Genomic DNA, 144,179 nt, shown 5'->3' with positions numbered 1-144,179 from the left:
TGGACACTTGTGCTCTACCAAGACTAAACCAAGAAGAAGTTGAATGCCTCAATAGACCAATAACAGGTTCTGAAATTAAGGCAGCAATTAATAGCCTACCAACCAAGAAAAGTCCAGGACCAGATGGGTTCACAGCTGAATTCTGCTAGAGGTGCAAAGAGGAGCTGGCACCATTCCTTCTGAAATTATTCCAAAGAATAGAAAAAGAGGGAATCCTCCCTAACTCATTTTATGAGACCAGCATCATCCTGATACAAAAACCTGGCAAAGACACAAATAGAAAATAAAATTTTAGGCCAATATCCATGATGAACATCGATGGGAAAATCTTCAGTAAAATACTGGCAAACTGGATGTCAGAATAGGGAGGCTTGGTATATAGGACATTATTATTTTCATAAGTTGATTTTCTTTCTATCTTTCTCCATAGCCTACCTATGTGTATATTTTATTCAGATAGATCCACAATGAATGACTGCAGTTCTTCTCCAATTTACCCACTACCACTTGCATTAATGTTTTCTGATAAAATCTCAGACACTACTAATGACACCTACTCTTATCTGATTATACTTTACCACTTCTAGTAGTAAGATGGTACTCTTTAAACTGGGCTGGCTTTGAGATCCCTCCTTTGCCATGGCACCTTGGGATCTTATACATCTCCACATAAGCCATGTAGGCAAACATCAATTACATTGTGACACATGTTTTGGCTAAATTCTCTACAATCCTACCTGAAACATGGCAAGACAGTCAGTCCAGTGAAGAACTATCCCAAGTCCGTTTTACATCTGCCACCCTGGTTCCAGTGAAGCATAGGACTTTCCATCTTACCCCAACTTCAGATACAGTTTCAGACTAAGAATGGTTTAGCTGTAGTTTAGAATTGGCTCTGAAAAAACAGAGTGACCCAACATCTGTGTCTTATATCATCTGTCTCTTAGGATTCGGCATCATCCTATGGGACTAGGGACATGGGGAGCTGACACCATGCTGATTTTACACTGCTGTCTGTGTAAATAATAAACTTTCTTAATCTATTCAGAGTTGTCTCTTTACTGGCCAAATCTATGCAAGTGTCACAAGCCAACTTAGCAGCTGTCACCATGCTTCTGCTTAGGTACTGCTTGACTACTTGGCCCAGATCTTATCTAGGAAACCCATAAATACTCCCAAAAGGAGTGAGATCTGCTGAACCTCTGCCTGGATAAACTAGGCCAGTCTAGCCTGCCTTAGTAAATCAGCAGCAGCAGCGGCAGCAGCAACAGCTCGATTTCAAATTTGAAAAGACTACATTTTTTCTAATCATTAGGGCTTCCTAAGATAACTCATAATTAATAAAAATCCTGTGTTGATATTTTAGGATAGGAAACAAAAGAGTATGATCTAAAGCCTTTATTATGAGCTTTAATATTATTTACAAAACACAGAAGTTTAGGGAATGCTCTCACATTCAAGATGATAGGTTCATTTTAATCTGAACATTTAGCAGTGTTACTTGGAAGTGGCAAATGTAAACTGGCAAAATTCATGCTGGATAAGCTGAAAGGTCCTGTTTATAGGTTAACTGGTACATCCTGATAGATCAAAAATTTTAATGTAAAAAGTGCTGAAGGTAAGAGAGCAATTGTTTAATATTTGGCTAATAATTGACAGACTACAGAGTATTAAAGATGAAGAATGGGAAAGATAGTTTCTTTTCTCCATAGGTTTTTGTCTTTTTTTCTCAAATAAGTCTTATTTACATCTAGGAATATTGGGTAATTTAGGATGCTCATACCAAGTTAGAACAAAATCAGTTATTTCTACTGGCCAGAAACTGTATCCAGAAAGAGAGAGAGGCATGTAAGTGTGTCATTGCTTTTGACATTTCCTTGATTTTGAAAGAAAACAGTTATTTTGGTAATGTAATGAAAATATTTTGGTTTAATTACTCATAGAAACTATTTCGAATATTTTATAATACAATGCAAGTTGTTATTTATTGATTTTTCAAAGTTAGCATGTACTCTGTATAGGCCCTGTGCTAAGCACTATCAATACAAAAATGAGTAAAACATGTTTTATGTCCTCAAAACCTATAAACCAAAAAAGCATACTAATATATTTTTTTGATGTAATGTAGCAAGTGAAATGACAGAGACATACAAAAGTATTATGGATGTATGTCACAGTATGAAAATATAAGTACATACCAAATTAATAAATAAAAAAGCATCTCTCTATATTAGAAGATGGCAATGGAGAGCAATCGATCAGGCAAGAGAAAAAGAATTATCCAAATAAGAAAAGGAGGAGTCAAACTGTCTCTCTTCACAAACAAAATGAGTCTATACTTAGAAAACCCTAACAAATCCTCCAAAAGATTACTAGAACTGATAAACTATTTTAGCAAGGTTTCAGGATACAAAATTAATGCACAAAAATTGGTAGCATTTCTATACACCAATAATGTCCAGGCCGAGAGTCAAATCAAGAACATAATCCCATTTAGAATAGCCACAAAGAAAACTAAATGCCTAGGAATACAGCTAACCAACAAGGTGAAAGATCTCTACAAAGAAACCATGCTGAAAGAAATCAGAGATGACACAAATAAATGGAAAAACATTACACATTCATGGATTAGAAGGATCAATATTGTTAAAAGGTCCATATTACCCAAAGCAATTTACAGATTGAATGCTATTTCTATCAAACTATAAACACCATTCTTCACAGAATTAGAAAAAAGATATTCTAAAATTCCTATGGAATAAAAAAGAGGCTGTATAGCCAAAGCAATTTTAAGCGAAAAGAATAAAGCCAGAGGCATCACACTACTCACCTTCCAACTATACTGTAATGCTACAGTAACCAAAACAGCATGATACTGGTACTTAAACAAAGGCACAGACCAATGGAATAGAAGAGAAAACTCAGAAATAAAGCCACACACTTACAACCATCTGATCTTTGACAACAAAAAGGTCAAAAAAAAAGTGATGGAGAAAGGACTTTCTATTCAACAAATGGTTCTGGCTTAGCTGTATGCAGAAGAATAACACTGGACCCTTACATTTCACCATATACAAAAATTAAGATTAAAGATTTAAATGTAAGGCCTCAAACAATAAAAAATCCGAGAAGAAAACCTGGGAAATATTCTTCTCAACATTGGCTTTAGCAAAGAATTTTTGGCTCAATCCCCAAAAGCAATTGCAACAAAAAGAGAAATTGGCAAGTGGGACCTAAACAAACTAAAGAGCTTCTTCACAGCAAAAGAAATGATCCACAGGGTAAACAGCTAAGCTACAGAATGGGAGAAAAATATTTGCCAACTATGCATCTCCTAAGGGTCTAATATCCAGAATCTATAAGGAGCTTAAATAAGCAAAAAACAAGTAACCCCATTAAAAATGAACAGAAGATATGAACAGAATCTTCCCAAAAAAGACGTAAACACCCAGCAAACTCATGAAAAAATGCTCATCATGATTAATAATCAGAAACTGCAAATCAAAACCACAATGAGATACCATCTTGCAACAGTCAGAACGGCTAATATTAAAGAGTCAAAAGACAGCAGATGCTAGTGAGGCTGCAGAGAAAGGGGAACACTTATAGGCTATTAGTGGGAAAGTAAATTGCTTCAGCCACTGTGGAAAACAGTTCAGAGATTTCTCAAAGACCTTAATACAAAACAATCATTCCACCCAGCAATCTCATTACTGGGTATATACCCAAAGGAAAATAGATCATTATACCAAAAAGACCACTCACATGTTCATTGCTGCACTGTTCACAATAGCAAAAACATAAAATCAACCTAGGTGCCAATCATTGGTGAAATAAAGAAAAAAATATTGTACATAAAACACCATGAAATACTATGCAGTGACAAAAAAAAATCCTTCCATCAACATGTTTGGATCTGGAGTTAGTGCAGGAACAGAAAACCAAATACCACATGCTCTCACTTATAAGTGGGAGCTAAACATTGAGCACACATAGACATAAACATGGGAACAGTAGACACTGCAAATCACTGCAGATGAGTGAGACACCTCCTCATCACTGTCCTGGTGAGGAGGCATGGGTTGAAATACTATCTTTTGGGTACTATGCTCACTACCTGGATGAGATATACCCATGTAACAAACCTGCACGTGTATCCCCTGTATCTAAAATAAAAGTTGACATGAAAAAATATGGCAACATAGTTTGTATGTTTTGTTTTGTCTCCATTCAGCAAACATTTATTAAATGGTTATTGTGTACCATGTATAATGCTTCATCTCATCCATATTAAATTGTTGCCATGTACCAGGAACTAGGCTAAGCACCATGGGTAAACCAATGAATATAGTGGATGTGGTTCCTGACCCTATGGAGCTTACAAATCATACAATATACTAGTAATAAAAAATATATGTATTAACTCAAATTATCAAAAGCACTGGTATGAAATGTACAAGGTATAGTGATAGAAAACAACTGGAGTGAAGGAAAGAGAAAACTCCCTAAGATGATCAGAAAATACTTCTCTGAGTAGGTGACTTTTCAGCACAGTCTTCAGATAGAAGAATAATATAGGCATGAAAAGAGCAGAAATAGCTCATTCAAGGGAGAAATAAAAGCATGTGTGAAATCTCTCAGGCATAAAGAATTTGAGATGATTGAGGAACAGAAAGGAAATTAGTGTGGCTAAATAGTGAATGGGCAAAGGACATTAAAAGAGGCTAGATAAGTGGACTGGAGTTAGAGAAAACAGGGTTGTAATCTATGTGATAACTATCGTAAAGTGCAGTGACAAGCCATTGAGAATTGTAAGCAGGTCAGAAACATGATATGACTTATTTTTACAATTATATAAGAATATTCACTTCTGGAAAGATCCAGTAGACATACCTTTCCCTATTTCCTCTATTAAGTACACCCAAAAACCCTGAACATTATATATATGTATAATATAAGAAGATTGAAAGGTGGAGAGAAGAAAACAGAACCAGAAGTTAACTCAGAACCAAGGAATAACATTGTGGTGAGTTCTTCAGGTTTTTAATTTTTTTACCTCATATATTTCATACTTTGAGCTGAAGAAGCCAGAAACCTGGAAATGCCAAAGATGCAGACAAAAAGGGTCTAATAAAAGCCTGCCCTATCAAAGTGACTGGGAAAGGGGCAGCCAAGAAAGATAGGAAATGTTCATAAAATAACCACTCTACTCCAACCACAGAAAAAAACCTACTCCCACCCATGCCAGCAAAGGAAAAGTAGGCAGCCTAGACTTCCACCTTTTCCAGGCTGTATCAAGGCACCCAAACCCCCCTGCCATGGTGGACAGAGTCAGAGAAGAACAAGTAGGAACTGGGACTTTTATTTCTGCCAGGCAGTAATGAGCCCCCTACCCGTCTGCAGTGTCAGTAGAACCTGGACTTCTACCTCCATCCAGCAGCAATGGAGTGCCCCCTCTCTACTGGGATGGTGTTAGAGGAGACCTTGTGGAGAGTTAAGACTTTGACCACTGCCAAGCAGTAATTAGGCCACCTCCCAGCCCATGATGTCAGCAGAAACCAAGTAGTGACCTTTAGTAATGAACTACTTTTATCCATCCTAGCCAGGAGGTATTTGTGGAAGCCAGTAGAAAAGTTAGACCTCCAACCATAGTTCAGGTAGCTCAGTAGCAATGAAAAGCCCCATCTTAGGTGTCATTGAAGGCTGAATGGGGAGCCTGGACTTTTACCACACGTGGTTGAAAGAAGGCAGTGCCTTGCTTCCTCTGCTGGATCTGTGTCACAGAAAGCAAATTAAAAGGTTTATATAAGATCAAAAGGCTCATAACATAATACCCCCAACATCTAGGTTTCAACTGAAATTTTCAGACCAATAACCAGGAAAATTTCAAACTGAATGAAAGATGATCAATAGAGGCCAACATGATTACAGAAATATTAGAATTATCTGACAAAGATAAAAGTTAAGTGATGGTTACCAGGGGCTGGGGGAAGGCAAATGGGGAGTTGTTGCCTAATAAGTAAGTTTTGTAAAGGAATATTGGAGATGCCACTACATTTTGCATGTAAAATGGTAACTTTGTTATGTATATTTTACCAAAATAAAAACATACAAGAGGCCGGGCGCGGTGGCTCACGCCTGTAATTCCAGCACTTTGGGAGGGCGAGATGGGTGGATCACAAGGTCAAGAGATCAATACCATCCTGGTCAACATGGTGAAACCCCGTCTCTACTAAAAATACAAAAAATTAGCTGGGCACGATGGTGCGTGCCTGTAATCCCAGCTACTCAGGAGGCTGAGGCAGGAGAATTGCCTGAACCCAGGAGGCAGAGGTTGTGGTGAGCCGAGATCGCGCCATTGCACTCCAGCCTGGGTAAGAAGAGCGAAACTGCGTCTCAAAATAAATAAATAAATAAATAAAATAAAAAATACAAGAAAAGGCAAAAAAGAGAAACCATAGAAAGAAATGGCACATTTTTTAAGTGTTGAAAAATAAGTACTGTCAATCCAGGATTTTATATTTAGCATATTCTCTTAAGATTGACAGATATATCAAGATATCCTCGATGAAGGAGAAATAAGAAATTTTGCCAGCAGATATGACAAAAAAAAAATGGGTAAAGGAAGTTCTCTACATGGCAAAGAAATTGTAAAAGGAGTAATAATGAAACATTAGGAAGAAAGAACATAGGAAGCAAAAATATGGATAAAGTATAGACTTTCTCTGCTTGAGCTTTCTAAGTTATGTTTTATGGTTTCAGCAAAAATTATAACATTAATGTGGTTTTCAATGTATGTAGATGGTATATATGACTAGGGAGTATAAATAGGGAAATTAAAGTCATGTAAGGAAAGGTGAGCTTTCTAAACTTCACTTGAACTGGTAAAATAATGATACTATTAGACTATGATATGTTATGTTTATATAATGTAATACCTAGAGTAACCACTAAAGAACTACTAAACAGATGCACTCAAAAACAATGTAGACAAAATGAAACTTTAAAAATATTCACATAACCCATAGAAAGGCAGGGGAAAGAAAACAGAAATGAAAAACAGAGAACAGAGAAAAATAAAATGCCACACTTAAGCTCCAACACATCAATAATTATCTCAAATATAAATGGTCTAAGTATACAAATTAAGAGTGCAGAGTAGATTTAAAAACATGACCTAACTGTATGTTTCTTATGGGAAACTCACCTCAAATATAATGATACAGATAGAATGTAAAAGGATGGAAAAAGATATACTGTGCAAATGAAGTAGATTTCAAAGGGGAAGAAAACTAAAGGGGCAAAATAGAAGGCTGGTATACTCATTTTATGTGGTGGAGAGTTAAGGGATACTTTACATAGTTAGTGGAAAAAATCATATAAATATATTCCTTAAAGTTACAATGGTAAGAAATAAAGGGGCTGAAAATTAAAAAACAAATGACATTGGGGGAAATGAATGAAACAGTAGAGGTATAAGCTACTCTTATGCCATGATGAAAAGTCCTGGAATAATGCCCCAAATTAACAAATCTACTAATAAAATCAGCTTAAATGAGGTAAAAAGGAAGTACATAAGGATGAGGCAGAGGACCATGGTTTTTTTCATTGTAAGTACTTATAAACCATTTTCATATGTATAACTTAACTAAATATATTTTATTTTTATTTATTTTGTATTGCATTTTAGGTTTTGGGGTACATGTGCAGAACATGCAAGATAGTTGCATAGGTACACACGTGGCAGTGTGTTTTGCTGCCTTCCTCCACGTCACCCACATTTGGCATTTCTCCCCATGCTATCCCTTCCCAGCTCCCACTCCCCGATGTCCCTCCCCTATTCCCCGAAATAGACCCCAGTGTGTAATGCTCCCTTCCCTGTGTCCATGTGTTCTCATTGTTCATCACCCACCTATGAGTGAGAATATGCGGTGTTTCATTTTCTGTTCTTGTGTCAGTTTGCTGAGAATGATGTTCTCCAGATTCATCCATGTCCCTACAAAGGACATGAACTCATCATTTTTGATTGCTGCATAATATTCCATGGTGTATATGTGCCACATTTCCCCAGTCCAGCCTATCATCGATGGGCATTTGGGTTTGGTCCAGGTCTTTGCCATTGTGAACAGTGCTATAATGAACATTCGTGTGCATGCGTCCTTATAGTAGAACGATTTATAGTCCTTTGGATATATACCCAGTAATGGGATTGCTGGGTCAAATGGAATTTCTATTTCTCGGTCCTTGAGGAATCGCCACAGTGTCTTCCACAATGGTCGAACTAATTTACACTCCCACCAGCAGCGTAAAAGTGTTCCTGTTTCTCCACATCCTCTTCAGCATCTGTCTCCAGATTTTTTAATGATCGCCATTCTAACTGGCGTGAGATAGTATCTCAATGTGGTTTTGATTTGCATATCTCTAATGACCAGTGATGATGAGCATTTTTTCATATGTTTGTTGGCCTCATGTATGTCTTCTTTTGTAAAGTGTCTGTTCATATCCTTTGCCCACTTTTGAATGGGCTTGTTTGTTTTTCTCTTGTAAATCTGTCTTAGTTCTTTGTAAATTCTGGATATCAGCCCTTTGTCAGATGGGTAAACTGCAAAATTTTTTTCTGATTTTGTTTGTTGCTGATTCACTCTAATGACTGTTGCTTTTGCCATGCAGAAGCTGTGGAGTTTCATTAGGTCCCATTTGTCTATTTTGGCTTTTGTTGCCAATGCTTTTGGTGTTTTGTTCATGAAGTCCTTGCCTACTCCTATGTCCTGAATGGTTTTGCCTAGATTTTCTTCTAGAGATTTTATGTTGACAGGTCTTATGTTTAAGTCTTTAATCCATCTGGAGTTAATTTTAGTGTAAGGTGTCAGGAAGGTGTCCAGTTTCTGCCTTCTACACACGGCTAGCCAGTTTTCCCAACACCATTTATTAATCAGGGAATCCTTTCCCCATTGCTTGTTTTTGTCAGGTTTATCAAAGATTTTATGGTGGTAGATATGTTCTGTTGGCTCCGATGCCTGTGTTCTGTTTTGGTACCAGTACCATGCTGTTTTGATTACTGTAGCCTTGTAGTATAGTTTGAAGTCCGGTAGCATGATGCTTACTGCTGTGTTCTTTTTGCTTAGAATTGACTTAGCTATGAGGGCTCTCTTTTGGTTCCATATGAAGTTCATGGTGGTTTTGTCCAGTTCTGTGAAGAAAATCAATGGTAGCTTGATGGGGATAGCGTTGATTCTGTAAATTACTTTAGGCAGTATGGCCATTTTCACAATATTGATTCTTGCTAACTATAAACATGGAATGTTTCTCCATCTGTTTATGTCCTCTCTTATTTCACTGAGCAGTGCTTTGTAATTTTCCTTGAAGAGGGTCCTTACGTTCCTTGTAAGTTGTATTTCTAGGTATTTTATTCTCTTTGTAGCAATTGCGAATGGCAGTTCATTCTTGATTTGGCTTTCTTTAAGTCTGTTATTGGTGTAGAGGAATGATTGTAATTTTTGCACATTGATTTTATATCCTGAGAGTTTGCTGAAGTTGCTTGTCAGTTTCAGGAGCTTTTGGGCTGAGACAATAGGGTCCTCTAGATATACTATCATGTCGTCTGCAAATAGAGACAATTTGGCTTCCTCCTTTCCTATTTGAATACCCTTTATTTCTTTTTCTTGCCTGATTGCTCTGGCTAGAACTTCCAGTACTATATTGAATAGGAGTGGTGAGAGAGGACATCGTTGTCTAGTGCCAGATTTCAAAGGGAATGCTTCCAGTTTTTGCCCATTCAGTATGATATTGGCTGTTGGTTTGTCGTAAATAGCTTTTATTATTTTGCAATATATTCCATCAATACCGAGTTTATTGAGGGGTTTTAGCATAAAGAGCTGTTGAATTTTGTCAAATGCCTTCTCTGCATCAATTGAGTTAATCATGTGTTTTTTTTTTTGTTTTTGGTTCTGTTTATGTGGTGAATTACGTTTATAGACTTGCATATGTTGAAGCAGCCTTGCATCCCTGGGATTAATCCTACTTGATCATGGTGGATAAGCTTTTTGATGTGCTGTTGCAATCGGTTTGCCAATATTTTATTGAAGATTTTTGCGTCTATGTTCATCATGGATATTGGCCTGAAGTTTTCTTTTCTTGTTGGGTCTCTGCCAGGTTTTTGTATCAGGATGATGTTGGTCTCATAAAATGATTCGGGAAGGATTCCCTCTTTTTGGATTATTTGGAATAGTTTCAGAAGGAATGGTACCAGCTCCTCTTTGTGTGTTTGGTAGAATTCGGCTGTAAACTCATCTGGACCTGGGCTTTTTTTGTGTGGTAGGCTCTTAATTGCTGCCTCCACTTTTAGACCTTGTTATTGGTGTATTCATTGTTTTGGCTTCCTCCTTGTTTAGGCTTGGGAGGACAGAAGTGTCCAGGAATTTATCCATTTCTTCCAGGTTTACTAGTTTATGTGCATAGAGTTGTTTGTAATATTTTCTGATGATTGTTCGAATTTCTGTGGAATCTGTGGTGATTTCCCCTTTATCATTTTTTATTGCATCTATTTGGTTGTTCTCTCTTTTATTTTTAATCAATATGGCTAGTGGTTGATCTTTTCAAAAAACCAGCTCTTGGATTTATTGATTTTTTGAAGGGTTTTTTGTGTCTCTATCTCCTTCAGTTCTGCTCTGACCTTAGTTATTTCTTGTCTTCTGCTGGGTTTTGAGTTTTTTTTATCTCGCTCCTCTAGCTCTTTCAATTTTGATGATAGGGTGTCAATTTTGGATTTCTCCACTTTCTCATGAGGTCACTTATTGCTATATATTTTCCTCTAGAGACTGCTTTAAATGTGTACCAGAGATTCTGGTATGTTGTGTCTTCATTCTCATTGGTTTTAAAGAACTTTTTTATTTCTGCCTTCATTTCATTGTTATCCAATCAATTCAAGAGCCAGTTGTTCAGTTTCCATGAAGCTGGGTGGTTCAGAGTTAGCTTCTGAATTCTGAGTTCTAACTTGATTGCACTATGGTCTGAAAGACTGTTATGATTTCAGTTGTTTTGCATTTGCTGAGCAGTGCTTTACTTCCAATTATGTGGTCAATTTTAGAGTAGGTGTGATGTGGTGCTGAGAAGAATGTATATTCTGTGGATTTGGGGTGGAGAGTTCTGTAAATGTCTATCAGGTTGGCTTGTTCCAGGTCTGAGTTCAAGTCCTGGATATTCTTGTTGATTTTCTGTCTGGTTTATCTGTCTAATATTGACAGTGGAGTGTTAAAGTCTCCCACTATTATTGTGTGGGATCTAAGTCTCTTTGTAAGTCATTAAGAACTTGCTTTATATATCTAGGTGCTCCTGTATTGGGTCCATATATATTTAGGATCATTAGCTTTTGTTGTATCAATCCTTTTATCATTATGTAATGACCTTCTTTGTCTCTTTTGATCTTTGTTGCTTTAAAGCCTATTTTATCAGAGTGAGAATTGCAACTCCTGCTTTTTTTTTTGCTCTCCATTTGCTTGGTAAATCTTCCTCCATCCCTTTATTTTGAGCCTTTGTGTGTCCTTGCAAGTGAGATGGGTTTCCTGGATACAGCACACTGATGGGTTTTGGCTTTTTATCCAATTTGCCAGTCTGTGTCTTTTGATTGGTGCATTTAGTCCATTTATATTTAGGGTTAATATTGTTATGTATGAATTTGATCCTGCCATTTTGATGCTTGCTGGCTGTTTTGCCCATTCGTTGATGCAGATTCTTCATTTTGTTGATGCTCTTTAGCATTTGTTATGTTTTTGGAATGGCTGATAGTGGTTGTTCCTTTCTATGTGTAGTGCCTCTTTCAGGAGCTCTTGTAAAGCAGGCCTCGTGGTGACAAAAATATCTGAGTACTTGCTTGTTTGCAAAGGATTTTATTTTTCCTTCACTTATGAAGCTCAGTTTGGCTGGATATGAAATTCTGGGTTGAAAGTTCTTTTCTTTAAGGATGTTAAATATTGGCCCCCAGTCTCTTCTGGCTTGTATGGTTTCTGCCGAGAGATCTTCTGTGAGTCTGATGGGCTTCCCTTTGTGGGTGACCCTACCTTTCTCTCTGGCTGCCCTTAGCATTTTCTTCTTTATTTCAACCCTGGTGAATCTGACGATTATGTGCCTTGGGGTTGCTCTTCTTGAGGAATATCTTTGTGGTGTTCTCTGTGTTTTCTGGACTTGAATATTGGGCTGCCTTGCTAGGTTGGGGAAATTTTTTTGAATAATATCTTGAAGAGTATTTTCCAGCTTGGATTCATTCTCTTCGTCACATTCAGGTACACCTATCAAACATAGATTAGGTCTCTTCACATAGTCCCACATTTCTTGGTGACTTTGTTCATTTCTTTTTGCACTTTTCTTCTCTAATCTTGGCTTCTTGTTTTATTTCATTGAGTTGATCTTTGACTTCTGATATTCTTTCTTCTGCTTGGTCAATTCAGCTGTTGAAACTAGTGCATGCTTCATGAAGTTCTTGTGTTGTGTTTTTCAGGTCCTTCAATTCACATATTCCTCTCTAAGTTGTCCATTCTTGTTATTTCCTCAAATATTTTTTTCAAATCTTTTTTCAAGTTTTTTAGTTTTTTTGCATTGATTTAGAACATGTTCTTTTAGCTCACGGAAGTTTCTCATTACCCACTTTCTGAAGTCTGATTCTGTCATTTCATCACTCTCATTCTCTGTCCAGCTTTGTTCCCTTGCTGGAGAGGAGTTTTGGTCCTTTGTAGGAGGGGAGGTATTCTGGTTTTGGGTGTTTTTCTTCTTTTTGCGCTGGTTTCTTCCCATCTTTGTGGATTTATTACCTGTCATCTGAGTAGTTGCTGATTTTCTGATTGGGTCTCTGAGTGGACGTTCAGATTGTTGATGATGACGTATTTCTGTTTCTTAGTTTTCCTTCTTACAGTCTGGCCCCACTGCTATAGGACTGCTGAGGTCCACTCCAGGCCCTGCTTACCTGGGGAACTCCTGTAGCAGCTGCAGAACCATGAGGGTTGCTACCAGATTCTTCTTCTGCTATCTTTGTCCCTGAATGATGCCTGCCAAATGTCAGTCTGATCAGTCCTTTGTGAGGTGACTCTTTGGATATACAGGGGTCAGGGAGCTGCTTGAGGAGACAGTCTGTACTTTATAGGAGCACTAGTGCTGAGCTGTGAGCTCTGTTGTTCATTCAGGGCTGCTAGGCAGGTAGGTTTAAGTCTGCTGTAGCAGAACTCATAAGGCCCCCCCTTTTTTTCCATTAGGTGCTCTGTCCTGGGGAGTTAGGGCTTTATTTATGAGTATCCGTTGCACTTTCCTGCCTGACGAGGAGGCAGTCTAGTCACTTCTTGCCTGTAGTGGCTATTCTGAGCAGCCATGGGCTCTTCCCTGTTGCTGTGGGCTCCACCCTGCTGCCATGGGCTCCTTCCTGCTGCTGTGTGTATTTCCTTGTAGTCCTGCTTATATCGGTGTGGTTAGAACTGCAGTGACGATGGTGGCCCTCCTCTGTAGTGGTGGACTCTCTGTTATGGCGGGTTGCCTCAGCAATTGCAGGCTGCCTCAGCAATGACAGAGGACCTCTGTAGCCTCGGTAGTGGCCGATGCCCCTCCCCCACCAAGCTGCAGTGTCCTGAGTTCAGCAGTGTTGCCCTGAAACTCTCAACCCTGAGTGTTTCCAATTGCTGTTTTGTTTGTTTTTGTGGGGGTGGGACCCACCGAGCCTGATCACCTGACTCCCTGCCTCAGTGCCCTTTTTTCTTTTAAGTTAAACGGTTGACTCTCTCCCAGGTGTTCCAGTCATCTGCTGCTAGCGCGCTGGGATCTGTGTGGTGTCCTGTGCAGCGACCTACTGCACCAGCTCAAACCACATTGCTGCCCATGAATCTCCTGTCCTGGCTTTCTGTTTAAGTCCCATTTAATCAGATGAATGTGCTAATCTGCCTTCCAAAATCTCCAATTGCCGGTTTAACAGGGCAATCAAACCAGTGTATTTTGTTTGGAGTGATGCTGCGCTTTGGCCCTGGCCCAAACAGCCACGCCAACCCAAATTGCCATGCTGGCGGCCCGTGGAGCTCCTACACCTGGACTGTGGGCAATAAAGATCTGTATGGAAATGTGACGTGCACTCATCCTCTGCGATTTCACTGGGAGCTACAATCTTGAGTTGGTCCTCCAGCGCCATCTTCCCCTCCTCCTAAATATTTTATTTTTAATAGACACAGGGTCTCATTCTGTCACTCAGGCTGCAGTACAGTGGCATGATTATAGCTCAGTGTAACCTGGAACCCCTGGGCTCAAACAATTTTCCCACCTCAGCCTTTTGAGTAGCAAGGATTACAAGCACGTACCATGCCCAGCTAATTTTTAAAAACTGTTTTGTAGAGAAAAGGTCTTCCTATTTTGACCAGACTGGCCTCAAACTCCTGGCCTTAAGAAATCCTTGCACTTCAGCCTTGGAAATCACTGAGAATACAAGCATGAGTCACTATGCTGGCCTAAAAATATTTTAAATAAAATAAGAAGTCTCTACTGTGACCTACTAGAGCATAAAGACTGAAGTCCATTGCATGGTGGTTATTTACAAGATGACCTCAATCTACCTTTGCCTCTCTATTTCCAACCATACTCTTAGCACAATTTATGTTTTAGCTACATCGAAAAACATAATCTTGTTTCTCTTCTTTATCTCTTTCTCAAGCACCATTTTCACTCATCAAGACTATTGAAATGTATCTTCCTCTATGGAATCTTTTGCAAATCAACCACTTGCTCACTTCCAAGGGTAGAATTCTTATCTGCTTTTGAGCATGTTTTATTTTTACTCCATTTATATATGCAATGGGTATACAGTAGTTTTTGAGTGGAAGTAAAATAGAACATGAACTCTCTGAATTTAAAATAGAAAAAATTTCACATATTCATAGGTAAAAAGCACAAGAATTGTACATGTAATATGAAAATATAGGGACATCCACATTTAAAAAGGGATATTTGTTAGTAGAAAAGTACAGTCTGTCCCCCTGTAAATGCTAATTGACCACAATTTATGACAAATTCTCCTTTCTCCCTGACTTCATGAAAATTCATCATATGTCTCCTAAGTCAGAAACCTTATTTTCAGAACCATATATTATTTCTAAGCTTGTCTGAAGCAGCACAACTTTTCTCATTAGAGAAAATGTTCTATATCATTCCATTATAAATTAATTCAATTTTTATGAGATTTGAAATCTGATAGGAGAAATACAAATTGGTTGATAATGAAAATTTTACAGCATTTTCTTGCTTTCCAAGCAAATAATTTTGCAAAAATCCTATATGAAAGCGTAATTATCAAGCTATTTTCCATTAGCTTGTGGGTACTTTTAATTTTCAACAAAAGAACGTTGTTTTGTTTTATTTTTGGCAGATTATGGCCATTACAAGAAGGGGTGTGTTACTACTTGTTTGCTTTTGAATTTGTCTAGATTTTTAAATTGTTATCAATGATTGGTTGTTCTGATATAATGACTCTTAGGGTACCAGATGTCTGGCAATTTGGAAATAAAGATTTATGGCTTTATATCTGCATAGCTATTAATCTGAATGTGTAAATTCAAAAGGCAAAGTTAAGGATGATTTTAGTAGCAAAACTTCTTAATTTTTGTTGAAGTGTATGCCCTCATCAAAATTATCTTATAGAGCTAGCTGCATAAATTACATTCTTATAACTTACCTGAAAATAAATTTTTTATAAAAAATATCACAATTTTACCAAAACATGTAGAATTGCAAAGCAATGTGCCATACTTAGAGAGACAGCTGAATTAAGGGTGAGAAGAGTTAGAATTTATGTATAATTTCAAGTTTAGGGCTCTATAATATTGTGTAAATTATATAACCCCACTAACCCTTGCAATTTTCTTTTTTTTGTATTTTTTTATTGCATTTTAGATTTTGGGTACATGTGCAGAACATGCAAGACAGTTGCATAGGTACACACATGGCATTGTGTTTTGCTTCCTTTCTCCCCTTCACCCACATTTGGCATTTCTCCCAGGCTATCCCTCCCCACCTCCCCCACCCACTGGCCCTCTCCCTTTCCCCCCAATAGAACCCAGTGTTTGGTACTCCCCTCCCTGTGTCCATGTGTTCTCATTTTTCATCACCCGCCTATGAGTGAGAATATGCGGTATTTCATTTTCTATTCTTGTGTCAGTTTGCTGAGAATGATAGCCCTTGCAATTTTCATTGGAAATATCGGGATTCTCATCCCTTAGAATTGTCAGGAGGCTCAAGTGAAAAAATTTATAGTCATTATAATCTATACGAATATGTAGTAATGCTGTTATGCAAGTTGTGCACCATTCATAGTATAAAATAACTAAATATCCTCAAAACTGGATACTCATTGAGGTAATCTTTAAGGTTAACTTTAGTAGTCGAAACTCATTTGAAACCAAGTCTAACCAGTAAATTTGATACTCCAACTACAGAACACTGTTTTTGGCTAAAGAAAAAAAAGAATAACTATAAAATAGACATTTAAAAAATAATGTCACTTTAAATTACTGAAGGCAATGTTTTAAAAGTTCCTAAATATTTTGAATTATATGAATATTCCACAAATGACAATTTTGAGTGCTTATCACCAGTGGATTATATTTCCTTGGTTATGTTTCTCACAAGAATTTCTTTATCTGCATTTTAGGAATATTTCCACATAAGCTCCTAGATTATTCTATCTTCAATCTTATGTTTGGTTTGAAATACTACTCTACAAAAAATTAAAGTAGAGCACAAAATAATCAAGTATATTTGTTTTCAAAATGAGAAATCAAAATATTCATTCATTTGCTGTGCAGAAGCTCTTTAGTGTAAATAGATCCCATTTGTCAATTTTGGCTTTTGTTGAAGTTGCTTTTGGTGTTTTAGTCATGAAGTATTTGGCCATGCCTATGTCCTGAATGGTGTTGCCTAGGTTTTAATCTAGGGTTTTTATGGTTTTAGGTCTTATGTTTAAGTCTTTAATTCATCTTAAGTTAATTTTTTTATAAGGTGTAAGGAAGGGGTCCAATTTCAGTTTTCTGCACAAGGGCTAGGCAGTTTTCTCAGCACCGTTTATTAAATAGGGAATCTTTCCCCCATTGCTTGTTTTTGTCAGATTTGTCAAAGATCAAATGGTTGTAAATGTGAGGTGGTATTTATGAGGCCTCTGTTCTGTTCTATTGGTCTATATATCTGTTTTGGTACCATTAGCATGCTGTTTTGGTTGCTGTAACCTTGTAGTATAGTTTGAAGTCAGGTAGTGTGGTGCCTCCAGCTTTGTTCTTTTTGCTTAGGATTGTCGTGGATATATGGGCTCTTATTTCCTTCCATATTAATTTTAAAGTAGTTTTTTCTATCTCTGTGAAGAAAGTCAATGGTAGCTTGATGGAAATAACACTGAATCTATAAATTACTTTGGACACTATGGCCATTTTCATGATATTGATTCTTCCTATCCGATAGGATGGAGTGTTTTTCCATTTGTTTGTGTCTTCTCTTATTTTCTTGAGAAGCGGTTTGTAATTCTCCTTGAAGAGGTCCTTCCCATTCCTTGTAAGTTGTGTTTATAAGTATTTTATTGTCTTGTAGCAATTGTGAATGGGAGTTCACTTGATTTGGCTCTATGTCTATTATTGGTTTATAGGAATGCTTGTGATTTTTGCACACTGATTTTGTATTTTGAGACTTTGCTGAAGTTTCTTATCAGCTTACGGAGTTTTGGGGCTGAGACAATAGGGTTTTTGAAATACACGGTCAGGTCAGGAACTAACATCAGAGTGAACAGGAAACCTAAATGGGAAAAACTTTTTGCAATCTATCCATCCGAGAAAGATCTAATATCCAGAATCTATAAGAAACTTAAGCAAATTTACAAGAAAAAAACAACCACATGAAAAAGTGGGCAAAGGATATATCAGATACTTCTCAGAAGAAGACATTTATGCAACCAACAAACATGTTTTAAAAAGCTCATCATCACTTGTCATTAGAGAAATGCAAATCACACCACAATGAGATATCATCTCACTCCAGTTAGACTGGTGATCATTGAAAAGTCTGGAAACATCAGATGCTGGTGAGGATGCAGAAAAATTTGAATGCTTGAGTGTAAATTAGTTCAACCATTGTAGAAGACAGTGTAGTGATTCCTCAAGGATTTAGAACCAGAAATACCATTTGACCCAGCAATCCTATTACTGGATATATAACTGAAGGATTATAAATTATTCTACTATAAAAATACATGCACATGTATGTTTATTGCAGCAGTATTTACAATAGCAAAGACTTGGAACCAACCCAAATGCCCATCAATGATAGACTGGATAAAGAAAACGTGTCACATATACACCATGGATTACTATGCAGCCATAAAAATGAATGAGATTATGTCCTTAGCAGGGACATGGATGAAGCCAGAAACTATCATTCTCCACAAACTACACAGGAACAGAAAACTAAACACTGCACGTTCTCACTCATAAGTGGGAGTCGAGCAATGAGAACACATGGACACAGGGAGGGGAACATCACACCTCAGGGTCTGTTGGCATGTGGAGTGCAAGGGGAGGGATAAAATTAGGACAAATACCTAATGCATGCAAGACTGAAAACTAGATAATGGGTCGATGGGTGCAGCAAATCACCATGAGACATGTATACTTATGTAGCACATCTGCATGTTCTGCAAATGTATCCCGGAACTTAAAGTATAATAATAATTTTAAAAATAATATAGGATGTTGATGTTAGCTGAAACAAAATATTGCAAGACACTTGCCTGAGCAGTTGTTCTTATATGAATATATCACATATATAATTATAATGCTTGCCAATACTTCTGTTTGGTGTACCCCAGGTTTACTAGTATCTTCAGCACCTCCTAGTCATCAATTATATATTCTGTTAACATTAAATATTAAAACCTTTAGTACTAATTTCAGCTTTTTCCTCAAACTGGCAAATTTTTAAATCCGTTTTTAAGTTTTATAAATTGCTCGTCAATAGATCACTGTTCTTCCTTCTGCATAAAAAAAAGCTCACACCATCATGTACTGTTTTTCTAAATGGCTATCATAACTCTAATAAGTAGATTAAAGGTCAAATACATATGTTAACCTCCAAATATATGCAAAAAATGAATTTGGCATAATTAAATATTTGATCTGTATTTTTAAAATGCTAATAAGATATAATAAAAAATACTGCCTTCTCAAAATAATCGTTTGGATGACTTCTGGTTTTGACAAGATGGAGTAGCCTCATTCCTTCTATGTCCTCCCACTCACAACTAAGTAACCTAGATCTAACAATATATACAAGCATAGGAAGACTCTGAAACATTGAAAGAAGTAGGTTGATAGCTAGGTAATTTTTTACTTGAGGAAATACACAGTGGTGAGTTTTCTGGATTTCCTTATTACTTCCTGTATATCCTGGACAGAGTAAGGCAAAATCCTCCTGTCCAGAACTACCAACAGGCAAAGACAAATAAGTTCCAAGAAAAACCAGTCTCCCCCTCCCAGCAAGCCAAAAGATCTGGAAAAGTGTGGCCTAACATCAGAAACTTTTTCTGGCAATACCTAAACTATACAAGACAAACAACAATGGAGAAGCAACACCTCACTCCCTCTGATATTCCATTTGGTGCAAGTTACTGGAACTCTAATTTCTGCACTGGATAGTGTCTATAAGCTGAATGGGGATCTTATCTTTTGTCCCTTGCCCAGTAGTGGCAGGCAGTGGTTATCCAGTTCCCCTGTAGAAGTAGTATTGATTGGACCAAGCAGGTTGCATATCTTCAACCCTCTGCATGGTAGAAGCATGTAGTGCTCTGATTCCTTTACTAGAATACTATTGGTTTTGCTGGGATGAGAGAGAGGAACTTTCATTCCCCACCTGGCAGGAGCATGTAGTGTTCAGACTCCTCACCAGAGTCATTTCAGTGGTATTCAGTGGTGAGCTAAACCTTGAGTTGTATCTAACAGCTATAAGACTTAATGAGGTGGTTGGGAGTGGTGCTTGCCACCAGTAGGCTTCAGTACTCACCACCTTCTCCATGTCACAGGGCACAGTGACAGCTGTAATTTCACTCCCACCTGAGACTAATAAGACTGAATAAGGCAGTGCTAGTCAGAACTAGTAAGCACTCACTGCCTACCCCTGGTGTCAACAAGTCCAGTGCAGAGCTGAACCTCTAAACTTGCCCAACAGTAATGAGACTCAATGATGTGGTATTAAGAAGGCTAGACAGCTCTTCTCTTCTTTCGCTGAAGATGACAAAGTGGTCCAGTAGGAAGTTGAGTTGCTCCACCCATCTGTCTGTGTCCCACTTTCACTAGGAAGCTATCTGTGGGGGCTGAGAAGAAGCTTTTATTCCCACATCTTCCATGAGGCAGTGTAAGTAAGTGGCCCACTTTTGCCTGAGTGGTATTGGCAGGACATTCACCCCAGCTGTCATGGCAGCTACACCTAAACAGATGGATTGTCTGTTAAAATAAAGAAGATTAAATAGGATGCCTAGTTTTATAATATAATATCGAGAATATCCAGGATACAATGAAAAACATCCATTATAATACAAACCAGGAAAATCAAACATGATTAAGAAAAAACAATTAATGGATGTAACACCAAGAAATATTAAGTATTGGAATTACCTGACAAAGTTTTTTAAAGCAGCTATCATAAAAATGTTTCAATAAGAAATTACAAATTATTTTAAATAATGAAAAGTTGGAAAGAAATTAATTTTCTATTTTTTACCAAAGAAATAAAGCTATGAGAGAAATAAATGAAAATCATAGATATAAAATTAGAACAATCAAAATGAAACACAAAATTGCTATGTTTAGGAATGGCCTAAAAGTCTCAGGGTCTTCACACTCCAAGGCCTATTGGGAATTGGTGGGTGGTCAGGTCCCTGTTCTCACATCTGTGCAGGCAGCCTCTACGGCCTTTTCCTGCACAGAAGAAGAACAGGAAGTACGTCTTTCTCATGAGATCAACAGGAAGCGTGTCCTGCACAGGGGACACACAGAAAGTGTATCCTGCACAGAAGAAGAACAGAAAGTAGGTCTGTCTCAGGAGAGAATAGGAAGTGTGTCCTGCACAGCAGAATCTCAGGAAAAGTGTCTTCCAGAGAAAAAAACCGGAAGTAGGTCTTTGTGAGGAGAGCAACAGAAAGCGTGTCCTACACAGGAGAAACAGAGAAAGTGTGTCCTGCAAAGGAAAAGAACAGGAAGTATCTCTGTGTGAGGAGAGTAATAGGAAATGTGTCCTGCCCAGGAGAATCAAAGGAAGTGTGTCCTGCAGAGAGAAAGGACAGGAAGTAGTTCTGTGTGAGGAGAGCATCAGGAAGAGTGTCCTGCACAGAAGAAACACAGGAAGTGTGTCCTGCACAGAGGAGGAACAGGAAGTAGGTCTGTCTCAGGAGAACAACAGGAAGTGTGTCCTGAGCATAAGAAACACAGGAAGTGTGTCCTGCACAGAGAAGGTACAGGATGTAGGTCTGTCTCAGGAGATCAATAGGAAGTGCGTCCTCAACATGAGAAACAGAGGAAGTGTGTCCTGTATCGAGGAAGAACAGAAAGTAGGTCTGTCTCAGGAGAGCACAGGAAGTGTGTCCTGCACAGCAGAATCTCAGGAAGTGTGTCCTGCAGAGAGGAAGGACAGGAAGTAGGTCTCTCTTAGAAGAGCAAGAGGAAGTATGTTCTGCACTGGAGAGACACAGAAAGTGTGTCCTGCACAGAGAAAGTACAGGAAATAGGTCTGTCTCAGGAGATCAACAGGAAGTGTGTCCTGCACAGGAGAAACAGAGAAAGTGTGTCCTGCACGGAGAAAGTACAGGAAGTAGGTCTGTCTCAGGTGATCAACAGAAAGTGTGTCCTCAAAATGAGCAAAAGAGGAGGTGTGTCCCGCACAGAAGAAGTACAGGAAGTAGGTCTCTCTTAGAAGAAAAAGAGGAAGTGTGTCCTGCCCAGGAAATTCACAGGAAGTGTGTCTTTCACAGAGGAAGAACAGGAAGTACCTCTGTGGGAGGAGAATAATAGGAAGTGTGTCCTGCACAGGAGAAACACAGGAAATGAGGTCAGCACAGAGGAAGAACCGGAAGTACGTCTGTCTCAGCAGAGAAACAGGAAGTGTGTCCTGCACAATAGAAACACTGGAAGTGTGTCCTGTACAGAAGAACAGGAAGTATGTCTTTCTCATGAGATCAACAGGAAGCGTGTCCTGCACACGGGAAACACAGAAAGTGTGTCCTGCACAGAAGAAGATCAGAAAGTAGGTCTGTCTCAGGAGAGCACAGGAAGTGTGTCCGGCACAGCAGAATCTCAGGAAAAGTGTCGTCCAGAGAGAAAAAACCGGAAGTAGGTCTGTGTGAGGAGAGCAACAGAAAGCGTGTCCTACACAGGAGAAACAGAGAAAGTGTGTCCTGCAAAGAAAAAGAACAGGAAGTATCTCTGTGTGAGGAGAGTAATAAGAAATATGTCCTGCCCAGGAGAATCACAGAAGTGTGTCCTGCAGAGAGAAAGGACAGGAAGTAGTTCTGTGTGAGGAGAGCATCAGGAAGAGTGTCCTGCACAGAAGAAACACAGGAAGTGTGTCCTGCACAGAGGAGAAACTGCACTAGCTGCGTGGGCTTTCCACACGGGGCCTCTACTCACCAGCCAGGTATTTCGGCTCAGGCTCCGTGGGCTCATCTGTGGTCACCCTGAGGGCAGCCTTGGATACAGACCACCCCATGCGCGCATCACAGACCACCAGCCACAAGGTGATGGCGACAGAGTCCAGTCCCTCCTCTTCCAGACCAGAGAGGACTGGCATCCCTGAGCAGGGTACTGGCACCCCTGGTATTGGACGAGGAGTCCCACGTGGTGGAAAAAAGGCCTGACTGTGCAGGTAGCCCTCACCAGGCGACCAGACCTCATGCAGCCTGATGCAAACACAGCATTATGAGGTGGGATTTGAACTCACGAGGCACTCAGGCTCTGCAAGAATGCCGGGAAAGACAGCCGCCTGGCCCAAGGTTTCTGAGGGCAAGTCCAGGTTTTGGGGGCGGGGGTCCATATCTAGAGGAGCTAGGGCACTCTGCATAGTACATGGCACAGTAACAAAATAAACAACAACCACTAACGATTATTATGCTGAAGGGGGACACGTTGGGGCCTCCATATTGACAGGTCTCGAAATTTTCAGGTCTTAGGAATTAAGTGGTTCTATGACAATACTTTGGAAATTATTATTATTATTTTTTTTGAGACGGAGTGCAATGGCGAGATCTCGGCTCACCGCAACCCCCGTCTCCTTGGTTCAGGCAATTCTCCTGCCTCAGTCTCCGGAGTAGCTGGATTACAGGCACGGGCCACCATGCCCAGCTAATTTTTGAATTTTTAGTAGAGACGAGGTTTTACCATGTTGACCACAATGGTCTCGATCTCTCGACCTCGTGATCCACCCACCTCGGCCTCCCAAAGTGATGGGATTACAGGCTTGAGCCACCGCGATTGGCCGGAAATTCTTGATATGACATTGCTAGGGAAGCTTCAGTCACACATTATCAGGGCTGTAGCCTGGTTGAGGTCATGTCTTCCTACCCTTCAGGCAGCCTCAGATCCACAAGTCCATAGAGTTGTTCAGAGTATTTCTTTATTATACTTCTAATATCTGTAGACTCTGTAGTGATGTTATTTCTCTAATTCTTGATATTGGTAACATATGTCCTCTCTTTTTTCCTCGATTGGTCTACCTAGAGAGTTAATTTTGTTGATTTCAAAGAACCAACGTTTGGTTTCATAGAGTTTCTCGATTTTCAGTTTCTATTTCATTAACTTTATTATTATTATTATTTCCTTTCTTCTACTTGCTTTATGTTTATTTTGCTCTTTATTTTCTGGTTTCTTAAGGTAGAAGAGTAGGTTTCTGACTTGCTATATTGCTCCTTTTATAATATAGCCATTTAGTGCTAAATATTGCTTTTATTGTCAAAAGACCTTTTTCTGACTTTGGTATTCTAACATTTGATACTTATTATATGGCACGAAATATGGTCTATTAAGGTAAATGTTCTTTGTAAACTTGTAAAGATGTATATTCTTCTATTATTGGGTGGAGCATTCCAATTAAATGTGTATTACACTTTGTGATTTTGTTGTCATTGTTTTGTTTTGTTTTTTGTTAGTGAGCTAGGATTCTGCTCTGTTGCTCAGCCAGGCTGGAGTGGAGTAGAGCAATCTCGGCTCACTGCAACCTCTGCCTCCTGGGCTCAAGCCATCCTCCCACCCCAGTCTCCTGAGTAGCTGGGACTACAGGCATGTGCCACCACACCTGCCTAATGTTTGTACTTTTTGTAGAGATGAGGGGTTTTCCCATGTTTCTCAGTCTGGTCTCAAATTACTGAGCTCAAGTGATCTGCCCACCTGGGCCTCCCAAAGGGTTGGCATTACAGGCATGAGCCACCATGTCCAGCCACTTCTTGATGTTTGTATCAGTGTTCACTGAAGCTCTGTTCATTTCCATTTTTAAGAGCCTTCCTCCTACCCCATGCTTCAGTTTGGAGATTTTCTTTTGCTATGCTTTCAAATTCACTGATTTTCTCTTCTGCAGACTCTGATCTGCTGTTAATCTCATCAAGAACATGTTGCCTATTGCATTTTTCATCTCTAGACGTTCCATTTGGTTTTTTAAATATCATTCACTATAATAAGGAGAGTAATAAAAGATTTTAAAAGAATTAACATTTTCCTTTAAACCCTTGAGGATATAATGATTACAATTGCTATTTTTAAATGTTTGCTAATTCCATCATTTTTGGCATTTCTTGGCCTATTCCTATTGACTTATTTTTGTCTTGTGTATGGGTGACATTTTTCTGCTTCTTCCTATGTCTTGTAATTGCTGATTGGATACCAGATAGTAATGATTTTGTTTTTTTGACTGTTATATGTTCATGTATTCCTTTAAAGTATGTTGAAGTTTGTTTAGACAGGCACACACATTACTCTTTGTGTGTATGAGTGATGGAATCTTGCTCTATTGCCCAGGCTGCCATACAGTGGCATGATATCGGCTCACTGCAACCTCCACCTCCAGGGTTCAAGCGATTCTTCTGCCTCAGCCTCCAAAGTAGCTGGGACTACAGGCATGCACCACCAAGCCCAGCTGATTTTTGTGTTTTTAGGAGAAAGAGGTTTCACCATATTGGCCAGGCTGGTCTCAAACTCCTTACCTCATGATCCACCCACCTTGGCCTCCCAAAGTGCTGGGATTACAGGTGCGAGCCACTGTGCCTACCTCACATATTACTTTTAAATCACATCCTTCTAAGGCATGTTTCCTTAACTGGCTTTATTGATATTTAATTCACATATGTCTTTGTTATGAAAAAAAACCTGGCACTGTAACATTCCCTCAAACTGGGCCTACCAAACTGGGAAGGAGCCAAGATACCAAAGAATGACCAAAGAAGTCCAGCTTATGAGTTTATCAGGACTTACCTGCAGGGCATTCCTAGGCAGTAGCAGGACAACTCCAGAGATTTGCCCTGATTCCCATCTCTAAGCTGCTTTTAAGCTAATTTCCTGGCTCTTTGCTACTGTGTGCGATGAGACTGTTTGCTGTGGTAAGTTCCTAGATACATTCCAGGATGCCTGGGCGGTGGCCCGGTCTTGAAGTTTCAAGCAGTGGACATCCACTCTTAAGTAACATGGTGGTGGATCCGTCACACTACAACCTTTTATTTATTTCGTGTACAGTTCAGTAGTTTTTAGATCAATTTACAATCTTTCTGCCACTTTCAAAAGAAACCCTGCACTCATTTGTTTTGACCACCCCCAGCTAAATTGGGGTTCCAGTACCAGAGCAGCTAGCAACCCTGCCCAAACTCTGCAATTCTGAAGAGCTCATTTATTTGCTCTAATAGATTTTTTTTTTTGTGTGTGTGTGTGTGTGTGTGTCCGTGCATGAACGCACGCGTGCATTCTTTAGGGTTCTCTTTATATAATATCATGCCATATGCAAATATAGTTTTACATCTCCTTTCCAATTTGAGTGCCTTCCTCCGCCCTCAATTTCCCTGGCTAGAATCTCTAGAACAATATTGAAGTAGCAGGAAAGAACATCCTTGTCTGGATCCTGATCTTATGCAGAAATAATTCAGTCTTTTACCATTAAGTATGATATTAGCTGCAGGTTATTCATACATGGCCTTTATCAGGTTGGGGAAGTTCCTTCCTCTTTGTAGTTTGTTGAGTGTTTTACTCCATGAAAATGTGTTGGCTTTTGTCAAATGCTTATCCTGCATTTGTTGAGTTGATCATGTAGTTTTAGTCCTTTATTCATGTAATCTGGTGTATTATGTCCATTGATTCTTGAATGTTGAACTGTCCTTGCACTCTTAGGAAAATGTCAACATGGTAATGGGGCTTCATTCTTATTATATGTTGATAGATTAGGTTTCCTAGTATTTTTGAGAAATTTTGCATCTATATTCATAAAGAATATTGGTGTCTAGTTTGCTTTCTGTATGAAGTCTTTGTCTGGTTTTGGTATCAGGGTAATGATGCTCTCATAGAATGAGTTGGAAACTATTTCCTCTCCTGTTTTTGAAGAGCTTGTGTTAATTCTGAACTGTTATATGAATTCAAATGTTTGGTAGAATTAACCAGTGAAGCCATCAGGTCCTGGGCTTCTACTGGTGGAAAGTTTTAATACCACTATTTCAATCTCTTTGCTTCTCATAAGTTTATTCAGATTTTTTGTTTCTTAGTAGGTCAGTTATGGTGGTTTGTGTTTTTCTAAAACTTTGTCTACTTCATCTATGTTATCTGATTTATTATAATGTAATGATTCATAGTGTTCCCAATGATCCTTTTTATTAAAATTTTTAATTTTTTGGGAGGCCGAGGTGGGTGGATCACGAGGTCAAGAGATCCAGACCATCCTGGTCAATATGGTGAAACCCCGTCTCTACTAAAAATACACAAAAAAAATTAGCTGGGCATGGTGGCACGTGCCTGTAATCCCAGCTACTTAGGAGGCTGAGGCAGGAGAATTGTCTGAACCCAGGAGGTGGAGGTTGTGGTGAGCCGAGATCGTGCCATTTCACTGCAGCCTGCCTGGGTAACAAGAGCGAAACTCCATGTCAAAAAAAAAATTTTAATTTTTAATTTTTGTGGACAAATATGTGTATATATTTATGGACTACATGAGATATTTTGATAGAGGTGTGCAATGCATAATAATCACATCATGGAAAATGGGGTATCAATCTCTTAAGTATTTATCATTTGTGTTATAAACAATCCAATTATACTCTAGTTGTTTTTAAATGTACAATTAAATTAGTATTTACTGAAGTCACATTGTGGTGCTATCAAATTCTAGGTCTTATTGATTCTTTCTAACTATATTTATTTTTACCGTTTACCATTCCTACTTCACCCCCACCCACCCCCAACTACATTTCCGAGCCTCTGGTAACCACCCTTCTACCACAAATATGTTCAATTGTTTTGATTTTTAGATTCCACAAATAGGTGAGAACATGCCATGTTTGTCTCTCTGTGACTGGTTTGTCTCACTTAACATAATGATCTCAAGTTCCATCCATGTTGTTGCAAATGACTGAATCTCATTCTTTTACATGGCTGAATAGTACTCCATTGCATATATGTACCACATTTTCTTTTCTTTTTTTTTTTTTTGAGACGGAGTTTCGCTCTTGTTACCCAGGCTGGAGTGCAATGGCACAATCTCGGCTCACCGCAACCTCCGCCTCCTGGGTTCAGGCAATTCTTCTGCCTCAGCCTCCCGAGTAGCTGGGATTACAGGCTTGCGCCACCGTGCCCAGCTAATTGTTTGTATTTTTAGTAGAGACGGGGTTTCACCATGTTGACCAGGATGGTCTCGATCTCTTGACCTCATGCTCCACCCTCCTCGGCCTCCCAAAGTGTACCACATTTTCTTTATCCATTCTTCTATGGATGGACCCTTTGGTTGCTACCAAATCTTAGCTGTTGTGAACAGTGATGCAACAATATCTCTTTGGGAGTGCAAATATGTCCTTGATATACTGATTTCCTTTCTTTTAGGTATATACCCAACAGTGGGATTGCATGAGCTCTATTTTTGGTTTATTGAAGAACCTCCAAACTGATCTCCATAGTGGTTGTACTAATTTACAAATTTACTAATTTCCCACCAACAGTGTAAAAGTGTTCCTTTTTCTTCATATCCTTGCCAGCATGTTATTGCCTGTCTTTTTGATAAAATTCATTTTAACTGGGGTGAGATGATATGTCATTGCAGTTTTGATTTGCATTTCTCTGGTGATCAATAATGTTGAGCACCTTTTCACATGCCTGTCTGCCGTTTGTATATCTGCTTTTTTTTTTTCTGAGACGGAGTTTCGCTCTTGTTACCAAGTCTGGAGTGCAATGGCACGATATCGGCTCAACGCAAACTCTGCCTCCCGGGTTCAGGCAATTCTCCTGCCTCAGCTTCCCGAGTAGCAGGGATTACAGGCACGTGCCACCATGCCCAGCTAATTTTTCGTATTTTTAGTAGAGACGCGGTTTCACCATGTTGACCCGGATGGTCTTGATCTCTCGACCTCGTGATCCACCTGCCTCGGCCTCCCAAAGTGCTGGGATTACAGGCTTGAGCCACCGCACCCGGCCCGTATATCTTCTTTTGAGACATGTCTATTCAAATCTTTTGGCCGTTTTAAAATCAGATTATTAGATATTTTCCTATAGAGTTGTCTGAACTCCTTATATATTTTAGTTATTAATCCCTTGTCAGATGGGATTGTTAAAATTTTTCTTTGCAAATATTTTCTCCCATTCTTTGGGTTGTCTCTTTATTGTTTCCTTTGCTGTGCAGAAGGTTTTTAACTTGATGTGCTCCCATTTGTCAATTTCTGCTTTGGTTGCCTGTGCTTGTAGGGTATTACTCAAGAAATTTTTTGCCCAAACCAACGTTCTGGAGTTTCCCCAATGTTTTATTGTGGTATTTTCATGGTTTGAGGTCTTAGATTTAAGTATTTAATCATTTTGATTTGAGTTTTGTATATAGTCCAGAGATAGGGGGTCTAGTTTCATTCTTCTACATACAGATATTCATTTTTCCCCACACATTTTATTGAAGAGATTGTCTTTTCCACAATGTATGTCCTTGGAAACTTTGTTAGAAATGAGTTTACTGTAGGTGTGTGGATTTGATTCTGGGTTCTGTATTCTGTTCCATTGATCTATGTGTCTGTTTTTATGCCAGCTCCATGCTGTTTTGGTTACTGTCACTTTTTAGTATAACTTGATGTCAGGTAATGTGATTCCTCCCATTTTGTTCTTTTTCTTAGGATAGCATTGGCTATTCTAAGTCAATTGCAGTTCCACATAAATTTTAGAATAGTTTTTTCTATTTTGGTGAAGAAGGTCATTGCTATTTTGATAAGGCTTGCATTGAATCTATACATTGCTTTGAGTAATATGGACAATTTAACAATATTAATTCTTCCAGTCCATGAACATAGAATCTCTTAAATTTTCGTGTCCTCTTGTATTTTCTTCACCAGTGTTTTACAGTTTTTATTATAGAGATCTTTCACTTCTTGGATTAATTCCTAGGTGTTTAGTTTTATTTGTGGCTACTGTAAATGGGATTATCATATTTTGTCTTTTTCAGATTGTTCACTGTTGGCATATAGAAACGCTACTGATTTTTGTATGCTGACTTTGTATCCTGAAATGTTACTGAATTTGTTTGTCAGTTCTAATAGTTGTTTGGTGGAGTCCTTAAGTTATTCAACATAGAACTGAAATTCATAGCTAGAGCAATTAGACAAGAGAAAGAAATAAAGAGCATCCAAATATGATGACTAAACCTTCAGTTTTTGAGTCTTTTTTAAATCATGAAGGGATGTTGCATTTTATCAAATGCTTTTTTAGCATCAATTGAAATGATCATATGGTATTTGCCCTTGTAATGACATGATGTACCCCATTACTTGATCAGCATCTGTTGAACCCTCCTTGCATTCCTGGGATAAATCTCACTTGGTCATGATGAATTATCTTTTTTAATGTATTGTTGAATTCAATTTGTTAGTATCTTATTGAAGATTTTTGAATAAATATTCATCAGAGATATTGGCCTATAGTTTTGTTTATTAAATGTCTGGTTTTGGTATCAGCATAATAATGGCCTTATAGAATGAATTTGGTAGTATTCTCTCCTCCTGTTGTTTGGAATAGTTTGAGTAGAACTGCTATTAGTTCTTCTTTATAAGTTTGATAGAATTTAACAGTAAAGACATCAGGTCCCAGACTTTTCTTTGTTGGGAGACTTTTTATTATGACTTTGATCCTATTGCTTGTAAACGTTCTTCATGGTTCAATCTGGGTAGGTTGAATGTGTCTAGAAATTTATCCATTTCTTCTAGATTTTCCAATTATTGGCATATAGTTAATCATAATTGCCACTAATGAGTCTTTGAATTTCTGCACTGTCAGTTGACAAGCCTCGTTTTTTCATGTCTAATTTTATTTATTTGGGTTTTCTCCTTTTTTTTTTCATTAGTCTGGCTAAAGGTTTTTTAATCTTATCTTTTATAAAAAACAACTTTTGTTTAATTGATAATTTTTTTGTTTTATTATTTTATTTTATTTCTGCTCTGATCTTCATGTTTTTTCTTTTTTTTTTATTTAGACAGATTTATTTTTTATTTTTTATTTTTTTTAATTTTTTATTGGATTATAGGTTTTGGGGTACATGAGCAGAGCATGCAAGACAGTTGCGTAGGTACACACATGGCAGTGTGCTTTGCTTTTCTTCTCCCCTTCACCCACATTTGGCATTTCTCCCCAGGCTATCCCTCCCCACCTCCAACCTCCCCCTCCCACTGGCCCTCCCCTTTTCCCCCCAATAGACCCCAGTGTTTAGTACTCCCCTTTCTGTGTCCATGTGTTCTCATTTTTCATCACCCACCTATGAGTGAGAATATGCGGTGTTTCATTTTCTGTTCTTGTGTCAGTTTGCTGAGGATGATGTTTTCCAGATTCATCCATGTCCCTACAAACGACACGAACTCATCATTTCTGATTGCTGCATAATATTCCATGGTGTATATGTGCCACATTTTTCCAATCCAGTCTATTATCAATGGGCATTTGGGTTGATTCCAGGTCTTTGCTATTGTAAACAGTGCTGCAATGAACATTCGTGTACATGTGTCCTTATAGTAGAACGATTTATAGTCTTTTGGATATATACCCAGTAATGGGATTGCTGGGTCAAATGGAATTTCTATTTCTAAGGCCTTGAGGAATCGCCACACTGTCTTCCACAATGGTTGAACTAATTTACACTCGCACCAACAGTGTAAAAGTGTTCCTTTTTCTCCACATCCTCTCCAGCATCTGTTGTCTCCAGATTTTTTAATGATCGCCATTCTAACTGGCGTGAGATGGTATCTCAATGTGGTTTTGATTTGCATCTCTCTGATGACCAGTGACGATGAGCATTTATTCATATGATTGTTGGCCTCATATATGTCTTCTTTCGTAAAGTATCTGTTCATATCCTTTGCCCACTTTTGAATGGGCTTGTTTGTTTTTTTCCTGTAAATCTGCTTGAGTTGTTTGTAAATTCTGGATATCAGCCCTTTGTCAGATGGGTAGACTGCGAAAATTTTTTCCCATTCTGTTGGTTGCCGATCCACTCTAGTGACTGTTTCTTTTGCCGTGCAGAAGCTGTGGAGTTTCTTTAGGTCCCATTTGTCTATTTTGGCTTTTGTTGCCAATGCTCTTGGTGTTTTGTTCATGAAGTCCTTGCCTACTCCTATGTCCTGGATAGTTTTGCCTAGATTTCCTTCTAGGGTTTTTATAGTGCCAGGTCTTATGTTTAAGTCTTTAATCCATCTGGAGTTAATTTTAGTGTAAGGTGTCAGGAAGGGGTCCAGTTTCTGCTTTCTGCACATGGCTAGCCAGTTTTCCCAACACCATTTGTTAAACATGGAATCCTTGCCCCATTGCTTGTTTTTGTCAGGTTTATCAAAGATTGTATAGTTGTATGTATGTTGTGTTGCCTCCGGTGCCTCTGTTTTGTTCCATTGGTCTATATCTCTGTTTTGGTACCAGTACCATGCTGTTTTGATTACTGTAGCCTTGTAGTATAGTTTGAAATCCGGTAGTGTGATGCCCCCTGCTGTGTTCTTTTTGCTTAGAATTGACTTGGCTATGCGGGCTCTCTTTTGGTTCCATATGAAGTTCATGGTGGTTTTTTCCAGTTCTGTGAAGAAAGTCAATGGTGGCTTGATGGGGATAGCGTTGATTCTGTAAATTACTTTGGGCAGTATAGCCATTTTCACGATATTAATTCTTCCTAACCATGAACATGGAATGTTTCTCCATCTGTTTGTGTCCTCTCTGATTTCGTTGAGCAGTGGTTTGTAGTTCTCCTTGAAGAGGTCCCTTACGTTCCTTGTGAGTTGTATTCCAAGGTATTTTATTCTTTTTGTAGCAATTGCGAATGGCAGTTCGCTCTTGATTTGGCTTTCTTTAAGTCTGTTATTGGTGTAGACGAATGCTTGTGATTTTTGCACATTGATTTTATATCCTGAGACTTTGCTGAAGTTGTTTATCAGTTTCAGGAGTTTTTGGGCTGAGGCGATGGGGTCTTCTAGGTATACTATCATGTCGTCTGCAAATAGAGACAATTTGGCTTCCACATTTCCTATTTGAATACCCTTTATTTCTTTTTCTTGCCTGATTGCTCTGGCTAGAACTTCCAGTACTATATTGAATAGGAGTGGTGAGAGAGGGCATCCTTGTCTAGTACCAGATTTCAAAGGGAATGCTTCCAGTTTTTGCCCATTCAGTATGATATTGGCTGTTGGTTTGTCATAAATAGCTTTTATTACTTTGAGATACGTTCCATCGATACCGAGTTTATTGAGGGTTTTTAGCATAAAGGGCTGTTGAATTTTGTCAAATGCCTTCTCTGCGTCAGTTGAGATAATCATGTGGTTTTTGTTTTTGGTTCTGTTTATGTGGTGAATTACGTTGATAGACTTGCGTATGTTGAACCAGCCTTGCATCCCCGGGATGAATCCTACTTGATCATGATGAATAAGTTTTTTGATTTGCTGTTGCAATCGGCTTGCCAATATTTTATTGAAGATTTTTGCATCTATGTTCATCATGGATATTGGCCTGAAGTTTTCTTTTCTTGTTGGGTCTCTGCCGGGTTTTGGTATCAGGATGATGTTGGTCTCATAAAATGATTTGGGAAGGATTCCCTCTTTTTGGATTGTTTGAAATAGTTTTAGAAGGAATGGTACCAGCTCCTCCTTGTGTGTCTGGTAGAATTCGGCTGTGAACCCGTCTGGACCTGGGCTTTTTTTGTGAGGTAGGCTCTTAATTGCTGCCTCAACTTCAGACCTTGTTATTGGTCTATTCATAGTTTCAGCTTCATCCTGGTTTAGGCTTGGGAGGACACAGGAGTCCAGGAATTTATCCATTTCTTCCAGGTTTACTAGTTTATGTGCATAGAGTTGTTTGTAATATTCTCTGATGATGGTTTGAATTTCTGTGGAATCTGTGGTGATTTCCCCTTTATCATTTTTTATTGCATCTATTTGGTTGTTCTCTCTTTTATTTTTAATCAATCTGGCTAGTGGTCTGTCTATTTTGTTGATCTTTTCAAAAAACCAGCTCTTGGATTTATCGATTTTTTGAAGGGTTTTTCGTGTCTCAATCTCCTTCAGCTCAGCTCTGATCTTAGTAATTTCTTGTCTTCTGCTGGGTTTTGAGTTTTTTTGATCTTGCTCCTCTAGCTCTTTCAATTTTGACAATAGGGTGTCAATTTTGGATCTCTCCATTCTCATGTTTTTTCTTTCTTCTACAAATTTTGGGTTCAGTTTGCTCTTACCTTTCTAGTTCTTTAAGGAGCATTGTTAGGTTATTTATTTGAAGCTTTTCTACTTTTTTGATGTAAACCCGTAGCTATAAATTTCTTAATATTACTTTCACTGTATCCCACAGCTTTGTGTATGCTGTGTTTCCATTATCATTTGTTTCAAGAATGTTAAACATTTTATTCTTAATTTCTTCATTGAACCACTGGTCATTCTGGAACATATTGTTTAGTTTCCATGTGTTTGTATAGTTTCCAACATTTCTCTTGTTATTAATTTCTAGTTTTATTCCATGTATTCTGTATATCAATAATTGATATTATGTCAATTTTAAAAAATGTATTAAGACTTGTTTTGTGACCTAACATATGCTCTGTCCTTGAGAATGATCCATGTGCTGAGGACAAGAATGTGCATTCTGTAGCCACTGCATAGAATATTCTGTAAATGTCATTTAGGACAATTTGTTCAATAGTGCAGATTTAGTTTCACATTTCCTGTTGATTTTCTATCTGGGAAATCTGTCCACTGCCAAAAGTGAGGTGTTGAAGTCTCCAGCTATTATTTTATTGAGGCTTATCCCTCTTTAGTTCTAATAATATTTGCTTTATATATCTGGGTGCTGTTGTTCTAGGTGCATAGTTATTTTCAGTTGACTCAATTGATTTATCATTATATAATCACCTTCGTTGTCTCTTCTTACAGTTATTATCTTCTAATCTGTTTTGTCTGATGTCAGTATAGCTCCTCTTGCTCTTTTCGGTTTTCCTTTTTCATGAAATATCTTTTTCCATCCCTTTTAGTCTGCGTGTATCTTTATAGGTGAAGTGTGCTTTGTAGGCAACACACACAGGTAAACTTGTTTTTTCATCTACTCAGACATTCTATGTCTTTTGATTGAAGAGTTTCAGCCATTTACATTCAATGTTATTATTGAGAAGTAGAGACTTACTCCTGCCATTTTGCTTTGTTTCCTGGTTGTTTTATGTTCTCTTCCTCCTTTCCTTTCTTCCTGTCTTCCTTTCAGTGAGGGCAATCTTCTTTGGTGGTATGATTTAATTTCTTACTTTTTATTTTTTGTGTATATGTTGTAGGGTTTTTGATTTGAGGTTACCATGAGGCTTGCAAATACTATCTTATAACCCATATGTTAAACTGATGACAACACTGAGTGCATAAATGAACAAACACACAAAATGAAAACTAATAACTGTACACTTTTTGTTCCCCAGTTTTTAACTTTTTCTTGTTCCTCTTTGTCTTGAAAAGTTGTAGTTATTATTTTTGATTGTTTTGATCATTTAGTCTTTCTACTTAAGAATAGTTTACACACCACAATTACAGTGTTATACTATTCTGTGTTTTTCTGTGTGCTTACTATTACCAGCAAGTTTTGTACATTCGAATGATTTGTTCTTGCTCATTAATATCCTTTTCTTTCAGGTTGAAGAACTCACTTTAGTATTTCTTTTAGGACAGGTCTGGTGTTGAAGAAATCCCTCAGTTTTCATTTGTCTGAGTTCTTTATTTCTCCTTCATTCTTGTCATGCCACTCTCTCCTGGCCTGTAAGGTTTCCACTGAAAAGTCTACTGCCATACATATTGGCTCTCCATTTAATGCTATTTGTTCCTGTCTCTTGCTGCTTTTAGAATCTTTATCCTTGACCTTTGGGAGTTGGATTATTAAATGAATTGACGTAGTCTTCTTTGGGTTAAATCTGGTTGGTGTTCAACAACCTTCTTATACTTGAATGCTGTTCTTTCTCTACTTCCTCTTTAAGGACAATAACTCTTAGATTCGCCCTTTTGAGTCTATTTGCTAGATCTTTCAGGTATGCTTCATTCTTTCTTATTCTTTTCTCTTTTGTTTCTTCTGTGTATTTTCAAATAGCCTATCTTCAAGCTCACTAATTCTTTCTTCTGCTTCATCAATTCTGATATTGAGACTCTGATGCTTTCTTCAATATGTCAATTGCATTTTTCAACTGCAGAATTTCTGCTTGATTCTAATTATTTCAATCTCTTTGTTAAAGTTATCTGATAGAATTCTGAATCCCTTCTCTGCATTACTTTGAATTTCTTTGCGTTTCCTCGTGATAACTATTTTGAATTCTCTGTCTGAAAGGTCACATATCTCTGTTCTCCAGAATTCGTCCCTGGTGTCTTATTTAGTTTCTTTGGTGAGGTCATGTTCTCCTGGATGGTCTTGATGCTTTCAGATATTCTTTGGTATCTGAGCACTGAATACCTGGGTATTTATTGTAATCTTCACAGTCTGCCCTTTCCAAGTATTCAAAGGGACGTGGGCCTTAAGCCCAATAATGCTACGGTTTTTTGTAGACTTAGAGGTATTGCCTCAGTGGTTTTAGATAGAATCCAGAAGAATTCTCTGGATCATGTTGTTCTTTTCCCTTACTTGTTCTTTTTCCTTGTTCTCTTGTTCTTTTCCCTTACTTTCTCCCAAACAATTGGAGTCTCTCCCTCCCTCCATCCCTCCCTCCCTCCCTCCCTCCCTCCCTTCCTCCCTCCCTCCCTCTCCCTCTCCCTCTCCTTCTCCCTCTCCCTCTCTGTCTCCTGAGCTGCCTGGAACTGGAATATGGTGATGCAAGCTCCTCTGGGGCCATCACCACAGGGACTGCACTGGGTCTCACCCAAGGTTCACTGTAACAACTGTCTGGCTGCCATCTGTGTTTACTCAAGGCCCTAGGGCTCTATGATTAGTAGGTGGTAAAGCTATCCAGGGATTGCAATCAAAAACCTTAGAAATTTACCTGATGCTCTGTTCTACTGTGGTTCAGCTGGCACTCAAACCATAAGACAAAGTACTTCCCTCTTTCCTTCCCCTTTCCACAGGCAGAGGTGCCTCTCCCTATGGCCACCATCAACACTGTCCCATGGCAGAGCTCTTCCAGGACACTCCTGACATTCACTTAAAACCCCAGGGCTCTTCACTCAGCTTGTGGTGAATGCTTCCAGGTCTGAGACTAACTCTTCAGGGCAGTGGGCTCCCCTTTGACACAGAGCAGGTCCATAAATGCTGCCCAAGAGCCTGGGCCTGGACTTGGAGACCCCAAGAGTCTCCTAGTTGTTCTACCGCACTATAGCTGAGCTGGTATCTAAGGAGCAAGACAAAGTTCCTTTTACATTTTCCTCTCCTTTTCTCAAACAGTAGTCTCTCATTGTAGCCACAAAAGCTGGGAATGCGCTGAGTCCAACAGCACATCTCAGAGCCCAAGGCCCACATTATACTACCTAGGTATTGTTGCTGGTTATTCAAGGCCCAAGGGTTCTTTAATCAGCAAGTGAAGAATCCTGCCAAAACTGGACCCTTCCCTTCAAGGCAGTGGGTTCTTGTTTGGCCAAGGGTGTGTCTAGAAATGTCACCCATGAGCTAGGACCTGGAATGGAGGCCTCATGACTGCCCAGTGCCCTATCCTACTGTGGCTGAGCTGGTATCCAAGATGTAAGACAAAGTCCTCTTTACTCTTCACTTTCCTCTCTTTAAACATTTCCTGGATGCTACCTGCATTGCTTGTGGTTGAGGGGTACCACATGCACTCCCTTAGGTATGTGTCTCAGTAGGTCACATGCCACCCTAGTTCTGTGAGTCCACAGTTCAGCACTAGGACTCACCTAAGAATTGCAGTCCTTGTGTCCTAGATTTCCTTCCAAATTTACCTAAGAACCCAGAGTACTTTGGCCCATGGTGGTGAGGCTTGCCAAAACTTAAGGTCTGACCACTGGGAAGGGCAATTCCCCTCTGGTTAGGTCTGGTCCAAATGCTCATTCCCTGCAAAGGCATGGTTGTTACCGGGGATGGGGGAGGGATGGCGTCAGTGAGTCAAGTTTGTCTCTCCTACCCTCTTCAATGACTCAGAAATATGAAGTTAAAACCAGGTACTGTGATTGCTTACCTGATCTTTGGTTCTTGTGATGGAGCTTTTCTGTGTACAGATAATAATTGTTAAAATTTGGTGTTTCTGTGTGGGGAGGGAGGATGAAGCTTCTATTCTGCCATCTTACTTTGCCCCTCTGGATATAATTTCATTTCTCTTTTTATAAGGTTTGTAATATTATCTCCTATTTCATTCCCAATTTTAGAAATTTGAATCTTTTCTTTTCATAGTCAGTCTAGCTGTAGGACTGTCAGTTTTGTTGATCTTTTTAGCAAACTAACTTTTGGTTTCATTGATTTTTCTCTATTTTTTTCCTGTTCCCTGTCATTCACCACCCTAACCTTTATTATATCCTTCCCTCTGCTAGCTTTTTTTTTTCAGTTCTTAAAGGTGAGAAGTTGGGTTATTAATTTGAAATCCTTTCTTTTTACTGTAGGCTTTTATAGCTATAAATTTTTTCCTGAGCACCTCATAAGTTTTGGTTTTTATTTTCATTCATCTAAAAGTATTTTCTATTTTCCTTCTTTGACCCAATGGGTATTTAGGAATTTCTTGTTTAATTTCCATGACTTTGTGAATATCCCAAATTTCCTTCTGTTATTGATTTCTAATTTTAATCCATTATGGTGAGAGAACATAAATTGTATAATTTCAGCTCTTTAAATTTATTGAGACTTGTTTTATGGCCTAACGTATGACCTAACTTAGATAATGCTTCATGTTTGGTTGAGGAATATGTATATTCTGCTGCTATTGTTGGACTAAGTGTCTTATAAGTTGTCTGTTAGGTCTTCTTTGTTGAGAATGTTATGCAATTCTTCTATGTCCTTGTTTATCATCCACCTAGTTCTATCCACTATTGAAACTTGGGTATTGACATCTCCAACACTCATTGTTGAATTTTCTATTTCTGCTTTGATACCATCAGGTTTTGCTTCATATGTCTTGGGCTCTGTTGTTTATAATATCATCTTCCGGGTAGATTGACCATTGTAACTTTATAAAATGCTCCTATTTATTGCTAACATTTTAAAAAATCTATTTTGTCCTCTATTAGTTTAGCTGTTCCAGCTCTTATGGTTGCTGTTTGCATGATATATCTTTTCCCATCATTTTATTTGTATCTTTGAATTTAAAGTTTGTATCCTGTGAAGAGTATATAATAGGATCTTGTGTTTTATGTATTCTAATAATCGCATTCAAGTGGATTCATTATATCTAATGTAATCACTGATAAACTATGATTTGTGTCTGCCATCTTTCTCTTTGTTTTCTATATGCCTGTGTTTTTTGATCTTCGGTTTCTCCATTACTGCCTTCTTTTGTGTTATATATTTTCTAGTATACCATCTTAATTCTCTTGTCTCTTTACTATATTTTTGAATTATTTCCTTAGTGGTTGCCCTACTGATTACAATTAACATATTGACTTAAAATCATCTAGTTTTAATGAATACTAATTTAATTTCAACCATATTTAAAAAGTTTGCTTCAACATGGCTGTATTCCCTTCTCCCCTCTTTTGGGCTATTATTGTCATACATATTATATGTTTTTTACATTATATGCCCATCAACACGTCCTAGAATTATTGCATTATGCAGCTGTCTTCTAAATTAAGTAGAAGAAAAAGGTCTTACAAAAATACAACATACCATTTTTTATATTTATCTATGTAGTTACCTTTACCAATGATATTTATGTATGTGAATGAGTTACAGTCTACTGCCCTTTCATTTCAGCCTGAAGAACTCAGTCCTTCTTCTAAGATAGGTCTGCAGTGGCAAAGTCTCTTGTTTTTCTTTCTGGAAATGCCATTTTTTTTTAATTTGATCCAACAGATCCACTGGTACGGGAATGTCACTATTTAACTTCATTTTTGTAGGATAATTTTGTTGGACATATAATTCTTGATCGACACTTTTTTCTCTCAGCACCTCGAATATGTCATCCCACTGCCTTCCAGCCTGTATGATTTCTGACAACAGCTTGGCTGTCAATATTATTGATGTTGACTTGTATGTGGTAAGTCATTTCTCTTGTTGCTTCCAAGATTCTGTCATTGGCTTTAGACATTTTGACTATGATGTGTCTAGGTGTGGGTTTGTTTGGGTTTATCCCACTCAGAATACTTTGAGATTCTTGAATATACATTCATAGCTTTCATCAGATTTGGGGAGTTTTTGGCCGTTACTTCTTTACGACCCTTTTTCTCTCTTGTCTTTAGCTAGAACTCTCATTGTGGATGCATCGGTATACTTGATGGTGTCTCACAGGTCTCAAGGGTCTGTTCGTTTGTCTTCATTATTTTTTCTTTTTGATATTGGGTCTCTGATAATTGACCTATCTTCAAGTTTACTGATTTTTCTTCTGCCTGCTCAAATATGCTGTTAAGCCTCTCTCATTTCAGTTACTATAGTTTTCAGCTCCTGAATTTGTTTTGTTTCTTTTAAAAATTTCATCTTTGTTATTATTCTCTATTTGGCGAGATATCATTTTCCAGATTTAATTATTTATTCATGGTTTCCTTTTGATCTTTGAGCATATTTACAACTGTTGATTTAAATTACTTGTCTAACAAGTCCAAGACCTGAGTTTTGTCTGGGACAGTTTCTATGAACATTTTTTTCCCTGTCAGTGGGCCATACTTTGTTTCCTTGCATGCCTCATAATTTTTTATTTAAAACTGGACATTTTGATATTATAATGTGGTGGCTCTGGAAATTACATGTTTCTCTCCTCAGGGTTTGCTGTTGTTGTTGATTTAGTGAATCATTAAATCATGGTATTACCACCAGATAGGAGAGTAAGCTACTATCTAAAATTATAAATTATGAAACCTATACAATATATTAAATTTTTAGTTATGTTAAATGAAGAAATCCACATGTAAAACTATAAGATGCATTAACACCAGAAATGAATAAAAACAGAAACAGAAAACCAAGAGGACTATAGAGGAAATTAAAGGTTTCTCTTCACATTTTCCAAGTTGCCTTTATGATATTACTTTTGTGATTTTAAAAATTGGACATTTTAATTTTGTATTATGAAAGTAATATATATTCATTGTAGACATTCAAAAACAATTTATAGAAGAGTTCAGAGTGAAAAATTAGATTCCCCCTGCCAGCCTTAAGGTTAGTCACCAGAGCTAACAATTTAGCTTGCATTTTCTCATGTAGCCTTTCAGACATTGTACATTATATGTAGATATTTTTAAAGTAACTTGTTATAATTTAAACTTACCAAAAAGTTGGAGGAAGAGTACAAAGAACTCCTATGTATACTTCATCCAGATTGTTCAATTAACACTTCACATTTCTGCAGTGTGCATGCGTGTGTCTGTGTGTGTACCACGATTATCATATGGCTTTTTCTTAACCATTTGAGACAAAGTTGTAGACATAATGTTACATCATTCCTAAATACTCCAGTGTACAATTCTGAAAAACAAAGATGCTCTTGTACACAACTACCCATTGTCAAAAAAAGGTCAAGCCCAAGAGTGATTGATTTGGCTTCTAAAGTAATGACATGTCCTTTTAAGATTTTTACCTACATAGACAGCAAGAGGCAGATGGGCCAATGGTGCCAGCTCCCCATGTCCTTGTCCCCTGCACCTAACAGGACAACACTGAAACAAGGCCTTCATGACTGTTGCACCAGTTATGGGATGCTCCACTGCTGAGGAGCCCCTAGCAGATTTTATTCTGTAGCTATACCCTGAGTAGGGCAGGGCAGATAGCCTCAGACCTCACCACTATTCCGTTTTACAGCTCTATGACTGTACTAAAAACCATTAAATTGTTCACTCTACAACTCCATCCCTTAGTTTTCAAATAGCTACCTAAGAATTCTCAGGAGCATAGGCCTCCCCATGAAAAATAATCTAATTAATTGTGCTTATAGGGCCTTAACCAAATACATTCTGATTGTTTGGGCAACATATATAAGACTGATTCTCTAATCATGCCCTCTTGGAGGATACACTCAAGCCAGGCTCCCCAACTGGAGCCAAGTCAGTTAAATATTTCATTAACCCAGGTGCAGTAAGGGATGCTGACAGTTGCACATATCCTGCCTTGACTGACCAGCAGGAAGGCCTGGGTAATGTGTTACTGTCCCATTACCATGTATATTAGAGATAACAGACCTATCTGTGTGTGGCAAGCTAGTATAGGTAGCTTCTTATTCACATAAGTTGTAATGACCTCAGCAGTGCCAATGTGCTGTATTGAGATCAGGGTCCAATTCTATTAAACTCTTGAAGAAAAGAGTTTTGTTAGTTTCCAGGAAGTAACTCTTATTCTATCATTTTGAATGGAGGCTGTTAACAACTTCACCCAGCAGTTCCTGTCTCAATGACAGCCTCCGAGGTTAGAGATAACCTTGAAACAGCACTTCACCAACCTCCCACCCTCTTGTGTTCTGGGAGGATCACAATATATCCTGCCAAGATTCAGAAGTTTCTGAGAGTCCTTAGATAAAGATTTGTTGGTCAGCCATTGAGTCGAAAGTGGTGGTGGCAGTCTGGGCTAAATTGTCCAGATGCTCTGCAGACAAATAGCTGATATGTTAGTAGCCCCACCTTCCACTTCTGCCTTCACAGGGTAAAAAGTGTGATTTCTCCACCAGTCAGTACTGTTTCCCTCCTTTCACAGCCATCTGATTGATATTACCAGTGCTTTTTCCAATCCTCTTCTTCTCTTAGCTATACCTTGTCCCTGAATTATTAGTCCATCTTTGCATTGCTACAAAGGAATACCTGAGGGTGGGTAATTTATAAAGAGGTTTAAATGGTTCAAGTTCTGCAAGCTGTACAGGAAACATTGTATCAGCATCTGCATCTGGTGAGGGCCTTAGGAGGCTTACAATCACGGTGGAAGGCAAAGGGGGAACAGGTATATTACATCATGAGAGTGGGAGCTAAGCAGCGGGGGATGTGCTACTTTTTTAAACAGCCAGATCTCACAGGAACTTAGAGCAAGAACTCACTCATTATTGTGAGGACAGCACCAAGGTATCCATGAGGGATCTGCCCCCATGATCCAAATGCCTCTCACTAGGCCCACCTTCAACACTGGAGATCACAATTTCTACATGAGATTTGGAGGGGACAGACATCCAAACTTGTCCCTGATGACCCAGCAGTTGTTTCTCTGTATCCCTTGTACCTGTAAATCTCTTATGCATGCAGCACCTTAAGAGTCATCGTCTCAGGATCATTGTCATCAATGTCTGTAACAACTATCCAAATCCAGCAAGCATACCCAGGTGGCTAAAGTAGTACCAGGTTAGAATCACAAACCCCTGACTCCTTTTTGCTACTGCCAAATTCCAGTGGCCCATGGTCCTAAAGGTAGGCAGGAAGGAACAAAGGTAGAGTGAGAAGGACTGATTATGTAGTGCTAATTATACTTGTTTCATTTGGTCTCTTCAGTCATCTAAGCTTCGTCTTCCTTCTCCACTTCATAACTAAACATTACATTTTGATAGGTATTCTTCTGTCACATTTATAGCCCAAACTGACTGTCATATGTGTATGTTACACTCGAGGGTGAGCCTTGGTCATTCACCTGTCCTTTCAGTTTTTCCTTTGAGTCCATGCCATCTTTCAATAGTGCCTGCTGCCTGGGCAGCACAGATCTGAAGAGTGTGTGGATTCCAGTGATGTTCATCCTCAGGCTCCTGTGTGTCTTGTGCCATCTGCTGCTATAATGTTTGTCTCACAGAGGCTGAAACTTGATCATCCAGTCATCTTGCTGAAAACTTCCTAAGTCTACTAAAGAGATTTAGATATCCAGATACAAGAAACTCAGAGATCCCCAAATATGCACAATTCAAACTGTATAAGGAGTTGGGTCTTTTTTCTTTTTAAACAAAAGCATACACTACAACAACCAATAGCTGTTGCAGACCAGGAGCTTATCTTATCTCCTTGGCGGGGAGCTTAGGGAGCACAGGTCAGCCGGAGCTGCAGGGAAGTTTCTTCTTTCATTTGTATCTTAAAAAGAAAGTTTTATTGAGACATAATTTACATACAACACAATTCTCCCATTTAAAGTGAACAATTTAATGGTTTTTAGTACAGTCATAGAGCTGTAAAACCATCACTGCAGTCGACTTAGAATATTTTCATCACCCGAAAAAGAAACCTCATCCCTCTTAGCCATCAATCGCTAATCTACTTCTGTCTCTATAGACTTTCCTTTTCTGGACATTTTATATAAATGGCATCATACAATATATGGACTTCTGTGACTGGATTATTTTACTTAGCATAATGTCCTCAAGGTTCATACATGTTGCAGCATGTATCAGTACCTCACTCTCTTTTATGGCCATATAATATTTCCATTAAAAAACAGATCACACTATTTTTTCATTGGTTGATAGGCATTTGGGTTGTTTCCACCCTTTGGATACTGTGAATACTTCTACCATGAACATTCATCTACAAGTTTTCTGTCTTCAGTTCTCTGGGTTATACACCTAGAAATGCAATAGCTAGGTTTTATGGTATAAGTTATGGAGGAACCATCAGCCAGTTTTCCAAATTGATTGCACCATTTTATATTCCCACCTGTAGTGTACAAGAGTTCCAATCTCTCCACAACCTCAGCAACAGCAACAGGACTTGTTATTCTCTTACATTTTTATTCTGGTGAGTATAAAGTCAAATCTCATAATTTTTATTTCTCTATTGACTGGTAATGTCAAATATCTTTTCATCTGCTTCTTCACAATTTGTGGGTCTTCCTTGGAAAATTTCTACCTAGGTCCTTTGCCCATTTTTGAATTATGATGCTTGGTTTTTGTTATTGTCAGTGTATATTCTGTGGATTTCGGGTGGAGAGTTCTGTAAATGTCTATCAGGTTTGCTTGCTCCAGGTCTGAGTTCAAGCCCTGGGTATCCTTGTTGATTTTCTGTCTGGTTGATCTGTCTAATATTGAGTGGAGTGTTAAAGTCTCCCACTATTATTGTGTGGGAGTCTAAGTCTCTTTGTAAGTCATTAAGAACTTGCCTTATGTATCTGGGTGCTCCTGCATTGGGTCCATATATGTTTAGGATCGTTAGTTCTTCTTGTTTTGTCGATCCTTTTACCAGTTTGTAATGGCCTTCTTTGTCTCTTTTGATCTTTGTTGCTTTAAAGTCTATTTTATCAGAGATGAGAATTACAACTCCTGCTTTTTTTTGCTTTCCATTAGCTTGGTAAATCTTCCTCCATCCCTTTATTTTGCATACTAGACTCTTAAACATAGAAGATGTAAATATTTTCTGCCATTGTCTTTAGTTTTTACTTTTTGATCATGTTGGATGCACGACATTTTTCAACTTTCATAGATCCCAATTTATCTACTTTTTATTTGTTGCTTGTACATTTGGTGTCATATCTAAGAATCCACTGCAAAAACCAAGGTCATAAAGATTTACTACTGTTTGCTTATAAAGTTTTTATTGTTTAACCTCTTGAATTTAAGTCTTCAATACATTTTTAGTTAATATTCATTTATTGTGCGGAGTCTTAGTCCAATTTCATTATTTTGCACATGGATATCCACTTGTCCAATCACCAGTTGTTGAAGACTATTCTCTCCCATAGTCTTGGCATCCTTGTAGAAAATCAGTTGACCATAGATGTGTGGGCTTATTTCTGGACTCTCAATTCAATTCCACTTTTAGTGGAGGATTTGAAAATCAGCATCTTGGTGCCAAGTGTGCTTATAGCTACTGGGTGTCACTTTTAGTGCCTCTTGGCGGACCGAGCTGAGAAAGTTATGTACATACACGCATACCTTTCTCAGCTCTGTCTGAGGTATATATATATGTACATATATATATACACACACACACAAATCCACTGTGTGTATAAACTCCAATACCATGAGATTCATTTTATCCTTCCTCCTTTCCATGCTTTCAAATAATTCTCTGACACTGAGAAACCCAGCTCCGATTTTCCTCAAGATTTACTTATTCACTCAGTCAATTTAGTTATTTACCTAATGTAGCAGATTGCTGGCTGCCTCCTCACCCTTAGGGCACTGGCACAACATGGCTTCCACTGGATCTTCCCCCCACCCATCCACCTGATCATGGATCCACAAAACTGGAAACTCTGACACCTTCATGCGGTAATTCCAGCCTGCTTCCTCAGCCATCAGGCACTTTGACACCTGCTTCCTCAGCCATCAGGCACTTTGACACCTCCCTGTATCTGCCCCTCCCCCCACACGCTTATCCTACAAATTACTCTGATTATTAGGTTAGGAAAAGAATTTCAAATTGCTATAACTCTATCAACATAAATAGTTTAGAAGGTGATGGAGAGAGATGTTAAGAATGTCTATTTAGTTTCTGGTTTGTGTAAATGGATGTTTCATTCAATATTCACTGAGGTAAGAAATGTTGGAAAGGAATATAGTGTAATTTAGAGTTTAGATATATTAATTTTTATGTGCCATTAAGACAGCCAAGTGGAAGCCAGGCACAGTGGTTCATGCCTGTAATCCTAGCACTTTGGGAGGCCAACGTGGGTGGATTGCTTGAGCCAAATAGTTTACAACCAGTGTGGGCAACATGCTGAAACCATATCTCTTCAAAAAAATACAAAACAATTACCCAGGCATAGTGGTGCATGCCTGTAGTCCCAGCTACTTGGGAGGCTAAGGTCAGGAGGTTAAGGCTGCAGTGAGCCATGATCTTGCCACTGCACTCTAGTCTGGGCAAGAGGGTGAGACCCTATCTCAAAAATAATTTTTTTTTTTTAAATTTGAAAACACAGCCAAGTGAAATGTCCAGTAGACAGGTGAAAATGTAGGTCTAGAGTTCATATACAGGCATGGACAGAAACAGATTTGTGTGTCAACTGCATATAGCTAAGCAATGATAGAGAAGTCTATGAATGAATTTGAGAAGGAACAGCTAGAGAAGAAAAGAATAGCAGGAAGAATCGCCAGAGAAGAAAATAAGAGAGGCCAAGGAGGTTGATTTCAATGAGGAGTGACCAACTGTGTCAATACTGAGAGGTTCATTAAGGATGGGAAAAGCAACTATTGACTTTCCCACTGTGGAGATCATGGGTGACATTGGCAGGAATACTTTCAATGGAGTGCTGGGGGCAGAGGTCACAAGGCAATTAGTTGAAATTACAGGACAAAGAGAAACAGAGAGGAGACTTCCACCAAGATGACTGAATAGAAACAGCTCTGGAGCACAGCTCACAGCAAGAGAGATGCAGAAGATGACTGAATTCCACATTTCCAACCGAGGTACCAAGTTTATTTCAATGGGACTGGTTGGACAGTGGGTGTAGCCCAGTGAGGATGAACCAAGGCAGGGTGGGGCACTGCCCCACCCAGGAAGTGTAACCAATCGGAGGACTGGGGACTTTACCCCCTCAGCACTCCAGTTCAAATACTGTGCTTCTTCCATGTCCTTTGCAACCCACAGTCTGGGAGAATGCCACCAGGATGAGAAGCACTGCAAGTTGCCAGTGCAGATCTGAGCTATAGCTCCAGCCAGCCCAGCGCCATGAGTTGTCAGCACAGAACTAGGCAGAGGTTTCGGCTAGCACTGAGAGTGCCTGCAGGACAGATCTCCCCAGAAAGACAGAGCTGAAAGCACGGAGACACGTGATATGGCTTGGCAGGTCCCACTCCCACAAAGACCAGCAAACAGAAGTCCTCTCACTTGAGAGTTTCGCAGCAAGCACATCAGTTCAAGCACAACCCAGGATGATCAAACTCAGTGGGAAGAAGGGCATCCACCATTGCAAAGGTGGGTCTAATCTTACATGCATAAACAAAAGCCAGCAGCACCTCTATGGCAGACAAAAGAAAAGGTGAAAAACTGATAATCTTATCTTAATCTATCTTTTAAAGATAATAATCAACATTTTTACTTTTGTAGGGGCCTGTAAAAGTCTTTAATTTTTATTTAGTCAATCTTTCCTTTTGTGAATTCAGGGTTTCACATTATACTTAGGCCATTACATTCCTAGAGTCTGAAAAATCTTCTTAAATTTTCCTCCTATATTTCTTTAACTTATAAAATAAGCTTTTGGGGGTATAATTTACAGACAGTAAAATGAACCAATGTAAAGTAAACTGTTCTATGAGTTTTGACAAAGGTATATCCCGTGTTATAATTTGGATATTTGGCCCTCCAAACCTCATGTTAAAATTTGACTCCCAAAGTTAAAGGTGAGACCTCATGCGAGGTATTTGGGTAATGGGGCTGTGTCCTTCATTAATATACTAATGCCCACCCTTAGGAGTGATTCCTTTCTCTGTTAGTTCCCACAAGAACTGCTATTAAAAAGAGTCTGTCCCCTACACCATTCTCATTTCCTCTCTTGCCACCTGATATCTAGATACACAGGCTCCCCTTTGTCTTCTGTCATGAGTGGAAGCCCTCACGAAATGCAGGTGCCAGCACCATGCTTCTTTTTCAGTCTGCAAATCTGTAAAGCCAAATAAACCTCTTTTCTTTATAAATTACCCAGCCTCAGGTATTCCTTCATAAAAATACAAAATGAACTAAGAACACCTCATGTAACCAATGCTAGTCAAGATATATATCATTTCCATCACCCTCAAAGAACCTCCTCTGCAGTTTCCTTTGCATCAAATGCCCCTTTACCCCTGGGTCATGCAATTATTACACCATAGCTTAGTTTTGCTTATTGTTGAATTTGGAACCATGGAGTATGTAGCCTTCGTGCATAATTTCTTGAGACCTGTCCTATTTGTTCATGTTTCAGAAGTTTGTTCTTTTCATTGTTTAGTACTCCATTATACAGATATATCCGAGTTTATCCACACATTTGTGTTGTTTCTACCTTTTGGCTATTGTGAATAATGCTGGTGTGAACATTTGTGTACAGGTTTTGTTTGAGCAGCTGTTTTGAATTCTTTGAGGTATATACCTAGGAAAGGAACTGGTATGACATTTGGCAACTGTAATTGCCAACCTTTTTTCTAAAGAGGTTGTACCATAATAGTGAAAGTTTAAATATATCTGGAATTTATTTTTTGTGTCTGGTATTAGGTAGGAATCTATTTTCCCCCAAATTGAAAAAAAGAATGTAACTCCACAAAGGTTAAGACTGTCTCTTTTGTTCAGCACTGTACTTCAGTGCCTAGAATAGTGCCTAGCAGAGAATAGACACTCAAATATTTCTTGAATGAATAAACTAACAAAGAAATGAAGTGTTTCAATCCTATTTAGTAAATAATTCATGCTTTTTTTCATTTATTTAAAGTAATATCTTTGCTAAATATAAATTCTTATATATACACAGTTCTATCTCTGGTCTCTGTTCACTTCCACTGATCTATTTATCTATTTTTGATCGATTATACTTTAAAATTTACTATGGCTTTAGAATATGGCTATATATATATTACCAACTTTTTAAAATGTATTTATTTTACTCTAGGTGCATACTATATCTGGCATTTCTCCCCATTTTATCCCTCCCCACCCTCCCTTCCCTCCCCTCCCTGCACTGTCTCTCCCCTACCCCCTCCAACTGCCCCCAGTTTGTGATGCTCCTCTTCCTGAGTCAACATGTTCTCATTGTTAGACTGGACCAACTTTTAACTTTGTCATGTTTTACCCTTAGATAGAAATTATGGGACAGATAGGTCAAGCCATTTCTCCCTTTTCTTTCAAAAGTAACTGCCTATAACACTCAAAAGCCTTCCTTCCTCACTGGTGACTTTGCAAGTAACTAGAGAAGAGTGAACAGAATGACCTGCAAGTCAGGGTCACTCAGACAGAAAGTGTGGCTGGGGAATTGTGTATGTTGGGGACAAGTGAATTAGTATATATATTGTATTCAGCTTTTTGTTCCTTTGCCTTGTACAAGAGTTACTTTTATATTTATTGACATCAAAAGATTTTCTCCCTCGTGCCTTCCCTTTTATCTGTCTTTCTGTCTATCCATCCATCTCTTTCAATTCCCACAACAGGCTGGTAATGTTATGCTGGAACCACAAGAGCCAACTATTAAAATTCCAAGAAGTCTGTAAGCTGGTTGATGCCATGTTAGTTGCTTGAAATCAGCCATGCCAGGGCATTACACCACAGAAACATACAAACACAACAAATCAGCGTCCTCCCTGCTCCTTGAGAACTGGCTGTTAAACATGTGCCAGAACACCACTGAGTAGGTCTATCATAAATCTCCTTCCTGTCTTTCCTCTTGTCTTACTCCAGGCTGTATTTACAGTATTCATGGATACCCAGGGTTCAAAAGAAATGTTGGGATCAGGATCAGGAAAACCTTGGGAAAGGAAACCTGAGGACAACTTGTACCCATCACTTCACTCAACTAAATTTGCTTTTGTCAGCTGAGTATTTCAGGGGAAAAAAACGTCTGAGTACTCAAGAAAAAATTCTTACCTGAGCCATGATGGATCTTGTTTACTGAGTCCAGATGTGTGAGGCCAAAGGATAAAATAGTTTAGGTTAGTGGCAAAGCAGCACTGAACAGAAAACTAAATGGTCATGGAGTATAACAACAATAAACTGGATTAGATGGATATGTAGTATTTAAATCCCCAATATTAACTTTTTGGTGACTTGTAGGATATGATTTTATCCAAAGACAATTGAAATTAGTACAAATATATTGGGCAAGACTTAGTGCGTGGCAACAGAATTAAGACGTTGTGGATTATCCTATTTTCTCAACTGAAAAAGAAAGTGTCCTTGCCCTTGAAAGTTCCAAAGTAAGCAGGAGAAAAACAAATGTTGAAGAAATTATTATATAATGTGAAAAACATTATGATTTTAGACTGCTGGAAACTTTTCTCAGAGAGGCAAAAGGAGAGGGGCCTCAAGAGTTGAGCTGCTAAAGATAAAAGGACAGAAGAAGAAAAGCGAGACTAGGTCCTGAGAAGTAGAGAAGAGAAATGAAGAGGGTCTCTACCTGTGGATCCTCCTATACGCATCCTGCTCCTCCTGGCACAAGATCTTGGGCAGCTCTACTGCTGATTCAAGGCACACTTTCCCAATAGTGACATGAGGTACAATATGGATTGGGATTTCAATTCTCTCATACCTGTGAGGCAATCAGTACAGGTCAGTTTTTAAACTCTGAGTTATCATAATCAGAAGTTCTCTAAAGTTTTAATTGAAACTCTAGGATATAGCATACTTCAAAGATTAAGCATTGCTATAATTCATTTAGTGACTCAACTTCAAAGTGTACAGAGTTCAAACTGGGTTCGTCTGGAGAGCAAACTAAAAGCCCATAGAAAATCTAAGGCCATTTCTGTAAATTTAAGAGAAACCTTGGGAGCTCAAGGTCTTTACATCTACTCCCCAGACAGGGGAAATAGCTAATTAATAGTGTTTTTAGTCAAGAAGTTGCCAATGAGGTTGAACAAATTAATCACAAAAGTCTGGAGAAGAGGAACTACAGACTCTTCAATGACTCCATCACATTCATTATGTAGGCAGGATTACTCACTTGTTCTAACTCAGTGTTTACCAGTGCCCCTCACTTCCCATTTTCTCCCCTTTTTGTAGGGGGAATAGGTAAGAAATTCACAAATATTCACACGTTCATGCTAGAGTGGGAGAAACAGAAATGTTTGTTACTAAGGCCAACCAATCTACCTCTAACCACTTCTTACCCCCAAAACACCTAAACTCTACCTACCAGTGGGTTCAGTGGAGAATCCAGGTTGAGGGCCCCAGGCATGTGAGACCCCACCGGCACATGGTGGTAAGGCAGCTTAAGATCCAGCTTTCCCATCCCTCTTCCCCACCCAGCAGAACATGTCTAGTCCGCATACCACAGCCTAGATGAAACACAAATGATGGGGCATTCAAGCCCTCTCCTCCCTACACCGAAGTAGTCAGGGTGTGCTTCCATCTAAAAATATTTATTTTCAGTCTGAAGAACTTTTAATATTTCTTGTAGTGAACATCTCCAGATTAATTCTGCCTGTTTTTTTTTTTAATTTTTTATTGGATTTTAGGTTTTGGGGTACATGAGCAGAGCATGCAAGACAGTTGCGTAGGTACACACATGGCAGTGTGCTTTGCTTTTCTTCTCCCCTTCACCCACATTTGGCGTTTCTCCCCAGGCTATCCCACCCCACCTCCCCCTCCTACTGACCCTCCCCTTTCCCCCCCAATAGAACCCAGTGTTTAGTACTCCCCTTTCTGTGTCCATGTGTTCTCATTTTTCATCAACCGCCTATGAGTGAGAATATGCGGTGTTTCATTTTCTGTTCTTGTGTCAGTTTGCTGAGGATGATGTTCTCCAGATTCATCCATGTCCCTACAAACGACACAAACTCATCATTTCTGATTGCTGCATAATATTCCATGGTGTATATGTGCCACATTTTCCCAATCCAGTCTATCACCGATGGGCATTTGGGTTGATTCCAGGTCTTTGCTATTGTAAACAGTGCTGCAATGAACATTCGTGTACGTGTGTCCTTATAGTAGAACGATTTATAGTCTTTTGGATATATACCCAGTAATGGAATTGCTGGGTCAAATGGAATTTCTATTTCTAAGGCCTTGAGGAATCGCCACACTGTCTTCCACAATGGTTGAACTAATTTACACTCCCACCAACAGTGTAAGTGTTCCTTTTTCTCCAAATCCTCTCCAGCATCTGTTGTCTCCAGATTTTTTAATGATCGCCATTCTAATTGGCGTGAGATGGTATCTCAATGTGGTTTTGATTTGCATCTCTCTGATGACCAGTGACGATGAGCATTTTTTCTTATGATTGTTGGCCTCATATATGTCTTCTTTCGTAAAGTATCTGTTCATATCCTTTGCCCACTTTTGAATGGGCTTGTTTGTTTTTATCCTGTAAATCTGCTTGAGTTGTTTGTAAATTCTGGATATCAGCCCTTTGTCAGATGGGTAGACTGCGAAAATTTTTTCCCATTCTGTTGGTTGCCGATCCACTCTAGTGACTGTTTCTTTTGCCATGCAGAAGCTGTGGAGTTTGATTAGGTTCCATTTTTCTATTTTGGCTTTTGTTGCCAATGCTCTTGGTGTTTTGTTCATGAAGTCCTTGCCTACTCCTATGTCCTGGATAGTTTTGCCTAGATTTCCTTCTAGGGTATTTATGGTGCCAGGTCTTATGTTTAAGTCTTTAATCGATCTGGAGTTAATTTTAGTGTAAGGTGTCAGGAAGGGGTCCAGTTTCTGCTTTCTGCACATGGCTAGCCAGTTTTCCCAACACCATTTTTTAAACAGCGAGTCATTTCCCCATTTCTTGTTTTTTTCAGGGTTATCAAAGATTGTATAGTTGTAGATATGTTGTGTTGCCTCTGGAGCCTCTGTTTTGTTCCATTGGTCTATATCTCTGTTTTGGTACCAGTACCATGCTGTTTTGATTACTGTAGCCTTGTAGTATAGTTTGAAATCCGGTAGTGTGATGCCCCCCGCTGTGTTCTTTTTGCTAACAATTGACTTGGTTATGTGGGTTCTCTTTTGGTTCCATATGAAGTTCATGGTTGTTTTTTCCAGTTCTGTGAAGAAAGTCAATGGTAGCTTGATGGGGATAGTGTTGATTCTGTAAATTACTTTGGGAAGTCTAGATATTTTTATGATATTAAATCTTCCTAACCATGAACATGGAATGTTTTTCTCCATCTGTTTGTGTCCTCTCTGATTTCATTGAGCAGTGGTTTGTAGTTTTCCTTGAAGAGGTCTCTTACGTTCCTTGTGAGTTGTGTTCCAAGGTATTTTATTCTCTTTGTAGCAATTGTGAATGGCAGTTCGTTCTTGATTTGGCTTTCATTAAGTCTGTTATTGGTGTAGACAAATGCTTGTGATTTTTGCACATTGATTTTACATCCTGAGAGTTTGCTGAAGTTGCTTATCACTTTCAGGAGTTTTTGGGCTGAGGCTATGGGGTCTTCTAGGTATACCATCATGTCGTCTGCAAATACAGACCATTTGGCTTCCACCTTTCCTATTTGAATACCCTTTATTTCTTTTTCTTGCCTGATTGCTCTGGCTAGAACTTCCAGTACTATATTGAATAGGAGTGGTGAGAGAGGGCATCCTTGTCTAGTGCCAGATTTCAAAGGGAATGCTTCCAGTTTTTGCCCATTCAGTATGATATTGTCTGTTGGTTTGTCATAAATAGCTTTTATTACTTTGAGATACGTTCCATCGATACCGAGTTTATTGATGGTTTTAGCATAAAGGGCTGTTGAATTTTGTCAAATGCCTTCTCTGCATCAATTGAGATAATCATGTGGTTTTTGTTTTTGGTTCTGTTTATGTGGTGAATTACGTTGATAGACTTGCGTATGTTGAATCAGCCTTGCATCCCTGGGATGAATCCTACTTGATCATAATGAATAAGTTTTTTGATTTGCTGTTGCAATCGGCTTGCCAATATTTTATTGCAGATTTTTGCATGTATGTCCATCATGGATTTTGGCCTGAAGTTTTCTTTTCTTGTTGGGTCTCTGCCGTGTTTTGGTATCAGGATGATGTTGGTCTCATAAAATGATTTGGGAAGGATTCCCTCTTTTTGGATTGTTTGAAATAGTTTTAGAAGGAATGGTACCAGCTCCTCTTTGTGTGTTTGGTAGAATTCGGCTGAGAATCCTTCTGGACTTGAGCTTTTATTGAGTGGTAGGCTCTTAATTGCTGCCTCGACTTCTGACCTTGTTATTGGTCTATTCATAGTTTCAGCTTCCTCCTTGTTTAGGCTTGGGAGGACACAGGAGTCCAGGAATTTATCCATTTCTTCCAGGTTTACTAGTTGATGTGCATAGAGTTGTTTGTAATATTCTCTGACGATGGTCTGAATTTATGTGGAATCTGTGGTGATTTCCCCTTTATCATTTTTTATTGCATCTATTTGTTCTCTCTTTTCTTTTTAATCAATCGGGCTAGTGGTCTGTCTATTTTGTTGATCTTTTCAAAAAACCAGCTCTTGAATTTATTGATTTATTGAAGGGTTTTTTTTTTTCTTTGTCTCAATCTCCTTCAGTTCAGCTCTGATCTTAGTTATTTCTTGTCTTCTGCTGGGTTTTGAGTTTTTTTGATCTTGCTCCTCTAGCTCTTTCAATTTTGACGATAGGGTGTCAATTTTGGATCTCTCCATTCTCCTCATATGGGCACTGATTGCTATATACTTTTCTCTAGAGACTGCTTTAAATGTGTCCCAGAGGTTCTGGCATGTTGTGTCTTCGTTCTCATTGGTTTTGAAGAACTTCTTTATATCTGTCTTCGTTTCTTTGTTTACCCGGTCAACATTCAAGAGTCAGTTGTTCAGTTTCCATGAAGCTGTGCGGTTCTGGGTTGGTTTCTATATTCTGAGTTCTAACTTGATTGCACTATGGTCTGAGAGACTGTTTTTTATGATTTCAGTTGTTTTGCATGTGTTGAGCTGTGCTTTAATTTCAATTATGTGGTCAATTTTAGAGTAGGTGTTATGTGGTGCTGAGAAAAATGTATATTCTGTGGATTTGGGGTGGAGAGTTCTGTAAATGTCTATCAGGTTTGCTTGCTCCAGGCCTGAGTTCAAGCCCTGGATATCCTTGTTGATTTTCTGTCTGGTTGATCTGTCTAGTATATACAGTGGAGTGTTAAAGTCTCCCACTATTATTGTGTGGGAGTCTAAGTCTCTTCGTAGGTCATTAAGAACTTGCCTTATGTATCTGGGTGCTCCTGCATTGGGTCCATATATGTTTTGGATCGTTAGCTCTTCTTGTTGTATTGATCCTTTTACCATTATATAATGTCCTTCTTTGTCTCTTTGGATCTTTGTTGCTTTAAAGTCTATTTTATCAGAGATGAGAATTGCAACATCTGCTTTTTTTTGCTCTCCATTTGCTTGGTAAATCTTTTTCCATTCCTTTATTCTGAGCCTTTGTGTATCCTTGCATGTGAGATGGGTTCTCTAGATACAGCACACTGATGGGTTTTGGATTTTTATCCAATTTGCCAGTCTGTGTCTTTTGATTGGTGCATTTAGTCCATTTACATTTAGGGTTAATATTGTTATGTGTGAATTTTATACTACCATTTTGATGCTAAGTGGCTGTTTTGCCCATTAGTTGATGTAGCTTCTTCATTATGTCGATGCTCTTTAGTATTTAGTGTGATTTTGGAATGGCTGGTACTCGTTGTTCCTTTCTATGCGTAGTGTCTCTTTCAGGAGCTCTTGTAAAGCAGGCCTGGTGGTGACAAAATCTCTGAGTACTTGCTTGTTCACAAAGGATTGTATTTTTCCTTCACTTCTGATGCTCAGTTTTGCTGGATACGAAATTTTGGTTTGAAAGTTATTTTCTTTAAGAATGTTGAATATTGGCCCCCATTCTCTTCTGGCTTGTAATATTTCTGCCGAGAGATCTGCTGTGAGTCTGATGGGCTTCCCTTTGTGGGTGACCCGACCTTTCTCTCTGGCTGCCCTTAGTATTTTCTCCTTCCTTTCAACCTTGTTGAATCTGACGATTCTGTGCCTTGGGGTTGCTCTTCTTGTGGAATATCTTTGTTGTGTTCTCTGTATTTCCTGCATTTGAATGTTCACCTCTCTTGCTAGGTGGGGGAAATTTTCCTGGATGATGTCCTGAAGATTATTTTCCAGCTTGGATTCATTCTCTTCGTCCCCTTCTGGTATACCTATCAAATGTAGGTTAGGTCTTTTCACATAGTCCCACATTTCTTGGAGACTTTGTTCATTCCTTTTTGCGCTTTTTTTGCTAATCTTGGTTTCTTGTTTTATTTCATTGAGTTGGTCTTCGACTTCAGATATTGTTTCTTCTGCTTGGTCATTTCGGCTATTGAAACTTGTGCATGCTTCACGAAGTTCTCATATTGTGTTTTTCAGCTCCTTTAATTCATTCATATTCCTCTCTAAGTTATCCATTTTTGTTATCCTTTCCTCATATCTTTTTTCAAGTTCCTTAGTTTCTTTGCATTGATTTAGAACATGTGTTTTTAGCTCACAAAAGTTTCTCATTATCCACCTTCTGAAGTCTAATTCCGTCATTTCGTCACAGTCATTCTTTGTCCAGCTTCGTTTTCTTGCTGGTGAGGAGTTTTGTTCCTTTCTAGGAGGCGAGGTGTTCTGGTTTCGGGTGTTTTCCTTTTTTTTTTCGCTGGTTTCTTCCCATCTTTGTGGATTTATCCGCTTGTCGTCTGTGGGTCTCTGAGTGGACACCCAGATTGTTGATGATGAAGTATTTCTGTTACTTGGTTTTCCTTCTACCTGTCTTGCCCCTTCATGTACGACTGCTGAGGTCCACTCCAGGCCCTGATTGTCTGGGGTGCACCTCTAGCAGCTGTGGCACAGTGAGGGATGCTACAAGTTTCTTTTTCTGCTATCTTTGTCCCAGGATGATGCCTGCCAAATGTCAGTCTTTTGGATATAGAGGGGTCAGGGAGCTGCTTGAGGAGACAGTCTGTACTTTTTAGGAGCTCAATTGCCGAGCTGTGAGCTCTGTTGTTCATTCAGGGCTGTTAGGCTGCTATGTTTGATTCTGCTGCAACAGAGCTCATAAAAAAACCCTTGTTTTTTCAAATGCTCTGTGTTGCGGGTTTCGGGCATTATTTTTGGATATCTGTTGATGTGTCCTGCCCTGCTAGGAGGCAGACTAGCCACTGTTTGCCTGCCGACGCTCCGCCCTCCTGTTGTGTGGTTCACCCTGTTGCTGCAGGCTCTTGCTGTTCTGCTGCGTTCTCCACCATGGGCTATGCCCTGCAGCAGAGTCTCTCAGTTGTAACGGGTTGCCTCGGCAATGGCAGGCTGCATCAGCAGTGGGCGTGTATCTCAGTAGGGGCGGGTGTCCTCGGCAACGGCTGGCTGCATCAGCAGTGGGCGTGTATCCCAGTTGGGGCAGGTTGCCTCGGTAATGGTGGACGCCCCTTCCCCACAGAGCGTCTCGGACAGTCTGGATGGGGATCATTTGAAATTGTGGTTTTGTTCATCCCACTGGGCTAGCCCAAACGCTCTGTCCCTGCAATCCCCTGAGCTGGCCCACTGTCCAAGTCTCGTTCAGTCTCAAGTCCAGCCCTCTCAAGTCTCAGGTTGCTGGTTCAACAGGGCACCCAGACAAGCGTGCCCTGTGGGGAGAGCTGGGTAGGGCCAGCCACCACCACCCCAGCTGCCAGCTTCACCAGGCAGAGGTACTGCCTGGCGTCCTGCATCTCCTTTATACTTGGGAATTTCCATGTTCTGTGGGCAACAAAGATCAGTCTGGAAATGCAGCTCTGATTCACCTCTTTGCGGATTCAAGGAGAGCTCCAATCCTGGGTTGTTCTCACAGCCTCTGCCTGTTTTTTTTTCCATAAAAATATCTTGTCTTAATATAAGATTCCTTTATGCACATTAAAGATGTCATCCCATCATCTTTCAGGCTCCAAAGATTCTGATGAGAAGCCAGCTGTCATTCTTATCAGTGTATTGCTCCACTATTTGTAATATATCTTTTATTCCTTTCGCTGCCATAATGTTCCTGTCAGTTTGCTTGTGATTGACTGAGATTCATAAATCTATGAGTATTAATCAGTTTTTAGAGAATTCTTAGCCACTATCTCCTTAGGCATTCTTTGCCTACTTCTGGTGCTTCAATTACATGTAAATTAAAATTGTTCATACTGCCTCACACCTCTGTCACACATCATTCTGCTCGTTTAGTCTCTCTTATTTTAACTCTTTGCTTCACTTGGGGCATATTTTATGGTCCTGTCTTTGTGCTCACTGATCACTTCTGCTATACTTCAGTCTGCTGCTAGCCCCTCTAGTGATTTCTTAAATGTAGGTATTTTCCACTTTTACAATGTTCATCTGGGTTGCTTTTTTTTTTAATTTGTGGTTAAAAAATAAAATTTATTATCTTAACCATTTTAAGTGTACAGTTCAATAATGTAAGTATTTCAACATTGTTATGAAAGAGATCTTGCAGAACAGAAACTCTATGCCCCTTCTCCCTTCACCCAGACCCTGGTGACCACCATTCTACTTTGTATATTTATGATCATCAAATTTATATAAATGGAAAAATGCTATATTTGTCCTTTTGTGAATAGCTTATTTCACTTAGCATAATATTCTCAGGGATTTTTTTATGTTGTAGGTTGTAACATGATTTCCTTTATTTTTAAGGTTGTATAGCATTCCATTATGTTACATTGTATTTTGTTGGTCCATTCATCCGTCAATAGACATTTGGGTTGCTTTTACCTCTGGACGATTGTGAACAATGCTGTGAACATAGGTGTGTAAATACCTATTTTTGAGATCTTGATTTTTATTCTTTTGGATGTATACCCAAGAAATGAGAATGGTGGATCACATAGTTGATCTATTTTTAAGTTTTTAAAGAAACTTCATGCTGTTTTTAATTGAGATTGCAACATTACAATCTCGACAATAATGTGCAAGGGTTCCAATTCCTCCATATTCCCACCAACACATGTTATTTTTTTATTTTGTTAGATAATACCTGTCATAATTGGTGGAAGGTGATATCTCATGGTGGTTTCGATTTGCATTTCTCTGACAATTAGTGACATTGAACACTCTTGTATAGGCTTCTTGGCCAAGAGAAATATCAGTTTAAGTTCTTTGCCCATTTAAGATCAGATTTTTGTTGTCGTTGAGTGTAAGAGTTGTTTATATATTCTGGATATTAACCCCTTATTAAAAATATGATTTGCAAATATTTTATCCCATTATATACATTGCCTTTTCACTCAGTTCACTTCTTCCTTTCATTTGTCTATTTTTGCTTTTGTTAGCTGTGCTTTTGGTGTCATATTCAAGAAAGTACTGCCAAATCCAACATCATGAAGCTTTTCCTCTAAGTTTTCTGCTAGTTTTGTAGTTTGTGGTCTTATGTTTTGTTCTTTAATTCATTGGGGCTAAGTTTTATATACGATGTAAGATAAAGGGTCCAGCTTCTTTCTTTTGCATGTGAATATTCAATTTTTCCAACATCATTTATTAAAGAGATCGTCTTTTTCCCATTTAGTGGCATTGGCATCCTTGTTGAAGTTTACTTGACCATATATGCAAGGGTTTAAATCTGGGCTCACCATCGTTTCATTGATACCACACTGTTTTGATTACTATAGCTCTGTAGTTACTTTTGAAATCAGCCAATGTGAATTGTCCAAATTTGTTCTTTTTCAAAATTGTTTTGGCTACTCAAGGGCCCCTGAGATTCCATATGAACTTCATGATAGATTCTTCTATTTTAAAAAATATTTTAAAAATATGATAGATTCTTCTATTTTTAAAAAGGCCATTGGGATGTTTACAGTGATTGCATTAAATCTACAGATCACTTTAAGTAGTATAATTATCTTAACAATATTAAATTATCCAATCTATGTTCATGAGATGTCTTTTCATTTATTTTTGTCTGTAGCTTCTTCCAGCAACATTTTGTAGTTTTGAATACATAAATCTTTCACCTCCTTAAGTTTATGCCTAATTATTTTATTCTTTTTGATATTATTGTAAATGAGATGTTCTTAATTTTCTTTTCTGATTATTCATTGTTAATATATGGAAATAAAACCGATTTTGGTTTGTTGATTCTTGTATCCTGCATCTTTCTCTTCTTGCTTATTAGTTCACATATATGTCATGTGTGAACAGAGAGATAAACTTACATCTTCCTTTCCAATGTGGATACCTTTTATTTCTTGTTCTTGCCTAATTGTTTTGGCTAGGAATTCCAGTCCTGTGTTGAAGGCTTATTTTTAAACTGAAGTGTATGTCTAATGTTGAGTTGTAAGAGTTCTTTACATAGTCTGGATACTAAACCATTATCATATATGTAGTCCTCCCTTATCCTTTGTTTTACTTTCCATGGTTTCAGTTACCTGTTGTCAACCATGGTCTAACAATATTAGATGAAAAATTCTAGAAGTAAATAATTCGTAAGCTTTAAGTTGCGAACTTTCTGAATAGCATGATAAAATCTTGTGCCATCCTGCTCTAACCTGCCCAGGATATGAATCATTCCTTTGCCCAGCAGATCCACACTGGATATGCTACCTATCCAGTAGTCACTTGGTGACTGTCATGGTATTGCAGTTCTTAAGTTCAAGTAACACTTATTTTTCTTCATAACTGCCCCAGAACATATGAGTAGCAATGTTGACAGTTCTGCTATACCAAAGAGAAGCCCTAAAGTGCTTCATTTAACTGAAATGGTAAAAGTACTCAACTTAATTTAAAAAAGAGAAAATATCAGATGCTATTGCTGCTAAGACCTATGGTAAGAACAAATCTTCTATCTTTGAAATTGTAAACAATATATTGTTACAATTGTTCTATCTTATTATTTGTAGTTAATCTCTTACTGTGCTTAATTTATAAACTAAACTTTATCACAGGTGTTAATGTATTAAGAAAACATGTAATGGGGTCGGTACTATTTGTGATTTCAGGCCTCCACTGGGATTCTTGGAACATATTCCCCAAATATAATGGGACACTGCTTTTTATGATTTGCCACTATTTTTCTGATTCTGTACGTTGTGTCTTTCACCTTCTTGATAATGTGCTTTGATGCACAAAATTTCTAATTTTTATCAAAAATAATTTATCAATTTTTTTCCCTGCCTTGTGCATTTGATGTCATATTTAAGAAACCGCCAAATTTAATGTCATAAAGATGTACCTCTATGTTTTCTTCTAAAGTTTTATTGTTTTAGCTCTTCTATTTAGAGCTTTGATTTATTTTAATTTTTGTATATTGGGTGAGGATAGTGGTCTGGCTTCATTACTTTTGCATGTGGATATCCAACTGTCCCAGCGCCATTTGTTGAATTGCCTTTTGTTTCCTTGTTGAATTACCGTGACACACTTATTCAAGATCAGTTTACCTGAAATGTAAAGGCTGACTTAGAGACTCATAATTCTATTCCACTGATTTATATATCTATCCTTTGTCACCTTTCGTTGTTTTTCTACAGTTCTCTGAAACTGTTTCCCATTTTTCCCAGTCTTTTTTTCCTGTCTGTTATCCAGCTTGCTTAATTCTATTGATCTATTTTTAAATTTACTGAGTCTTTCCTCTGGCATTTCCACTGCATTCTCACCTTTTTTTTTTTTTTTTGAGACAGAGTTTTGCTTTCATTACCCAGGCTGGAGTGCAATGGCGCTACCTCCGCCTCCTGGGTACCGGCAATTCTCCTGCCTCAGCCTCCAAAGTAGCTGGAATTACAGGCGTGCGCCACCATGCCCAGCTAATTTATTTTTTTGTATTTTTAGTAGAGACAGGGTTTCACCATGTTGACCAGGATGGTCTCGATCTCTTGACCTCGTGATCCACCTGCCTTGGCCTCCCAAAGTGCTGGGATTACAGGCTTGAGCCACTGCACCCGGCCCTGCATTCTCACTTTTAATCTAGAGTTTAAATTTTTTGGTTATTATATTTTTCAGTTGTAAAATTTCCGTTTGGTTCTTTTTATCTTCTATTTCTTATTTGATTCGTTCTTTTTAAATATTTGTTGAAACATTTTTATGATTGATAGCTTGAGCACTTTCATAATGACAGCTCTTAAAGTCCTGTCAGATATTTCCAATATTAGTGTCATCTAGCCTTTTGTAACTGTTATCTTCTCCCATACAGGCTGAGATTTCTGTGGTTCTTAATATGTTAAATAACTTGGTTTATGTCCTTGTTATTTTGGATATTAAGTTTTGAGATTTTGGATCTTGTTTATACCCCCACTTCTGTGGTATTTTGAGTTGGAGGGGGGCTTCTCCAATCTGCCTGTTGTTATTTACATTCCAGAGTTCAAAAATAGCTAGGCTTGCCATTTCTTTCCGGACCACATAGTTGAGTTCAGTGAGATATAGGGGCAGCATGTGTTGATTTCATCTTATGTGTGAAATAATCCATGGCTTTGAAATTTAATAATATATTTCTAAGTAACACCTGAATCAAAGCAAATCACAAAGGTAATAATATAACAAGGAAAATATTTTGAATTGAAGTGGTTTTTTTAAAAAAATAAAAATTATAGATGCACGCAAAGCAGTACTTAAAGGGACATTTATGACTCTTTTGAAAAGACTGATATCATTAATAAACCCCCAGCAAGACTAATCAAGGTAGAAACAGAGAAAACAAAAATTGCTAATGTAAGGAATGAAAACAGGGAAATCACTTCAGATCCTACCAACTTTAAAAGGATAATAACAAGATATTGTAAACAAGGTAAATTAAAGTTCTAGGATAAATTTGTAGAAAAGCACAACTTGCCAAAACTAAAAAGATAAAAAAATCAGAATAATCCTACATATTTTGAAGAAATTGAATTCATAGTTTAAAACTTTTCATAAAGAAAACTCCACACTGACACTGCTAATCTGTTACATTCTATCAAACATTTAAAGAAAAAAAAAACCCAACCACACAAACTATTTCAGAAAATGGAGATATGGGAAAATTATCTACTTTGGACTATATGGCCCACATAACTATGATATCAAAATTTAGCAAAGGTGTTTAAAGAAAAGAAAACTAGGGATGAATCTTAGTTATGAACAAAGATACAGAATTCCTTAAAAAATCAGCCTAGCAAATACACTAAAGAGATAACATGCAGTAACTAATGAATGCAAAGCTAGTTTAAGATTCAGAAATCAGTTCATGCAACTTACCACATTAAGATTAAATATGATTATTTAATCATATGATTATATTAATAAATACAGAAGTAGCATTTGATAAAATTCAACATTCACTGATAAAAAAAGAGGCTTAGAATAGTAGGAATACAAGGGAACTAACTACAGAAAAGCTAAACTAAAGCATTGTCTTTGACATTTTTATTCATAAATTTTACTGGAAGACTGAGCCAGTAAAATAAGGCATGAAAGAGAAATAAAAAGGCATAAGTTGGAAAGGGCGAAATTAAATTGACCTTATTTATGGAAGACATGACTGTTTACATAGAAAATCCCAAGGAAATAAAATCTGTGGATAACTCATTAGAATTAATAAGTATATTTATATCCATAAGGCTGCTGGATATAAAGTGAATATACATATATCTATTTTCTATCTAAATGACGGGTACCAATTGGAAAATAGAAATTATTAAAAAATACCAATTACAAGAACATAAAACATCAAATTCCAAAGAATATTTAAATAAAAGACGTGTACAATCTTTTCAGATTTTTCACAGAAAAATACAAAAGATAGAGAGGCTAACATCTAAATAAATGGAAGGATACATCAAATTGATGAAAAGATTCCATTCTATCCCAATCAAATCTTAGTAGACATAGGAATTTTTCTTGTGAAAATCAACAATCCGATTTTAAAATTTATATGGGGTTACAAAGGGCCAAGAACAGCCAAGACAGTCATGAAGAATAACAAAAAAGGGGAGAACTTACATTACCACATATTATCAAGACTTATAATAAAGCTATAGCAATTAATAAAGTGTGTTATTGACACAAGGATAGACACATAGACAAAACAGAATGGAGTAGACTCCAGAAACATATCCATACATGTATGGACAATTGATTTAAGGCAAAGTGGCAGTGCAGGAATAAATGGCGCCATGTTAATTGGATACACACATGGGAAAATGGGAAACTCAACTCACTTCCCACACCATATCCTAAAGTTACCACTAAGTAGATTATAGATTTAAACATGAATGGTGAAATAATAAAGCACCTGTTTTGGATGGGGAAAGAAGACACTAAAAAGCACTAGATTGAAAAGACAAAAAGGTAACTTGGACTATTATATTAAATAAACAACTTAGGCTCATCAAACGATACCACTAAGATAGTGAAAACCAAGTCAGAGAGACAGAACAGATACTTGTATCCAGAACATAATGGAATTCTTTTGAAGTACTAAGAAAGTTCAAATGAATGTGACTTATACATAAAAGGATATCCCAAAGGCCGATATACATTTGAAAAGGTGTTCAACCTAATTAGTCACTAAGGAAATGGAAAGTAAAACCACAATAAGATACTACTGCACACGCACCAGAACTGCATAAAATGAAAAAGTCAGAAAATACTAATTGTCAGTAAAGCTGTTAAGCCATGAAAACCTTTACACACTGTTGGCAAGGATGTGAATTTGTATGGTAACTTGGAAACTATTCTCCTAGTGATAACCCAGCAATTCCACTTCGGTATACATACTGAAAAGATATGCGTTCACATGTGCAACAGGAGTCACATATACAGATTATTATCATAGCAGCTTTATTCATAAGAGTTCCAAACTGGAAACAACCCAAAAGCCTAACAATAGAATATATAAGTAAACTGTGGTAAATTCCAACAATGAAATATTACACAGCAGCAAAAGAAGAACTACCTACTGATATGCAACATAACAGACATTATGTTGAGTGAAAGAAGCCATGCACAAAGTTGTACTTATCGTATTTTCCTGTTTATATAAAACTCAAAAACAAAAAAATTAATCTGTATTGTTAGACATTAGAATAATGGTTACCTTTGGGGAAAAAAGGAGGGGATAACAATTGAGAGGAGCCACAAAGGAGACTTCTAGAGAGCTGGTAAGGTTCTATTTCCTGATATATAGTACAGTTTCACAGGCATGTTCACTTTGTAAACATTCATGGTGCAGATCTGGGTTGTGCTTGCATAGGTGTCTTCATTTTGTGAAAATTGATTGAGCTGGACATTTATAGTGTGTGTACTTTTCTGTGTGTTACACTTCAGTTGAAAAGCTAACACCAACCAAACAAACAAAGTTTATGACAAAGAAGCTCTAGAGTATGCTAGAGCTCACAAGTCAGAATGTATATCTTAAAATAATAGTTTTGAAATCTACTGTTGAAGGAACATTAAACAAATATTTACTGAATCCCACAGGAACAGTAATAAAAAGGCAAACCTTCTTTCAAGGATCTTACAATGTTCATAGAAAAACAAAATATTAAAATATAATGTTGTATGTATTACAAAAAGGAAGTATAAGATTTTATTAAGTTTCCAGGAGGAATGCTTAACTGGGATGGTATGAGGGGTTCAGAATTATCAGAGAAGGATTCCTAAGTTTAATCTTCATCTTCAGACATGACTAGACATTGGCCAGGTGGTATATGAAAAAGGAAACTGTAGGCAGAGTGAGGATATGACACGGAGAGAACATGGCTGGAGAAATAAGCAAACCATGAAGGGCTTCAGGTTTGGGAGTTTATTCTGAGGGCATTAGGGAGCAGGATCATTTTAGAACAGCTACACAATGGTACCAAATTGAAAGGAAGGAAAAATGGGTGCATACTAAAATTAAAGAACTTTAAAAAAAAGAAAATGCTCCTTAGTGTCTATGGGGTATATTTAAAGTGAAGATCAGTGGAAAATTCATAGCTTTAAGCACTTATATCAGTAGTAATGAAAGAAAAAATATATATTTATTAAATTTAAACTCCAAATGCTAAGATAAAACAGAAGAAAATGACCAGAATGAAACATAAGGAAAGAAAGAATGAACAAAAAGAAAAAGTAGTAAGGTTGGGAATAGAAAAAATAATGAAATTAAAATCAGTGTTTCAGGGAAAAATAACAAAATTGACACACCTCTGACTAACATAACCAAGGGAAAAAAGAAAAAGCACAAATATACAAAATATGAAATGACAAGAGGGAGATAACTATTGAAATACAAGACATTTAAAATATGACAGGCTATCTGGAAGAGAGATCTCAGTCTAATAAATTTGAAAAACAAATAAAATGAATAATTTCTTAGAAAACTATACTTTGCTAAAATTGGCCCCATTACAGAATGAAAGCATAAACATAAATTCTCAGAGCAGAAATAGAGAAACTTATCAAGAAACTATCCCACACAAAAAGGCCTAGTTTATTTTATAGGGGACTTGTCAAAGAACTGATTGTCTCACTGCTACGTACATTCTGTCACAGCCTAGAAAATGAAAGAAAACTCCAAACAATTATTCTGAAACAAGTGCAATATACATACTTAAACCTGATAAAGACGGTATAAAAAAAGAATATTTCTGATAGCACATATGATTATTGATGAAAACATACTAAATAAAATATTAGCAAAAATAATTCCATATCACATTAAGATACATCAAAATCTAGTAGGATTTTTTTTGAGGAACACAAGGTTGGTTCAATAGTAGAAAATCTGTAAATATAATATACCATATTAATAGAACTAAGGAAAATTACAATTGCCTTCACAGATACTAAAAAACTTAGCAAAACCTAATACCGATTACTGATGAAAACAGAATAAAATGAGAAAAGTGGGAATTTGTGGATACTTTCTTAATATGAAAAGGGTATATACTTTATTCCTGAATACAGAATCTTTCTTAATGAAGAAAGCTACAGGAATTTCCATGAGGATCACAAACAAAGCAAGAATATCTACTATTTCCACTACAATATAATGTTCTAAAGAAGATATTAGGCAATACAGTTATATTTAAGAAATCAATTTGAGGTTTAGGAATTGGAAAATAAGTAAAACTATTTACAGATGGGATTTGATACAGAAATAATAGCCTTCAAATATACAAGCAAAAAACAGAGAACGTAATAGAAAAAAAATCACAAAACAAAAAGAAGATAAATGCTTAAGAATAAATTTCAGCAAGACATATGCAAAACCTATATGAGAAAAACAACACTCCTGAGAGACACCAAAGTAGACTACAGCAAATGGAAAGACAGCCAGTGCTCTTGGATGGGATGATGCAACATCAAAGATTAATTTATAAATTTAACACAGTCTCAATAGAAATATCAAAAAGTTTTTATCTGGAGCTAGACATGCTGACAGTAAGGTTCACATGAAAAACTAAATATGTAAGAATAGTCAGGATCTCAAATGGGCGTGATGGCTCATGCCTGTAATCCCAGCACTTTGGGAGGCCGAGATGGGCAGGTCACCCTAAGTATGGAGTTTGAGACCAGTTTGAGCAACATGGTGAAACTCTGTCTCCACTAAAAATACAAAAATTAGGCAGAAGTGGTGGTGCGTGCCTGTAATCCCAGCTACTCGGGAGGCAGAGACTGCTATGAGCTAAGATCGTACTACTGCACTCCAGCCTGGGTGACTGAGCAAGACTCCGTCACAAAAAAGAAAAAGTCAGGGAAACACTGCTGAAACACTGAAAAAGAAAAGCTATGATGGAGACTAGCCCTAGAAATAATAAAACACACAATAAAGCCGCTATAATTAATGTGATGATAATTAAATGGACAGATGATAGAACAGAAAGTTAAGAAACAGATCCAAGTGAATAGGGAGCTTTCGTGTATGGTAAAATGTGGCATGTAAAATTGCTGATGTGAAGATAAAACTGCCTCCCAGGTTCCAGCAATTCTACTGTCTCAGCCTCCTGAGTAGCAGGGATTATAGGCACCCACCACCATGCCCAGCTAATTTTTGTATGTTTAGTAGAGATGGGGTTTCACCAACTTGGCCAGACTGGTCTCAAATTTGTAACATCAAGTGATCCACTTGCCTCAGCCTCCCAAAGTACTAGGATTACAGACATGAGCCCCTGCGCCTGGCCTAACATAAACTTTTTAATCAGTGATTTCGGAACAGGTGCATTGCCATTTAGAAAGAGATAAAATTAGATTCATATGTTAGTCTATACAAAATAAACTCTATATAGATCTAACTTTCGGAACCATGTTGATGTTTCATATACTCTAAAGGGGAAAAAAGTATGGGTTAAAAAAATCCAAAAATGGAAAAAAAAACAAGAAAAACCTGTTTTTCTTTTTTTTAAAATTGCACTTTAAGTTCTGGGGTGCATGTGCAGATCTTGCAGTATTGTTGCACAGGTACACACATGCCATGGTGGTTTACTTTCTCCATCCCTCCCGTCACCTACATCAGGCATTTCTCCCAATGTTATCCATCCCCAACCTCACCACTCCCTGCTGTCCCTCCCCTAGCCCTCCACCCCCGAACAGCCCCCAGGGTGTGATGTTCCCTTCCCTGTGCCTATGTGTTCTTATTGTTCAACACCCACCTAGGAGTGAGAACATGTGGTGTTTGATTTTTCTGTTCTTGTGTCAGTTTGCTGAGAATGATGGTTGCCAGATTCATCCATGTCCCTACAAAGGACATGAACTCTTCTTTCTTATGGCTGCATAATATTCCATGGTGTATATGTGCCACATTTTCTTTGTCCAGTCTACCACTGATGGGCATTTGGGTTGATTCCAGGTCTTTGCTACTATAAACAGTGTCACAATGAATATACATATGCATGTGTCTTTATAATTGAACAACTTATAATCCTTTGGGTATATACCCAGTAATTGGATTGCTGGGTCAAATGGAATTTCTATTTCTAGATCCTTGAGGAATCGCCACACTGTCTTCCACAATGGTTGAACTAGTTTCCACTCCCACCAACAGTGTAAAAGTGTTCCTATTTCTCCACATTCTCTCCAGCATCTGTTGTCTCCAGATTTTTTAATGATCTCCATTCTAACTGGCGTGAGATGGTATCTCAATGTGGTTTTGATTTGCATCTCTCTAATGACCAGTGATGAGCATTTTTTCATATGTTTGTTGGCCTCATGTATGTCTTCTTTTGAAAAGTGCTGGTTCATATCTTTTGCCCAGTTTTGAATGGGTTTGTTTTTTTCTTGTAAATCTGCTTTAGTTCTTGTAGATTCTGGATATTCAGCCCTTTGTCAGATGGGTAGATTGCAAAAATTTTCAAATGAATCATATAACCACACTGAAGTGATCAGAGGGGAAAAACACTAAATCCAAGTAACTCTTTTGAGTATATACTCTTAAGCATATGTCCAAGTTTATCAAAATGTATACAGTAAACATGTGCAATTCTGCATGTTAATTATATCTCAATAAAGCTTAATAAAAAGAACTGTCAACAAATATTGATTTCTAGTTAGTAGGTTTTTCTTTCATGGTGATATAGATTAGCAATCCTGAAACTACTTTCTGTATATTCTAGGGCTGAGTAACAAGTAAATATTGTGGCTAGCAGAAGCAAGTCATCTTTCTTTTTAAGGAAAAATTTCAAATATGGAAAAGGAGAATGCTAGAATGGAGGAAAATAGAATTGGAGTTATCAGGTTGAACTCAGAGGTAAACTGGAGAAAGTTTTCAAGCTGAAGCACAGGGAGGAGAACCAACCCCCAGGTAGAGTTTGGCAGATGCCAAGTTGAGGAAATAGAGCTGAGACTCTGGGAAGGCTAAAACAGCTTGTGTTTGCAAGGGAAAGTACTATGAAGGAAAGAATTGCATAGGAAGAGAACTCTAGAGATCTTAAAATGATACCAGATGTAAACAAAGAAACTAAGAGCATTTGAAATGGTTAACCATATAGTTAAATACAAAGCCTTTTATTATTTAAATTTCTTGAAATGATAATAAACTATTTAAAGTAAAGCTTATGACACACATGCATGTAAAATGTGTGATCACAGTGGCACAAAGACCAGGAGGGAAGAAATGAAAGTATGTTGTTGCAAGATTCTTATATTATGTGTAAACTAGTAAAATATCATTTGAAGACAGACTGTGACATGTAACAAATATATGCTATAAACTAGTGGTATATCCAAAAAATTACACAAGTAATTTTTCCCTATAGGAAACATTTGGCTAAGCCTGGAGACATTTCTGATTATGACAATTGGCTATTGGCACCTAGTAGGTGGAGGTCAGCGATACTGATAAACATTCAACAATGGACAGAATGGCACCCTCCATCTCCACCCACACACAGAACTATGTGACCCAAAATGTCAATAGTGACAATGTTGACAGACCCTATGAAAAACCCTAAAGCAATCACCAAAATAACAAAAGACTACAGCTAATTAGTCTATAAAGGAGATAAACATTTGACAAAATACAACATCTATTTTTTGTTAAAAACATATTCTTACCAATCTAGGAATAAAAGAAACTTCCCCAAACTGATTAAGGGAATCTATGAAAAATCTTCAGGCAACATCATACTTAATGGTGAAAGAGTAAATAAAATCTCCAAAGATTAGAAACAAAGTTACCATGACCACTCTTACCAGCTGTATTCAACAGTTTGTTAGAGGTTCTAACAATGCAATAAGGCAAGAGAAATAAACAGAAGGCATCCACATAGGAAAGAAAGAAGTGAAACTACCTTTATTCACAGATGACATAATCACCTGTAGATAATCCAATGGGCCCTTCAAAAAATCTCTTAAAAATTAATTGAATTTAGCAAGGTTGTAGGATATAAACTCAATATACAAAAATGAATTATATTTTTATATAGTATCAGTAAATAATAGGAAATTGAAATGAATACAATCATATTTACAATGACATAAATACATGAAATGTAAAGGGATAAATATGACAAAATATATGGAAGATCTGTATATTGAAAACTAAAAACCATTATTGAGATAATTAAAGATCTATATAAATAGAGAGATATACCATGTCCACACTTTGGAAGACTCAATATTATTAATATGTTAGTTCTCCCCAAAACGAATCTATAGATTCAACATAATCCAAATTAAAATCCTAGCAGGCAGTATTGGGAAACAGTCTATCAGTTTCTTAAAAAAAATCAAACACATATCTACCGTATGTTCAGCCAGTGTCATCCTAGGTGTTTCCCCAAGGAAAGAAAAGGCATATATCCATACCAAAACCAATATGCAAATGTTCTAAGCAGCTTTATTTGTAATAGACAAAAACTATAAATAACTCAAATATCCATCAACAGGTGAATGGATAAACATATTGTGGTAATATGTATACAATTTAATATTGTTCTGTAATAAAAGGGGCAAACTATTAAAACATGCTACAACATGGCTGAATCTCAGAATAATTATGGTGTATGAAAGGAGACAGACAAAAAGTACATACTCTATGATTCCACATGCAAAAGTTTCTAGAAAATGAAGACCAATCTCTAGTAAGAGTAGACCAGGGTTTTCTGTAGTTGTAGAAGTGATTGGGTGTGACAGAAGGGAAGAATCACAAAGAGATACAAGGCAATGTTTGGGGGTGATAGAAATTTTCATTATCTGGATTATAGCAGTGGTTTCACAGGTGTATAAATATCAAAAATTATTGACGAATTGTGTATTTTGAACATTTGCAATTTATCATGTCAATTGTACCTCAGTAAAGTTATCTTTAAAAAAAGGGGGGCCGGGAGCGGTGGCTCAAGCCTTTAATCCCAGCACTTTGGGAGGCCGAGGTGGATGGCTCACTAGGTCGAGAGATCGAGACCATCCTGGCCAACATGGTGAAACCCCATCTCTACTAAAAATATTTTAAAAAATCAGCTGGACATGGAGGCGTGTGCCTGTAATCCAAGCTACTAGGGAGGCTGAGGCAGGAGAATTGCCTGATCCCAGGAGGCGGAGGTTGCGGTGAGCCGAGATTGCGCCTAACAAGAGCGAAACTCCGTCTCAAAAAAAAAAAAAAAAAAAAGGAAACAAGGCTCCTTGGAGAAATAATGAATCCAGGCTGGGTAGAGGAAAAAATGAGACAAACCTGGAACATCTACTTGTGCTAGAAAATCATGTAGTACTCAAAGAAGGATGGGAGTAGGTCAAAAGAACACAGGAAAAACTTCCACTAGCCAATTCTGAAGCATGGGTGCCTCCAAATAACTACAGTGATGGATTAAAACCCATTGAATAAAATAAGAATCTAGGTGTTTGTATTAATATAAATAAATAAGTGAATAAATAATCAGAAGAGAAAACTCTTTCTTAAAGTAAAATACCAACTAGTAAATGTTGAAGGAATGATGGAATTAGAACACTGCCATGTGACAAACATCTTAGTAATAAATAATTTAGGAGATACTAATTGATGAACGCTAAAACTCCCTACAAGATACAGTCATCCCATCGTATCTGTGGGGGATTGGTTCCAGGACCTCCCACAGACACCAAATGATGTTCAAGTCCCTGATATAAAAGGGTGAAATATTTGCATATAACCTCATCCTCCTGTATACTTTAAATTCTCTCTAGATTACTTAGCATCTCTAGATTATTTACAATACCTCATACAGGCTGGGTACACTGGCTCATACCTGTAGTCCCAGCACTTTGGGAGGCTGAGATGGGTAGATCACTTCAGCCCAGGAGTTTGAGACCAGCCTGGGCAACGCAGTAAAACCCCACCTTTACAAAAAAATACACCCACACAAAAAAATAGCCAGGTATGGTGGCACATGCCTGTAGTCCCAGCTACTTGGGAGGCTGACAAGGGAGGATCACTTGAGCCCTGTCTCAAAAGAAATTATTATTATACTGTACAGTGTAGGGAATAATGACTAAAAAAAAGTCTCTACATGTTCAGCATTTATGCAGTTTTTCTCCCAAATATTTTTAATTCAGGGTTGGGTGAATCAATGGACGCAGAATCCATGAATATGGAGGGCCAACTGTTTATTAACATCAAAGAGAATAATTAACTTTACAGTGGAAAAACCTATCAGGCACTACCTTAAGCATGTGGTCAAAGTTAAAATCACCAGTAATAGAACAAATTGACATCATGTGGCTCCTTATACAAATCATCAAAAGCACCAACATAACTTCAGTGGCGTTCTTGCCGAAAGAATATAATCTACATCGAATCATGATAAAACATGAAGGAATGCAAAATGAAAGACATTTTCCAAAATAACTGGCCTTTAATAGTGTTCAAAACTGTTTAGGTCACAAAAGACATAGGAGCTGTTTGAAATCATAGGAGACTAAATAGCCAAGACAATCACATGCAATATGTGAACCTGGAATAAAGGTTTTTTACTTCTGTTATAAGAATGTAATTAGAAAAATTGGTGATAACATTTGAATACTACCTATGAATTAGATAATAATGCTGTATGGATTTTAATTTCCTGATACTGACAATTATATTCTGGTTATTTAAGAAATGCCTAAGGAAACGCCTACTGAAGAGGCATCATGTGTGCAACTTACTCTCAAATGGTACAGGAAAAAAAATCCATACTATAAAGAGAAAAATGACAATAGAAATGTGACAAAATACTGACATTTAGGAAATCTGGGTGAGGCATATCCAGGAATCCTTAATACTATTCTTACAACTTTACTGTAAATCTAGTATTATTTCAAAACACAATATTTAATAAAATAAGTAATAACTTTAAAATTGGATTTAGTAAGGACAATTCCTAAAACAGAAAAATCACAACAGAAAACTCAATCAGTGCCAGTGACATGAAAGGGAAAAAATTCAAAAGCATAGCAAACAGAAACCAAAAAAGATAATGGCAGGAATATTACCACATATATCAGCAATGGTAATAAAATGAATGTATGACGTTCACCTATTAAGAGACGAATGTTCTGATTGTTTAAAACCAAAACACTCAAGATCTCGCTATATTTTATAAGAGGCATACCTAAAACAACATAACTGAGGAAGGTCAAAAATAAAAGAATGGAACAAGTTTTAACAGGCAAACAAATGCTAACAAGAACTATAATACACAGCAGGCAGTGGCAGATTGCTGTGCATTCTCACCTTTCTCCTTGATAACAGAATGTCCATTTTTAGCAAAGATAGAGCTACGTGAAGAAAAAGACTAGATTTCCTAGTCTCCTTGGTAGCTTAGATATGGCCACTTGACTGAGTTCTGCCAGTGAGATGGAAGTGGAATTGCTTTCTGGGACTTCTGGGAAGGTTACTTATTGGAAGTCAGTTGAGGGGGGACAGGCCCCTTTATGCCTTCCTACCTCTCCTCTTCCTTCTGGGCCTCAATGGAGATGTGCTTGCTGGAGCTCCAGAAGTCTCATGGACCATGAAGGGACCTTAGGATGAAAATCATATACCAAGATAATGAAGCAGAAGAGAGGAGCCTGTGTCCCTGAAGACACTGCAGAGCCCAGAGATCAATCTTCAGACTTCTTTTACTCCCCCGCAAAAATGTTTCTTGTTTAAACTAATTTTATTTCTGATTTAAATTTTCTTCTAACATATGCTGCTGAATCTAATCCTGACCAGAACAATAATATTCTTAGAAAGAATTCAAGGCATAAACAAAAAATAAATAGGATAAAGAGGACTATTTCATACTGTATGGAGGAAGAACAGCAAAGAAGTTTAATAGTTGATGACCTGTCAACACTCTGCACTTAAAAAAAAAAACAGCTTCAAAGGACACTAAAATATGAAAGTGGACAAATTTAGTTGTGATAAGAAGTTTATACACATCTCTCTCAGATATTGATAATCAAAACCACAATGAAGGATATAAGGGTTGGTATAACACAACTTAAGCTTATTCTAACAGGGGTATAAGGAACCTGTATCCAAGAAAAAATATACATATTTCCAACCCAAATGAAAAATCTGTGAAAATTGACTATGTTTTAGTCAGGAATCAGCAAACTCTTGAAGTAAAGACCAGAGAGTAAATATTTTAAGCTGTGTGGGCCACAGGGTTTCTATTACAACACTCAGCTCTATGATCATAGCTGGAAAGGAGTCATAGATGATATGTAAATAAATGGATGTAGCTATGTTCCAATAAAACTTGACTTACAAATATAGGCCCCAGGCCAACCTGGCCTACACGCTATGGTTTGTGGACCCCTGTTCTAGGTAACAAAGGAAATATTTTAAAAATCCATAAGGCTGATATTACACAGTCCACAATCAGTTACCATAATGTAGTGTTAAAAATTAACATACTAGTCCATCCCTCAAACCTAAACAACAGGAAATTTCAAAGTTTTAAATTTTTAAATGCACTTCTTTGTTTTTAAAGATGGGGTTTCACCATGTTTGTCGGGCCTGTCTTGAACTCACAACCTCGGGTGATCCGCCCGCCTTGGTCTCCAAAGCACTTGGATTATAGGCATGAGCCACCATGCCCAGCCTTTAAATGCACTTCTAAGTAATCCTTCGGTTGAAGGGAAATAAAAATGGAAACTACAAATGATTTATAAGGAAATAAACAAAAAACATTAGAACTACTGTACTATATATACATCAAAATCGGTGGGGCCAAAATGAAGAGGAAAATGTATGACCTCAAATGTATTTATTAGAAAACCAGCAAGATGGAAAATAAACCTGGTTTTCACCTCAAGATTTTAGAACAATACAACAATAAAACACAAGTAGAAGAAATTAACAAACAGGCAAAGGCAGAAATATTTTTTAAAAGGCTAAGAAACTGAGTTGTAAATAATGCTGCTAGTAACATGGTTGCACAACTATCTAGGAGAGCCTGCTTTCAAATCATTTGGGTATATACCAAAAAGTGGAACTGCTGAAGCATGTGGCAATTATATTCTTGATTTTTTGAGAAACTACCATGAACATTTTCCACAGTGGCTGTACCATTTTACATTTCTATCAACAAGGTACAAGGGTTCCAATTTATACATGTCTTTGCCAACACTTGTTATTTTCTGTTTTTTTAATAGTAGCCATATTAATGGGTGTAAGGTGGTATCTCACTATAGTTTTGATTTGCATTTCCCTAATGGTTAATGATATTTACATCTTTTCATGTATTTATTAGCCATTTGTATATCACCACTAAAGGTGATATCACCACCATTTTTCCCCTAGCTTTATTGAGGTGTAATATACAGATAATATATTTAAGGTGTACAGCTTTATATTTTGACACACACATATACTGTGAAGTGATTACTACAATTAAACACATTAATCACCACTTGAATTTACCATTTTGTGTATGTAGTGAGAAAACTTAGGCCGAGCGCGGTGGCTTATGCCTATAATCCCAGCACTTTGGGAGGCCAAGGTGGGTGGATCACGAGGTCAAGAGATCGAGACCATCCTGGTCAACAAGGTGAAACCCTGTCTCTACTAAAAATACAAAAATTAGCTGGGCATGGTGGCGCTCGCCTGTAGTGTCACCTACTTGGGAGGTTGAGGCAGGAGAATTTCTTGAACCCAGAAGGCGGAGGTTGCGGTGAGCTGAGATCGTGCCACTGCACTCCAGTCTGGGTAACAACAGCAAAACTCCGTCTCAAAAAAAAAAGAAAGAAAGAAAATTGAAAATCTACTCTCTTACCAAATTTAAAGTATACAATATTGTACTATACAATAATACAAATAATTCAAGTACACTGTATTGTTAAGTATACTTACCATGCTGTAAATAAATCCAGAATATATTCATTTTATAAATGAAAGCTTGCACCCTTCAACCAGAATTTCATTTCCCCACCCCAGCAACTACCTATTTACTGTCTGAGTTTTATTTCTTTAGTTCCACCTATAAGTGAGATCATACAGTATCTGTCTTTCCGTATCTGTCTTATTTCACTTTGTATAATGCTCTGTAGGTCCATACATGTTGTTGCAAATGGCAAGATCTCATTTTTTAATGCTGAATAATATTCCACTGTGCATCTATCTATCTATCTGTCTGTCTGTCCATCACATTTTCTTTATCCAATCATCCAGCAATTGACATTTAAGTTGTTTCTACATCTTGGCTATTGTGAATGATAGAGCAATGAACATGGGAATTCGCCATGTTTTCGAGACACTGATTTCAATTTTATTGGATAAATTCCTGGAAATGCTATTGCTAAATCATATTGTAGTTCTATTTTTTTGTTTTTTGAGGAATCTCCATATTGTTTTCTATCTTTAACTTTTTGGTAATAGCCACCCTAACAGGTATGATGTGATATCTTATTATGGTTTTGATTTGCATTTCTCATATTGGTGATGTTGAGTACATTTACATGTACTTACTGGCCATTTATATGTCTTCTTTGGAAAAATTTCCATTCAGGATCTTTGCCCATTTATAAATCATATTATTTGCGTTTTTTCTGCTATTGACCTGGATAAGTTCTTTATACATTTTGGATATCAGCCCCCTTATCAAATATGTGGGTTGCAAATATTGTCTCCCATTCTGTAGGTTGCCTTCTCATTTTGTTCAGTTTCCTTTGCTGTACAGACTTTAGATATACAAATATATATAAATATATATATATATTATTATTTCACTTTACGTTCTGGGGTACATGTGTAGAACATGCAGGATTGTTGCATAGGTACATACATGGCAGTGTGGTTTGGTGCCTCCATCACCCTGTCACCTATATCTGGCATTTCTCCCCATGTTATTTCTCCCCAACCTTCCTACCCTACACTGTCCGTCCTCTATTCTCCCCCCAACAAACCCCCCCCAGTGTGTCATGCTTCCCTCCCTGTGGCAATGAGAACTCATTGACACCTGTGAGTGAGAACATGCGGTGCTTGATTTTCTGTTCTTGTGTCAGTTTGCTGAGAATGATGGTTTCCAGGTTCATCCATGTCCATACAAAGAACACGAACTTATTGTTTTTAATGGCTGCATAGTATTCCATGGTGTATGTGTGCAACATTTTCCCTGTCCAGTCTGTCATTCATGGGCATTTGGGTTGGTTCCAGGTCTTTGCTATTGTAAACAGCACCACAGTGAACATATGTGTGCATGTGTCCTTATAATAGAACGATTTATAATCCTTTGGGTATATACCCAGTAATGGGATTGCTGGGTCAAATGGAATTTCTATTTCTAGGTCCTTAAGAAATCACCACCCTTTCTTCCACAATGGTTGAAATAATTTGCACTCCCACCAGCAGTGTAAAAGTGTTCCTATTTCTCCACATCCTCTGCAGCATCTGTTGTCTCCAGATTTTTTAATGATGGCCATTATAACTGGCGTGAGATGGTATCTCAATGTGGTTTTGATTGGCATTTCTCTAATGACCGGTGTGGATTTTTTAGTCTGATGCAGTCCCACCTGTTTTTTTTTTCCTTTGTTGCCTGTGCCTTTGGAGTTGTATTCATAAAATCTTTGGCAAGACCAATGTCAAGGAGTTTTTCTTCCACTTTCCACTAGTAGTTTTACACTTTTAGGTCTTATATTTAAGTCTTCAATTCATTTTAAGTTGATTTTTGTATATATGTGAGATAAAGATTCACTTTCATTCTTTCACATGTGGATATCCTGTTTCCCAACACCATTTATTGAAGAGACCCCATTGAATATTCCTGGCATCTTTGTTGATGGTTAGTTAACTGCATAAGTGTGGCTTTATTTCTGGGCTCTTTATTGTCCCATTAGTCTATATGTCTTTTTTTTTTTAATTGTAATTTACGTTCTGGGGCACATGTGCAGATCATGCAGAATTGTTGCATAGGTACAAACATGGCAAGGTGGTTTGCTGCCTTCCTCCTCCCATCATCTGTATCTGGTATTTCTCCTGTTATCCCTCCCCACCACACACTGTTCCTCCCCTAGTCCCCCCAGCTGACCACAGTGTGTGATGCTCCCCTCCCTGTGTCCACATGTTCTAATTCTTCAACACCCGCCTAGGAATGAAAACATGCGGCATTTGATTTTCTGTTCTTGTGTCAGTTTGCTGAGCATGATGGTTTCCAGATTCATCCATGTCCCTATGAAGGTCATGAACTCATTGGTTTTTATGGCTGCACAGTATTCCATGGTGCATATGTGTATATGTGCCACATTTTCCCAATCCAGTCTATCATCGATGGGCATTTGGGTTGATTCCAGGTCTTTGCTATTGTAAACAGTGCTGCAATGAACAATCGTGTGCATGTGTCCTTATAGTAGAACAATTTATAGTCCTTTGGATATATACCCAGTGATGGGATTGCTGGGTCAAATGGAATTTCTATTTCTAAGGCCTTGAGGAATCACCAAACTGTCTTCCACAATGGTTGAACTAATTTACACTCCCATCAGCAGTGTAAAAGTGTTCCTATTTCTCCACATCCTCTCCAGCATCTGTTGTCTCCAGATTTTTTAATGATCGTCATTCTAACTGGCATGAGATGGTATCTCAATGTGGTTTTGATTTGCATTTATCAAATGATGAGTGATGATGAGCACTTTTTCATATGTTTCTTGGCCTCATAGATGTCTTCTTTTGAAAAGTGCTGGTTCATATTTTTTGCATACTTTTTAATGGGCTTGTGTTTTTCTTGCAATGGGGAGAGGATTCCCTGTTTAACAAATGGTGTTGGGAAAACTGGCTAGCCATGTGCAGAAAGCAGAAACTGGACCCCTTCCTGACACCTTACACTAAAATTAACTCCAGATGGATTAACATCTAAAAATAAGACCTAACACCATAAAAACCCTAAAAGAAAACATAAGCAAAACCATCCAAGACATAGGCATAGGCAAGGACTTGATGGCTAAAACACCAAAAGCATTGGCAACAAAAGCCAAAATAGACAAATGGCATCTAATTAAACTCCAGAGTTCTGTGCAGCAAAGGAAACAGTCATTAGAGTGAACTGGCAACCAATAAAATGGTAAAAAAAATGTTTGCAATCTACCCATCTGACAAAGGACTAATATCCAGAATCTACAAGGAACTATGTGTCTATTTTTTTTTTTCACAAAAGAAAGAGGTTTAATGGGAAGCCTCAAAATCATGGCGGAAGGCAAGGAGGAGCAAGTCACATCTTATGTCAATGGTGTCAGGCAAAAAATGAGACAGCTTGTGCAGGGGAATGCTTCCCACCACCCGGGTAGTGAACATAGTACCCAACAGGTGGTTTTTCAGCCCACACTGCACTTTCTCCCTCTCCACTCTGGTAGTCCCCAGTATCTCTTGTTCCCATCATTATGTCTGTGTGCTCAATCATCGGCTTCCACTTATCAACAAGGACATGCAGTAATTGGTTTTCTGTTCCCATATTAATTCACTTAAATTAATGGCCTCCAGCTGCACCAATATTATGCAAAGGACATTATCACATTTTTTCATTTTTAGGGCTGTGTAGTATTTCATGATGTATATGTACCACATTTTCTTTATCCAGTCCACCATTGATGGGCACCTAGGTTGATTATACACCTTTGCTATTGTGAATACCTCAGCTCTGCTTCATTTTTTATTTATTTTTATTTTTTATTGCATTTTAGGTTTTAAGGTACATGTGCAGAGCATGCAATACAGTTGCATAGGTACACACATGGCAGTGTGTTTTGTTTGCTTTCTCCCCTTCACCCACATTTGGCATTTCTCCCCAGGCTATCCCTCCCCATATCCCCCTCCCACTGGCCCTCCCGTTTTCCCCCAAATAGACCCCAGTGTTTAGTACTCCCCTTTCTGTGTCCATGTGTTCTCATTTTTCATCACCCGCCTATGAGTGAGAATATGCGGTGTTTCATTTTCTGTTCTTGTATCAGTTTGCTGAGAATGATGTTCTGCAGCTTCATCCATGTCCCTACAAATGACACAAACTCATCATTTCTGATTGCTGCATAATATTCCATGGTGTATATGTGCCACATTTTTCCAATCCAGTCTATCATCGATGGGCATTTGGGTTGATTCCAGGTCTTTGCTATTGTAAACAGTGCTGCAATGAACATTCGTGTACATGTGTCCTTATAGTAGAAAAATTTATAGTCCTTTGGATATATACCCAGTAATGGAATTGCTGGTTCAAATGGAATTTCTATTTCTAAGGCCTTGAGGAATCGCCAAACTGTCTTCCACAATGGTTGGACTAATTTACACTCCCACCAAGAGTGTAAAAGTGTTCCTTTTTCTCCACATCCTCTCCAGCATCTGTTGTCTCCAGATTTTTTAATGACCACCATTCTAACTGGCGTGAGATGGTATCTCAATGTGGTTTTGATTTGCACCTCTCTGATGACCAGTGACGATGAGCATTTTTTTATATGATTGTTGGCCTCATATATGTCTTCTTTCGTAAAGTGTCTGTTCACATCCTTTGCCCAATTTTGAATGGGTTTGTTTGTTTTTTTTTTTTCCTGTAAATCGGTTTGAGTTCTTTGTAAATTCTGGATATCAGCCCTTTGTCAGATGAATAAACTGCAAATATTTTTTTCCCATTCTGTTGGTTGCCAATTCATTCTAGTGACTGTTTCCTTTGTCGTGCAGAAGCTGTGGAGTTTCATTAGGTCTCATTTGACTATTTTGGCTTCTGTTGCCAATGCTTTGGTGTTTGGTTCATAAAGTCTTTGCCTACTCCTATGTCCTGGATGGTTTTGCCTAGATTTCCGTCTAGGGTTTTTATCGTGCCACATCTTATGTTTAAGTCTTTAATCCATCTGGAGTTAATTTTGATGTAAGATGTCAGGAAGGGGTCCAGTTTCTGTTTTCTGCACATGGCTAGCCAGTTTTCCCAGCACCATTTGTTGAACAGGGAATCCTTTCCCCATTGCTTGTTTTTGTCGAGTTTATAAAAAATTGTATGTTTGTAGATATGTTGTGTTGCCTCTGATGCCGCTGTTCTTTTCCATTGGTTTATATTTCTGTTTTGGTACCAGTACCATGCTGTTTTGATTACTGTAGCCTTGTAGTATAGTTTGAAGTTTGGTAGTGTGATGCCCCTCGCTGTGTTCTTTTTGCTTAGAATTTACTTGGGTATGCGGGCTCTCTTTTGGTTCCAAATAAAGTTCATGGTGGTTTTTTCCAGTTCTGTGAAGAAAGTCAATGTTAGCTTGATGAGTATAGCATTGATTCTGTAAATTACTTTGGGCAGTCTAGACATTTTTATGATATTAATTCCTCCTAACCATGAACATGGAATGTTTCTCCATCTGTTTGTGTCCTCTCTGATTTCATTGAGCAGTGGTTTGTAGTTTTCCTTGAAGAGGTCCCTTACGGTGCTTGTGAGTTGTATTCCAAGGTATTTTATTATTTTTGTAGCAATTGTGAATGGCAGTTCGTTCTTGATTTGGCTCCCTTTAAGTGTGTTATTGATGTAGACGAATGCTTGTGATTTTTGCACATTGATTTTATATCCTGAGACATTGCTGAAGTTGCTTATCAGTTTCAGGAGTTTTGGGGCTGAATCGATGGGGTCTTCTAGGTATACTATCATGTCGTCAGCAAATAGAGACAATTTGACTTCTACCTTTTCTATTTGAATACCCTTTATTTCTCTTTCTTGCCTGATTGCTGTGGCTAGCACTTCCAGTACTATATTGAATAGGAGTGGTGAGAGAGGGCATCCTTGTCTAGTGCCGGATTTTAAAGGGAATGCTTCCAGTTTTTGCCCATTCAGTATGATATTGGCTGTTGGTTTGTCATAAATAGCTTTTATTACTTTGACATATGTTCCATGGATCCCGAGTTTATTGAGGGTTTTTAGCATAAAGGGCTGTTGAATTTTGTCAAATGCCTTCTCTGCATCAATTGAGATAATCTTGTGGTTTTTGTTTTTTGTTCTGTTTATGTGGTGAATTACGTTTATAGACTTGCATATGTTGAACCAGCCTTGCATCCCCGGGATGAATCCTACTTGATCATGATGAATAAGTTTTTTGATTTGCTGTTGCAATCGGCTTGCCAATATATTATTGAAGATTTTTGCATCGATGTTCATCATTGATATTGGCCGGAAGTGTTCTTTTCTTGTTGGGTCTCTGCCAAATTTTGGTATCAGGATGATATTGATCTCATAAAATGATTTGGGAAGGATTCCTTCTTTTTGGATTATTTGGAATAGTTTCCGAAAATGGTACCAGCTCCTCTTTGTGTGTCTGGTGGAATTTGGCTGTGAACCCGTCTGGACCTGGGCTTTTTTTGTGTGGTAGGCTCTTAATTGCGGCCTTGACTTCTGCCCTTGTTATTGGTCTATTCATAGTTTCAGCTTCCTCCTGGTTTAGGCTTGGGAGGACACAGGTGTCCAGAAATTTATCCATTTCTTCCAGGTTTACTAGTTTATGTGCATAGAGTTGTTTGTAATATTCTATGATGATGTTTGAATTTCTGTGGAATCTGTGGTGATTTCTCCTTTATCATTTTTTTATTGCCTCTATTTGGTTGTTCCCTCTTTTCTTTTTAATCAATCTGGCTAGTGGTCTGTCTATTTTGATGATCTTTTCAAAAAACCAGCTCTTGGATTTATTGATTTTTTGGAGAGCTTCTCGTGTGTCAACCTCCTTCAGTTCAGCTCTGATCTTAGTTATTTCTTGTCTTCTGCTGGGTTTTGAGTTTTTTTGATCTTGCTCCTCTAGCTCTTTCAATTTTGATGATCGGGTGTCAATTTTGGATCTCTCCATTCTTCTCATATGGGCACTTATTGCTATATACTTTCCTCTAGAGACTGCGTTAAATGTGTCCCAGAGATTCTGGCATGTTGTGTCTTCGTTCTCATTTGTTTCAAAGAACTTCTTTATTTCTGCCTTCATTTCATTGTTTACCCAGTCAACATTCAAGAGCCAGTTGTTCAGTTTCCATGAAGCTGTGCGGTTCTGGGTTGGTTTCTGAATTCTGAGTTCTAACTTGATTGCACTATGATCTGAGAGGCTGTTTGTTATGATTTCAGTTGTTTTCCATTTGCTGAGCAGTGCTTTACTTCCAATTATGTGGTCAATTTTAGAGTAGGTGTAATGTGGCGCTGAAAAGAATGTGTATTCTGTGGATTTGGGGTGGAGAGGTCTGTAAATGTCTATCAGGTTTGCTTGCTCCAGGTCTGAGTTCAAGCCCTGGATATCCTTGTTGATTTTCTGTCTGGTTGATCTGTCTAATATTGACAGTGGAGTGTTAACGTCTCCCACTATTATTGTGTGGGAGTCTAAGTCTCTTTGTAAGTCGTTAAGAACATGCCTTATATATCTGGGTGCCCCTGTATTGGGTCCATATATGTTTAAAATCATTAGCTCTTCTTGTTGTATCAATCCATGTACCATTATGTAATGTTCTTCTTTATCTCTTTTGATCTTTGTTGCTTTAAAGTCTATTTTATCAGAGATGAGACCTGCAACTCCTGCTTACTTTTGCTCTCTATTTGCTTGATAAATCTTCCTCCATCCCTTTATTTTGAGCCTTTGTGTATCCTTGCATGTGAGATGGGTTTCCTGGATACAGCACACTGATGGGTTTTGGATTTTTATCCAATTTGCCAGTCTGTGTCTTTTGATTGGTGCATTTAGTCCATTTACATTTAGGGTTAATATTGTTATGTGTGAATTTGATACTGCCATTTTGATGCTAGCTGGCTGTTTTGCCTGTTAGTTGTTGTAGATTCTTTATTATGTTGATGCTCTTTAGCATTCAGTGTGATTTTTGAAGGGCTGGTACTGGTTGTTCCTTTCTATGTGTAGTGCCTATTTCAGGAGCTCTTGTAAAGCAGGCCTGGTGGTGACAAAGTCTCTGAGTACTGGCTTGTTCACAGAGGATTTTATTTTTCCTTCACTTACGAAGCTCAGTTTGGCTGGATATGAAATTCTGGGTTGAAAGTTGTTTTCTTTAAGAATGTTGAATATTGGCCCCCACTCTCTTCTGGCTTGTAGTGTTTCTGCCGACAGATCTGCTGTGAGTCTGATGGGCTTCCCTTTGTGGGTGACCCGACCTTTCTCTCTGGCTGCCCTTAGTATTTTCTCCTTCCTTTCAACATTGTTGAATCTGACGATTATATGCGTTGGGGTTGCTCTTTTTGTGGAATATCTTTGTGTTGTTCTCTGTATTTCCTGCAATTTAGTGTTGGCCTGTCTTGCTAGGTGGGTGAAATTTTCCTGGATGATGTCCAGAAGTGTATTTTCCAGCTTGGATTCATTCTCTTCGTCCCCTTCTGGTACACCTATCAAACGTATGTTAGGTCTCTTCACATAGTCCCACATTTCTTGGAGACTTTGTTCATTCCTTTATGCGCTTTTTCCCCTGATCTTGGTTTCTCATTTTATTTCATTGAGTTGATCTTCGACTTCAGATATTCTTTCTTCTGCTTGGTCGATTCAGCTATTGTAACTTCTCCATGCTTCGCGAAGTTCTCGTATTGTGGTTTGCAGCTCTTTAGTTCATTCATATTCCTCTCTAAGTTATCCATTCTCATCATCATTTCCTCAAATCTTAGTTTAAGGTTCTTAGTTTCTTTGCATTGATTTAGAACATGTTCTTTTAGCTTATGGAAGTTTCTCATTATGCATGTTCTGAAGTCTTTATTCCGTTATTTCATCACAGTCATTCTTCGTCTAGCTTTGTTTTCTTGCTGGTGAGGTGTTTTGGTTCTTTCTAGTAGGTGAGGTCTTCTGGTTTTGGGTGTTTTCCTCCTTTTTGCGCTGGTTTCTTCCCATCTTTGTGGATTTATCCACTTGTCGTCTGCGTAGTTGCTGACTTTTCGAATGGTCTCTTAGTGGACACCCAGATTGTTGGTGATGAAGTGTTTCTGTTACTTGGTTTTCCTTCTACCAGTCTAGCCCCTTCGCTGTACGACTGCTGAGGTCCACTCCAGGCCCTGCTTGTCTGGGGTACACCTATAGCAGCTGCGGAACAGTGAGGGATGCTACCAGTTTCTTTTTCTGCTGTCTTTGTCCCAGGATGATGCCTGCCAAATGTCAGTCTTTTGGATATAGAGAGGTCAGGGTGCAGCTTGAGGAGACAGTCTGTACTTTATAGAAGCTCAATTGCTGAGCTGTGAGCTCTGTTGTTCATTCAGGGCTGTTAGGCTGCTATGTTTGATTCTGCTGCAACAGAGCTCATTAAAAAACCCTCTTTTTTCTCAAATGCTCTGTCTTGGGGCATTGGTGCTTTGTTTTTGGATGTCTGTTGAGGTGTCCTGCCAAGCTAGGAGGCAGTCTAATCACTATTTGACTGCCGAGGCTCCGCCCTGCTGTTGTGAGGCTCGCCCTGTTGCTGCAGGCTCTTGCTGTTCTGCTGCGTTCTCCCCCACGGGCTACGCCCTGCAGCAGAGTATCTCTGTTGTAGCAGGTTGCCTCGGCAACGGCAGGCTGCCTCAGCAGTGGGCGTGTGTCTCAGTCAGGGTGGGTTGCCTCGGTAATGGTGGATGCCCCTTTTCCACGGAGCGCCTCAGGGACGGTCTCCACGGCGAGTATTTGGAATCGCCATTTTGTCTGTCTCACTGCACTATTTCACACGCTGTGTCCCTGCTATCCTCTTGGCTGGCCCACTGCCCAAGTTTCTTTCAGTCTCGAGTTCAGCCCTCTCAAGTCTCAGGTTGCCGTTTCAACAGGGCACCTGGACAAGCGTGCCATGTGGGGATCACTGGGTAGGGCCGGCCACCGCCACCCTGGCTGCTGGGTTCTCCAGGCAGATCCTCTGCCTGGTGTCTCGTGTCTCCTTTATACTTGGGAATTTCCCCGTTCTGTGGGCAACAAAGACCAGTCTGAAAATGCAGCTTTGACTCACCTCTCCGTGGATTAACCAAGAGCTTATATCCTTGGTTGTTGTCACAGCACCATCTTGAGTTCCTCGTGCTCAAGAACAATTTATACTCTTTTGGATATATACCTAGTAATGGGATTGCTGGGTCAAATGGAATTGCTATTTCTAAGGCCTTGAGGAATCGCCATACTCTTTTCAACAATGGTTGAACTAATTTACACTCCTACCAACAGTGCAAAAGTGTTCCTATTTCTCCACATTCTCTCCAGCATCTGTTGTCTCCAGATTTTTTAATGATATCCATTCTAACTGGCGTGAGATGGTATCTCAATGTGGTTTTAATTTGCATCTCTCTGATGACCAGTGACGATGAGGATTTTTTCATATGATTGTTGGCCTCATATATGTCTTCTTTCATAAAGTGTTCATATCTTTTGCCCATTTTTGAATGGGCTTGTTTGTTTTTCTCTTGTAAATCGGTTTGAGTTCTTTGTAAATTCTGGATATCAGCCCTTTGTCAGATTGATAAACTGCAAAACTTTTTTCCCATTCTTTTGGTTGACGATTCACTTTAGTGACTGTTTCTTTTGCTGTACAGAAGCTATGGGGTTTGATTAGGTCCCATTTGTTTATTTTTGCTTTTGTTGTCAATACTTTTAGTGTTTTGTTCATGAATTTTTTGCCTACTCCTATGTCCAGAATGATTTTGCCCCAATTTTCTTCTAGGGTTTTTATGGTGCCAGGTCTTATATTTTAATTTTTAATCCATCTGGAGTTAATTTTAGTGTAAGGTGTCAGAAAAAGTTTCAGTTTCTGTTTTCTGCACATGGCCCGCCAGTTTTTTTTAACACCATTTATTAAACAGGGAATCCTTTCCCCGTTGCATGTCTTTTTTAGGTTTATCAAATAGAAATTCTGAGAGTTTGCTGAAGTTGCTTATCAGTTTCAGAAGTTTTTGGGCTGAGGCGATGGGGTCTTCTAGGTATACTATCATGTCGTCTGCAAATAGAGACCATTTGGCTTCCTTTCTTTCTATTTGAATACCCTTTATATCTTTTTCTTCCCTGATTGCTCTGGCTAGAACTTCCAGTACTATATTGAATAGGAGTGGTGAAAGAGGGCATACTTTTCTAGGGCCAAATTTCAAAGGGAATGCTTCCAATTTATTCCAATTCATTTTATTGATGCCCTTTAGCATTTGGTATGTTTTTCAAATGGCTGGTATTGGTTCTTCCTTTCTATGTGTAGTGCCTTTTTCAGGAGCTCTTGTGAAGCAGGCCTGGTGGTGACAAAATCTCTGAGTACTTGCTTGTGTGCAAAGGATTTAATATTTTTTTCACTTATGAAGCTTGGTTTGGCTGGATATGAAATTCTGGAGTGAAAGTTTTCTTCTTTAAGAATGTTGAATATTGGCCGCCACTCTCTTCTGGCCTGTCGGGTCTCTGCCGAGAGATCTGCTGTGAGTCTGACGGGCTTCCCTTTGTGGGTGACTCGACCTATCTCTCGCGCTGCCATTAATATTTTGTTTTTTATTTCAACCCCAGTGAATTTGACGTTAATGTGCCTTTGGGTTGCTCTTCTTGCGGAATATCTTTGTGGTTTTCTCTGTATTTCCTGGACTTGAATATTGGCCTGCCTTGTTATGTTTTGGAAATTTTCCTGGATAGTATCCTGAACAGTATTTTCCAGCTTCGATTCATTCTCTTCATCACATTTAGGTACACCTATGAAATGTAGATTACATCTCTTCACATAGTCTTACATTTCTTGGAGACTTTGTTCATTCCATTTTGTGCTTTCTTCTCTAATCTAGGCTTCTCATTTTATTTCATTGAGTTGGTTTTCGACTTTTAATATTTCTTCTTCTGCTGGGTCAATTCAGCTGTTGAAACTTGTGCATGCTTCACGAAGTTCTTGTGTTTTGATTTTCAACTCCTTCAATTCACTCATATTTCTCTATAAGTTGTTTATTCTTATTATCCTTTTCTCAAATACCTTTTCAAATCTTATTTTAAGGTTCTTAATTTCTTTGCATTGATTTAGAACATTTTTTTTCGATCATGGAAGTTTCTCATTTCCCATTTTCTGAAGTCTGATTTTATCAGTTCATCACACTGATTCTCTGCCCCGCTTTGTTCTCTTGCTGGTGAGGAGTTTTGGTTTACTGTAGGAGGTGAGGTGTTCTGGCTTCTGATGCTTTCCTTTTTTTTTTTTTTTTTTTTTGCGCTGCTTTCCTTCCAACTTTGTGGATGTATTCACCTGTCATCTAAGTGGTTGCTGATTTTCCAATTGAGTCTCTGAGTGGATGTCCAGATTTTTGATGATGAAGTATTCCTGTTTCTTAATTTTTCTTCTAACTCTCTGGCCCCACTGCTGTAGGACTGCTTGTGTCCACTCCAGGCCTTGCTTTCCTGGGGAACTTCTGTAGCAGCTGTGAAACTGTGAGGGTTGCTACCAGGTTCTTCTTCTGCTATCTTTGTTTCTGAATGATGCCTGCCAAATGTCAATATGATCAGTCCTTTGTGAGGTGACTCTTTGTATATAAGTGGGTCAGAGAGCTGCTTGAGGAGAGAGCCTCTATTTTGTCTGCTGAGCTCTGAGCTCTCTTTTTCATTCAGAGCTGCTAGGTAGGTACGTTTAAGTCTACTACAGCAGAACTCATAAAGCCTTCCCATTTTTTTTTTCAGGTTCTTTTTCCCGAGGAGTTAGGGCCTTTTATTATGAGTATCCGTTGCACTTTCCTGCCCAGCGAGGAGGCAGTCTAGTCAATGAGCTGCCATAGGATTTGCCCTGTTTCCATGGGCTTTGCCCTGTTGCTGTGGGCTTAGCCCTGCTGCCATAGGCTCCGCTTTGCTCTCGTGGGTTTTGCCCTGCCTCCACGTGTAATTCCCTTTAGTCCTGAATATATGGGTGTGGTTTGGCTGGATATGAAATTCTGGAGTGAAAGTGGCTGCAGTGGCGATGGTGGCTCACCTCTGTAGTGGCAGACTCTCTCTTTTATGGTGGGTTGCCTCTGCAACAGCAGGCCTTCTCAGCAATGGAAGAGTCTCTTGGTAGGGGTCGCGTGCCTTGGTAGTGGCAGACGCCCCTTCCACAACGGGCTGCCCTGTACTGGGTTCGATGTGCTTGCCCTGAAACTCGCAACCTTTAGCATTTCCAATTGCTGTTTCGTTTGTTCTTGTGGGGATGTGACCCACCGAGCCTGATCACCTGGTTTCTTGCCTCAGAGCTCCTTTTATTTATTTTTTTCTATTTACTTTCCCAATAAAATTAAAACACACTGCTATCATCAAGGGAAACAGATTTACAGTTTTTAAATGATTAATTGTGTTGGCTCCTGGTTATCTAACGACAGATTGCAAGAGAATAGCTTGCCATAGTATGAAATAACAGTGTGCTTGGTATCATAAAGGAATGAAGTTTCAGTAATGTAAGAAAAAATTAATATGTGTACAGTATAATGTAATTCTCTATAAAAACATTTGGTATCTACTCTATCTTTAAAATCCTTCAAACTTTCAGCTATCTGAGTAATTTTTGAAAGCAGGGCCTCCTTTTTCTCTCACTCTCTAAGAAACTGCGGTCTGCATATGGGTACTAAAAATATTTGCAGAGAATGTGCTGTGATTGGTGGGGCTTTCTATCACATTGGCTGCTAATACTAATGTACTTTCAGTTCTATGACATATTTCTATATGATCTTTTGAATGGTAAATATATTCTGAAATGAAGGCTGTGAATTTTAAATGAATTAGTTTTAAATGGTCTTGTATAAGACATTTTAATTGGTTTCACATATTTCTGAAATAATGAAAAATATTGTTAAAACAAAAAATGGTGTGGTCAGGTTTTTGAATATTTATTTTAAAAATTAAAATTTTACCTCCAATATTTTATATTGATTTCAACAAGAATAAACATTTTGATAAAACAAACATATTACTTCTTATGTTTTTAAATATTTACTTTTAAATTATGTCATATGTTTTAATTACTGAGAATGTCACTTGTCTTAATTTCTCAAAGGATGGCATGAAATTTTAAATTTTATGAGAGTTTACATGCCACCAGTGAGAAAGAAGAAGTAAAATTAATAGTAGGGAATGAGAATTCCTTAAACACATCTAACAAAGTTGAAAGTACTTGGCAAATAAGGTTGAGGTCGTTTATGTAGAATGTCTTGGGAGCTATACTGAAGGTTAAGTTTCCAAAAATTTAGAGTAAATGTACTGAGTAGTTTCATGTTCAAGAGATAAATACAAATAATTCGAATGGCAGTATATTTTTTTCAGTGTGGAGAAAATGACACCCCAATCGTGACTCTAACACAGTAGTGTAAATGACACAACAAAAATAACAAAAACAATAACAATCTTCTATAATGAAGAAGAATTTAATTCAGAAATATTTTGGTGAGATTTTGGATGCAGTTGCGTATGATTAACTGGAAAAAGTAATAAAAATAGAGAGCTGGTGATTTTATTAATTATTAAAACGTATATAAGTATCTCCTGTGTCTTCTTGATTGTTCATTAAATACCAGATTGACTGAGGTATTTTTACTGTAGGACTAAACCTATTGGTATTTATTTAGTATGATTTTGTGTGTACGTGTGTGTGTGTGTGTGTGTGTTTGTGTGTGTGTGTGTTTGATAAGAGTTTGATTGAAATCTTTTTTGCTGTAGGACATACAGGTCACATCAATATGAAACCTGTTTAATGCAAAGGATTTCACGAAGCTAAAAATGCTGCGATTTGCTGCGTGTATGCCAGGTGGTGGGGAGTGATCCCGGTGAAAGGCTTTAGGCGGTTTGCCCTTGTGCGGGTTCCTTCCGACTCCTCAGGCAGGAATTTTCGAAGGAGGTGTGGACTCTGGCACAGTCCCTCTTTTGATCGCAAATCTGATCTTCTTGTGCTTGACTTTTTTGGGGTTTCTCAGCGGCAGGCATGGACATCTGCCTCGATTTTGGATTCACTACACAGTACTTTGGAGACGTCCTCTACACCAGTTCGGCCGCCATGGAAAGCCAGTTCCAGGTATCGCCACCTCTGGGGCACACCGGCCTTGCCTCTTTGTTGTTGTTCCCTTTATGTCCAGACAGTAGTGCTACAAAGCAGAAATCCCTGGGCTTGGAGATCAAGGCAGACACTCTTGGTGGGTTGCTCAGGTAGAAACGTGGCTGTCAGCTCATGGGGCTGGGGAACGTACTGGTTACCCCCAGAGTGACGCTTGAAGGTCGGAAACGCCCTCATTTTCCACAAGAACGGAACAGAAGAGTGGGCCCGAAGAGGTACTGTAGTCAGTACTGTCAGGGTCCTATGTTGCTTTTGGCACCCAGCCTTTGTCGGGGGCCACTTCTGCAACGGAATCCACCTTTCACCTGGGCGACATCAGCTGGACAGCGCCTATATTGCGGCTCCCCAGCTGGGCACAATAAAGCGCATGTACAAGCCGCCTGACACAAGCCCTAGCGCTGAGCCGGGCTCACGTCACGGTGATAGCACGGTTGCCTGTGGAACGATCTCAGCGTCTTCGCCACGCAGGGGCCCTTTGTGGCAGTGCCTCAGGGTTGGGCAACGGACCCTTTCTCCCCGCAATCCTCGCCTAGCCCTGCGATTTTAGGAATCCGGGAGGCCGAACCAGCCAAGAAACCATCTGGCGGGGCTGCAGGGATGTCCACGGCGATCTGCAAGTATCCCCAGGATGCTTCAGGCTTGCCCAGAGGTCGTGAAGGCGCCTCTCATTGAATGCCCTCGCGGCTGGGATTTCTAGGCATGGCCGGCCTGCCTTTTGCTGGGCTGCCCTGTTCCTATGGGCCTTCCCGGCAGAGAACAGATACCCGCAGCCTCAGGAGCTGCCTGGCAGGGTGTGTTTCTGTGCTGCTCTTTGATGTCTCCGTGTGTCTTTTTGTGTGTATGTGAGTGTGCACATGCATATATATTTCCAAGTATGTCTACAAGTGTGTGCGCGTGTGGGTGAGACATGCAGACAGGAGTGAGGCCAGTGCACTTCAGCGTGGTTTCTTTGTAGTCTGCCTATTTTCTGTTGCCAGTTCGCGTTTGGCTCAGATTGGAGGCTGCAGCTACCCGCATTCTTTGTTTCCCTGTTCCTTTCCAAAGCCTCAGTGTAGTGGGGTCTAGCTCCCACCTGCAGGTGTCATAATCACTTGCTCAGAAGGCGGGTAACTCCTGGAAAAACAAGACGGGTGCAACACAGATACAATATATTCTTTCCAGGAGTCCTTGGTACTGTGGCACATCTAATGCTGGAGGTACCCTAGCTGTCCCATCCTCAGGACCCTTGAAGGCCTCCAGTAGCGTCCTTAAAATTTTGTGCCTTGGCCGGGCACGGTGGCTCAAGCCTGTAATCCCAGCACTTTGGGAGGCCGAGGCGGGTGGATCACGAGGTCAAGAGATCGAGACCATCCTGGTCAACATGGTGAAACCCCGTCTCTACTAAAGATGCCAAAAATTAGCTGGGCATGGTGGCGCGTGCCTGTAATCCCAGCTACTCAGGAGGCTGAGGCAGGAGAATTGCCTGAACCCAGGAAGCGGAGGTTGCGGTGAGCCAAGATTGCGCCATTGCACTCCAGCCTGGGAAACAAAAGCGAAACTCCGTCTCAAAAAAAAAAAAAAAAAAAAAAAAAAAAAATTATGTGTCTTTCCTCTACTTAGAATTCTTGTTTAAAGATCGATTGTAATTCGTGTGTTGGAGTGTGTCATGATTTCTGTATTTCTTGTAGGAACTCTTGGGATGTCACGCAATAAAGGTCCTGATTGAGATTTGACGCAGCAAGTCTCAGAATTGTTCTTTTGAAGTAAAGATTGTAGGTTTTGATACTGCAATGAAAAGTCTTTTCTCTTTATTATCTTAATTTTTCTTCCTAATTACTTTCCTAATAAAACTAAAACACACTGCCATCATCAAGGGAAACAGAATTACCATTTTTAAATGATTATTTTAGTTGACTCCTGGTAACCTAAGGACAGATTACAAGACATGAGTTAGCCATGGTATGAAATAACGGTGTGCTTGGTATCATAAAGAAATGAAGTGTCAGTCATGTAAGAAAAAATTAATATGTTCACAGTATAATGTAATTATGTTTAGAATCATTTGGTATCTAGTCTAGCTTGAAAATTCTCCAAAATTTCAGTTGTCTGAGTAATTTTTGAAAGCAGGGCCTCTTTTTCTTCCACTCTCTAAGGAACAGCTGTCTGCATATGTGTACTACAAAATCTTTGCAGAGAATGTGCTGTGATTGGTGGAGCTTTCTATCACATTGGCTGCTAACACTCATGTACTTTCAGTTCTATGACACATTTCTATATAATCTTTTAAATAGTAAATGTATTCTGAAATGAAGGATGTGAATTTTTAATGAATTAGTTTTAAATGGTCTGTTATAAGACATTTTAGTTGGTTTTACATTCTGTAGCACTTCGGTATGTGAGAACTTTTCTTTTACCACTTCTCAGTTGGCTAGTAATTATCTGTTTCCATAAACATGGATACCCATACATGCATGTGGGAAAATGTTGTGTGTAGTTGTTCCCAGGTTGAGCATTTGAGATGTAGAATTAATTTGTGATAAGTTATGAAACCTGAAATGCTCTAAGTAAATCATAATTAAAGACAATAAAGAAATATTGAGATAATCTTTTAGAATAATTTTCCAGAGTTCATGTCTTCCATCTATTATATGGTCTTTTATAGGTAAATTACTATAAAGTATACTGAATTTTTTAACTGCTTTTGCATCAATGTTAACAAACATTGTAGTCCTGTACTGTATGAATTACAAAGAGCTAAATTTTCAAGGACCTAACTTAAGCAATAATGTTGAGCAGAGGAAATTTTATTTTATTATTAAACACCAGGTATATGTCTATTTGTTCTTCAGAGAACCAGCAGAGGAAAACATCGCTTCTCTCCTGAGGAAGAAAACAGGTGGTTGGAATACCTTAAGCACTTTACACAGTGATATGTTTGAAATTTTTTTTTGCCTAAATTCGTTTACATGGTATGCAGGTTTTGACTGATTTAGCTTCATTCTATTATAACTTGTGTGTCTGGAAAGACGCCCAAGAGAAAAGACAAGGACAGTCTGTGTTGCAAAAAAGCCCAAGGCTGAAAATTGAAGAACTGAATATGCAACATTGCAAGAAACTTGGAGACAAGGGAAATCTTGTCAGGTAAGTCGAATGCTAAAACCTTGTTCTTAGAAATTAAGTATGCTTGCTTATAATTTTCTCATCACAGAAAAGCATATAAAAATAATAGCAGAATATGACCTTTCTTAAAACATTCTTTAGTGACAACAGTACTTCAGAAACAGATTTCATCCAATTCTTAAGCTCCCACACAGGGTTATACTTTGGATGTACATGTAAATCCCTCGCCGCTGGGATTTTCGGTACTATTAGCCTGCCTTTGGCTTGTCTGCTCTGTCCCGGAGGGGATTCCTGGCAGAGAACAGAACCCTGCAGCCTCAGGAACTGCCTGGCAGGGTGTGTTTCCGTGTGACTCTTGGATGTCTTCATGTGTCTTTCTGTGTGTATGTGAGTGTGTGTATGCATGTTTCCGAGTATGTCGACGAGTGTGTGCATCTGTGTGTGGGTAAGACATCGTGACATGAATGTGGCCAGTGCACTCCAGCGCGGTTTCTTTATAGTCTGCCTACCTTCTGCTGCCGGTCAGCGTTTGGCTCACTTCGGCGGCTGCAGGTCCCTACATTCTTTGTTTTCCTGGTAATTTCAAAGCCTTGGTGTTGTGGGGTCTGTATCCCGTCTGTAGGGGTAATAATCACCTGCTCATCTGGAGGCGGGTACCTCCTGGAAAAATAAAACAAGTGAAACACAGATACAATCAATGTCCTCCAGGACCCCTTGGTACTGTGGTAAATCTAGGGCTGGAGCGACCCTCGCTGTTTCATCCTCAGGACCCTTGATGAACTCCAGTTTTGTTTTTAAACTTATGTGTCTTTCCTCAACTTCGGATTCTTTTTTAAAAATCGTTTGTAATTCGGGTGTTGGAGTGAGCTTGGATTTCTGTATTTCTTGTAGGCACTCATTAGATGCCACTTAGTAGCTGTCCTGATTGTCATTTGAAGGAGCAGGTCTCAGAATTGTTCTTTTGAGGTAAGAATTTTAGGTGTTGAGTATGCAATTAAGTCTTTCCTTTTTTTGTTGTTGCATTTTAGTTTGGGGGTACATATGCAGAACATGCAAGATAGTTGCGTAGGTACCCAAGTAACAGTGTTTTGCTGCCTTCCTCCCCTTCAAACAAATTTGGCATTTCTCCCCATGCTATCCCACCCAATCTCTCCCCCGCGTTGTCCCTCCCTTTATATCCCCAGATAGACCCTAGTGGGTAATGCTCCCTTTTCTGTTTCCATGTTTTCTCATTGGACATCGCCAGCTTATGAGTGAGAATATGCGATATTTCATTTTCCGGACTTGTTTCAGTTTGCTGAGAATGATGTTCTTCAGTTTCATCCATGTTCCTACAAAAGATAGAAACTTACCATTTTTGATTGCTGCATAATATTCCATGGTGTATATGTGCCACATTTCCCAGTCCAGTCTGTCATCGATGGGCATTTGGCTTGGTTCCAGGTCTTTGCTATTATAAACAGTGCTGCAATGAACATTCGTGTGCATGTGTCCTTAGAGTACAACGATTTATATTCCTTTGGATATATACCCAGAAATGGGATTGCTGGGTCAAATGGAATTTCCATTTCTAGGTACTTGAGCAATCGCCACACTGCCTTCCACAAGGGTTGAACTAATTTACACTCCCACTAGCAGTGTAAAAGTGTTCCTATTTCTCCACATCCTCTCCAGTATCTGTTGTCTCCAGATTTTTAAATGATCGCCATTCTAACTGGTGTGAGATGGTATCTCAATGTGGTTTTGATTTGCATCTCTCTAATGACCAGTGATAATGAGCATTTTTTCATATATTCGTTGGCCTCATGAATGTCTTCTTTGGTAAAGTGTCTGTTCATATCCTTTGCCAATTTTTGAATGGGCTTGTTTGTTTTTTTTCTTGTAAATCTGTTTGAGTTCTTTGTAAATTCTGGATATCAGCCCTTTGTCAGATGGGTAAACTGCAAAAATTTTTTCCCATCCTGTTGGTTGCCGATTCACTCTAGTAACTGCTTCTTGTGCCACGCAGAAGCTGTGGAGTTTGGTTAGGTCCCATTTGTCTATTTTGGCTTTTGTTGCCAATGCTTTTGGTGTTGTGTTCATGAAGTCCTTGCCTACTCCTATGTCCTGAATGATTTTGCCTTGATTTTCTTCTAAAGTTTTTAGGGTGCCAAGTCTAATGTTTAAGTCTTTAATCCATCTGCAGTTGATTTTAGTGTAAGGTGTCAGGAAGGGGTCCAGTTTCCGCTTTCTGCACATGGCTAGCCAGTTTTCCCAACACCATTTATTCAACAGAAAGTCCTTTTTCCATTGCTTGTTTTTGTCAGGTTTATCGAAGACTGTATGGTTGTAGATATGTTATGTTGTCTCTGATGCCTCTGTTTTGTTTTATTGGTCTATATTTCTGTTTTGGTACCAGTACCATGCTGTTTTGATCATTATAGCTTGGTAGTATAGTTTGAAGTCAGTTAGCGTGATTCCTCCCGCTGTGTTGCTCTTGCTTAGAATTGACTTGGCTATGCGGGCTCTCTTTTGGTTCGATATAAAGTTCAAGGTGGTTATTTCCAGCTCTGTGAAGAAAGTCAATAATACCTTGATGGGGATAGAATTGAGTCTGTAAAATACTTTGGGCCATATGGTCATTTTCACGATATTGATTCTTCCTAATCATGAACATAGAATGTTTCTCCATCTGTTTGTGACCTCTCTTATTTCGTTGAGCAGTGGTTTTTAGTTTTCATTGAAGAGGTCCCTTACGATTCTTGTAAGTTGTATTCCTAGGTATTTTATTCGTTTTGTAGCAATTGTGATTGGCAGTTCATTCTTGATTTGGCTTTCTTTCAGTCTTCTATTGGTGTATGGGAATGCTTGTGATTTTGGCACATTGATTTTATATCCTCAGACTTTGCTGAAGTTTCTTATCAGTTTCAGGAGTTTTTGGGCTGTGACGATGGGGTCTTCTAGATATACTAGTATGTCGTCTGCAAATAGGGACAATTTGGTTTCCTCCTTTCATATTTCAATACGCTTCCTTTCTTTTTCTTGCCTAATTTCTCTGGGTAGAACTTTCATTACTATATTCTATAGGAGTGGTGAGAGAGGACATCCTTGTCTACTGCCAGATTGCCAAGAAAATGCTTTTAGTTTTTGCCCATTCGGCATGATATTGGCTGTTGGTTTGTCATAAATACCTTTTATTATTTTGAGATATGTTTCATCAATACCGAGTTTATTGAGGGTTTTTAGCCTAAAGGGCTGTTGAATTTTTTCAAAGGCCTTCTCTGCATCAATTAAGGTGAAGATTTTTGCATCTATGCTCATCATGGATATTGGCCTGAATTTTTTTTTTTTTTTATTGTTGAGTCTCTGCCAGGTGTTGGTGATGCCAAATGTCTTTTCTTTTATCTTAAATTTTCTTCCTAATTAATTTCTTAATAAAATTGAAACACAGTGCCATTATCAAAAGAAGCAGAATTACAGTTTTTGGTTGATTATTTGGTCGACTCCTGGCTACCTAGGGTCAGATTTCAAGACATGAGTTAGCCATGATATGAAATAACTGTGTGTTTGGTATCATAAAGGAATTAAGTGTCAGTCATGTAAGGTAATATTAATATGTTTACAGAATAAGGTAATTTGTTTAGAATTATTTGGTGTCCAGTCTAGTTTGAAAATGCTCTAAAATCTCACCTGTCTGAGTAATTTCTAACAGCAGGGCCTTTTTTATCTTTCACTCTCTAAAAAACAGCGGTCTGCAGATGGGTACTACAAAATCTTTGCAGAGAATGTGCTGTGATTGATGGAGCTTTTTATCACATTAGCTTCTAATACTTATGTACTTTGACTTTGATGACACATTTCTATATGATCTTTTAAATGGTAAATGTATTCTGAAATGAAAAATGTGAATTTCAATTGAATTAGTTTTACATGGTATTTTATGAGTCATTTTAGTTGGTTTTACATTTTCTAGGACTTCACCTATTTGAGAACTTTTATTTTAGTGCTTCTCAGTGGCCGAGTAACTATTTGGTTTCATCAACATGGATACTTATACATGCATGTGAGAAAATATTGTGTGTACTTGCTCCCAGGTTGAGCATTTCAGATGTAGATTGCATTGTGATAAGTTATGCAACCTGAAATGCCCTGAATAAATCATAATTAGAGAAAATAAAGAAATATTTAGATAGTCATATAAAATAATTATCCAAAGTTCATGTATTCAATCACTTATATGTTCATTTACAGGTAAAGTACTATGAAGTATATTGAATTGGTTACTTTACAATACCTTTTGCATCAATATTAACAAAACTTTGTTGTCCTACACTGTATTAATTACAAAGAGCTAAATTCTCAATGACCTCCCTTCAGCAATAATGCTGAACAAAGAAAATTTAGTTTTATCGTTAATTAAAGACTAGGTATATATTTATTTGTTCTTCAGAGAAACAGAGTAAAAAAAAATTGCTTCTTTTTTGAGAAGAAAACATGTGGTGGTAATAAGTTGAGCACTTTACAGTGTGTTAAGTTGGAGAAATTTTTTGCCTAAATTTGATTACATTGTATGCAGGCTTTGATTGATTTTGTTTCATTCTATTATCCCTTGTGTATCCAAAAAGACCTACAAGAGAGAGAAGACAAGGACAGTCTTTGTTGCAAAAAAAAAAGCACAAGGCTGAAAATTGAATAACTAAATATGTAACTTTGCAAGGAATTTGCAGACAAGAAAAAGCTTGTCAGATATGTTGGTTGCTAAATCCTTGTTCTTATGGATTAAGTGTCCACGCTTATTATTTTCTCATCGCAGAAAACATGTGAAAATAATAATAAGGTAGGACCTTTCTTAAAATATCCGTTAGTAAAAACAGTATCTCAAAACCGATTTCATCCCATTATTAAGCTCCCATACATGGTTATACTCTTCATGTAGATGTAAATAAGAGTGATAATCTGACACACGGAATTACTTTTTTCTGGAGAAGACATGTTGACAACAGTCTCTCTTTAGACATCAAAAAATCAATTTCGTCTAACCCTTTGTACTAAGGTTAAGATGTTTTATGTGAAAACAATAAAGTTTCTAAGCTCACTTAGCCTATTTTAAATGTTGAAATTTGAGTTAAATGATTCTCTCTGGTGTAATAATGAAAGGTGAAAAGATGGCCCAAGAAGATTTTCGTTTTTGTTCTGTTATTCTTTCTGCTTCCTTTGGTACTTTTGTCTTTTAATCAGTCCTAACAGTAGCCATGAATCTTATCCGGTGCAGCACACAGGCTCTTCCCAACAGTCTCAAAGAACTTGATCAAAACTCAGGGTGCACTGGGAAAGTGAATGGGTGAAAAAAAGTTAATTTAAAAGAGGCATCAGACTCTGAAAGGACAGCAGCACAAAGAATCTTGCATTAGTTACAGGGACTTTGTAAGAGAACTCTTTCTGATTTTTTAAAAAATTGTCTTTTGGTAAATTCCTGTCAAATTTCTTGAGGACACACATATTTAATATTTCTGAAATGATAAACATATTGATAAAATAAAAGTATTATTGTGGTCAGTATTTTGAATATTTTCTTCAAAAATTAAATTTTTGCTTCCAAACTTATATATTAATTTCTCAAAATAATAAACATATTTTGATAAAAGAAATATATTAATTTTTTCCTATGTTTTAAAATATTTACTTCCAAATCATGTCATTTGTTTTCATTATTGAGAATGACACTTGTCTTAATTTCTCAAGGAATGGCAGGGAATCTTAAATTTTATGAGCGTTTTCATACCGCCTGTGAGAAAGATCGAGTACAAATAAAAATAGGGAACGAGAATATCCTTCAACAAATCATGAAAGTTGAAAGTTCTTGGCTAAGATGTTTGAGGTAGTTTATGTAGAATATCTTTAAGGCTATCCTGAAGGCTAAGTTTCCAAAAATACAGAGTAACATACGGAGTAGTTCCATGTTAAAGAGATACACACAAATAATTCCGATGGCAGTATATCTTTTGCAGTATGAGAAAAATGACACCCCTATTATAAGTCTAATACAATAGTGTAAATTACACACAAAAAAGCAGCACAAAACAATAACAATCTTATATAATTAAAAAGAATTTAATTGAAGAATATTTTGTGGAGGTTGAGAATGCAGTTGAGGATGATTAATTGGAAACTAATTAAAAACATAGAGAGCTGGTGATGCTTTTATTAATTATTAAAACATACATGAGTATCTGATGTGTCTTCCTGATTGTATATGAAATACCAGATTGACGGAGGTCATTTTGCTGTAGGACAAAACCTAGTAGTATTTATCCAGACTAGTGAGTGTGTGTGTGTGTGTGTGGTGTGTGTGTGTGTGTTTCTGTGTGTGGGTTTGATATGAGTTTGATTGAGGTCTTTTTGCTGTAGGACCTACAGGTCATATCAACATTGAAGCTGTTTCATGCCAGATACTTCACGTAGCTAAGGAGAGTACAGTTGGCTGGGTGCATGCCAGGTGACCGATAGTCATCCCGGTGAAAGGCTTGGGGTGGTTTGCCCTTTTGTAGGCTACTCCCGACTCCTCTGGCAGGAATATCTGAAGGAGGGTTGGTCTCTGGCACAGGCCCTCCTCACATCGCAAATGTGATTTTCTTGTGCTTGGCTTTCTTGGGGGTTCTCAGCAGCATGCCTGGACATCTGTCTAGATTTTGGATTCACCACACAGCACTTTGGAGATGTCCTCTACACCTGATCGGCAGCCAGAAAAAGCCAGTTTCAGGTGTCACCACCTCTGGTGCAAACTATGCTTGACTCTTTGTGGTAGTTTTCTTCAATTTCAGAAAGTAGTGCTGTGAAGCAGGAATTTCTGGGCTTGGAGATCAAGACTGGGCCTCTTGGTGGGTTTCCCAGGTCGAAATGTGGCAGTCAGCTCATGGGGCTGGGGAACGTACTTGTGACCCCCAGAGTGTCACCAGTACTCCGCTTCCAGGTCGGAGGCACCCTCATTCTCAACAAGACTGGAACAGACATGTGAACCCAACGAGCAACTGAAGTCAGGGTTTCACGTCATAAGCATATGACGTGTGGCCTCCTTCTGGTGCCGCCCGTACAACAGAGTCCACTTTGAACCTGGGCGGCAGCAGCTGGACAGCGCCAATTTTGAGTCTTCCCACCTGGGAACGGGAAAGAGCATGAGCAAGCCTTCTTTCACAAGACCTAGCGCTTAACAAGGCTGGCGTCAAAGTGACAACCACGGTTGCCAGGGCAATGATCTCAGCGGTTTAGCCACGCAGAGGCCTCCCGTGGCAGTGCCTCAGGTCTCGGCAACGGACCCTTTCTTCCTGCTATCATCGCGGAGTCCTGCAAACTTAGGAATCTGGCAGGTCGAACGAGGCCGAAAAACGATCTGGCGGGGCTTCAGGGACATCCACGGGGATCCGAAATTGTCCCCACAATGCTTCAGGCCAGCACAGAGAGCGTGAAGGTGCCTCTCATTGAATGCCATAGCGGCTGGGATTACCAGGTAGGTCTGGCCTGCCTGTAGCATGCTGCCCTGACCCCGAGGGACTTCCCAGTAGAGAACAGAGCCCAGCAGCCTCAGGAACTGCCTGGCAGGGTGTGTTTCCGTGCGACTCTTGGATGTCTTCGTGTGTCTTTCTTTGAGTATGTGAGTGTGTGTATGCATATATATTTCCAAGTGTGTCGACGCATGTGTGCTCGTGTGTGTGGGTGGGACATGCTGACATGATTGTGGCCAGTGCACTCCAGCATGGTTTCTCTGTAGTCCGCCTACCTTCTGCTGCCAGTCAGCGTTTGGCTCAGATTGGGAGCTGTAGCTCTCTGCATTCTTTGTTTTCCTGTTACTTTCCAAAGCATCAGTGTACTGTGGTCTGGCTCCCACCTGCAGGTGTCAGAATCACCTGCTCATCCTGAGGCTGGTAACTCCTGGAGAAACAAGACAGGAACAACACAGAAACAATCAACTTCCTCAAAAAGCCCTTTTTACTGTGGCACATCTAGGGCTTGTGGAAACCTAGCTGTCCCATCCTCAGGACCTTTGAAGTGCTCAAGTCGTGTCCTTAAACTGATGTGTCTTTCCTCTACTTAGGATTCTTGTTTAAAGATCGATTGTAATTCGTGTGTTGGAGTGAGCCTGAATTTCTGTATTTCTTATAGGCACTTATTGGATGCCACTGAATAGGGTTCCTGATTGACATTTGAAGGAGCAAGTCTCAGAATTTTTCTTTTGAAGTAAGAATTGTACGAGTTGAGTCTGCAATTAAGTTCTTTCTTTTCTTTATTGCATTTTAGTTTTTGGGTAAATGTGCAGAACATGCAAGACAGTTGCATAGGTACACACGTGGTAGTGTGTTTTGCTGCATTCCTTCTTTTCACCCACATTTGGCGTTTCTCCCCAGGCTATCCCTCCCCAGCTCTTCATTCCGGCTGTTCCTCCTCTATTCACCCCTACAGACCCCAATGTGTAGTGCGCCCTTCCCTGTGTCCATGGGTTCTCATTGTTCATCACCCGCTTATGAATGAGAATATGCAGGATTTCGTTTTCTGTTTTTGTGTCAATTTGCTGAGAATGATGTTCTGCAGATTCATCCACGTCCCTACAAACAACACGAACTCATCATTTCTGATTGCTGCATAATATTCCATGGTGTATATGTGCCACATTTCCCAGTCCAGTCTATCATCGATGGGCATTTGGGTTGATTCCAGGTCTTTGCTATTGTAAACAGTGCTGCAATGAACATTCGTGTTCATGCGTCCTTATGGTAGACCGATTTATATTCTTTTGGATACATACCCAGTAATGGGATTGCTGGGTCAAATGGAATTTCTATTTCTAAGGCCTTGAGGAATCGCCACACTGTCTTCCACATGGGTGAACTAATTTACACTCCCAACTGTGTAAAAGTGTTCCTATTCCTCCACATCCTCTCCAGCATCTGTTGTCTCCAGATTTTTAATGATCGTCATTCTAACTGACTTGAGATGGTATCTCAATGTGGTTTTGATTTGCATCTCTCTAATGACCACTGATGATGAGCTTTTATATATATATATATGTTTGTTGGCTTCATGTATGTCTTCTCTTGTAAAGTTTCTGTTCATATTCCTTGCCCATTTTTGAATGGGTTGTATGATTATTTCTTGTAAATCTGTTTGGGTTCTTTGTAATTCTGGATATCAGCCCTTGGTCAAATTGGTGAACTACAAAAATTTTTTCTTATTCTGTTGGTTGCCGATTCACTCTAGTGACTGTTTATTTTGCTGTGAAGAAGCTTTGGAGTTTGATTAGGTCCCATTTGTCTATTTTGGCTTTTGTTGCCAATGCCTTTGGTGTTTTGGTCATGAAGTTTTGCCTACTCTTATGTCCTGAATGGTTTTGCCTAGATTTTCTTCTAGGGTTTTACGGTGCTAAGTTTTATGTTTATGTCTTTAACACATCTGGAGTCAATTTTAGTGTAAAATGTCAGGAAGGGGTTTATTGTCTGCTTTCTGCATATGGCTAGCCAGTTTTTCCAACACCACTTAATAAACAGAAAGTCCATTCCCCATTGCTTGTTTTTGTCAGGTTTATCAAAGAATGTATGGTTGTAGCCATGTTGTGTTACCTCCAATGCCTCTGTTCTGTTTCATAGGTATATATCTCTGTTTTGGTCCCAGTACCATGCTGTATTGATTACTGAAGCCTTGTAGTATAGTTTGAAGTTTTGTAGTGTGATGCCTCCCGCTGTGTTCTTTTTGCTTAGAATTGACTCGGCTGTGCGAGATCTATTTTGGTTCCATATGAAGTTCAAGGTGTTTTTTCCCAGTTCTGTGAAGAAAGTCAATGGTAGCTTGATGGGAATGGCTTTGAGTCTGTAAATTACTTTGGGTTGTATGGCCATTTTCACAATATTAATTCTTCCTAATCATGAACATGGAATTTTCTCCATCTGTTTGTGTCCTCTCTTATTTTGTTGAGCAGTGGTTTGTAGTTCTCCTTGAAGAGGTCCCTTACATACCTTGTAAGTTGTATTCCTAGGTATTTTCTTCTCTTTGTAGCAATTTTGAATGGCAGTTCATTCTTGATTTGGCTCTCTTTAAGTCTGTTATTGGTTTATAAAAATTCTTCAGACTTTTGCACTTTGATTTTTTATCCTGAGACTTGCTGTAGCTGCTCATACTTTTTAGGGGTATTTGGGCTGAGACGATGGGGTCTTCTAGATGTACTATCATGTCGCCTCCAAACCTCCTTTTGTATTTGAATACCCTTTATTTCTTTTTCTTGCCTGATTGCTCTGGCTAGAACTTCCAGTACTATACTGAATAGGAGTGGTGAGAGAGGGCATTATTGTTCAGTGCCAGATTTCAAAGGAAATGCATCCAGTTTTTGCCCATTCAGGATTATCTTGGCTGTTGCTTTGTTGTAAATACCCTTTATTATTTTGAGATATGTTCCATCAATACCGACTTTATTGAAAGTTTTTAGTATAAAGCGCAGGTGAATTTTGTCAAAGGCCTTCTCTGCATCAATTGAGATAATCACGTGGTTTTTGCTTTTGGTTGTGTTTATGTAATGAATAACACTTATAGACTTGTGTATGTTGAACCAGCCTTGCATCCCCGAGAGGAATCCTACTTCATCATGATGGATACGATTTTTGATGTGCTGTTGCAATTGGCTTGCCAGTATTTTATTGAAGATTTTTGCATCTGTGTTCATTATGGATATTGGCCTGAAGTTTTCTGTTCTTGTTGAGTCTCTGCTGTATCTCAGTGATACTAAAAGTCTTTCTTATTTTCATTTTAATTTTTCTTTCTAATTACTTTCATAATTAAATTAGAACACACTGCCATCATCAAGAAAAACAGAATTACCATTTCTGAATGATTAATATAGTTGACCCCTGGTTACCTAGGGACAGATTACAAGAAGTGAGTTAGCCATGGTATGAAATAACAGTATGCTTGGTATCATAAAGGAATGAAGTGTCAGTCATGTAAGGTAAAATTAATATGTTTACAGTTAAAGGTAATTCTATTTAGAATTATTTGGTATCCTGTGTAGTTTGAAAATGCTCAAACATTTCAGCTGTCTGAGTAATTTATGAAAGCGTGGCCTCCTTTTTCTTCCACGCTCTAAGGAACAGTGGTCTGCATATGGTTAATACAAAATCTTTGCAAAGAATGTGCTGTGGTTGATGAAGCTTTATATCACATTGGCTGCTAACACTCATGTACTTTGAGTTCTATGACACATTTCTATATGATCTTTTAAATGGTAAATGTATTCTAAAATGAAGGGTGTGAATTTTGAATGAATTAGTTTTACATGATCTTTTATGATACATTTTAGTTGGTTTGACATTCTCTAGCCTTTGACTATTTCGAAACTTTTATTTTAGCTCTTCTCAGTGGCCAAGTAATTATTTGGTTTTATAAACACGTATGGATACCCATAAATTTGGGAAAATGTTCTGTGTACTTGCTCCCAGGTTGAGCATTTTAGATGTAGAAGCCATTTGTGGTAAGTTATAAAACCTGAAACGCTCTGAGTAAATCATAATTAGGAACAATGGAGAAATATTGAGATAATCATAGAATAATTTTTTAGAGTTCATGTCTTTCATCAGTTATATGTTGATTTACAGTTAAAGTACTATAAAGTATACTGTATTGGTTACATATCAATTCCTTTTGGATTAATATGAACAAAACTTTGTGGTCCTATACTGTATTAATTTCAAAGAGCTAAATTTTCAAGGACCTAACTTTAGCAGTAATGCTGAACAGAGGAATTTTAATTCTATCATTAATTAAAGAATACGTTTATGTCTATTTGTTCTTCAGAGAACCAGCAGAGGAAATCATTGTTACTCTCCTAAGATAGAAAACTTGTGGTTGGAATAACCTACGCACTTTACACCGTGTTAAGTTTGAGAACATTTTTGCGTAAAATTTATTACATTGTCTGCAGTTGTTGATTGGTATTGTTTCATTCTATTATCACTTGTGTATCTGAAAAGACCTCCAAGAGAGAAGACAATGACACTCTTCTTGCAAAAGAAGCCCAAGGCTGAAAACTGAAGAACTGAATCAGCAACTTTGCATAAAACTTGGAGACAAAGAAAATCTTGTCAGTTAAGTTGGATGCCGAAACCTTATTGTTAGGGATTAAGTGTCCATGCTTATTATTTTCTCATTACAGAAGAACATGTAAAAATAATAGCAGGATAAGACCTTTCTTAGAATATCCAGTAGTGAAAACAGTATTTTAGAAACAGATTTTATCCAATTATTAAGCTCCCACACATGGTTTTACTCTGGATGTAGGTGTAAAAAAGAGTGATAATCTGACACGGGGAATTGCTTACTTCTGGAGAAGAGATATCGACAACAGTTTTTCATCAAAGGTCAAAAGAGCAATTTGATCTGAGCACTTTGTACTAAGGTTATGATGTTTTATGTCAAAACAATAAAGTTTCTAAGCTCCCTTAGCCTATTGTCAATTTTGAAATTTGGGTTAAATGCTTCTCTGGTGAAATAAAGAAAGATGAACAAAATGGCCCATAAATATATTAGTTTTTGTTCTGTTTTCTTTTTCCTACTTCCTCTGGTACCTTTTTTTTTTTTAAATCAGTCCTAACGCTCATCAGGATTCATAACGGTTGCAGCACACAGGCTCTTCACAACAGTCTTGAAGAAACTGTTCAAAATCTGGGTGCGATGGGCAAGTGAATGGGTGAACAAACAGCTAATTTAAAAGAGGCATCAGACTCTGAAAGGACAGTGGCACAAAAAATTTTGCATTTGTTACATGGATTTTTAAGAAAACTCGTACTGATTTCTTTAAAAAATTGTCTTCTGATAAATTCCTGTCAAACAATTTTAGTGTGGGGTTCTGGCACATCTGTCGGGGGGCTTCCGACAAGCGGAGAGCCTCAGCTCCACTCAAATGTTCTCAACCTGGAAGAGGGAGTGCGCGGAAGAAAAGATAGATAGAGAGTGGGATCTCAAGGACTGTCAGGCAATGCCGGAGCAGCAAGTGCCAAGACAGCAAGTTTATTTGTGCAAACTACAGGTTATATACCTTTCAGTGTTTAAGGAATGATGTACATTTCATTGTATCTTAAAATAAAATCAAGAACAAGAATTACAAGAAAAGGGGTACAGAAAGTATGACTCTTAATCATAGGGTGTACAGTAAAAGGACAATAAAATTTGCAAAAGGGGATCATAAATCTAAACGTGTTTTTCTAAAATCAGTTAAGCAAGCAAGTAAGATTGTTAACAAGGTATAGCTAGACCTTTCCAAATGTCATTCTAAACTTGCCTATTCATATAGGATCATGTGCAAACAATATAATTGAGTTAGCAGAGGTAAACTAAGTCATAGAGTTATGGTGCAGAGAAGGAATTAGGAAGCACACAATGTCTAACCACACAATGTCTCATTGGACAACAAAGGCTGAGCTCAGCCACCCTGTTGCAAATGTCAGAGACAAAGATTAATGTTTATAAAATCGGTGCAACCAGACTTCCTGTTTTCCCTTAGCTCCACAGCCTCCAGAAAAGGAGAAATGTGTATGGGCTCAAGCTCAAGATGGCGGGGGTCCTGTCAAGGGCCGTTTGCAGGAGCGAATCCCACACGTAAGGACACACACATTAAATATTTCTGAAATAATAAACATACTGATAAAACAAAAATACTAGAGTGGTCGGTTTTTGAATATTTACTTCAAAAATTAAATATTTACATCCAAAATTTTATATTGCTTTCAAGAAGAATAAACATATTTTGGTAAAACTAATATATTACTTCCTATTATGTTTTTAAATATTTACTTCTAAATTATGTCATCTGTTTTTATTATCGAGACTATCACTTGCCCTCATTTTTCAAAGAATAACATGAAATCTTAGATTTTATGAGAGTTTTCATACCACCAGTGAAAAAGATCAAGTAAAATTAAATGTAGGGAAAGAGAATGTCCTTCAACAAATCTAAGAAAGTTGAAAGCACTTGGCTAATATGTTTCAGATAGTTTATGTAGAATGTCTTGGGGCTATCCTAAAGATGACGTTTCCAAAAATATAGAGTTACATACTGAGTACTTTCATGTTCAAGAGATAGACACCAATAATTTGAATGCAAGTATATCTTTTAAAGTATGGGGAAAAATGACACCCAAATCGGGATTCTAATACAATAGTGTAAATGACACCACAAAAATGACAAAAAGCAATAACAATCTTCTATAAGAGGAAGAATTAAATTTAAGAATATTTTCAGGAGGTTGAGAATGCAGTTGAGGATGATTAATTGGAAACAGTAATTACAAACATAGAGAGCTGGTGGTGCTTTTATTAATAATTAAAACATACATGAGTATCTGCTGTATCTTCCTAATTGTCCATGAAATATCAGATAGACTGATGTTTTTATTCTGTGGGACAAAAACTATTAGTATTTATGCAGACTAATTTGTTTGTGTGTGTGTGTGTGTGTGTGTGTGTGTGTGTGTGTGTGGCGGGGGTTGATATGAGTTTAATTGAGGCCTCCTTGCTGTAGGACCTACAGGCCAAATCAACGTGTAATCTGTTTATTGCAAGAGATTTCACGGAACTAAAAAGGCTGCGGTTGGTTGAGTGCATGCCAGGTGGGAGGTAGTGATCCCGTAAAGGGGCTTGGGAAAGTTTACCCTTTTGCAGGCTCCTCCCAACTCCTTTGGCAGGAATTCCAAAAGGAAGCTTGGACTCTGGCACGGGTCATCTTCAGATCGCAAATGTGATGTTCCCGTGCTTGGCTTTCTTGGGAGTTTTCAGCCGCATGCCTTGACATCTGTCTCGATTTTGGATTCACCACACAGGACTTAGGAGACGTCCTCTTTACCTGATCACCCACCACGGAAAGCCAGTTTTAGGTGTCACCCCCTCTGGGGCACACTGGCCTTGCCTCCTTGCGGTTGTTCCCTGCATGTCCAGACAGTAGTGCTGCCAAGCAGGAATTCCTGGGCTTGGAGATAAAGGCAGGGCCACTTGGTGGGTTGCCCAGGTCAAAATGTGGCAGTAAGCTGATGGGGCTGGGGAACGTACTGGTGGCCTCTAGAGTTCCTGCTTGCAGGTTGGAAGCGCCTTCATCCTCCACAAGACCAGAACGGAAATGTGGGACCAAGGAGGTACTTAGATCAGGACTGTCAAAGTCCCACGCTGGTTATGGCAGGCATCCTTCTTCTGGGGCCATACCTTCAATCGAATCCACGTGGAACCTGGGTGGCAGCAGCTGGACAGCGCTGATATTGCGGCTCCCCAGATGGGCACGCGAAAGCGCATGCACAGGTTGCCTATCACAAGCCCTATCGCTGAGCTGGGGCTCACGTAATAGTGACAGCCACGGTTTCCTTGGGAACGATCTCAGGGGCTTAGCCAAGCAAGTGCCCTCGGTTGCAGTGCCTTAGGGTCGGGCAATGGACCCTTGCTCACCTCAATCAATGCAGAGCCCTGGGATTTTATGAATCCGATAGGCTGAAGCAGGCTGAGAAACGATCTGGCAAGGATTCAGAAACGTCCACGGCGATCCATCAGTATCCCCACGATGTTTCAGGCTGGCGCAGACAGCATGAAGGTGCCTCTCATTGAATGCCCTCGCTGCTGGCATTTCCAGGTATGGTGGGCCTGCCTGTGGCGGGGCTGCTCTGTCCCCGAGGGGCTTCCCAGTAGAGAACAGAATCCCGCAGCCTTAGCAGCTGCCTGGCAGCGTGTGATTCCGTGAGACCCTCGAATTTCTCTGTGTGTTTTTCTGTGTGTATGTGAGTGTATGAATGTATATTTTTGAGTGTGTGAACGAGTGTGTGTGCATGTGTGGGGTGGGACTTGCTGACATGAATAGGGCCAGTGCCTACTTTCTGCTGCCAGTCAGAGTTTGCCTCAGTTTAAATGTTGCAGCTCTCCACATTGTTTGTTCTCCTGGTGCTTATTAAAGCCTCAGTGTAGTGGGGTCTGGCTCCCACCTTCAGGTGTTATAATTATCTGCTCATCTGGAGGCGAGTAACTCCTGAAAAACAAGACAGGAACAACACAGGTACAATCAGTTTCCTCCAGGAGCCTTTGGTATTGTGGCACATCTAGTGCTGGAGGGACCCTAGCTGTCCCATCCTCAGGACTCTTGAAGGGCTCCAGTTGTGTCCTTAAACTTAGGTGTCTTTTCTCTACTTAGGATTCTTGTTTAAAGATCGATTGAAATGCATGTGTTGGAGTCAGCCTGGATTTCTGTATTTCTTATAGGCACTCATTGGATGCCACTGAATAGGGTTTCTGATTGACATTTGGAAGACCAAGCCTCAAAAAAATTTTTTTGAAATACGATTTGTAGGTGTTGAGTCTGCAATTAAAAGCCTTTTCTTTTTGTCATCTTAATTATTCTTCCGAATTACCTTCCTAATAAAATTTAAACACTCTGCCATCATCAAGATTTACCATTTTTGAAGGATTAATTTAGCTGACTCCTGGTTAACAAAGGACAGATTACAAAACAGTAGTTAGCCATGGTATGAAATAACAGTGTGGTTGGTATCAAAAAAACAAATAAAGTGTCAGTCATATAAGGAAAAGTTAATATGTTTACAGTAGATTGTAATTCTGTTTAGAATTATTTGGAATCTAGTCTAGTATAGAAGTGCTCCAAAATTTCAGCTGAGTAATTTTTGAAAGCACTTTCTCCTTTTTCTGCCACTCTCTAAGGAATAGCGGTCTGCATATGGGTACTACAGAATCTTCGCAGAGAATTTCTGTGATTGGTGAAGCTTTCTATCACATTGGCTTTCAATTCTATCATATTGGTTTTCAATAGCACTTTCATTTCTATGACACATTTCTATATGATCTTTTAAATGGTAAATGTATTCTGAAATGAAGGATGTGAATTTTAAATGAATTAGATTTAAATAGTTTTTTATAAGACATTTTAGTTTGTTTTACATTCTCCAGGACTTCGACTGTGTGAGTACTTTTCCTTCAGTGCTTCTCAGTTGCCTAGAAATTATTTGTTTTCCCACACACATGCATGTGGGAAAATGTTGTGTGTAGTTTCGACCAGGTTGAGACTTTCAGATGTAGAAGTTATTTGTGATGTTATATACCCTGAAACACTCTGAGTATATCATAATTAGAAACAATGAAGAAATATTGAGATAATCTTTTAAAATAATTTTCCCCACTTTATATCATCCATAAGTTATGTGTTCATTTACAGGTAAACTGCTAAAAAGTATATTTAATTGGTTACTTTTCTATTTCTTTTGCATAAATGTTGACAAAACTTTGTGGTCCTATACACATATTAGTTACAAAGAAATAAATTTTCGATGAGCTAACTTAAGCAATAATGCTAAGCAGAAAAAATTTAATTTCATCATTAATTAAAGACTAAACATATTTATATTTGTTCTTCAGAGAACCATCGGAGGAAAACATTGCTTCTCTCCTGAGGAAGAAAACATTTGGTGGAAATAACTTGAGCACTTTATGCATTGTTAAGATTGAGAAATTTCTGGACTAAAATTGATTACATTGCATGCAGGTTTTAATTGATTTTGTTTCATTGCATTATTTCCTGTGTGTCCAGAAAAACCTCCAAGAGAGAGAAGAAAAGAAGAGTCTGTGTTGCTAAGAAAGCCCAGGGCTGAAAATTGAAGAACACGATATGCAAATGTGCAAGAAACTTGGAGACAAGGAAAATCTTGTCAGGTAAGTTGAATGCTAAAACCTTGTCCTTAGGGATTAAGTGTCCATGCTTATTATTTTCTCATTGCAGAAATACCTGTAAAAATAATAGCAGTATAAGACCTTACTTAAAATATTCATTAGTTGAAACAATATTTCAAAAACAGATTTCATCCAAATATTAAACTCCCACACTTGGTTACACTCTAGATGTAGATGTAAATAACGGTGATAATCTGAAACAGGGAATTGCCTTTTTCTAGAGAAGACGTTTTGACAACAGTCTCTCTTTAGAGGTCAGTAACGCAATTTCATCTAAGAACTTTGTACTAAGGTCATAATGTTTTATGTCAAAAAAAATTAAAGTGTCTAAGCTCCCTTAGCCGATTGTAAACGTTGAAATTTGAGTGAAATGCTTCTCTCTGGTGAGAAAAAGAAAGGTGAAAAGATGGCCCAGGAAGATTTTAGATTATGTCGTTTTAATTTCTTTGCTTCCTCTGGTACATTTTTTCTTTTAATCGGTCTTGACGCTAATTAGGAATCATAGCTGATGCAGCACGCAGGCTCTTCCCAACAGTTTTGAAGAAAGTAATCAAAATTCTGGGTGCGCTGGGCAAGAGAATGGGTGAACAAAAAGCTAATTTAAAAGAGGCATCAGACTCTGAATGGACAGTGGCACAAAGGTTCTTGCATTTGTTACAGATATTTTGTAAAGGAACTCGTTCTGATATCTTTAAAAAATTGCCTTCTGGTAAATTTCTGTCAAATTTCTTGAGGACACACATATTAAATATTTCTGAAATAATAAACATATTTATAAAACACAAGTATTAGTGTGGTCTGGTTCTTGAATATTTACTTGAAAATTAAAATTATTCTTCCAAAGTTTTATCTTCATTTCAAAAAGAATAAACATATTTTGGTAAAACAAATATATTAGTTCTTGCTAGGTTTTCAAATATTTACTTCCAAATCATTATCATCTGTTTTCACGGTTGAGAATGTCACTTGTCTTAATTTCTCAAAGAATGGCATGAAATCTGAAATTTTATGAAAGTTTTCATACCACCAGTGAGAAAGATCGAGTAAAAATAATAGGGAACGAGAATGTGCTTCAACAAATCTAAAAAAGTTGAAAGTTCTTGGCTAATATGTTTGAGGTAGTTTATGTAGAATGTCTTCTGGGCTATTCTGAAGGTTAAGTTTCCAAAAATATAAAGTAATGTACTGAGTAGTTCCATGCTCAAGAGATACACACGAATAATTAGAATGGCAGTATAAAAAAAATAACACCCCAATCGTGAGTGTAATAGAATAGTGTAAATGATACAACAAAAATAACAAAAAACAACAACAATCTTCTATAATGAAGAAGAATTTAATTCAACAATATTTTGGTAAGGTTGAGATTGCAGTTGAGGATGGTTAACTGAAAACAGTAATTACAAACATAGAGAGCTGGTGATGCTTTTATTATCAAAACATACATGAGAATTTGTTGTGTCTTCCTAATTGTCCATAAAATACCAGATTGGTTGAGGTCTTTTTGCTGTAGAACTAACTCTTTTAGTATTTATACAAACTAATTTGTGTGTGTGTGTGTGTGTGTGTGTGTGCACCCGCATTTGATATGAGTTTGTGGTATTTTGCTGTAGAAACTACAGGTCATATCAAAATTGAACCTGTTTAATGCCAGTGATTTCACAGAGCTAAGGAGACTGTGGTTGGCTAGGTGCATGCCAGGTGGCGGGTAGTGATCCCGGAGAGGGGCTTGGGGCGGTTTGCCTTTTTGGGCACTCTTCCCATCTTCTGTGGCAGAAATTTTTCAAGGAGGCTTGAACTCTGGCACAGGCCCTCTTCAGATCGCAAATGTGATGTTCCTGTGCTTAGCTTTCTTGGGGGTTCTCATCGGCATATCTGGACATCTGTCTTGATTTTGGATTCACCACACAGAACTGTGGAGATGTACTCTACACCTGATAGGCCGCCATGGGAAGACAATTCCAGGTGTCGCCACCTTTGGGGCACACTGGCCTTGTATCTTTGAGGTTGTTCCCTTCATGTCCAAACAGTAGTGCTGCGAAGTAAAAGTACTTGAGCTTGGAGATCAAGGCAGGGCCACTTGGTGGGTTTCCCAGGTCAAAATTTGGCAGTCAGCTCATGGGGCTGGGGAATGTAATGGTGTCACCAGAGTGCCCACTTCCAGGTCGGAAGCGCCCTTATTCTCCACAAGAGCAGAACAGAAGAGTAGGCCCCAAAAGGTACTGAAGTCACGACTGTCAGTGTTCTATGCTGCTTGTGGCATGCAGCCTACTTCTGGGGCTGCCCCTTGAGCCCACTCCACCTTGAACCTGGGCGGCGGCAGCTGGACCGCACTGATATTTCAGCTTTCCAGCTGGGCACAAGAAAGCTCATGCGCAAGCTGCCTGTCACAAGCTCTAGCGCTGAGCTGGGGCTCGGGTCACAGTGACAGCCACATTTTCCTGGGGAACGATCTGAGCAGCTTAGCCACGCACGGTCCCTGTGTGGCAGTGCCTCAGCGTTGGGCAATGAACCCTTTCTTTCCGAAATCATCGCCAAGTCCTGCGATTTTAAGAATCCGGCAGGCCAAACCAGGCTGAGAAACAATGTGATGGGGCTTCGGGGACGTCCATGGCGATCCACAACTATCCCCACTATGCTACGGCTGGCCCCGACAGCGTGAAGCTTCCTCTCATTGAAAGCCCTCATGACTGGGATTTCCAGGTAAGACTGGCCTGCCTGTGGCGGGGCTGTTGTGTCCCGGAGGGGCTTCCCAGTAGAGAACAAAACCCCGCAGCCTCAGGAGCTGCCTGTCAGGGTGTTTCCGTGCAACTATTGGATGTCTCCGTGTGTCTTTCTGTGTGTATGTCAGTGTGTGTATGCATGTATATTTCTGAGTGTCGACCAGTGTGTGCACGTGTGTGTGGGTGGCACATGCTGACACGAGTGTCATCAGTGCACTCCAGCGCGGTTTCTCTGTTGTCCACCTACATTCTGCTGCCGGTCAGGGTTTGCCTCAGTTCGGGTGCTGCAGCTCCCGGCATTGTTTGTTTTCCTGGTGCTTTTCAAAGCCTCAGTGTTGTGGGATCTGGCTCCCACGTGCAGGTGCCATAATCACCTGCTCATCCGGAGGCGGGTAACTCTTGGGAAAACAAGACGGGAGCAATGGCGATCCAATGAATTTTTTCCAGGAGCCTGTGGAATATATAGAACTGGAGGGACCCTAGCTGTCCCATCCTCAGGACCCTTGAAAAGCTTTAGTTGTGACCTTAAACTTATGTGTCTTTCCTCTACTTAGAATTCTTGTTTAAAGATCGATTGTAATTCGTGTGTTGGAGTGTGTCATGATTTCTGTATTTTTTGTAGGCTCTCATTGGATGCCACTGAATATAAGTCGTGATTGACATTTGGAGAAGCACGTCTCAAAATTGTTTTTTGTAGTAAGAATTGTAGGTGTTGAATCTGCAATTAAAAGTCTTTTCTTTTTGTCATCTTAATTTTTCATCCTAATTACTTTCCTAATAAAATTAAAACACACTGCCATCATCAAGGGAAACAGATTTACTGTTTTTGAATGATTAATTTAGTTGACTTCTCATTACCTAAGGACAGATGACAAGATATAAAATTGCTATGGTATGAAAAAACAGTGTTCTTGGTATCATAAAGAAATGGAGTGTCAGTCTTGTAAGAAAAATTAATATGTGTAGAGTATAATGTTATTCTGTTTAGAATCATTTGGTGTCTAGTCTAGCTTGAAAATGCACAAAAATTTCACTTGTCTGAGTAATTTTGGAAAGCAGGCCTCCTTTCTTTTCCAGTCTCTAAGGAACAGCTGTCTGCATACGGGTACTACAAAATCTTTGCAGAGAATGTGCTGTGACTGGTGAAGCTTTCTATCACATTGGCTGCTAATACTCATGTACTTTGATTTCTATGACAAATTTCTATATAATCTTTTAAATGGTAAATTTATTCTCAAATGAAGGATGTGAATTTTAAATGAATTGGTAATTTATAAGACATTTTAGTTGGTTTTACATTTTCAAAAACTTTGGCTACGTGAGAACGTTTCTTTTATCACTTCTCAGTTGCCTAGAAATTATGTTTCCATAAACATAAATACCCATACACGCATGTGAGAAAATGTTGGGTGTAGTTGCGACAGAATCGGCATTTCAGATGTAGAAGTCATTTCGCATAGGTTATGAAACCTGAAAAGCTCTGAGTAAATTACAATTAGGAACAATGAAGAAATAGTGAAATAGGCTTTAAAATAATTTTCCAGAGTTCATGTATTCCATCAGTTATATGTTCATTGACAGGTAAACTACAATATAGTATATTGAATTGGTTCCTTTTGCATAAATGTTAACAAAACATTGTGGTCCAATATTTTCTTAATTACACAGCGCTAAATTTCAAGGACCTAACTTTATCAACAATACTGAAGGAGAAAATTTAATTTTATCAGTAATTAAAGACTAGGTATATGTCTGCTTTTTCTTCAGAAAACCACCAGTGGGAAACATCGCTTCTCTTCTGAGAAAGAAAACATGAGGTTAGAATAACATAAGCACTTAACACAGTTTTAAGTTTGAGAAATTTTTGCCTAAATTTGTTTACTTCATATGCAGCTTTTTATTGGTTTTGTTTCATTCAGTTATCTCTTGTGTATCCGGAAAGACCTCCAAGAGAGAAGACAAGGACATTCTGTGTTGCAAAAAAGCCTAAGTTTGAAAATTGAAGAACTGAATATGAAACTTTGCACGAAAATTGAAGACAAGGAAAACCTTGTCAGGTAAGTTGGATGCTAAAACCTTGTCCTTATGGATTAACTGTCCATGGTTATTTTCTCACCCCCCCAAAAAAAACATGTAAAAATAATAGCAAAATAAGACCTTTCATAAAATATTTGTTAGTGGAAACAGTATTTCAGAAACAAATTTCATCCAATTATTAAGCTCTCACACATGGTTATATTCTGAATGTAGATGTAAATCAGAGTGATAATTTTACACAGGGAATGGCTTTTTTCTGGACAAGAGATGTTGACAACAGCCTCTCTTTAGAGGTCAAAAAAGCAATTTGATCTAAGCACTTTGTACTAAGGTTATGATGTTTTATGTCAAAACAGTAAAGTTTCTAAGCTTTCTTTGACTATTATAAATGTTGAAATTTGGGTTAAATGCTTCTCTCTGGTGAAACAAAAAAACGTGAAAAGATTTTTAAAAAGATTTAAGTTTTTGTACTGTTTTCCCTTCTTTGCTTTCTCTGGTAATTTTTCTTTTAATCAGTCCTAACGCTAATCAGGAATCTTTGCTGATGTAGCACACAGGCTCTTTCCAACACTCGAAGAAAGTGATCAAAACTCTGGGTGCACAGGGCAAGTGAATGGGTGAACAAAAGTCTAATTTAAAAGAGGCATGAGCCTTTGAAAGAACAGTGGCACAAAGGGCTTTGCATTTGTTACAGAGATTTTGTAAAGGAACTCGTTCTGATTTTTTAAAAACATGGTTTTCCGGTATATCCCTGTAAAATTTTTTGAAAACACAAATATTAATTATTTCTGAAATAATATACTGATAAAACAAAAATGTTAGTGTGGTCAGGTTTTTAAATATTTACTTAAAAATTAAATTTTTGCCTCCAGAATTTTCTATTGATTTTAAAATGAATAAACATGTTGGTAACACAAATATATCACTTCTTGCTATGTTTTTAAATATTTACTTCCAAATCATGTCATGTTTCCATTATTGAGAATGTCACTTGTCTTTATTTTCCAAAAAATGGCATGAAATCTTAAACTTTATGAGAGTTTTCATACCACCAGTGAGAAAGATCGAGTAAAAATAATAACAGGGATAGACAATATCCTTCAACAAATCTAAGAAATTTGAAAGTTCTTGCATAATATGTATATGGCATTTATGTAGAATGTCTTGGGGGCTATGCTGAAGGTTAAGTTTCCAAAAATATACAGTAACCTACTGAGTAGTTCCATGTTCAAGAGGTACACATGAATAATTTGGATGGCAGTATATCTTTTGTTGTATGGGGAAAATGACACCCCAGTCGTGAGTGGAATACAATGGTGTAAACGATACAACGAAAATAAAAAGACAATAGCAATCTTCTATAATGAAGAAGAATTTAATTCAACAATCTTTTGGGAAGATTGAGGATGCAGTTGAGGACGATTATTTGGAAACAGTAATTACAAACCTAGAGAGCTAGTGATGCTTTTATTAATTATTAAAACATACATGAGTATCTGCTGTGTCTTCCTAATTGTCCATGAAATACCAGATAGACTGAGGTCTTTTTGCTGTAGGACTAAACTTGTATTTATTCAGAATAATTTGTGAGTGCGTGTGTGTGTGTGTGTGTGTGTGTGTGTGTGTTTGGTATGAGTTTGATTGAGGTCGTTTTTGCTGTAGGACCTACAGGTCATATCAACATTGAACCTCTTTAATGCCACAGATTTCACGGAGCTAAAAAGACTGCAGTTGGCTGGGTGCATGACAGGTGGTGGGTAGTGATACCGTTGAGGGGCTAGGGGCTGATTGTTCTTTTGCGGGCTCCTCCCAAATACCCTGGCAGGAATTCCTGAAGAAGGCTTGGACTCTAACACAGGCACTCTTCAGACTGCAAATGTGATCTTCTTGTGATTGGCTTTCTTGGGGGTTCTCCATGGCTTGCCTGGACATCTGTCTCGATTTTGGATTCACCACACAGAACTTTGGAGTCATCCAAAGTTCTACACCTGATCAGCCACCAAGAAAAGCCAGTTCCAGGTGTCACCACCTTGGGGGCACACTGTCCTTGCTTCTTTGTGGTTGTTCTCTTCATGTCCAGGCAGTAGTACTGCGAAGCAGGAATCCCTGGGCTTGGAGATCAAGGCAGGGCCTCTTAGTGAGTTGCCCAGGTCGAAAAGTGGCAGTCAGCTCATGGGGATGGGGAACGTAATGGTGACCCCCCAGAGAACCCGCTTCCAGGTCAAAAGCACCCTCATTCTCTACAAGACAAAAACAGAGTAATGGACCCAAGGAAGTGCTGAAGTCAGCACTGTCACTGTCCTATGCTGCTTCTGTCAGGCAGCCTCCTTCCGGGGCCGCCGCTGCAACCGAATACACCTTGAACCTGTGTGGCAGAAGCAGGACTGCGCCGATATTGCGGCTCCCCAGTTGGGCACTGAAAAGCGCATGCAGAAGCCGCCAGTCACAAGCCGTATCGTTGAGACTTGGTTCGCATCACACTGACAGCCACGGTCGCCTGCAGAACGATCTCAGCAGCTTAGCCACGCAGGGGCCCTCTGTGGCATTGCCTCAGTGTTGGGCAACGGACCCTTGCTCCCCACGATCATCACTGAGTCTTGCAATTTTAGGTATCTGACAGTCCGAACCTGGCCGAGAAACGATCTGGCGGCACTTCAGGGACGTCCACGGAGATCCGCAAGTATTCCCATGATGATTTATGCCGGTCCAGACAGCGTGAATGCGCCTCTCATTGAAAGCCCTCGCAACTGGGATTTGCAGGTATGAGCGACCTGGCTTTGGCGGGTATGCTCTTTTACTGGCTTTCCAGCAGAGAACAGAACCCTGCAGCCTCAGGAGCTGCCTGTCAGGGTGTGTTTCCATGTGACTGTTGGATGTCTCCGTGTGTCTTTCTGTGTGTATGTGAGTGTGTGTATGCATATATATTTCCAAGTGTATCGACAAGTGTGTGCGCATATGTGCGAGTGGGACATGCTGAAACGAGTGTGGAGAGTGCACTCCAGTGCGGTTTCTCTGTAGTCTGCCTACAATCTGCTGCCGGTCAAGGTTTGGCTCAGTCTGGGGGCTGCAGCTCCCCGCATTGTTTTCCTGGTGCTTTCCAAAGCCTCAGTGTAGTTGGGTGTGGCTCCCACCTGCAGGTGTCATAAACACCTGCTCATCTGGAGGTGGGAAACTCCTGAAAAAAAAACAACAACAACAACAACACGGGAGCAACACAGATACAATTTTCTCCAGAAGCCCTTTGTATTTTGGATTATCTAGGCCTGGAGGAACCCTAGCTATCCCATCCTGAGGACCCTTGAAGGGCTCCAGTTGTGTCCTTAAACTTATGTGTCTTTCCTCTACTAAGAATTGTTGGTTAAAGATTGATTGTAATTGGTGTGTTGCAGTAAGCCATAATATCTGTATTTTTTGTAGGCACTCATTGAATGCCAGTGAATACGGGTTCTGATTGACATTTAAAGGAGCAAGTCTCAGAATTGTTTTTTTGAAGTAAGAATTGTACGTGATAAATTTTCAATTAAAAGTCTTTTCTTTTTTTGTTGCACTTTATGTTTTGCGGTACATGTACAGAACTTGCAAGATAGTTGCCTAGGTACATACATGGCAGTGTGTTTTGCTGCCTTCCTCCCCTGCACACATATTAGGCGTTTCTCGCCATGCTATTTCTTAGTTCCTAACCCCACTGTCCTTCCCCTATTCCCCCCGATAAACCCCAGTGCATAGTCCTCCCTTCCCTGAGTCCATGTGTTCTCATTGTTCATTGCCCGCCTATGAGTTAGAATATGCGGTATTTCATTTTCTATTCTTGTGTCACTTTGCTGAGAATGATGTTCTCCCGATTCATCCATGTCCCTGCAAAAAACACGAACTCGTCACTTTTGATTGCTGCATAATATTCCATGGTGTATCTGTGCCACATTTTCCCAGTGCACTCTATCATCGATGGGCATTTGGGTTGGTTCCAGGTCTTTACTATTGTAAACGGTGCTGACATAAACATTCATGTGAACGTGTTCGTATAGTAGACCGATTTATACTCCATTGGATATATACCCAGTAATGGGATTGCTGGGTCAAATGGAATTTCTACTTCTAGGTCCTTGAGAAATCCTAATCTTTCTTCAACAATTGTTGTACTAATTTACATTCCCATCTGCAGTGTAAAAGTGTTCCTATTTCTCCACATCCTCTCCAGTATCTGTTGTCTTTAGATTTTTTTATAATCGCCATTCTAAAAGGCATGGGATGGTATCTCAATGTGGTTTTGATTTGCATCTCTTTAATGAACAGTGATAGTGAGCATTTTTGCATGTTTTTTGTCCTCATGTATGTCTTCTTTTGTAAAGTGTCTGTTTCTATCCTTTGCCCATTTTTGAATGAGATTGTTTGTTTTTTTTCTTGTAAATCTCTTTGAGTTCTTTGAAAATTCTGGATAAGAGCCCTTTGTCAGATGGATAAACTGCAAAAATTTTTCCCCATTCTGTTGGCTGCCGTTCATTCTAGTGACTGTTTCTTTCACTGTGTAGAAGCTTTGAAGTTTGATTAGGTCCCATTTGTCTATTTTGGCTTTTGATGCCCATGCTGTTGGTGTTTTGGTCATGAAGTCCTTGCCTACTCCTATGTCCTGAATGGTTTTCCCTAAATTTTCTTCTAAGGTTTTTATGGTGCCAGGCCTTATGTTTAAGTCTTTGATCAATCTGAAGTTAATTTTATTGTAAGGTGTCAGGAAGGTGTCCAGTTTCTGCTTTCTGCACATGGCTAGCCAGTTTTCCCCCCAAAAATTGATTAAACAGGGAGTCCTTTTCCCATTGCTCGTTTTTGTGAGGTTTATCAAACATTGTATGGTTTTAGATATGTTGTGTTGCCTCCAATACCTCTGTTCTGTTCTATTGGTCCATATCTGTTTTAGTACCAGTACCATGCTGTTTTGATTACTGTAGCCTTGTAATATAGTTTGAAGTCCAATAGTGTGATGCCTCCTGCGGCATTCTTTTTGCTTAGAATTGACTTGGCTATGTGGGCTCTCTTTTGGTTCCATATGAAGTTCAAGGTGGTTTTTTCCAGTTCTGTGAAGAAAGTCAATGGTAGCTTGATGGGGATAACCTTGAGTCTGTAAAATACTTTGGGCTGTACGGCCATTTTAACGATATTGATATTTCCTAACCATGAACATGGAATGATTCTCCATTAGTTTGTGTCCTCTCTTATTTCGTTGAAAAGTGGTTTGTAGTTTCCTTGAAGAAGTACCTTACGTTCCTTGTAAGTTGTATTCCTAGGTATTTTATTCTCTTTGTAGCAACTGTTAATGGCAGTTCATTCTTGATTTGGCTACCTTTAAGTCTTTTATTGGTGTATAGAAATGCTTCTATAATTTTTGCACACTGATTTAATATCCTGAGATTTTGCTGAAGATGCTTATCAGATTCAGAAATTTTGGGGCTGAGACGATGGGGTCTTTTAGATATACTATGATGTTGTCTGCAAATAAAAACATTCTGGTTACATCCTTTCCTATTGAATATCTTTATTTCATTTTTTGCCTGATTTCTCTGTCTACAACTTCCAGTTGTAGTTCAGTAATATGGTTCCAGTACCATATTAAGTAGGAATGGTGAGAGAGAGAGTATCGATGTCTACTGCCAGATTTCAAAAAGAATGCTTCCAGTTTTTTGCCCATTCAGTAAGATATTGGCTGTTGGTTTGTCATAAGTAGCTTTTACAATATTGAGATATGTTCCATCAATACAGAGTTTATTAAAAGTTTATTGCATAAAGCACTGTTGAATTTTGTCAAAAACCTCTGCATCAATTGAGATAATCATATGGTGTTTGTTTTTGTTTCGGCTTATATGGTGAATTATGTTCACAGACTGGCATATGTTGAACCAGCCTTGAATCCCCGGGATAAATTCTACTTGACAATGATGGATAAGCTTTTTGATGTGCTGTTGCAATTGGCTTGCCAGTATTTTATTGAAGATTTTTGCATATGTGTTCATCATGAATATTGGCCTGAACTTTTCTTTCCTTGTTGACTCTCTACCAATTTTTGGTATCAGTATGATGTTGGTCTCATATAATAATTTGAAAAGGATTCAAATTATTTTGGACTATTTGGACTAGCTTAAGAAAAAATGGTACCAGCACCTCATTGTGTGTCTGGTGGAATTCGGCTTTGAACACCTCTGAAATGGGGCTTTTTTGTGTGTGGTAGGCTCTTAATTACTGTCTCGACTTAAGACCTTGTTATTGGTCTATTCAGAGATTCAGCTTCCTCCTGGTTTAAGCTTGGGAGGACACAGGTGTCAAGGAATTTATCCATTTCTTCCAGGTTTATTAGTTTATGTGCATAGAGTTGTTTGTAATATTCTGTGATGATGGTTTGAATTTCTGTGGAATCTGTGGTGATTTCCCCTTTATCATTTTATATTGCATCTATTTGGTTGTTCTCTCTTTTCTTTTTTATCAGTCTGGCTAATGACCTATTTTGTTGATCTTTACAAAAAACCAGCTCTTGGATTTATTGATTTTCTGAAGGGTTTTTCATGTCTCTATCTCCTTCAGTTCTGCTCCGATCTTAGTTATTTCTTGTCTTCTGCTAGGTTTTGAGTTTTTTTGATCTTGTTCCTATTGTTCTTTCAATTTGGACAATAGGGTTTCAACTTTGGATCTCTCCACTCTTCTCATGTGGGAACTTATTGCTACATATTTTCCTCTGGAGACTGCTTTAAATGTGTCCCAGAGATTCTGGCATGTTGTGTCTTCGTTCTTATTTGTTTTGAAGAACTTCTTTATTTCTCCTTTCATATCATTCTTTATCCATTCAATATTCAAGAGCCAGTTGTTCAGTTTCCATAAAGCTGTGCGGTTCTGAGTTAGTTTCTGAATTCTGAGTTCTAACTTGTTGCACTATGGTCTGAGAGACTGTTTGTTATGATTTCAGTTGCTTTGAATTGGCTGAGGAGTGCTTTACTTCCAATTATGTGGTCAATTTTAAAGTAGGTGTGATGTGGTGCTGAGAAGAATGTATATTCTGTGAATTTGGGATGGAGAGTTCTGTAAATGTCTATCAGGTTTGCTTGTTCCAGGTCTGAGTTGAAGTTCTGGATTTCCTTGTTAATTTTCTGTCTGGTAGATCTGTCTAATATTGACAGTGGAGTGTTAAAGTGTCCCATTATTAGTGTGTGAAAGTCTAAGTATCTTTGTAGATCGTTAAAAACTTGCCTTACATATCTGAATGCTCCTGTATTGAATCCATATATATTTAGGTTAGCTCTTCTTGTTGTATCGATCCTTTGACCATTATGTAATGACCTTCTTTGTCTCTTTTGATCTTTGTTGCTTTAAAGTCTATGTTATCAGAGACGAGAATTGCACCTCCTTTTTTTTTCCTTTTGCTCTCCATTTGCTTGGTAGATCTTCCGCCATCCCTTTATTTTGAGCCTTTGTGTAACCTTGCATGTGAGATGAGTTTCCTGGGTAAAGCACAGCGATGGGTTTTGGCTTTTTATCCAATTTGCCAGTCTGTGACTTTTGACTGGTGCATTTAGCCCATTTACATTTAGAGTTTATATTGTTATGTGTGAATTTGATACTGCCGTTTTGATGCTAGCTGGCTGTTTTGCCCATTAGTTAGTGCAGATTATTATTATTATTTTTGTTTGATGCTCTTTAGCATTTGGTATGTCTTTGAAATGGCTAGTACTGGTTGTTTCTTTCTGTGTGGGGCCTCTTTCAGGAGCTCTAGTAAAGCAGGCCTGGTGGTGACAAAAATCTCTGAGTACTTGCTTTTTTGCAAAGGATTTTATTTTTCCTTCACTTATTAAGCTCAGTTTGGCTGGATGTGAAATTCTGGGTTGAAAGTTCTATTCTTTAAGAATGTTGAATATTGGTCCCACTCTCTCCAGTCTTGTAGAGTTTCTGCTGAGAGATCTGCTGTGAGTCTGATGGGCTTCCCTTTGTGGGTAACCCGACCTTTTTCTCTGGCTGCCCTTAGTATTTTCTCCTTCATTTCAACCTTGTTGAATCTGAAGATTATCTGCCTTGGGGTTGCTCTTCTTGTGGAATATCTTTGTGGTGTTCTCTGTATTTCCTGGACTTGAGTATTGGCCTGGATTGCTAGGTTAAAGAAATTTTCCTAGTTAATATCCTGAAGAGTATTTTCCAGCTTGAATTCATTCTCTTCATCACATTCTGGTAAACCTATCAACCGTTAATTAGATCTCTTCACATAATCCCACATTTCTTGGAGACTTTGTCCATTCCTTTTTGCACTTTTTTCTCTAATCCTGGTTTCTCGTTTTATTTCACTGAGTTGATTTTCGACTTCTGATCAGCTGTTTCAATTCATTCATATTCCTAAGTTGTCCATTTTGTTATCATTTTCTCAAATCTTTGTTGAAATCTTTTTTTTTTCTTGGTGGCAGTATTTCTTTTTTTAAAATTTTTTATTGGATTTCAGGTTTTGGGGTACATGTGCAGAGCATGCAAGACAGTTGCGTAGGTACGCACATGGCAGTGTGCTTTGCTTTGCTTCTCCCCTTCACCCACATTTGGCATTTCTAGCCAGGCTATCCCTCCAAACCTCCCCCTCCCACTGGCCCTCCCCTTTTCCCCCCAATAGACCCCAGTGTTTAGTACTCCCCTTTCTGTGTCCATGTGTTCTCATTTTTCATCACCCGCCTATGAGTGAGAATATACAGTGTTTCATTATCTGTTTTTGTGTCAGTTTGCTGAGGATGAGGTTCTCCAGATTCATCCATGTCCCTACAAACGACACAAACTCATCATTTCTGATTGCTGTATAATATTCCATGGTGTATATGCGCCACATTTTTCCAATCCAGTCTATCATCAATGGGCATTTGGGTTGATTCCAGGTCTTTCCTACTGTAAACAGTGCTGCAATGAACATTCGTGTGCATGTGTCCTTGTAGTAGAAAGATTTATAGTCTTTTGGATATATACCCAGTAATGGGATTGCTGGGTCAAATGGAATTTCTATTTCTAAGGCCTTGAGGAATCGCCACACCGTCTTCCACAATGGTTGAACTAATTTACACTCCCACCAACAGTGTAAAAGTGTTCCTTTTTCTCCACATCCTCTCCAGCATCTGTTGTCTCCAGATTTTTAAATGATCGCCATTCTAACTGGCGTGAGATGATGGTATCTCAGTGTGGTTTTGATTTGCATCTCTCTGATGACCAGTGACGATGAGCATTTTTTCATATGATTGTTGGCCTCATATATGTCTTCTTTCGTAAAGTTTCTGTTCGTATACTTTGCCAACTTTTGAATGGGCTTGTTTGCTTTTTCCTTTAAATCTGTTTCAGGTCTTTGTAAATTCTGGATATCAGCCCTTTGTCAGATGGGTAAACTGCAAAAATTTTTTCCCATTCTGTTGGTTGCCGATTCACTCTAGTAACTGTTTCTTTTGCTCTGCAGAAGCTGTAGAATTTCATTAGGTCCCATTTGTCTATTTTGGCTTTTGTTGCCAATGCTCTTGGTGTTTTGTTCATGAAGTCCTTGGCTACTCCTATGTCCTGGATAGTTTTGCCTAGATTTCCCTCTAAGGTATTTATCGTGCCAGGGTTTGCGTTTAAGTCTTTAATCCATCTGGAGTTAATTTTAGTGTAAGGTGTCAGGAAGGGGTCCAGTTTCTGCTTTCTGCACACGGCTAGCCAGTTTTACCAACACCATTTGTTAAACATGGAATCCTTTCCCCACTGCTTGTTTTGTCAGATTTATCAAAGATTGTATAGTTGTAGATATGTTGTGTTGCCTCCAGTGCCTCTGTTTCGTTCCATTGGTCTATATCTCTGTTTTGGTACCAGTACCATGCTGTTTTGATTACTGTAGCCTTGTAGTATAGTTTGAAATCTGGTAGTGTGATGCCCCCTGCTGTGTTCCTTTTGCTTAGAATTGACTTGGCTATGCGGGCTCTCATTTGGTTCTATATGAAGTTCATGGTTGTTTTTTCCAGTTCTGTGAAGAAAGTCAATGGTAGGTTGATGGGGATAGCATTGATTCTGTAAATTACTTTGGGCAGTATAGCCATTTTCACGACGTTAATTCTTCCTAACCATGAACATGGAATGATTCTCCATCTGTTTGTGTCCTCTCTGATTTCGTTGAGCAGTGGTTTGTAGTTCTCCTTGAAGGGGTCCCTTACATTCCTTGTGAATTGTATTCCAAGGTATTTTATTCTTTTTGTAGCAATTGTGAATGGCAGTTTGTTCTTGATTTGGCTTTCTTTAAGTCTGCTATTGGGGTACAGGCATGCTTGTGATTTTTGCACATTGATTTTATATTCTGAGACTTTGCTGAAGTTGCTTATCAGTTTCAGGAGTTTTTGGACTGAGGCGATGGGGTCTTTTAGGTATACTATCATGTCGTCAGCAAATAGAGACACTTTGGCTTCCACCTTTCCTATTTGAATACCCTTTATTTCTTTTTCTTGCCTGATTGCTCTGGCTAGAACTTCCAGTACTATATTGAATAGGAGTGGTGAAAGAGGGCATCCTTGTCTAGTGCCAGATTTCAAAGGGAGTGCTTCCAGTTTTTGCCCATTCAGTATGATATTGGCTGTTGGTTTGCCATAAATAGCTTTTATTACTTTGAGATTCATTCCATCAATACCAAGTTTATTGATGGTTTTTAGCATAAAGCGCTGTTGAATTTTGTCAAATGCCTTCTCTGCGTCAATTGAGATAATCATGTGGTTTTTGTTTTTGGTTCTGTTTATGTGGTGAATTATGTTGATAGACTTGCGTATGTTGAGCCAGCCTTGCATCCCCGGGATGAATCCTACTTGATCGTGATGAATAAGTTTTTTGATTTGCTGTTGCAATCGGCTTGCCAATATTTTATTGAAGATTTTTGCATCTATGTTTATCATGGATATTGGCCTGAAGTTTTCTTTTCTTGTTGGGTCTCTGCCGGGTTTCAGTATCAAGATGATGTTGGTCTTATAAAATGATTTGGGAAGGCTTCCCTTTTTTTGTATTGTTTGAATAGTTTTGGAAGGATTGGTACCAGCTCCTCCTTGTGTGTCTCGTAGAATTCGGCTGTGAGTCCATCTGGACCTGGGCTTAGTTTGAGTGGTAGACTCTTAATTGCTGCCTCGACTTCTGACCTTGTTATTGGTCTATTCATAGTTTCAGCTTCCTCCTTGTTTAGGCTTGGGAGGACACAGGAGTCCAGGAATTTATCCATTTCTTCCACGTTTACTAGTTTATGTGCATAGGGTTGTTTGTAATATTCTCTGAAGATGGTTTGAATTTCTGTGGAGTCTGTTGTGATTTCCCCTTTATCATTTTTTATTGCATCTATTTGGTTGTTTCCTCTTTTATTTTTAATCAATCTGGCTTGTGGTCTATTGTGTTGATCTTTTCAAAAAACCAGCCTTTGGATTTATTGATTTTTTAAAGGGTTTTTCGTGTCTCAATCTCCTTCAGTTCAGCTCTGATCTTAGTTAATTCTTGTCTTCTGCTTGGTTGTGAGTTTTTTTTTTGATCTTGCTCCTCTAGCTCTTTCAATTTTGACGATAGGGTGTCAATTTTATATCTCTCCATTCTCCTCATATGGGCACTTATTGCTATATACTTTCCTCTAGAGACTGCTTAAAATGAGTCCCAGAAGTTCTGGCATGTTGTGTCTTCATTCTTATTGGTTTCAAAGAACTTCTTTATTTCTGTCTTCATTTCATTGTTTACCCAGTCAACATTCAAGAGCCAGTTGTTCAGTTTCCATGAAGCTGTGCGGTTCTGGGTTGGTTTCTGTATTCTGAGTTGTAGCTTGATTGCACTATGGTCTGAGAGGCTGTTTGTTACGATTTCAGTTGTTTTGCATTTGCTGAGCAGTGCTTTACTTCCAATTCTGTGGTCAATTTTAGAGTAGGTGTGATGTGGTGCTGAGAAGAATGTGTATTCTGTGGATTTGGGGTGGAGAGTTCTGTAAATGTCTATCAGGTTTGCTTGCACCAGGTCTGAGTTCAAGCCCTGGATATCCTTGTTGATTTTCTGTCTGGTTGATCTGTCTAATATTGACAGTGGAGTGTTAAAGTTTCCCACGATTATTGTGTGGGAGTCTAAGTCTCTTTGTAGGTCATTAACATCTTGCCTTATGTATCTGGGTGCTGCTGTATTTGGTCCATATATGTTCAGGATCGTTAGCTCTTCTTGTTGTATCGATCCTTTTACCATTATGTAATGGCCTTCTTTGTGTCTTTTGATCTTTGTTGCTTTAAAGTCTATTTTATCATAGAGAAGAATTGCAACTCCTGCTTTCTTTTGCTATTTTCTTGGTAAATCTTCCTTCATCCCTTTATTTTGAGCCTTTGTGTATCCTTGCATGTGAGATGGCTTTCCTGGATACAGCACACTGATGGGTTTTGGATTTTTATTCAATTTGCCAGTCTGTGTCTTTTGATTGGTGCATTTAGTCCATTTACATTTAGGGTTAATATTGTTATGTGTGAATTTGATACTGCCATTTTGATGCTAAGTGGCTGTTTTGCCTGTTAGTTTTTGTAGATTCTTCATTATGTTGACGCTCTTTAGCATTTAGTGTGATTTTGAAATGGCTGGTACTGGTTGTTCCTTTCTATGTGAGTGCCTCTTTTAGGAGCTCTTGTAAAGCAGGCCTGGTGGTGACACAATCTCTGAGTACTTGCTTGTTCACAAAGTATTTTATTTTTCCTTCACTTCTGAAGGTCAGTTTTGCTGGATATGAAATTCTGGGTTGAAAGTTGTTTACTTTAAGAATGTTGAATATTGGCCCCCACTCTCGTCTGGCTTGTAGTGTTTCTGCTGAGAGATCTGCTGTGAATCTGATGGGCTTCCCTTTGTGGGTGACCCGACCTTTCCCTCTTGCTGCCTTTAGTATTTTCTTCTTTATTTCAATTTGTTGAATCTGATGATTATGTTCTTTGGGGTTGCCCTTCTTGTGAAATATCTTTATGGTGTTCTCTGTATTTCCTGTATTTGAGTGTTGGCCTGTCTTGCCAGGTGGGGCAAATTTTCCTGGATGATGTCCTGAAGAGTATTTTCCAGCTTGCATTCATTCTCTTCGTTCTCTTCTGGTACACCTATCAAACGTAGGTTAGGTTTTTCACATAGTCCCACATTTCTTGGAGACTTTGTTCATTCCTTTTTGCGCTTTTTTCTCTAATCTTGGTTTCTCGTTTTATTTCATTGAGTTGATCTTCGACTTCAGATATTCTTTCTTCTGCTTGGTCAATTCGGCTATTGAAACCTGTGCATGCTTCGTGAAGTTCCCGTATTGTGTTTTTCAGCTCTTTTATTTTATTCATATTTCTCTCTAAGTTAACCATTCTTGTTATCATTTCCTCATATCTTTTTTCAAGTTCCTTAGTTTCTTTGCATTGATTTAATACATGTTCATTTAGCTCACAACAGTTTCTCACTATCCACCTTCTGAAGTCTAATTCCGTCATTTTTTCACAGTCATTCTCCGTCCAGCTTTGTTCCCTTGCTGCTGAGGAGTTTTGGTCCTTTCTAGGAGGCGAGGTGTTCTGGTTTCGGGTGTTTCCCTCCTTTTTTCGCTGGTTTCTTCCCATCTTTGTGGATTTATCTGCTTGTCGTCTGTGTAGTTGCTGACTTTTCGATTGGGTCTCTGAGTGTACACCCAGATTGTTGATGATGAAGTATTTCTGTTACTTGGTTTTCCTTCTACCAGTCTAGCCCCTTCGCTGTATGACTGCTGAGATCCACTCCAGGCCCTGCTTGTCTAGGATGCACCTCTAGCAGCTGTGGCACAGTGAGGTATGCTAACAGTTTCTTTTTCTGCTATCTTTGTCACAGAATGATGCCTGCCAAATGTCAGTCTTTTGGATATAGCAGGGTCAGGGAGCTGCTTGAGGAGACAGTCTGTACTTTATAGGAGCTCAATTGCTGAGCTGTGATCTCTGTTGTTCATTCAGTGCTGTTAGGCTGCTATGTTTAATTCTGGTGCAACAGAGCTCATTAAAAAAAAACCTTTTTTTCTCATATGCTCTTTGTTGGGGGGTTCGGGCTTTATTTTTGGATGTTCGTTGAGGTGTCCTGCCCAGCTAGGAGGCAGACTAGCCACTGTTTGCCTGCCGAGGCTCCACCCTGCTGTTGTGAGGCTCGCCCTGTTAGGGCAGGCTCTGCTGTTCTGCTGTGGTCTCTGCCACACCCTGAGGCGAAGTCTCTCCATTGTATCGGGTTGCCTCGGCAACGACAGGCTGCATCAGCAGTGGGCGTGTATCTCAGTTGGAGCGGGTTGCCTCGGTAATGGTGGACGCCCCTCCCCCACAGAGCGTCTCAGACGGACTGCACGGGGATCACTTGAAATCCCGGTCTTGTTGATCCCACTGGGATAGCCCAAACGCTCTGTCCCTGCAATCTCCTGGGTGGGCCCACTGTCCAAGTCTTGCTCAGTCTCAAGTCCAGCCCTCTCGAGTCTCAGGTTGCCGGCTCAACAGGGCACCCAGACAAGCGTGCCCTGTGGGGAGCGATGGGCAGAGCCAGCTGCCACCACCCTGGCTGCTGGCTTCACCAGGCAGAGGCACTGCCAGGCATCCAGTGTCTACCCTATACTTGGGAATCTCCCCATTCTATGGGAAACAAAGATCAGTCTGGAAATGCAGCTCTGACTCACCTCTCCGTGGACTCAAAGAGAGCTCCAATCCTGGGTTGTTCTCACAGCGCCATCTTGAGTCCTCGCCCCCTTTTGAAATCTGTTTTCAAGGTTCTTAGTTTCTTTGCATTGATTTAGAACATGTTCTTTTTGCTAACAAAACTCTCTCATTACCCACCTTCTGAAGTCTAATACTGTCATTTCATCACACTCATTCTCCAGCTTTGTTCCCTTGCTGGTGAGGAGTTTTGGTCCTCTGTAGAAGGTGAGGTGTTCTGGTTTCGGGTATTTTCCTCCTTTTTGTGCTGGTTTCTTTCCAGCTTTGTGGATTTATCCACCTGTCATCTGAGTGGTTGCTGATTTTCCAATTGGATGTGAGTGGACGTCCAGACTCTTGATGATGAAGTAATTCTGTTTCTTAGTTCTTTTTCTTAGAGTCTGGCCCCACAGCCGTAGGACTGCTGAGGTCCACCCCAAACCCTACTGGCCTGGGGAAATCCTGTAGCAGCTGCAAAACCATGAGGGTTGCTACCAGTTTCTTCTTCTGCCATCTTTGTCCCTAAATGATGCCCACCAAATGTCAGTCTGATCAGTCCATTGTGAGGACTGATCAGACTCTTTGGATATACAGGGGTAAGGGAGCTGCTTGAGGAGACAGTCTGTACATTATAGGAGCTCTAGTGCTAAGCTGTAAGCTCTGTTGTCCATTCAGGGCTGCTAGGCAGGTACGTCTAAATCTGCTGCAGCAGAACTCATAAAGGCCCCCACCCTTTTTTTTTCCTCACGTGGTCTGTCCCGGGGAATTAGGGCTTTATGAGTGTCCATTGCACTTTCCTGCCCAGCGAGGAGGGAGTCTAGTTGATGAGCTGCTGTGGGCTCCACCCTGTTTTTGGATCCACCCTGTTGCCATGGGTTCTGCCCTGCTGCCATGGGCTCCGCCCTGCTTCCATGTGTAGTTCCCTGTAGTCCTGCTTATATGGGTGTGGTTAGAACTGCAGTGGTGATGGTGGTTCCCCTCTGTAGTGACAGACTCTCTCTGTTATGGTGGGTTGCCTTGGCAAAGACAGGCTGCCTCAGAAATGGCAGAATCCCTCTATAGAAGTCGGGTGCCTTGTTACTGGTGGATGCCCCTCCCACACTGGGCTGCACTGTACTGGGTTCAGCTGTGCTTGCCCTGAAACTCTTAAACCCGAGAACTTTCAATTGCTATTCTTTTTGCATTTGTGGGGGTGTGACACGCCAAGCCTGATCACCTGATTCCCTGCCTCAGAGCCCCCCTTCTTTTTCTTTCTAATTTTCTAATATAATTAAAACACACTGTCATCATCAAGAGAAACAGATTTACCCCTTTTGAATGATTAATTTAGTTGACTCCTGGTTGCCTAGGGCCAGATTGCAAGACATGAGTTAGCCATGGTATGAGATAACAGTGTGCTTGGCATCATAAAAAAATGAAGTTTCAGTCATGTAAGGAAAAATTAATGTTTACAGTATAATGTAATTCTGTTTAGAATTATTTGGTATCTAGTCTGTCTTAAAAATGCTCCAAAATTTCAGCTGAGTAATTTTCGAAAGCAGGGCCTCCTTTTTCTTCCACTCTTTAAACTGTGGTCTGCATATGGGTACTAAAAAAATTTTGCAGAGAATGTGATGTGATTGGTGGAGCTTTCAATCACACTGACTGCTAATACTCATGTACTTTCAGTTCAATGAGACATTTCTATATAATTTTTTAAATGGTAAATGTATTCTGAAATGAAGGATGTAAACTTTAAATGAATTAGTTGTAAATGGTCTTTAATAAAACATTTTAATTGGTTTCACATATTTCTGAAATAATAAAAAATATTGTTGAAACAAAAATATTAGCGTGGTCAGATTTTTAAATATTAATTTAGGCCAGGCATGGTGGCTCATGCCTGTAATCCCAGCACTTTGAGAGGCCAAGGCAAGTGGATCACAAGGTCAAGAGATCGAGATCGTTCTGGTCAACATGGTGAAACCCCGTCTCTACTAAAAATACAAAAAACAAATTAGCTGAGCATGACGGCACATGCCTGTAATCCCAGCTACTCAGGAGGCTGAGGCAGGAGAATTGCCTGAACCCAGGGGCAAAGGTTGCGGTGAGCCGAGATCGCGTCATTGCACTCCAGCCTGGGTAACAAGAGCAATACTCCATCTCAAAAAAAAAAAAGTTTATTTAAAAAATTATATTTTTACCTCCAAAATTTTATATTGATTTCAAAAACAACATATTTTGGTAAAACAAACATATTACTTCTTGTTATGTTTTAAATATTTACTTCCAAATCATGTCATCTCTTTCCATTACTGAGAATGTCACTTGTCTTAATTTCTTAAAGAATGGCATTTAATCTTAAATTTTATGAGTTTACATCCCACCAGTGAGAAACAGAGTAAAATTAATAGTGGAGATCGAGAATGTCCTTACACGAATCTAAAAAATTTGAAAGTACTTGGCAAATAAGTTTGAGGTAGTTATATAAAATGTCTTTGGAGCTATACTGAAGGTTAAGTTCCCAAAAATTTAGAGTAACGTACTGAGTAGTTTCATGTTCAAGAGATACATACCAATAATTCAAATGGCAGTATAGCCTTTGCAGTATGGAAAAAATGACACCCCAATTCTGAATCTAATACAACAGTGTAAACGACACAAGGAAAATAACAAAACACAATAACGATCTTCTGTAATGAAGAATTTAATTCAAGAATATTTTGGTGCGGTTTTGGATGCAGTTGCGTATAATTAATTAAAAACAATATTTACAAACACAGTCAACTGGTGATGCTTTTATTATTAAAACACATGAGGATCTGCTGTGTCTTCCTAATAGTCCATGAAATACCAGATTGACTAAGGTATTTCTGTTGTAAGATTAAACCTATTGGTATCTATCAAGATGTGTGTGTGTGTGTGTGTGTGTGTGTGTGTGTGTGTGTGTGTATAAGAATTTGATTGAGGTCTTTTTGCTGTAGGACATACAGTAATATCAATATTAAACCTGTTTAATGCAAGGGATTTCACGGACCTAAGGACACTGCGGTTGGCCAGGTGCATGCCAGGTGGAGGGTTGTAATCCCGGTGAGGGGCTTGAGGTGGTTTGCTCTTGTTCAGGCTCCTCCGGACACCTCTGGCAAAAATTCATGCAGGACACTTAAACTCTGGCGCAGGCACTCTTCAGATTGCAAATGTGATCTTGTGCTTGGCTTTTTGGGGGATTCTCAGCGGAATGCATAAACATCTGTCTCGATTTTGAATTGACCACACAAAACTTTGGAGACGTCCTCTACACCTGAGCTGCTGCAATGGAAAGCCAGTTCCAGGTGTTGCCACCTCTGGAGCTCACTGGCCTTGCCTCTGTGGTTGGTTCCCTTCATGTCCAAACAGTAGTGCTGCAAAGCAGGAATCCCTGGGCATGGTGGGATGCCCAGGTCGAAATGTGGCAGTCTGCTCATGGGGCTAAGTAAGGTAATGGTGACCCCAGAGTGCTGGCTTCCATGACAAAGCCCTTTCATTCTCCACAAGACCAGAACAGAAAATGGGATCCTAGAGATACTAACGTCAGGACTGTCAGGGTCCTACACTGCTTGTGGCACACAATCTTCCAGCGACACCCCTAGAAATGAATCCACCTTGAACCTGCGCTGCAGTAGCTGGACAACGCCGATATAGTAGCTTCACATGTGGATATGCGAAAATGCATGTGAGGCCACCTGTCAAAAGCCCTAGCGCTGAGCTGGGGCTCGCTTCACACTGACATCCACGGTTGCCTGGGGAACAATCTCAGCGGCTTAGCCACGAAGGTGCCCTCCATGGCAGTGCATAATGGCTGGGTAACAACCTTTCTCCCCATGATCATCACCGAGTCCTGCAATTTTAGGAATCCCGCAGGCCATGAAACAATCTGGCGGAGCTTCAGAGACATCCACGGCCATCCACAAGTATCCCCACCATGCTTCAGGCCGACCCAGACACCGTGAAGGCGCTTCTCATTGAAAGCCCTCGTGGCTGTGATTTCCAGGTAAGGCCGGCCTGTGACTGGGCTTCTCTGTTCCCGAAGGGCATCGAGGCAGAAAACACAACCTCCCAGCCTCAGGAGCTGCCTGGCAAGGGGTGTTTTCGTGTGACAATTGGATGTCTCCGTGTGTCTTTTTGTGTGTGTATTCATATTTATTTCAGAGTGTGTCAACGAATGTGTGCCCGTGTGTGTGGGTGGGACATGCTGAAACAGTTGTGGCCAGTGGACTCCAACGTGGTTTCTCTGTAGTCTTTCTGCTTTCCGTCAGCATTTGGCTCAGTTTTGGAAATGCAGCTCCCTGCACTGTTTTCCTGGTGCTTTCCAAAGCCTCAGGTCAGTAGGGTCTGGTTAAGACCCGCAGGTGTCATCATCACCTGCTCATACAAAGGTGGGTAACACCTGGGGAAACAAGACGGGCCCAACACAAATACAATCAAATTCCTCCAGGAGCCCTTGGTACTGTGACACATCTAGGGCTAGAGGAACCCAAGCTGTGCCCTCCTCAGGACCCTTGAAGGGCTCCAGTTGTGTCCTTAAACTTATCTGTCTTTTCTCTACTTAAGATTCTTGTTTAAAAATCAACTCTAATTCGTGTTGCTGAGAGCCTAAATGTTTGCATTTATTTTCCTTTTTAATGCATTTTAGGTTTTGGGGTACATGAGCAGTACATGCAAGATAGTTGCATAGGTACACACATGGCAGTGTGTTCTGCTGCCTTCCTTCCCTTCATACACATTTGGAATTTCTCCCCAGGTTATCCCTCCCCAGCTGACCCCCCTAGCTGTCCCTCACCTATTCCCCCAATAGACCCCAGAGTGTAGTACACCCCTCCCTGTGTTCATGGGTTCTCATTTTTCATCACCCGCCTATGAGTGAGAATATGCCGTATTTCATTTTCTGTTCTTGTCAATTTGCTGAAAATGTTCTTCAGATTCATCCATGTCCCTACAAAAAACACGAACTCATTGATTTTGATTGCTGCATAATATTCCATAGTGCACATGTGCCACATTATCCCACTCCAAATTATCAATAAGCATTTCGGTTGGTTCCAGGTCTTTGCTATTGTAAACAGTGCCGCAATAAACATTCGTGTGCATGTTTCCTTATAGTAGACGGAATTATACTCCTTTGGATATATACCCAGTAATGGGATTGGTGGATCAAATGGAATTTCTATTTCTAGGTCCTTGAGGAATCACCACACTGTCCTCCACAATGGTTGAATTGATTTACACTCCCACCAGCAGTGTAAAAGTGTTCCTATTTCTCCACATCCCTCCGGCATCTGTTGTCCTAATATTTTTTAATGATCGCCATTCTAACTGGCGTGAGACAGTATCTCAATGTGGTTTTGATTTGCATCTAATGACCAGTGATGATGAGACTTTTTTCATATGTCTGTTAGCCTCATGTATGTCTTTTTTTTGTGAAGTGCCTATTCATATCCTTTGCCTATTTTTAAATGGGCTTTTTTCCCTGTAAATCTGTTTGAGTTCTTTGTAAATTCTGGATATCAGCCCTTTGTCAGATGGCTAAACTGCAAAAATTTTTCCCATTCAATTGGTTGCCAATTCACTCTAGTGACTGTTTCTTTTGCCTTGCAGAAGCTGTGGAGTTTGATTAGGTCCCATTTGTCTATTTTGGCTTTTGTTGCCAATGCTTTCGGTGTTTTGGTCATGAAGTCCTTGCCTACTCCTATATCCTGAATGGTTTTGCCTAGATTTTCTTCTAGGGATTTTATGGTGCCAGGTCTTATGTTTAAGTTTTTAATCCATCGGGAGTTAATTTTACTGTAAGGTGTCAGGAAGCGGTCAAGTTTCCGCTTTCTGCACATGACTAGCCAGTTTTCCCCAAACCATTTATTAAACAGGTAATTCTTTCCCCATTGCTTGTTTTTGTCAGGTTTATCAAAGACTGTATGGTTGTAGATATGTTGTGCTGCCTCCGATGCCTCTGTTCTGTTCCATTGGTCTGTATCTCTGTTTTGGTATGAGTACCATGCTGTTTTGATTACTGTAGCCTTGTAGTATAGTTTGAAGTGTGGTTGTGTGATGTCACCCGCTGTGTTCTATTTGCTTAGAATAGACTAGGCTATGCGGGCTCTTTTGGTTCCATATAAAGTTCATGGTGGTTTCTTCCAATTTAGTAGAGGTCATTGGTAGCTTGATGGGGTAGTGTTGATTCTGTAAATTACTTTGGGCGGTATAGCCGTTTTCACAATATTGACTCTTCCTAACCATGAACATGGAATGTTTCTCCATCTGTTTGTGTCCTCTCTTATTTTGTTGAGCAGTGGTTTGTAGTTTTCCTTGAAGAGGTCCCTTACTTTCCTTGTAAGTTGTATTCCTAGGTATTTTAATTTTTTTGTACAATTGTGAATGGCAGTTTGTCCTGGATTTGGCTCTCTTTAAGTCTGTTATTGATGTATAAAAATGCTTATAATTTTTGCACATTGATTTTATATCCTGAGACTTTGCTGAAGTTGCTTATCAGTTTCAGGAGCCTTTGGGCTGCGATGGTAAGGCCTTCTAGGTATACTATCATCTCGTCTGCAAATAGAGACAATTTGGCTTCCACCTTTCCTATTTGAATACCCTTTATTTCTTTTTCTTGCCTGACTGCTGTGGCTAGAACTTCCAGTACTATATTGAATTGCAGTGATGAAAGACGGCATCCTTGTCTAGTGCTGGATTACAAAGGGAATGCTTCCAGATTTGGCCCATTATCTATAATATTGGCTGTTGGTTTGTCGAAAATAGCTTTTATTACTTTGAGATACGTTCCGTCAATACCGAGTTTATTGAGTGTTTTTAGCATAAACGGCTGTGGAATTTTGTCAAATGCCTTCTCTGTGTCAATTGAGATAATCATGTGGTTTCTGATTTTGGTTCTGTTTATGTGGTGAATTAGGTCTATAGACTTGCGTATGTTGAACCAGCCTTGCATCCCCGGGACGAATCCTACTTGATCATGATGGATAAGTTTTTGATTTGATGTTGCACACCAAAATGTGTTTGTAAGTATTTTATTGAAGATTTTTGCATCTATGTTCATCATGAATATTGGCCTGAAGTTTTCTTTTCTTGTTGGGTCTCAACCGGGTTTGGCATCAGAATAATGTTGGTCTCATAAAATGATTTGGGAAGGAATCCCTCTTTTTGGATTATTTGGAATAGTTTTAGAAGGAATGATACCAGACACACTTCTTTGTGTGTCTGCTAGAATTCAGCTGTAAACCCATCTCGACATAGGCTTTTTTTGTGTGGTAGGCTCTTAATTGCTGCCTCAACTTCAGACTTTGTTATTGGTCTATTCATAGTTTCAGCTTCCTCCTGGTTTAGTCTTGGGAGGACACAGGTGTCCAGGAATTTATCCATTTCTTCCAGGTTTACTAGTTTATGCGCATAGAGTTGTTTGTAGTACTCTCTGATGATGGTTTGATTTTCTGTGGAATCTGTGGTGATTTCCCCTTTATCTATTATTATTACAACTATTTGGTTGTTGTGTGTTTACTTTTTTGTCATTCTGGCTAGTGGTCTGTCTGTTTTGTTGACCTTTTGAAAAAACAGCTCTTGGATTTATTGAGTTTTTTAACGGGTTTTTTATGTCTCTATCTCCTTCAGTTAAGCTCTGATCTTTGTTTTTTCTTGTCTTCTGCTAGGTTTTGAGTTTTTTTGATCTTGCTCCTCTAGCTCTTTCAATTTTGATAATAGTGTGTCAATTTTAAATCTCTCCACTCTTCTCATACGGGCACTTATTGTTATGTATTTTTCTCTGGAGACTGCTTTCAATGTGTCCCAGAGATTATGGCATGTTGTGTCTTCATTCTCATTGGTTTTGAAGAACTTCTTTATTTCTGCCTTCATTTCATTGTTTATCCAGTCAACACTCAAGAGCCAGTTGTTCGGTTTCCATGAAGCTGTGCGATTCTGAGTCAGTTTCTGAATTCTGAGTTCTAGCTTGATTGCACTATAATCTGAATGTTTCTTTTGATTTCAGTTGTTTTTCATTTGCTGAGGAATGCTTTACTTCCTATTATGTGGTCAATTTTAGAGCACATGTGATGTGGCACTCAGAAGTATGTATATTCTGTGGATTTGGGGTGGGGAGTTCTGAAAATGTGTATCAGGTTTGCTTGTTGCTGGTCTGAGTTCAAGCCCTGGATATCCTTGTTAATTTTCTGTCTGGTTGATCTAATATTGACAGTGGAGTGTTAAAGTCTCCCACTATTATTGTGTGAGAGTCTAAATCTTTTTTAAGTCATTAAGAACTTGCCATATATATCTGGGTGCTCCTGTATTGGATCAATATATATTTAGAATCGTTAGCTCCTCTTGTTTTATCAATCCGTTTACTATTATGTAATGACATTCTTTGTCTCTTTTGATCTTTGTTACTTAATTGTCAATTTTATCAGGGATGAGAACTGGAACTCCTGCTGTTTTTTGCTGTCCATTTTCTTGGTAAATCTTCCTCCATCCCGTTATTTTGAGCCTTTGTGTATCTTTGCCTGAGAGGTGGGTTACCTGGATACAGCACACTGATCGGTTTTGGTTTTTTATCCAGTTTGCCAGTCTGTGTCTTTTGATTGGTGCATTTAGCCCATTTACATTTAGGGTTACTATTGTTATGTGTGAATTTTACTGCCATTTTTGATGCTAGCTGGCTGTTGTGCCTGTTAGTTGATGCTGGTTATTTATCTTGTTGATGCCCTTTAGCATTTGGTATACTTTTGAAATGGCTGGTACTGTTTGTTAGTTTCTATATGTAGTGCCTCTGTCAGGAGTTCTTGTAAAGCAGGCCCGGTGGTGACATAATCTTTGAGTACTTGCTTTTTTGCAAAGGATTTTATTTTTCCTTCACTTATGAAGCTCAGTTTCGCTGGATATTAAATTCTGGGATGAAAGTTCTTTTCCTTAAGGATGTTGAATATTGGCCCCCACTCTCTTCTGGTTTGTAGCATTTCTGCCGAGAGATTGGCTGTGAGTCTGATGGGCTTCCCTTTTGGGTGACCCGACCTTTCTGGCTGCCCTTAGTATTTTCTCCTTCATTTCAACCCTGGTGAATCTGACGATTATGTGCCTTGGGGTTGCTGTTCTTGCAGAATATCTTTGCGGTGTTCTCTCTATTCCCTGGACTTGACTGTTGGTCCGCCTTGCTAGGTTGGGGAAATTTTCCTGGATAATATCCTGAAGAGTATTTTCCAACTTGGATTCACTCTCGTCACATTCTATTACACCTATCAAGCGTAGGTTATGTCTCTTCACATAGTCCCACATTTTTTGGAGACTTTGTTTATTCCTTTTTGCGCTTTTTTCTCTCTTCTTGGTTTGTGTTTTATTTCATTGAGTTGACCTTCGATTTCTGATATTCTTTTTCTGCTTGGTCCATTTGGCTGTTGAAACTTGTGCAGGCTTTGCAAAGTTCTCGTGGTGGGTTTTTCAGCTCCTTCAATTCATTTATATTCCTAAGTTGTCCATTCTTGTTATCATTTCCTCAAATTCTTTTTCAAGGTTCTTAGTATTTTCCATTAATTTAGAACATGTTCGTTTAGCTCATTAAGTTTCTCATTATCCACCTTCTGAAGTCTGATTCTGTCATTTCATCACACTCATTCTCTATCCAGCTTTGTTCCCTTGCTGGTGAGGAGTTTTGGTCCTTTGTAGAAGGCGAGGTTTTCTGGATTCAGGTGTTTTCCTCTTTTTGCGCTGGTTTCTTCCCATCTTTGTGGGTTTACCCACCTGTCATTTGAGCATTTGCTGACTTTTTGATTGGGTCTCTGAGTTAGCGCCCGTATTATTGATAATGAAGTATTTCTGTTAGTTTTTCTTCTAACAGTCTAGCTCCTCTGCTGTAGAACTGCTGAGGTCTACTCCAGGCTCTGTCTTGGGTACACTTGTAGCAGCTGTGGAACAGTAAGTGGTGCTACCAGTTTCTTTTTCTGCTTTGTCCCAGAATGATGCCCGCCAAATGTCAGTCTGATCAGTCGTTTTTGAGGTGACTTTTTGAATATACAGGGGTCAGGGAGCTGCTTGAGGAGGCGGTCTGTACTTTATAGGAGCTCAAGTACTGAGCTATGAGGTACATTTATCATTCAGGGCAGTTAGGCCAGTATGTTGAAGTCTGCTGCAAAACTCATAAGGACAAAACCCTTTTTTTCCTTAGATGCTGTCTCGGGGGAGTTAGAGCTTTCTTTGTGAGTATCCATAGCACCTTCCTGCACAGCTGGGAGGCAGTCTAGTCACTATTTTCCTGTCGAGGCTCCGCCCTGCTGCCACGAGCTCTGCCCTGTTGGCAGAGTCTCACTGTTATGGCCAATTGCCTCAGCAATGGCAGGCTGTGTCAGCAATGGGAGTGTACCTCAGTAGGGGCGGTATGCCTTGGTAATGGCGGACCACCCTTTTCCACGGAGCTGCACCATCCCGGGTAAAGCTGTGCCTGCATTGAAACTCTCAACCCTGAGCATTTCAAATTGCTGTTTTGTTTGTCCCTGTGGGGGTGGGGCCCGCCGAGCCTAATTACCTGGCTTTCTGCCTCAGAGTCTTTTTTATTTTTTTTTTGAAAGTTTAATGGTACACTCTCTCCCAGGTGTTTCAGTCAGCTGCTGATATGGCACTGGGATGTGTGATTTCCTGTGCAGCTACACATTGTGCTGGCTCGAACTTCTCTTCCCAGTAATCTGGTGTGGCTCACTGTCGAAGTCCCGTTTAATCAGATGGATATGCTAATCCACCCTCCCAAATCTCAGATTGCCAGTTTAACAGGGCATCCAGACCAGTTCATTCTGTGTAAACTTCCGCTGTGCTGTGGGACCGGCTGAAAAAGGCCATGCGAGCCTTAACAGCTGTGCTGGTGTCCCATGTCTCTCCTACACCTGGGAATTTCTCTGTTCTGTGGGCAACAAAGATCCATCTGGAAATGCAAATTGAACTCACCCTCTGCTTCTTCACTGAGAGCTGCAATCCTGATTTGCCCCTACCGTGCCATCTTGGCAGTACCCCCCTCAGATTTTTATTTATTCTAGGCACTCATTGGATGCCACTGAATAGGGGTCCTGATTGACATTTAGAGGAAAAATTCTCAGAATTGTTCTTTTGATGTAAGAATTATAGGTGTTAAGTATGCAATTAAAATTCTTTTCTTTTTATCATCTTAATTACTTTCCGAATAAAATTAAAACAATGCCATCAATGGAAACAGATTTACTGTTTTGAATGATTTAGTTGACTCCTGTTTATCGAAGGACAGATTACAAGACATGAGTTAGCCATAGTATGAAATAACAGTGTGCTTGGTATCATAAAGAAATGAAGTGTCAGTCATGTAAAAAAAATTAATGTTTAGAGAATAATTCTGTTTAGAAATATTTTGTATCTAGTCTAGCCTGAAAATGCTCCAAAATTTCAGCTGAGTAATTTTTGAAAGCAGAACCTCCTTTTTCTTCAACTCTCTAATGAACAGAGGTCTGCATATGGGTACTGCAAAATCTTTGCAATGGGTGTGCTGTGATTGGTGGAGCTTTCTATAATATTAGCTGCAAATACTCTTTTACTTTCACCTCCATGATTCATATCTATATGATCTTTTAAATGGTAAATGCATTCTGAAATGAAGGATGTGAATTTTTAAAAAAATTAGTTTTAAATGGACTTCTATAAGAAACTTTAGTTGGTTTTACATTCCTAGGACTTAGGCTGCATGAGATCTTTTCCTTTAGTGCTTCTCAATTGCCAACAAATTTGTTTTTATAAACATGAAAACCCATACATGCATGTGGAAAAATGTGTGTAGTTGCTCCAAGGTTGAGCATTTCAGATGTACAAGTCATATGTGATAAGTTATGAAACCTGAAATGCTCTGAGTAAATCATAGAGACAATAA

Source organism: Callithrix jacchus, chromosome Y, assembly GCF_049354715.1.
Source record: "Callithrix jacchus isolate 240 chromosome Y, calJac240_pri, whole genome shotgun sequence".
Classification (NCBI taxonomy): domain Eukaryota; kingdom Metazoa; phylum Chordata; class Mammalia; order Primates; family Cebidae; genus Callithrix; species Callithrix jacchus.
Note: the sequence above shows the minus strand (reverse complement) of the source record.